The sequence below is a fragment of the Chiloscyllium plagiosum genome, unplaced genomic scaffold (genome assembly GCF_037043375.1).
Source record: "Chiloscyllium plagiosum isolate Xiang-an unplaced genomic scaffold, Cpla_swu_hap1 HiC_scaffold_14, whole genome shotgun sequence".
Taxonomy (NCBI): Eukaryota; Metazoa; Chordata; class Chondrichthyes; order Orectolobiformes; family Hemiscylliidae; genus Chiloscyllium; species Chiloscyllium plagiosum.
The window spans coordinates 24,019,693-24,137,459 of NW_028270152.1; the positions used below are offsets into that span (position 1 = coordinate 24,019,693).

The window sequence follows — 117,767 nt, forward strand, 5'->3', positions numbered from 1 at the left end:
CATTCCCTTTCTCTTACCACCAAACTGTTCCTCCTTCCTCTCAAATGATCACACCCTTCTACCTCCAACTTGTCCTCACTCATCTTTTGCCTGGGATCTTCCCATGATTCTGGGCCTCTGGTGGGCAGTGGTGTAGAGCTGTCCGTACAACTCACAGCATTACTCTGGCCATTCTAACTATCTTAGAGTACACCAAAATTTCCCCTCCCCCCTCCATTACAGTGAATGGCCATCATGATATTCCTGCATTTAAGCCAGTTTTCACATGCTGTAAAAATTTGTTTAACTTGAAAATGAGACTCTTGATGTGACAGTGATGTAACTTATATGTCTACGTTCAGTCTGTAATATAGCTATATAATTTATTATCAACCAGTTGGGAATTTGTATCTCTAACTTAGAAACAGATGGATAAACACAACCTGTTCATAAGACTATGTTAATGCTTTGATTTTTTTAAATTTTGGAAGAGATGTTTAATTTAATTCACTTAAATCATAGACTATGACACAATACTGTGATTGCCTTGAATAACTAAATGTCATTGAGCAACTGAGCTGTGCCTGCACAGTTCGATAGAATCTTCTTGAGAATGTCACATTCAGATGAGTGCCCTGTAATTGAATTAGAAGTATGGAAATTTGAATGTTTGAGAAATTTTGAAGTTATTAACAACCAAATAGGATGAGATTGCTATTACAGTAATATGTACCTGACCAATAAAACAATTTTTCTAAGTTTACTATAATTCATGTTTTCATAGACTTGAAATAAATAATTAAGTGGTTGCATAATTAAATTCTAATTATGTTATAGGTAATGATATAAATACAATATGTTTCCAAATAAAATGCCTTCTGATTACCTGCACCAATACTTTTAATTTAAAAAGCATAGTTTCACTGAAAACAGTGAGTTTTTTTTCTGAAAAGGTGATGGTAATTCTAAGTATAAGAGGCTGTAATTGTTATGCAATTTTTTCATCTTGGTGAAACCTGCCTGTTTCACTTATCAGTCATTCTGGGGATTCAAGTAGTGCGACATAGGAAAACAAGCTCCTCAAAACTTGGACTGCACCCCTGTCAGTGGGTGCAGTTCCAACAGCAGCCACCACTTTGCTGCTGTCGCTTTCAATGAATAGCTGGTAGCCTTCAGTTAGTCAGCAATTCTCAGGAATGGGACCTTTGCTGCTGGGATCCTTAATCCCAGGGAAGCCTGCATAGGCCAGAAGTTCACTCAGGCTCCTTGTAAAGCCTCTCTTAAATCCAGGTCCACTAGGATCTCAAAGCACAATGGCATTAGATACATGGGAACACCACCACCTGTAAGGTCCCTCCAAGACGCTCATCAACATCACCATTCCTTCAGTGTCAGTAAGTCAAAATCCTCAAATTTCCTGCCTAATGGCTTTTTGGATCTACCTAAAGCAAATCAACTGCAGTAGTTCAAGGATGCACCTCACCACCACCTTTTCAAGGACAATTAGTGATGAACAATAAATGCTGGCCCAGACAGGAAAACCCACACCCTCCACGTGAATGAAAACAACTTAATACAGCATCCCTCCCAAAAGAAGGGAAAACAAATCTGTCTCAGGCTCGTCAACTGGGTTTCAAAGTCCTCATTACTTGTGTAAACTATCACCTTTAGACTGGTAAAAGACAGTCACAATAAGGTGCCATTTACTGAGAGATATCACTTGATCAACAGAATTACAGATACAACGAGAAAATGTTTGTATTTTGTTTGATAGAACCATACATTTTTGTAAATTAAATTAACTGAACAGATCATTTACATGTTAATACTTGCATTATGACTATATAACTATTATTTTGAAGTATTGCTTTAATTACTCCTCTCTACTGTTGCTTCGAAATGTGAAAAGAAATACAATTAAAACAATTTAATTAGTTAAAGATGATTTGCCTTTTTATTGTTTGTGTTCATATTTCGATAAAAGTCAGAGATTTTGTGTAAGTTGTTCATTGTTCACACAGAAATATGTAATTTTCTGGCAATCCCTCTTTTAAGTGCCCAGATAATCAAGCTCTGATTCAAATTTGAGGAAGATCAGGGAAAACATATTTGTCTTGGATCCTCACTTATAAAAGTGCTTTTAGTATATGGACTTCACAGGTTTGTATGGAGTGATATTGTTATCATACTCATGTAGGATTTTTGACACAGTCACAGAAATATAAACTGGCATACAAACTGATTTAAAGATATGGTAAGCACTTCACTTACACTGGGGCAGTACAACTACAGGAATCATAGTCATCTGTATGTGTTAATACCAGAGGAACCTTGCTCCAAATCTATTAAGAAGGTCACAGTGATCTCCAGAAGGATACTATTTGAACTTAGGTATCTAAGCAAGTTAAAGTGGAGAAATGTAACTTCAGGAACATTATATTGTCATGACAATCTACTGCCACCATAAGTACTTCAATTATCTCAATGTGGCACTTAGACAAAATGTTAATGCTGTACTTCTACAGACATCACACTCACACTGATTACCTACAAAAGTAACCTAACATTTCATTTACACTGATAACATTTCCCAGGATACTCACACAGACTTGCTAGAAACTTGAGCTATTATAAGAAACTCCCATAGATTCCATTGATGCAATACTATTGAAGGAATATGGATCACACTGGTGTGATAAAGCAAATGAAACCTCAATGACATTATAGTAACACAATTAAAATATCTTACATTGATAGTGCATCATTATTATAACATTACTTGCTAAAATAGCATTACCATAATCAGAAAATAACTAACCTTCATTACACTAGTGCAAGACTCTAGTAGACACCTCAATTGTATTGTGATACTATTATAGGAAATCCAAAGCAACTATATTGATTTCATTTTAAAATAGGAAGCTAACCATAGTTTGAGTGGGGCAAGGTCTATAAGAATGCCACTTGTGCTAAAGAAATGGTGCACTGATAATTTGCTGGGGTAATTATTCCATATGAACATCACAAGGCAATATATCTAATGAAACACTGGAGTAATCTGTTAACCTTCAAAAGGAACTTTTCAGTATTTTAAATGCAACAACATAACCTCACAATAGATTATTGGAGTGGTCCTGCTTAAAAAAAAACTTCCTTTTACAGTGACAGCTAAAGGAACCACCATTAAACTGATTTTGAACAATGCTAATGAATATTCCTTCCTTGATCTGATATGGCACTTCTGCAGAACACCATTGCTCGCAGCTAAATATTAAACTGCTGTGACAAGAGAGACACGGTAGTAATGCATATCCACTCCCCCAATGAAATTAAACTATTTATAAACAATTAGGCACTCCATCTTTCTCTGACATTTGGACTACTATCTGCAAACTTGGCAGAATAGTCAAGTCTTGGATTTAATTCAGTCGGCTGTGTTGCCCTATGTTTTAATGAAATTGATTAAAATAAGGTCTTAGGTGGGTAATGGCAGAGGCAATAGAGCTAGAATGAACCAAAAGTCTTGTTCTGAACTACAATTACTTCTGTTGCTCCGCAGCAACATAATTTTGATTTGACATTAATTTGACATTAAAGTTATAGCTTCAAACATAGTATGATTCATACTAATTCATATGGCTGAACATTTACTTCTAGTGGTACTGTGTGAACTTGTCCTGTAGTGGTATCTATCCCCTACTGAATTAAAACTGATGTTACAATGACATAGAAACCCAGCAGTGACCATATTGTTCCAATACCAATGTAGGTATGTTTCAAAGTGTTCAGACACTCTCGGTCACACAAGGCCTCCAACAGTGTTAACAGGTCCCTGTGCCGCACCACTGGAACAGGAGCAGCAAGGGTTATTAAAATGTTGCTATTAATGCTACTGTATAATTACTATTGTATACATTTCAGAAGTGGCACCCGCTTCTCCTCTAGAATAACAGTCCAACAAACTAAAAGCACTTAATTTGGTACCAATTAAATAAACTTAAAGCAGGTGTTGGATTGCCACACCACCTTTACAACATTTCATAGCTTCGCAGTCCAAGCTCCTCTCAAGAATCTAATCTTATGTAGGACTTCTGTCATAATATACTGCTTATACAGTGTACAATCCTTTATTAGGAAGCGTACACTTGTTATTCTGTACTGCAGAAACTTTCTGTGCTTGGATTTGAGTAGCACAAATATATGACTTGTATTAATATAACAGTACTCTACAATGCTTAAGCTGATGTGACATTATTAAAGAAACATAATTAAAAATGACAGTGTTAGAACATGATTACAGAATTGTCACAGCATTCCCACTAGTGCGACAATATAAAAATCTTACTGCACTTTTTGGGGCATGAACACAGCAATGTCACTAGGATTCTGCTCAATCTGGAACACATAATGTTCACTTAGAATAGTTTGTTAGGCTGGCAGATTGTACCTGTGTTAATGTAAACTGCTGCAAAAGATCTTAAGAGTCTATGGATTACCTTATCATTATCCAGACTCATGCAAATTTTCAAATAGCAAACATGAAACTGGGGCTATCCTTGAAAATCTTCAACCTCATGGTCCCATTGCTAACTCTGACTGTAACAGAGTACTGCTAAGTATCCATCACTTTCCTATCTTGAGATTTCGACATTTGGTTTTGACTTCAAATCTTTAGCATCTGTCTTTTGGAAGGAGGATGATATCTATTGCTGGACACAAGGGAATACCATCAATACAAAGTAATTCTATTCCAATGTTGCTTTCTACTAACAAATTATCCATCCTGATTGAAAAGATGTCAATGGAATAAGTGATTGGATATAACTGCCTCAGCCCATCTCTATTATTAATCCATAGTTATGTATCTTGTGGAAGTTCAAGAGAAAACATCACCTTTGTGTTTAAGTTTTTCTTCTAAATCTGTGAACCACAAAATATATTTTAACAGCTTTCACTGACAACACTGAGATTCTTTACCAGAATCAAACAACACTGACAGGACCAAGAAGCTTCTAAGTTCTTGAGTAAGTACTGATCCATACACTTGCTGCTTGAAAGTGTTCAGATACTTTCTCGGTCACACAAGGCCTCCACAGCATTCGTAGGTCCCTGTGCCACACCACCGATCACAAAGAGCATACTATCAGTTTGGAGACCGGAACAAGAGCAGCGTGGATTATTCATTGCAGGTAGAATTTCCCATTTCTTCTTGTTTGGATTGAACCCTTCCACTGATCCAAGTGGCGAGGGTTGGTTCCCTGAAAGTCAAATAAAATGCAACAAAGTAAGGAGCCAGTACTTAACCATTTACAGATCACCTGAAGTGTAATTGGTTTGGCCCAAAATCAATTCTGAGTTTTTATTACAGTATCATCAAGTTGCATTTCTTCTCCATTACATGTTAAGTTACCTATTTTCATGTGAGGATTAAGCTACATTTTCACAGTCATTTTCACAGCTAAACATCTTGATATGTAGCTTTGTGTCCTCGGAAAAATTACTCTATTTAAAAATATACTATCTCTCTAACTTACACATTCATGGTTCAATCTCACATAAAGAACATATTCGGCAAGTATAACAAGTAACAATTCCTTATGCTGTTGTCAATCAGGAATTTCTATTCTCTATGTAGTACCACTCCTCGTGGGAAATAACAAGGTCAGAAATTATAGCTGGAGTCTTTGGTTGAAAGATCGTCAAGTTTGATTTTGATCATTGAGATAGTAAGAGAGATCAAAATGATGAACCCTAATGGAAGAGATCTCATTATGAAGAGAGACTTGAGATTATTGAACTTTTCTACATATAAAGGAAACACTTGAGACAATCTTATATAGGTAGACAAGATAGCTAAATGTATGGAAGGTGTAAATCCCAAATTGTAAACGCATGGCACAATACACGGGTTCAAAATATTAAAATGTACATTTAAGACTGACATCAGAAAGTTCTTCATTAAAGAAATAAGGAACATATGGAATGGAATACCAAATAGAAGAATGAAGGCAAAATCAGTGGAGTTATTTAAGAAACGCTTAAATGCTTTTATCAGGCAGACAAAGGAAGCAAAATTGATGCCATTACCTATGACAAGTTTGGTAACAGGCAACATTTAATCAGGTGGGAAATTAAAGATTGTGATCCTACTATCATTTTGTCTGCAACAAAATTATGTCTGTGGTCAAAAGGCCTTTTCTGCACCCACCAATTAAAGCCCTTAAGTAGGCAATTAATTAATTGATCCCACTTTTGCCAGAATTAATCCCATAGTGGGAGGCATGCCATCTAAGAAAGACAATAAGCAAACTCTGGGAAGGGATGGGGAGAGAGGCCTAGTTAAGGAACTCAGTGCCTGATCGAAGAATCTAACATTGCAAAAGCCACCTGCCATTTTTTCTGCTCATTCCTCTGACTTCTCCTACCCTGAAAAGCCCCTCACACCATCACTCACGATACACCCAACTCAATGCAAGACCTCAGATGGTTGTTGTGCCAACAGCAACCACTGTCTCCCAGTGGTGCTGATCAGTTTTAAAAGAAACTGTCATCTCTAATTGGCCAATAGTTTTTGACAAGCAGGACTTCCACCCCTAGAGTTCTTGTTCGAAGAGAGATCCCATCACTGAACTGATGTCTACCTGAGTGCCACAAGATGCAGCCAGCCGTCTCAAAAACAGGCATGGGGAGCAAGTGACATCAGCTGATGGTCAGACCCCTATTGCCTTCTCAAAATTACACCCAGGATCCTCTGGGTGGATTAACCAAGCAGGGCTCAATAATTCTCCTGACCTGCAATTATATTTGAAGAGTGAGAGCATTCCTCCATGTTAAAAGCATTAGTGTTTATGTTTCTGTGAACAGAAAAGGGCATTGGAGGGAGGGAATTTTTCCAATTATAGCTCAGTTGGTATAGAAGAGAATTATAGCTTTTGGGCAAGTGCAACCCAGCTATTTATATGGATCAATATAAGCATCCTTCCTTAGTCAAAATATTGTATGATTATAAAATAAAATAGCTTCTAAGCTTACATAAAATAATTTCTAACATATAATATTTATTGAAAATTTCCAGTGTTCTGATGGAACTAAAACAGCAGGAAGATTGCTTACTAATTGGAAGAGAAGTTGCTGGAGTGGTTAGATTAGATTCATTATGTAAACAGGCCCTTTGGCTCAACAAGTCCACACCGACCCTCCGAAGAGTAACCCACCCAGAACCATTCCCTTTCCCTGCATACCCCTGACTAATGCACCTAACAGTATGGGGATTTTAGCATGGCCAATTCACCTGATCTGCACATCTTTGGGTTGTAGGAGGTAACCAGAGTATCCAGAGGAAACCCACGCAGACAGGTGGAGAATGTGCAAACTCCACACAGATAGTTGGCTGAGGCAGGAATCGAACCTGGGTTTCTTACCACTGAGCCACCATGCTGCCCCTTGAAGGTAAGTGATTAAGTCTTTGTATTCCTATCCTTTGGGCAAGGATTTATCTAGCAATGATGTTCTGCTCAGTTTATTTGGCAAGTAAAAGGACTCCAACATGAAAAAAAACAGCATTTTTTTCTGGTTGTGCACCAAACATTAGTCTGGAGAAATGACAGGATGATAATTAAATTTAATTTTTTTCCACAGACTATTTAGAAGTGCTGTGCAGGGTGTAGAGATTTAGTCTTTCAAACTAGTTCCTAAATCTGTGTGGAATTAACTACTCTCAATTTGACAAGTTTTATGTCCATACAATTGGCTTCAACATTCCTGAACAAAGGGAGAAAAAGATCACCAATGATTCCTGATTCTACATGTAGTAGCCAATTGGCAAGCCAACACACACTCTCTAAAAAATATGGAGTGTTCCTTTGGGTTTGATACTGGTGCCTTTCACTTCTTCCATCTGCCTACATATGATACTTTACACCAAAGGGGATTTTACCCATGTACTTTTGGTTCTCTACTAGGCTGGAAAATTTTGGAGAATGTGCTTGTATCAGTTCCCCAAAGTGTAGCCCAATGCCTCTTTTTTTACCCCTGTTATGATAATCCACTTGAAAGTAGCGAAATTAGTTGAGGCTCACCAGCAACAAATTTTCAACAATTTTCCAATGTACCACTGCCATGGTGTCTCCAGCCCGATAGGTAATGGGAGACTTAAGAGCCCACAGCAAATGTCTCTGGCCCTAAGATTCTTGTTATAAAGTCTGAGGTTCTCCACATTGGAGATTTGAATTTTTCATCCAATTTCCTGGACACTGCTGTTGTCTTAAGAATAATACAAGTGTTGAATGAGAGGCACTTTTGCCTCCAATTGTTTCACTCCACCATTTCACATTCCATGCAGACCAGTAGCACTATCACCACGTACTTGGTGAAGACTGCCAGCTCACCTCAGTCTCATGGACTGACTCTCTTTGTTCCTCCACAACCAGCCGAAAGCCCTTAATTCAATGGCATTCTCGGATGCATCCATTTGTTTTGTAACTCCTGTAAAATCATCCCTGGACGCACTGCTTCTGTGAACAGGGTTGAGGCCCCACAATGGTTTTGATCACCGAAAACTTGAAATCTGAAAGATTCTGCCTGAAGAGTCAGAACTGAGACAAACCAGGACAGTAGGCTTTCTTCTCTAAAGGATAATGAAGCTCTGGGAGTTTTACAATGGTCTGACTACTTTGCTTAATGGTGATTTTTACTGTTGATAATTTTTATTTCCATCTACTTATAAACTGAATTCATAGTAAAATTACTGTAATTAATTTCAACTTGCATTCCCTGGATTATCAGTTCAACTGTTTGGATTATTAGTCCACTACTGTATACTATCGCTGTTTTCAGTGGAGCAGAAAACTGGGAACTTACAGAGGTCAAATTTGCAACCAATCCAAGAATAAATGAGTGTAGTCCCAAAAGTTAAATGCATACCATTAACCACCAATTTCATATACACTCCAGTCAGTGTCAGCTCCAAATTTGTGAACTAATCTTATGTATGTATGTATCCACTAATATAAAGCGAAAATCAGTATTTGATATATAGTTGGATAATATGAAAATAGAAAACCGAATAATTTAACTGTTTAAAATCATAGGCTTGCATTTAGAGGAACTATAAAAGCATTTAAAAACAGATGTCCAGAAAGGAAACAATCAAGCATTGGTCTGGAACTATGCCTTTCTACACTGTTTTCCAGATTTTGTCCTTGTCAGAAATGTTTAAGCCGAGTACATCGAAGCTGGAACATCACAGCCTTTATTGTTCAGCTCTGCGTTAGGAAGTTTTTTTTTTATAAAGGAAAGCTCTCTTCCTGTCCTGGGCCAGTAATTGCAGTTATTTCTTCCAAAATAAGCATAGCCTTAAAATGTTCAAGTTTAAGAAACATACCAGCAGGTTTGCCTGTTCCAAACAGAAGACAAATCCTCAATTTGACAATGGACACCAGTTACAATTTATTTCAAGGATGTTTCCATGCTTATAAAAATTAAGTTGACAACAATACACACTCATTTGTTTTGAAATATGATATTCTTTAAATATACTTTTCAGTTAGACCAAAGGTGAGCTTCTTTAAGCCACACGATGAAGTAGTTGGTAAGCAAAATCAAAACATATTTGACATTTATGCCAATGTTTTTTGAAATTTCAAGGCTTTCTTAGCAGGACTTACACACTTATTGGAAAGGTCCTAGGGAGTGTTGCTGAACAAAGGAACCTTGGATTGCAGGTTCATAGCTCCTTGAAAGTAGAGTCATAGTTAAATAGGATAGTGAAGAAGACGTTGGTATGCTTTCCTTTATTAGTCAGAGTATTGAGTACATGGGTTGGGATATCATGTTGCGGCTGTACAGGGCATTGGTTAGGTCACTTTTGGAATACTGCATGCAATTCTGATCTCTTTCCTATTGGAAGGATGTTGTGAAACTTGAAAGGGTTCAGAAAAGATTTACAAGGATGTTGCCAGGATTGGAGGATTTGAGATCTCGGGAGACATTGAATAGGATGGGGCTGTTTTCCCTGGAGTGTTGGAGGCTGAGGGGTGACCTTATAGATGTTTATAAAATCTTGAAGGGCATGGATAGGATAAATAGAGAAAGTCTTTTCCCTGGGGTGGGGGAGTCCAGAACTAGAGGGCATAGGTTTAGGGTGAGAGGGGAAAGATAAAGAAGAGACTTAAGGGGCAACTTTTTCATGCAGAGGGTGGTACGTGTATGGAATGAGCTGGCAGAGGAAGTAGTGGAAGCTGGTCCAATTGCAATATTTAAAAGGCATCTAGATAGGTATATGAATAGGAAGGGTTTGGGGGGATATGGTCTGGGTGCTGGCAAATGGGACTAGATTAGGTTAGGATATCTGGTCAGCATGGACGAGTTGGACCAAAGGATCTGTTTCTGTGCTGCACAACTCTATGACTCTAAATAGAAACACCAGAAGCAGTTTGGAAGGAGCTCTACAGCTCTGGGTTATTGATTCTTCACACATATACTCATTGTATTATATTCACATTCATGTAAAAAGAGATGAGTGTCATGCTCTGTGATGTTGGATGAGATGTACAAGAAATGACAATCAGAGAGATAGGACAATATTTTCTTAGGGAACATAGCAAAAAATAAGTTCTCTTGGGCATAAAGTGAAATTGAGTTATGAATTAGCAACTAGCAATTCTGAGGGTAATATTTTCCTTACAAAATGTGATCATTTTATCTGAGATTGACAAGAAACACAACAATATTTCTGGTCAGATGAGCTAATTTCATCATGACAAAAATTACATTTATTTCATTACCTCGATTTTCACCCTCATAAATGTAAAGGCAGTGTGAAATCAGTTTATTTTTTCCCATTCTCTAATTTGTGATGAAGCTAATGACATGGTCACTGATACTTTCCATCATTCTCCACACATGACAGCAGCCTATTAGACACAACTGCAAGCATATTTCAAGTCTAATTTTTTTTTTAGTTTTACCTTCACTAACTAGGTGCTGTATTTTGAGACATTAAAGCAGAAAAGTACTGAAGATACAAACCAACGGCATCATTATCCATAAACAGAAAAGATAGGGTGGAATCCCCTTGCCCTGAACATGGTGGACATTGACAAATCAGTTAGGAAAACAGGGTGAGACTGGTAGAAATGTGATCTTGACACTGAAATCAAAGAGTCCAATTTATGATCCAATTTATGATTTTGAATTTTACCAAAAACCAACTGTGCCAGATTTCATACAGGGTTTATTGCTGTGAACCCCAGTGCTATTTCTCCTGCTATTTTCCAAAACATACCTCATTACTTTTGCACAACACCTCTGTGACAGCCCACTCATTATATCATTCCTCTCACCAGAGGCAGAAATACCTGCCATTGCTGGGATCTCCATGGATTTATGCCGTTGGCATTCTATCTGAAATATAGCTGTGAATTAGGATTGTCAGTCTGGAGCTGTACTATGCGATCCCTACATCTGATGAATTGCCCCAGTGATGGAAGGTATGACCAGCTGGCACCCTGTCTTGCTGACAGGGATCTAGATATCCTAGTGGATGGGGTTTGCAAAGGAGAACCATCCTCTTCCCTCATGACCAGCAGAGGAGACCACATCACAAGACCCTGTCAGCCTGGTCTGAAGTGGTACCTGGGTCAGTGTCATTTCCATAGCCCAGAGGAACATCCGACAATACTGCACGAAAGTCAATGATGTAATTGTACAGAAGCAGGAGACCAATTGAGCTGATGCTCTGGCCATGATGAAGAAGGACAATGAGGGACTTATAAAAGATGTTTCTGAAGAGATAGTTCAGTACTCTGCCTCTGTATATATTCCTGAATCCCTCGGAGGAAAGAGAAAGTTCCAAATATTGATACTGAGATGGGGAAGGAGAGGTGGTGCAGAGAGTTGGTGGATTGTTAGCCAGAGTCTCAGGCTGGTGTGTTTTTATTTGGTAGCAAGGACAAGCCATGAATGGCAGAAGGCTTATTTTTGGTGGTGGGGTATGAGTGATGATGGAAGTGGTTGCTGGGGGTGGCATGCCTTCTAACCCTCAAACCCTTAAAATGAATGTAACCTTCTTGAACCATCTTCTTCTATCTCTCTATAGCTGCCACATTTCCTGACCTTGGGAGGTCTGGGAATTCAAGCTCTCAACTATGACTTGGGAACCTGATTTTAATACTATAGAGAGCTCATCCAGACAACCCATCACTGTTAAAGCTTCACAAAGTCTATTTGGCTCATGACCTGCTTCAGATCATAGTTGTCCCATTTAATTGTCATTCTGAGGCTCCATTGTTTCCAAATGATTACTGAAACAAACACATTCAGCAAGATACAAAATTACCAATGGAAATTATTTCACCATCAATTTGGTGATAGTTCGATTTGGTGCATTTCCTCACTTAATCAAACTTATACTTAGGAACAGATCATATATAAGATCATCAGAAAAAGGAGCAACAATAAGCCATTTGGACCATCAAGGCGAAAGTGAGGACTGCAGATGTTGGAGATTAGAGTCAAGAGTGTGGTGCTGGAAAAGCACAGCAGGTTAGACAGCATCCGAGGAGCAGGAAAATTGACATTTCAGGCAAAAGCCCTTCATCAGGAATGAGGCTGGGAGCCTCAGGGGTGGAGAGATAAATGGAAGGGGGCTGCGGCTAGGGGGAAGGTAGCTGAGAGTGCAATAGATGGATGGTGGTGGAGTGAAGGCGATAGGTTGGAGAGGAGGGTGAAGCGGATAGGTGGGAAGTAAGATGGATAGGTGGGACAGGTCATGAAGGCAGTGCTGAACTGAAAGGTTGGAACTGGGATTAGGTGGAGAGAGGGGAAATGAGGAAACTGGTGAAATCCACATTGATGCGATGGGGTTAGAGGAAGATGAGGTGTTCTTCCTCCAGTCGGGTATTAAGGGAGTGGAGATAGAAGACGCCCAGGACCTGCATGTCCTAAATGGAGTGGGAGGGGAAGCTGAAGTGTTTGGCCACAGAGTGGTGGTGTTGGTTGATGCAGGTATCCCAGAGGTGTTCTCTGAAGCAATCTGTGAATAGGCGCCTGGTCTCCCCAGTGTAGAGGAGACAGCATCGGGAGCAACGGATACAATGGGTGGAAGGCCCCTTTGGGGCCTTGGACAGAGGTGAGGGGGAAGGTGAAGGCGCAGGTTTTGCAATTCCTGTGGTGGCAGGGGAAGGTGCCGGGAGAGGATGGTGGGTTGTTGGGTGGGGGTGGGGGGGGGGGGGGGGCATGGACCTGACGAGGTAGTCATGGAGGGAACGGTCTTTATGGAAAGCAGATAGGGGTGGGGAGGGAAATATATCTCTGGTAATGGGCCCATTTGTAGGTGGCAAAAATGGCAGAGGATGATGCGATGTATACGGAAGTTGGTGAGGTGGAAGGTGAGGACCAGGGGTTCTGTCCTTGTTGCGGTTGGAGGGGTGGGGTTTGAGAGCGGAGGTGCAGGAAGTGGATGAGATGCGCTGGAGGGCATCATCAACCATGTAAGAGGGGAAATTGCAGTCTTTAAAGAAGGAGGCCATCTGGTGTGTTCTGTGTTGGAACTGATCCTCGGAAGCGTCGGAAGTGGAGGAATTGGGAATATGGGATGGCATTTTTGCAGGAGGTAGGGTGGGAGTCGGTGGTTTGTAGAATGTTGGTCTTGAGTCAGTCAACGTTGATGGAGATGGAGAGGTCCAGGAAGGGGAGGGAGGTGTCAGAGATGGTCCAGGTGAATTTAAAGTCAGGGTGGAATGTGTTGGTGAAGTTGATGGACTGTTCAACCTCCTTGCGGGAGCACGAGGTGGCGCCTATGCAGTCATCAATGTAGCGGAGGAAAAGGTAGGGAGTGGTGCCCGTGTAACTGTGGAAGATAGATTGTTCCAGGTAGCCAACAAAGAGACAGGCATAGCTAGGGCCCATGCGGGTGCCCATGGCTACCCCTTTTGTCTGGAGGAAGAGGACCATCAAGCCTAATCTACCTTTCAGTTAGGTCACGCTGATCTGATCATGATCTTATTTTCACTTAGAATAAGAATATCCTTTTGTGGTCACTTTCCTACCTGCAACCAAAACTCTTGGCTCTCTTGTAATCAAAAATCTGTCCAACTGAACCTTGAATATATTCAGACCTCAATATTCTCCTTGGAAGAAAATTCCAAAAACTAAAAAAGCCTTTGGAGAAGGAACTCCTCCTCATCTCCAACTTAAATGAGGGACCTCTTATTTTTAAATCATGCCCCTTAGTTCTCCACTTTCCCACCATGAGAGGAAACATCCACTCTACATCGATCCCCTTTAGCATCTTACATACCTCAATTAGATATCCTCTCATTCTTCTAAACTCTCAGCAATACAGGCCAGAACTGCTCAATCTCTTCTGATAGTACAAACCCCTCACATCTGGAATTAATCTGGTGAACCTCCTCTGAAATTATTCCAATGCAACAATATCCCCCCTCAAGTAAGGGGATTGGGGGTTGGTGCATTTATGGAATGAGCTGCCGGAGGAAGTGGTGGAGATGGTTACAATTAAAACATTTAAAAGGATGGATATATGAATAGGACGAGTTTGGAGTGATATGGGCCAAATGCTGGCAAATGGGGCTAGGTCAGATTGGGATGTCTGGTTGGCATGGACATGTTGGAAGAGTCTGTTTCTGTGCTGTATGACTATGATTCTATTTGTAATTTTAAAAATTTCTTTATTGCCATTCACTTTCCTCCTACATTAGTATCATTGGCAAATTTGGACATAGTACATTCCATCCCTGTGTCTAAGTCATTGATAACAATTTCCCAATGACAGACGTTAAACTTACTGTTTATACAAATTCCATCTCTTCTTGATATAGTGGGTAACAAAGGCTTAATAATTGTGATATTCTGGTGTGATAGATTTGAGTACATCAGCAAAATCAGGCAAGCTTGAACTTGCTACAATAAATTGATTTTTCTGAATACAGGGCTTGTTATCTTGTCAATTAACTGAAAACACAACAAAAAATGTCTGCAATAAATGTCAAAGATAAACAGCAGCTGGCTCAGAGTTCTTGGAGTTTAATGGAGCTAAACTGGATGGCTTTTTTATGTCAAAAATATACTTTATTCATAAAAAAATTCTTCACATACAGACATTCTTTATATACATTCTTTATATAATTTCTTTATATACACAGCAGTTAAATTCTGTACAATCTTTTTATTTGAAGAACAAACAAACTCAAGGCACTTCTTATTTATGCAAGACTATAAATTGAATGGCTTACAAAAGCATTGCAAAAGCTGAAATTAAAAATGTACCATTTTTATTTCCTCTGATCAAATGGATTTTCCCCAAAGTTTAAATACCCCTGATGATGGTAACCAATACCCAAGCAAATAAGATCCCACTGCACAACATCAAGTACAAGATTTAACTTTAAATAATCACTGCCATGACTAGTCTGAGTTCAGGCAAGCAAAATGTATTCTTGCAATTGTTGGAACTACATATGGATTACGTAAAAATGTGAAAGATAATAAATTGTTTGAATACTTTCTGGATTATTCAGGAATTTCACTCAGGGGAGGGGAATTCATAGTGTTTTCTTGGAAAATGCGGTAAGTTCTTTAATGTGAACTGTGATCCAACCGCTAAACACAGAAAGTCAAGTGACTTTGGATAAACAGTCAAGCAAAGCTTTTTGAGTGATAAAATATTGAGTTTATTGTTGTTAATTGTTGGAAAACCTGGCTTTTGAAAAGATATGGGACCCTATGCTGGTGGCTGCCTGGAACTCTTTCTGCCTTAGTTTCTATTTCAGAAAGACTTTAGGGATTCAAAAAGAAGAAGACCTCCAAAGCTTGCAGTAAAAGCTTCAAGTCTCTGTCTTTCTGTTTTGGCTGAATGAATTGGAAACCTGATTAAGTTTTCCCATCCCAGTATTTTCACTCATTTGTAATCCTGAGACTCAGAACTCGCTCAATTTCCATCCAATCCAAAGCTTGCTGGAAGATATTCCATCCATTTGTCAACAATTCCATTTTGGAGAAAGTGAGGACTGCAGCTGCTGGAGATTAGAGTCAAGATTAGAGTGGTGCTGGAAAAGCACAGCAGGTCCTCCTCTCACTTATCTCTCCACCCTTCAGGCTCTCTGCCTGTATTCCTGATGAAAGGGCTTTTGCCCGAAACGTCGATTTTACTGCTCCTCGGATGCTGCCTGAACTGCTGTGCTCTTCCAGCACCACTAATCCAGAATCTTTTCCAGCACCACTCTAATCTTGAACAATTCCATTTTGTCAACCTGGTGTTCTTTGAGAATCTATCAATTTTTTTAGACCATTGACTAATAATGATCTTTTTGTCCTTTTACAAATACTTGACTGAATCTTCCCAGCACCTGAATGATATGGCGAGTGAGTCAATTGAAAAATACGGCTGTACCAGAAAAATGAGATCTCAAGGTCAAGAAAAGAAATCTGATTTTCCAGCCAAGCTTTTAACAGTGAATCAAGAATTACACTAGTAAGCAGTGAGAGGTCTATTTGCAGGCCTTAACATCTCATCATTACCTAATCTCATCTCATTTATACACAGTTCAATATTTTGCCAGTCAATGGAGAAAAATCCGATGTTGACAATTCTCATAATGGAAGTCTGATTGAGTATCTGGTGACTGTAACTTTTTGGCCTTCTACAGATAATCATCTTGGCCAGAATTCTCCAAAACCTCAGGGAATGCTACGTGGGCACTGACTACCTGCACACTCCATCTACAGAGGTTGGCATTGCCAAAACACCAGCCTGACCATATAAATAAAAGCAAATTACTGTGGACCCTGGAATCTGAAACCAGCCTGACCATGTCATTGGGCACAACAGGGATTCACTTTTAATCCAGTTCTGCCCTTATATACTACATTTTGGAGTCAACATGTTACATTGCAATGCTACTGCCAAATCACTTTGCATGGAAGGTCAGTCCCCATATCATGCATTAGAACATGGGCTGTTGAGTTGCTTTATTATTACATTTAAATATCCATTAAGTATCTCACTAGCACGGAAAAGATGCCAATTGTATTTTTCACTTGTGTTGATCTTCGCAAAAGGGTAAATGTGGTGATACATTCAGATTTGATTGATTCCCTTAAGTGTTTGGCGCTGATCCTCAGATAAGCTGATTTCTTTTTACCCCCTTTAATTTTGTCTAAATGATTTAATCACTTAACGTTCGAGGTGGTTGAGTGCTGGATCTGTTGTTTTACCCATGAATGGGAATCTGATGGCTATGCTTTCCCCAGCCCTCTCAGTGTAAACAGTATCACTCAAGGATGACTCTTACCTAGACCTCCAGCAACAATCACTCTTCCTCCAACGTGGCCCACGGAAAAGTCTGCACGTTTCTCTTTCATCCGACAGGAACGGGACTGCTTTGTCCAAATACCTAAAAACCAATGGAAAACTATTATTAAACAACAGGAAAGATCCAAACATTAACAATGTTGTTAGCTGTATGTGAAACACTGCACTGTTATGGATCTCATTTATTGAATATAGTTCCACTTATTTGTTCTTGAATATGAGAATCTGTAATTACCTCTAATCAGGTCAATGATTTATCGTAGTATTTCATTACCTTATTAATATAATCTAAATGTATATATCAGTCATTAAACCATTTCTTCCAACTTCATAGTTTAACATTAAGTGGAGAGGGATGGTGTAATGTCACTGGACCAATAATCTAGAAGATCAGGACAATGCTATGGGGAAATGGGTTCAAAGCTCCATGAATAGAGTCATAGAGTCGTAGAGATGTACAGCATGGAAACAGACTCTTCAGTTCAACTTGTCCATGCTGACCAGATATCGTGGACCAGAATAAATCTGGAATTGAAAATTAGTTTCAGTAATGGTGACAGTGAAACTATTAATCATTATCAGGAAGATTCCCTCTGGCTCTTTAAAGAAGGACATGCCACCCTTACTACATTTAACTTCAAGTAACTTCAAGACTCTTAACAGTCCTCTGAAATAGATGTAGCAAGCCACTCAGTTCAAGGCACTTAGGGATGGATCACAAGCACTAGCCACATCTCATGTGAAGTAACAGTAAACCACAAATTCCACTTGAACGGGTTTGCAGATTCTGAGATTTAAAAAAAAATAAATTCTAGCCCTCAATCTTAATACATGATAAGATAAATTAACTTCCACTGTCATGGTAAGCGAAGACATCAATTTCCCAAAATTATTGCAATAATAAGTAATCCACTTCATTGGTCACAGATATTTTTTAGGGGGAGTTTGTAATGTTTTAAACTGATTATGGATGCTCAGATTCTTTCAAGATTTTTGTGTAAATTATTTTTTAATACATTGGTTGAAGATGGCTTTAGTGGGATAGGGGAGGGCTTTTTAACCGAGTATGCTTTATGTGTAGATGACAGAGAGGAGAGCATATCAATCACAACCACCTCACTCCCCTCCCTCCCCCTCCACCCCGACCCTCCCCACCACCAGTGCCCCTCTCTTATTATCAGTTTGAGACCCGGATTGTTTAAATTCTGGGCCTGCATTTAAATTCCACTGGCTCAGAGCAACTGGCTGACACTTGATGTTGGAGAGGGAAAATATACGATTTCCCTTTGCAGCTCACAGCAACAGCACAGCTACAAGGCCCCTTGTATTCCTCAACAGTGTGTTAATTCTGACTTTAGTTTATTGTACATGTGTTGCATCTGGAATAGGTGGCTTGAGCTCCTTGTAGCAGTTCCTTTGGGATTGATGTCTGTTTATAATGGTTGTGTATTAAATGCTGATGTTCTTCTGGTGGTTATTAAATATTCACCCAACTATTTGTCCTTAATATTCTTCCAGCTATGAAGGATGATGGCCATACATTAATATATCCATTAAGATTGGGGTGGTGAGGATGCCTTCACACTGCACACTTTGGCTGATAGCTGAACAGGCTAATCCTTGAGAGACAGGTATGGCACATGAAGATACCAGGCATCATTAAGAGTTGGTCGGGCTGTGTTGGCATCTGTTGCCAGATTGTAGAAGCCATTGGCTAATGTGGTATTCCACAGGAAGTGTCACCATTTTCCTCTGTCGTCAGCTAGTGATTGCCAGGTGCAATGGTATTTGTTTGGGGAAATGTATGTCAAGTTGATAGGCATCTCTGAAGTGAAGTATTGAGTATCCTACTGATTATCTGGCTCTCGCTACCTCACCATACAGAAAGTCCTTGAGTATGTGACTACCATTAACCCTGCAGACATCGCCCAACCAATGAAATGATGTCTGCTCAAACTTTGACAAAACTGCCAAATTAGAGATTTTGTCTTGCTGAGATATTCCCTTAATACACTGCAGTCTGTGTTCTCAGCACTTTGCAGCATGTCTGTGAAACAGATTTACATTGAAAGGAAAGAAGTTCAACAATTTCACATAACCATTAAAGGAATAAGGCAGAAATACAGCTTGCATTTAAATCTACTTATTACCTACCACCTACATGATATTTCCACCTCTGTAACATTGTGCGATCCCAACCCTTCATCAGTTCATCTGCTGCTGAAACCTTCATTGATAAATTTGTTACTTCTATACATGACAAAAACAATCTACATTTAAATGGCACACAAGATGTAAAGCATCCCAAGGCATATATCAGGGCAGAAAAGCGAAAACTTGATCAATGATTAGTTTTAAGGAGCATATTAAAAGAGGAGATTTAGAGAGACAGAGACAGAGAGAAAGAGAGGGGTGGACAGACAGGAAAGTTTAATGTGGTAACGCCAGAGCTTAAGACCAAGACAACTGAAAGCATGGCCACAAAATGCAGAGTGATAGCTCAAAGGTTTGCAAAGCTGGAAGAGATTACAGTAAATAGAAGGAAGAAGCCGTGAGGTGATTTGATGTTTCCAGAATTTGTTGCTGAAGAATAGCTTGTAGAAGAGAAACAGAAGCCAAGAATCGATCACTGAGAGGCAACAGTGCAGAGATGGGAGGAGAATCCATTATAGATGATTCTATGGCTATGTTTTGATAAATAAAAATAAAAATAAACTAGGAACATACCATCGGATGGGTAAAGCAGTTGGATAAGGATGGTTTCATCAACTGTGCCAAAGGTTGCAGATGGATGAGGACCGATGGTTTTTATTGTCACAATCGGAAAAGGCGTGATTTCTGACTTTTACAAAGGCTATTTCAGTGGCCATGTTACAAACTATCTGGAAGGTTCAAATGTAATATTGTAGGAAAAATGGCAAATGATAGCACAATGAAATACAGCACTTTTGAACATTGGGTTGGAAATGGAGAAAAACCCATTAATAATATCAGCTAACGTGGGGTTCAGAAAAGAAAGTTGATTGCTCAATAGATTGGTCAGAACTGAATTAAGGGAGGAGGGGGTTAGTCTCACTGCAATGATGAGGTTGTAGAGACCATAAATGGATGATGGAAGAAAACTGAGAGAAAGATGAGTTCAGAGGTATGCGTACGAAGAGTATTTGAGGTTGTTTTGTCCTGTTAGACTGAGCAGGTAAAGATTAAGAAGCAGAATAGATTGCCTCAATCTTAGTGACAATAAAGTAGTGAGTTGCTTATAATTATTCGTCAAGGTGAGAATGAGGGAGGTAGGGGAGATAAGGGAGGGTGATTTAAGAGGATAATTTATGAGAAGAGAAACTAGAGATTAATCTTTGCATTTTTGGCAGATCTTAGAATAGTGAGCAGTTTCAATAATGGAGAGCATAATTTGATAATACATTAAGAGGTGCAATCATATTTAATGATATATGGTTAAACCGACTGAATGTCAAATATATTCAGAATTACATCACTTGACACAAGGTGCCGGAATTTATGGATGCACCAGGAGAAAAAACTAGATTTACAGAGATGAATGGTTTTATTGGAGATAGGGCATTGAAAATGGTCAAGACATTCTGACTTAGTTAATCAGTATCTACAAAAGCTATAATAAATTGAAGGCCAAGCACTGCATAATTGTAAATTTGAGAGGAAAGTCGTAAGAAACTTGAAAGAAAGTCTCTTCCTAGTTGGGCACAGAAAGTCCAGAGTTCGGGAGAGGGAATATAAGTAGGAAGCAAAATGAGGAAATATGCAGAGATTGCCTGATCATTGAGAATAACAGTAGGGGTGGTGGGGCAACACAAGATGGCAGGATAAGAAGGATGTTCTGTTTCCACTAGCTGTTATATCAGTAACTAGGGGTCACAATTTTAAGATCTTCAGTAAGGGATCAAGGAGTGAAATGAGGAGAAACTACTTTACTCTGCGAGTTGTTAGGATTTGGATTGTGTTGCCTGGGAGAATGGAGGAGACTGATTCCACAGGAGTTTCAAAAGTGAATTGGATACATATTTGAATATCATGAATTTAGAGGGCCATGGAGGTAGGGCTGGAGAATGCGACCAGCCAGGTAGCTCTTTCAGGAGCCTGTACAGACACGATGGGTCAAATGGCCTCCTTCTGTGCTGTAATATTCTATGATTCCATACCTTCCATTTTAACAATCCACCATTCGCAGTCATGTTTTTAGGTATCTATACCCTAAACACTGGAATTTCCACGAGCAATCTCTCACCTCTTTATCTCTCTATTCTCATTTAAGATGTTCTTTCAAACCTTAACTCTTTACCCACCTGTCCTAATATCCCTATTTAGTTTGATATCACACTTTTGAAATGCTTTGAAATATTTTGCTGCTTTGTCTGTGACAAATAAATCTGATGTTGCTGCATGTATCTATCCATTAAATGAAAATAGAGGTCACATGTGGTGACAGTCCCAGTATCAGAAATGGCACCAAAATGGATGGAAAGGAGCTTGCAGCAAGGGAAGAGATGACCAATAAATTCCTCTTCTGACTGGGCCCTGCATGATTAATTCACCCAAGTTTAGTTCCAATGAACACAACAGTGATTCTTTACTGATTGTCCAGATATCTTCTTGGCCATAATGCACAAATAAAAGCCAGCACAAAACAACCATTCTTACCATCAAGTAAACTATCGAGTTGTCCATACCATAATCGACTGCACATTTTCATAACCTTCCCTGTGCCTTTGCTTGGTCTTGTGTTCCCACTAAGTTGTTTCTTAGTAGCTGCAGCATGGTTGGTGGATTAATGACTGACTTTCATTGTAGGAGAGTGCAGACAGACTTGGAGGATAGCAAGGCTTACATTTTTGTCAATTTTAGCAATACATATATTACAAAAAAAAACAGGCTCCAGGGGTTAATATTGTCAATACAATCAAAAGCACTACAATCAACTCACACAAAACAAAAATGATGTAAACATTATTAGAGACCCTTCAGGTTACTGATGCATTGCATGGATCACCCAGTGTGAAACACAAACTTCTGCCATCACAGTTGTGGGAGGCCATATACTTCACTGGCAACCTATGTGTCTGCAACGTACTTCATGTAATCACTAATCTGAAATGCTTAGGGATGTGAAAGACACCATTTCAAATTCAAATAAATTCATACTACTGCAGATTCTGGATATCTGAAATAATTACAGAGAATGTGAGAGCAACTCAGCACATTGACAGTGGAGAGAGAAACAGAGTTAACGTTTTGAGTGCAGTATTGCCCTGAAGAAGAGACACATCAAACTCGATTTGTTAACCCTGTTTCCCTGTTCCAATTCAAGTCAATTCCTTCTATTCATCTCTAAAATTTAGGTAGGGGTGACTCTTCTCTTCCACATATTAAATAAATAATTGTATTTCTGTATTACCCAGCAGGAGGCACTACACAACAAGAAGACTACAAATTTCAATTCAAATAGAACCTTGATCTCATTAATTCTGGCACTAAAACCTGCACTGCAGCAAATCTGGAGTCCTACTATCATATACACTGCAGTAAGTTTTGAACTTTCCATTTAATTTATTGATGGTATGAACACTGCAGGAATATCAGTGAGAAGGATATTCTAATCTCTTCAGATCCTGAAAAGTTAACACTCGAAGGAAGGCAGATGAGGTTGCCTTTTTACTCCAACAGGTTTTGCTAATTGTGTCCATCATTCATTTGTCAAAGTTGCCATGGAAATTGAATCATGAAGTTTCTTAAGAGCCTAAAAGATTGACAGCATTTCCCACAACAGGAATCCATGCAGCAACACATTAACCTGCTTCTATCAGCAGCTTTTCAGAATAAAATCAATCGCACAGCAACTGACGCAGCCTTGTCCAAAGAAAAGATGCATATTTAAGATACCAGTTCCATTAGTCTCTGTTCCCTGCCTTAATGGCTATTGGAAGTTATGCTGATTGAAGGTGAGATATTTTCCTGAATGTTTGATAGCTTGAAACATTCTCACAGTGCAGCTCTTATTAGTTGGAGCATAGGGCTCTTAAAGGAACAGAAATAAATAAGGGGAGATAAAGTAAAATGAATGAATTAGATTTGCTCAAGTACAGTGGGTCAGAGAACCAAGGGATAAGAAACGGTCGCAAAGTTCAAAAATTGGTATAATTTCACTGACCCAGCACTCCCAGTAGGCTCAGTTGGTTGAATCCAAGGAACAGGAGAATCGACATTTTGGGCAAAAGCCCTTCATCAGGAATGAAAGGCACATTCCTGATGAAAGGCTTTTGCCCAAAACGTTGATTATCCTCCTCCTCGGATGCTGCCTGACCTGCTGTGCTTTTCCAGCACCACATTCTTAACTCTAATCTCCGGCATCTGCAGTCCTCACTTTCGCTCAGTAGGTTGAAGATGGGTTAGAAATAGGACTACACCACAGTAGTGCCAAGTCTGGTTTTAACAATATCAAGGGAGGTGCCAGTAATCTTAGAGATTATATAATGCTCATGTCAAAAATCTATGACTACATGTAGGAAGGTGTCCAGGTCATGTAGGTACTGGACTCTGTATTACAAACCCAGCCAGTCGCTCTGGATACCTGGTTTCTGGGTTTATTACATCTCACTCCTCTCTACCTCAGTTCAACATGGAAGTTAGCTGGGGTTCAAAGTAAAAAACTTTTATTTGTCACTAGAAGTTCTTCATTGAGTCAGAAACACTACATATTTCCTTCTTCACTAAACATTTTCACAAAGGACTTACTGCAACTAAGAACAAGCAATTTTTGTGGGTGATATAGAATCTTATTGGGTCTTTATTGTTTTTTGCCACTGTGTTTACAAAGCAAGTTCATTCAAAAATAGCAGCTCAGACTGTTCGTTAAACACTAGCCTGAGAAAAGACAATGTAGAGATTATTTTCATGCTGGGGACATTATGTGTATGAATAATTGTGGGTCTAGTGCCCATTATTTTCAAATATGCAAGGCTGGTACTTCCTATCAGCAACACTAATTCAGAAAATTAGCCCTGACAAGTTTGCCACAGCAATTAGGAAAACATGGATATGTACAAGTTATAAATTGTAATGCTATTTACATGTTTAAAATGTTTAATACTTCAGAGTGCTGTTATTAATGGTCACAACTGGACTATTCCCACATGTGTTAGCTGGGAGACAGGTAAAAATGTGTGTTGCACAAGAATTTGGCACTGCGAAAAGATACATCTATAAATACAAGGTGTATAGCAATTAAACTGATGAGCTGCGGGCATAGATAGCCACATGGAAGCATGATGTCATTGCTAAAATGGAAACTTGCTTAAGGAAAGGCAAGAATGGCAACTCAACAACCCTGGGTATAGAGTTCTCATGCAGGATAGAGAAGGAATAAGGAAGGATTGGTATGGGTAATTACAGCTGACAGAAGGGATGACACACTAATAAATCATCAAATAAAGACATGGGTTGAGCTCAGAAGCAACGGAGGGGCAGACATGTTACTAGGTGTGTAGACAGACCTCAAATAGTGGGAGGGAGATGGAAGATGGAGATGGAAGAACAAATTTCTGATTGTAAATACAATAGTGCTGTAATAGATCTGCTCTATTAACAGCAGGCATATGATCAGTGTGAAAGGCACAGAGGGCACAAAACTCTTGAACAGCTTTCAAGAGAACATTTTTTAGCTTCGATGTAATAAGCCCAATGAGAGGGGTACAATTCTAGATTGTCAGGGAATGGAACTGGGCAAGTGGAGGGAGCATGTGGTGGGTAACCGTTTTGGAGACAGTGACCATAATATATATTGTGAAAGAGGACAAAGGCAGAACAAGAGTAAAATTCTAAATTGATAGAGCTAAGAGGTGATCTGGTAAAGGTAGACTGGTTCAGCTATTTGTAAAAAAAAACAAGACTGAACAGTGGAATGCATTCAAAAACAAAATGCTCCAGGCACATTCTAGACATGTCCTCACAAAGAAAAAAAGCTGGCAAATCTAGAATCCTCTCATCTGGAAGCATATACAAAGATAAAGCAGACAAAGAAAGCATATGACAGTCACAATCAATCTTAAGAGTGAAAAATGTGTGATGCATTATAGAAAATACAGAAGTAAAAAAGAAAATTAAGTTTGACAAAGAGAAGCTATGAAGACAATATTGGCCGGTAAAATCAAGAAAAGCCCAAAGGCACTTTTCAGTACATTCAAAGCAAAAGGGGAGGGCCTATAAGAGATGTACAAGGTAATTCATACGCAGATGTTAAAGATGTGGGCAGAGTTTTTAATAAGTACTTCATCTTTGTCTGAACAACAGAACAGGTTGATGCAGACCTTTTTAGTTAAAGAGAAGGGGTGTGATATATTATCTACTAAAAGCACAATATGAGAGGAAGGACTAGAGGGATTCACATACTTGAATGTGGATAAGTAGCCAGGTCCAGACAGATTATATCTCAATCCATTGAAGGAAGCCAAGGAGGAAAGAACAGATGTTCTGAGGATTATTTTTTAATCCTCACTAAAAAAACAGACAAGGTGTCAGTGTTTGTGAACATTGTACCATTTTATAAAAATGGCTGAGAGGAATAGGCTACATAATTATAGGCTGCTTAGTCCAATTTTGGTGGTAAAAAAATCGTTAGAATCAATTCTGAGACATAATGAGCTGTCACTTGGAAATGCATGATTAATAGGGATAGTCAGTATGGTTTTGTTAAGGAAAAGCTGTGTCTTACTAACTTATAGAAAATACAATTTTAAAAAGTGCAGTTTGGTAATACTGTAGAAGGTAAACCGATTCTGAACTAAACATTGCCTGAAACCCAAGGTGTCAGTTCAGAAAATGGTGCAAACCAAGGCAAGGGTAATGAAGTATGATAAATCTATTAAGATTTTTATCCATCACCTTTTATGTTATATGCCGGTGAAATAATGGTATTTTTAATCTTGGTTTGAACTCAATGGATAGAGTCATAGAGATGTACAGCACAGAAACAGACTTTCAGTCCAACTCTTCCATGCCGACCAGATATCCTAAATTAATCGAGCCCCATTTGGCAGAATTTCACCCATATCCCTCTAAACCCTTCCTATTCATATATCCATCCAGGTGTTTTTTAATGTGCAATTGTGTCAGCATCCACCACCTTCTCTGGCAGCTCATTCCATATGCGCATCACCGTCTGTGTGAAAAAGTTATCTCTTCGGTCCTTTTTAATTCTTTCCCCTCTAACCTTAAACCTATTCCCTCTAGTTTTGGACCCCCCCCCCCCCCACCAAGGGGAAAAGACCTTGGCTATTCACCTTATCCATGCCCCTCACAATTTTATAAACGTTTATAAGGTCACCTCTCAGCCTCTGACGCTCCAGGGAAAATAGCCCCGGTCTATTCAGCCTCTCCCTATAGCTCAAAGCCTCCAACCCTGGCACCTGCTCAAACCTTCCAATCTTGGCACGATCCTTGAAAAGGATCATGTATGTACAGGATGATATCAATGAGTTTTCTTCTGTGTTGAAGCAATATTGTATTTGTAATCTCAGTCCAGAATGATTTCTGAGTAATCAACAGATTGGTTGTTAAAATAATTAGTTTTCTAACTGTTTATTATATTTTCCCTTAATTACTCTCAATTTATGCATTTCAATAACTCAAATAATGGTTTATCACAGAGACAAATGAATGAGGAGACTATTTGTTTAGTATTTTCCTCATTAGATAGTACATACACATTGCAATGTATAAATTTGGACCTATCATACTGTTCAACATCAAATTGAACTAATTTTGCATAGCCTAGTTAAAATGAATGAAATGAATTTGTAAATCCATTTTTTAATGTTTGTAGCAGTAAAGATAGCTCATTATAGAACAAAAAGAACATAACACACAATGCTTAAAAGAGAGCTTTGATTTTCTAATGTTGGTGCTGTTTATACTCAAATGATTAGGTGGAAATTTTAGATTGATTAAATTTCCTGCTAATATTCAAATAAGGTTTGCACCCACTGAAATTTACTACAAAAGATGGAACTGATATGAAAATAGATAGAATTTTGGTAAAATGAAATATTACTTCACTTTTGTTCCTGGGCCTTAATTCGAAAATCAAACCTATTTTAGCAAAGTTTACAAAATGTCAACTCAATTTGCCAGAACTGTTTTAAATAGATTAAAAGCATAAGTGGACGGTAGGTAAAACTATTATACAATGACTCGTGTTATCCACCACACCGTTCTATTGATCCATAGCATTGAGTTGTGCTCTCCCTATGTAATATTTGATTGCTGGTTCTCAGATAATGAATTCATGATAGTGCATTTGGCTTAACAACCACTTCTGGGTTAATGAAAAACAGACCTAACTGACTGCAGTATTACATTAAACCCAGGTTAGAGACTGCACGAGGCACGATTTTATAGAGTTTGGAAATATTTCAATTATTCTAGCTGGATAGGATAGAATTAAACTCAATCAACCAGTCCAGAATGAGAAAATGCAATAATATTGATCAAACAAACCTGACACACAATAAAGGAGCAAAGGACAAAAGAAGAAATAAATCAATGAGGTACAACAGGAGATAATTCTCTATTGTAGTTCATAAATAAAGCTGTCAGTTAGATGTTTGTGCATCCATAAAACTTCCTATTCCCACACTTTGGCATCAACAAGCTATTTATGCTTTACTCTATTAACAATATAGTGTCAGCAAGACATCAGCTCAAGGAAGGCTTCCTCAAGAAATGCAACATAGATGTCAAAGTGTTGGAGACTCTCATTCAGACTTAGAGGAAGCTCCTGTATGATGGGACTCAATTCTTTGAGAACACCCGTTGGCAGAAAAGGAACCAGAGAAAGGAATGTAAGTGATTGCAAGGCCAAGACTGATCCGAGAGACACTTGCCAAATGTGTGGTCAGAGACGAGGCTTGAGGACTGGCTCAGCAGCCATGCAAGATCCTGCAGAACCTGTGACACCAAATCATCTGGAATTTTCCAGGTGGACAATTATACTTATTTGGCAGTAATTGCTGATGACAATCTCTTACTTTTAGCTCTATTAGAATTTTGATACCTTATTTCTGGAGTTTATTCTCAATTCTATAAATATCAATAAATACTTCAGAAAATTTCAACATAAAAAAGTGCTTGTTGATGTATGCATCAGGTTAGAGTTAAATTAGGGTTTTTGTGAAAGACTATCAGGTTCATATTTCTGTGACTTGAACCCAGAAAACGCTTCTCTTCATAAAGCATAAGAAACTTGATAATGACCCCTGGAATTTATTGCACATAAAAACGGAATGCATTGGGAATACTCAGCAGGTCTGGCAGAATCTATCGGGAGAGAATATCCCAGGACTAGTAATCTAGTGGCCAGGTCTAATGGCCAACAGTTCAAGGCAATTTGAACATGGGTTCATCAGCTGGAGGAATTTAAAATAAACCAGTACATGTGAAACAAAAAACAGTCCAATGATGTCTACGATATCATTGTCATTTGTTCTAAAACCCAACTTGTTTACTAATGTCCTTGAAGGAAAGAAATATGTCATTCTTACTTAGCCTGGCCTACATCTCACTCTAGACTCACAGCAATGACTGCTTTCTCAAGTGATTCAGCAAGCCACTCAGTCCAAGGACAATTGGAGCTGGACAACAAATGCTGGCATTGAGAAATGAACACAAGGATTGGTTCTGGGTCCTCAACTTTTTGTCATTTACATAAATGATTTGGATGCGAACATAAGAGGTACAGTTAGTAAGTTTGCAGATGACACCAAAATTGGAGGTGTAGTGGACAGCGAAGAGGGTTACTTCAGATTACAACAGGATCTGGACCAGATGGGCCAATGGACTGAGAAGTTACAGATGGAGTTTAATTCAGATAAATGCGAGGTGCTGCATTTTGGGAAAGCAAATCTTAGCAGGACTTATACACTTAATGGTAAGGTCCTACGGAGTGTTGCTGAACAAAGAGACCTTGGAGTGCAAGTTCATAGCTCCTTGAAAGTAGAGTTGCAGGTAGATAGGATAGTGAAGAAGGTGTTTGATATGCTTTCCTTTATTGGTCAGAGTATTGAGTACAGGAGTTGGGAGGTCATGTTGCGGCTGTACAGGACATTGGTTAGGCCACTGTTGGAATATTGTGTGCAATTCTGGTCTCCTTCCTATTGGAAAGATGTTGTGAAACTTGAAAGGGTTCAGAAAAGATTTACAAGGATGTTGCCAGGGTTGGAGGATTTGAGCTATAGGGAGAGGCTGAACAGGCTGGGGCTGTTTTCCCTGGTGCGTCGGAGTTTGAGGGATGACCTTATAGAGGTTTACAAAATTATGAGGGGCATAGATAGGATAAATAGGCAAAGACTTTTCCCTGGGGTCGGGGAGTCCAGAACTAGAGGGCATAGGTTTAGGGTGAGAGGGGAAAGATATAAAAGAGACCTAAGGGGCAACTTTTTCACGCAGAGGGTGATACGTGTATGTAATGAGCTGCCAGAGGATGTGGTGGAGGCTGGTACAATTGCAACATTTAAGAGGCATTTGGATGGGTATATGAATAGGAAAGGTTTAGAGGGATATGGGTCGGGTGCTGGCAGGTAGGACTAGATTGGGTTGGGATATCTGGTCGGCATGGACAGGTTGGACTGAAGGGTCTGTTTCCATGCTGTACATCTCTATGACTCTATCCCATCAAATAACAATTAAAATAAGTTGAAACTGAAAGATACATGAATATCTGACAAGCATTTAGGAACAGGAGATTGCTATTCACATATTTGAGCTTGTTTCACCAATTAAATCAAAAGTTCTCAAATCATAAGAACCCCTTTTTTTGTCCCAAAGACTGGTGGATCATATCAAACAGCATGTTTGCAACAAGCAAGGTACTGACCATATCCAATTAGCCCATCCTTTTTAAGAATCAAAGCAGATTGTTCAATATTAGACGTGATATGTGTTTGAGTGTAATTCATCAAATAATCCTGAGCATGCTGAGAATTATACTTTTTGCGATTGTAACAAGGTCAGCCAGGTGGACCTCATAGAATATGAGTTTCCTGATTGGGACTGTTAACCTGGTTCAATGAGAGAGCTCTGGCTGACAGATATAAACAGGAGCGTCAGAGATTCTGATTACTCTGAGAGCTAGCTCTGAGAGAACTGGATCAGTGTCAAGTACTACGCATATGGAAATAAAGGATGACTTGGTGATGGGATAACGACCTCTGTGGAGTTATTTCAAATTTGACAGCCAATTTAACATTGTTAGTTGGGCTCACGTGTGGTGTACTTGTATGTATTAGAAGTGATATATACTAATACACAGGGCTCTATTCCTTGCAAACAAACAGAACATGTACACACATAGTGCTTGTTCTAACGTAGCAAAATAGGTGATGGTGATTCCATGCTTCATTCTTCAGATCAATGCCTTGATCACTAAGAGTCAACCTACTTAGTTTAACTTCTTTTAAAAAAAAACCTTGAAATTTAATTGTCAGCTATATCTAACTGTTACATTCTCCTTGGCAATGCCTTTACCAATCAGAGGCCTCCCGTAATCCATTCAGCACTGTCTTCACATACAGTCAAAATGATGTTCCCCTTTGAAATGCTAGTTATGCAAATGACCCATTGAGTGCAAGATGGAAAACTTCAACAAGATGTTTTTAGCAATTCCCAAGCTATGTACTATAATTGACTATTATATAATACTTGTAGTACAGAGTTGCATCTAAGAAAGCAGATATCTCATTACAGATAGCAGATGGCAGTGCTGCTTCTTACTGCAGAATCTCATGATTTTTAGAAGGTGCCAACTAAGGAGAGGATGAGGGTGGCGGTGTGGGTAGGGAACAAGAGCACTGAGGAAGCACAACACAGAGATAGCAGAAGTACAGGGAAAACAGAGCATAGAGAAAACATGAGCAGAGAGAAAATGAGCTCAGATAGAACAGGAGCATTGAGTGAGCAGGAGAACAGAAACAACAGAAAATAGAAGCAGAAACATGGTGGATGGGGGTTGAGGTGTGAAAGGGACAGGAACACAGAGAAAGAGAAGATCAGGGAAGTGAAGTAGCATTGTGGCTGTAGAACAAGCCACCAGCCCTTGGTATTCATCTACATTGCCCACCAAATGGGTGACCCTACTTTGTAGACACCTAGAAAGGCTCCTACTGACTCACATATCTCCACACACCTCCGATTGAGAACAACTGAAATAGATAGTGGCTAATCTCTACATGATGAATAAAAGAAAATAGATACTAGAATTTCTGTTTTACCTTTCACTGAAAATACATTCCTGAAATTGCTTCCTGCTTACTAATTAGAGCAAAGACGTAGAACTGCAATTTCAAATAATTTATATGAAATGTCTACTCAGTAAAGAAAGCAAGGATTGAGTTTAATTCAGCTTATCTCCACATCATGAAAGCATTAAGGCTATACTTTGCAATTGGAAAAGCATCCCGTCATTCTTAGGCAACACCCGTTAGCTAATTAACTAGCGCCAGACATTAAAAAAAACTTGTTACTATGGAGAGATGTCATAGCAATATGAACTCTTTAATACTGTGCACTGTGGCAAACTCTATAATCCCTTTAATCACACAACTATGCTATTCAGTGCTGCAGAAGAGTTTATAATTCTTACAATGGAATTTTTTCTGGTTTTGCTGAAATAATTTGTGAGCCTTTCAAGTTGACAGTCTTGTTATCAACGTCTGTGAAAAAGTATTTTATTTCTTGCCTTATTTGTGTAGAAGATGAAAAAAATCCCAGCACAACAAAATTGGATGCAACAATGAGGGTATAAGTTCGCAAAAAGTTGAGAAAATGTTCAAAACAACTTAATTTAACTGAAAGGATTATGGTCTTTACTACCTTCAGGAATCCAATAGCATGGAGGCCTGTATGAGACAGGTTGATGAAATCAGTTAAAATAGAACTATCAGAACTAACTTGCTGTATAAATGCAATATTTCTTTACTGTTTCTTTTTATTTTCCTTACATCCATTGCATCCCCTGGCTTTAGTGAGTATGTCTCTTTAACTCCTCATCAGCAGTATAATAAAGACATTGGGCAGTTGAGCACATAATGAGTGTTATTTCCAGGGTATGCCTGATAAAAGTGGTGCCTGCTAACACCTGATGATGCCTTTAAAACACTAAGCTAAACCACATCATTACAAAAGGTTTCTTAATGATCTCCTAAGGCAGAACAATGTATCTGGATGAAGTAATTAGTAAAAGATAAAAACAATTTACCATTATTCTTCCATTGTTATATTTGCAAGTATTTATTCAATCTGTTATTTTCTCTCCCACTTTCTTTTCTAACGTTCTTTAATTTGTTGTGTATGTGCTTTCAAATACTTTGCTGTTATATGAGTCTGTAGTTTGTTTCTTCGTAGAATTATTTGCAAATATAAGTGCTTCCATACATGATAGCTAGAAGGGCTGTGTCCAAATACATTTTCCAGTGGCTGCTGCACTATACATCTGATGAGTTTACTCATGGTAGTCAGAGAAGAATGTTTGAAGAATAGACTAATGAGAAGGATGTATTCAAAAAGGTGCCATATACTCAGAGGGGTAAAAGCATTACAGCATTTACTACATTTCAGAAAAAAAGTAGTCAGTTGAAGTTTTGTTTCATTATTTTCCTTTTATAGTTTTCTTCAATAAAATTGATTGACATCCTCAGAGGTCACAGAACTACAGTGCAATTATCCAAAAGATAATGAATAAGCTGAAAGCTTTTTGTGAAAGAGAAAATGGAAAGGGATTAGAAAAGGCTTTATAAATTGATAATATGAGCTCTTTATTTTTGTTTGAATGATTGAATAACCTTTAGTGCTCTGCAATTTGGTCAATGCAATTTTAATTAGATGGGAGGCTGCTAGAGAATGGATGAAATGTTATTAGATACGACATTTGAGTTGATCTATGTAATCTCCTTCCTACTCTTGAGTAGAATGGATAAAACAGCCTCTAACCCTGATTATTCTTAGTAACAGGAATGGTGAAGTGCATTACTGACAAAATAAGAAATGTTTCTGGACTCTGGTGTCATATCTGTTTTGTAGTAATGTGAACAGATGCTGTTTTTCTGTACTTTTTAGACAAGGCAAGAGATAGAATGAGAGGGAGATGGTGGGGTGTGGGGGGGTTACAATTTTTTTCCAGCAATGATAAAATGTCAGGACAGTTCAAATCCCTCACCACAAGGATTAATTAATTTTATAAGTGAAATTTGTGAAAAGGCACTTTGCTTATCAGAGTATCCACTTTTCCAAGAGGCCATTGTGAGATCAGAAAACCATGAAGCACAACAAAGACTCCAGACTCAACCAGAGCCTTACAAGCTTGATTCTTTTGGAATTCCCAAGTGGTAAACATTCGCCAACCGCCCAGCAGTATAGCAGTACCCGCTAAATAGGTGGAGAAGCAACAAAGCGCAACACCACAAGTAGAGAATCTGAAAGAATGTTCAAGTGAAGAAGAAAATAGTCCTTTGTCTGAACCAGTTCTCTTCCTTACCTCAGTGTATAGGATGGGCTGAAGGGCTAAAATTGTTGATGATATTCAACAGGTGCAAACTTTGAATGAGTCCTGTGAACATTCCTTGTACATGCTGCAGATAACACAATCAAAACTTGTTTTCTGTACATGCAAGCAGCTTGTTTTTTGTATCTGCTTTTCTGTGCTGACTCTTTGTTACACTGTATAAAGGAGACAGTTTCATTCCAAGTTTCCTTTCCAATAATGGGACCATGAACAGTGCCAGAAATAAACCTACGCCTTCAGGCCAGCCACTGATTGAAGGGTCCTTGATGTGCACGAGGGCATGAGACTCATTGCTTTCTTTTCTTCCCTTTTTCATTTTTTTAAATGACTAAATAGATGGCCATAATTCAGTCTTTTATTTTTCCTTCCTTTTTCCAGCTTTTATTATTACTCAATATATGTTCATATTTAAGCAAACTGCTGTTGTCAAGTCTTCTCTTAACTACATTAAACCAAATCTGAAAAGTGTGACATGGTGGCCTCATGGTTAGCATTGCTGCCTCACAGCGCCAGGGACCTGGTTCGATTCCAGCCTCAGGTGACTGTCTGTGTGGAATTTGCACATTCTCCCTGTGTCTGCATGGGTTTCCTGTGAGTGCTCTGATTTCCTCCCATAGTCCAAAGATGTGCAGGTTGGGTGATTTGGCTGTTTAGGGATGTGTAGGTTAGGTGCATTAGTCAGGAATAAAATATAGGGTAGAGGGAATGGGTCTTTGGAGGGTCAGTGTGGACTTGTTGTGCTGAAGCGCATGTATCCACACTGTAGGGATTCTAAGGGACCACTTGGATATACTCTGTGATCCAAGATACTCAGTGAGTCACAAAGAAGGTATGCTTATACAATCCTGCAGCCCCATGTTTGCCTTGTTCAATGCAACGTGTGCCTCCATCTTGCCATAAACACTGGGACCAGTTGAAATTGTGGCCAGTAATGACATCTCTTTTCCTGATGTCAGTTTACAAGGTGCTGACTGCAGGACCCACTCAGCTCCCAAACTCGAACAACATAAATGGGGAGAGGGGTAAACTAAATATCCACATCCCAGTTAAATTTCAATTTTTATTAGTCTAATTGGTCACTATGATTGCCATTCTCAAGGAAATTTGAAGTCAGAAAATCAAGTGCCAAAAAGTAGGGAAGGATGAGCTTAAAACAATCACGATCATTCGAGGAAAAGCACAAAGAAAATTCATGACAAATCCCATGGACTTGATTGCCTGCATCCTTGGGACTTAAAAGAAATGGCTGCAGAGATAGTGGATTGGTTGTAATTATTCACAGTTCATTAGATTCTGCAAATGTCCCAGCAGGTTGGAAAATACAACTGTAACACCCTACTGAACAAGGGAACACAACAGGAAGCAGGAAGATATAGGCCAGTTATTCTAACATCTGTTACTGGGAAAATGATAAAATTCATTATTAAGGTGGCAGTAGCAGGACATTCATAATAAGCTTAGACAGAACCAACATGATTTCATGAAAGGGTAATCTTGTTTTATAAATTTTAGAGCTTTTTTAGGACTTAATAAGCTCTGTGTATAAAGGACAACCAATAGATGTAGTGTATTTTCATTTCCAAAAAGGCGTCTGATAAGGTACCATATAAAAGGCTGCAATTCAAGATAAGGGATTGGAGTGATATGTTAGCACAGATAAAGAATTGGCATCACTTTACATCATAAACCAGTCAACTGAGCTAACCAAGCCCTAATATAGCATGAACAATCAGGATAAATGGATAATTTTCATTTTGGCAAACTATAACTGTTGGGTGCCATAGAATCTGTGTTGGGACACAATCTTGATTTTATTTAATGATGGAACAGGCTTGAGGAGTTGCATGAACTAATTCTGCTCCTATTTCTTATGTTTTTATTTTCTTTCCAGTTTTATTACAGTCACCTTTATGTGATAATTTAGTCAACATTAATCCAAACCTGTTTGAGCCTAGGCTCAGCATCATATTCAAATCTTCATTGCCTGTATTCTAACCTAATTCAAATTCCACTGACCCAGCTTACTCACTTTCAATGTCTTCAGGTTAAGCAAATGCTGTTAAGTTACAGTTCTCATATTTTATTCAAGTCTCCCCACCACTCATCCATTCTTCTCTCAATTATCACCTCCAGCCCAACAACTCTCTAAGATACCTGCACTAAATTTGGTCTCTTCAGTTTTAAGCCATCCATCACATCCTTAGCTGCCAAGATCCAAAGTTCTAGAATTCCCTCCCTAAATCTCTCCACTTTTCATCCTCCCTTTCCACTTTTAAAATGTACCTTAACATCCAGGAAGATAAAAACAAATGATGCAAGGCTTGTCCTGCTGCCCAGTTGAAGAAAACTTTGGAAGAGATTACATTCCATTTAATTAAAATTCTTCCAATGGCAATGCTCAGTGGAGCCCATGTAGTGAGAAAAGAAATAAAACCATCAAGTAAAATAAAAAGAAAGTGCTTAACTTACCTTGTTCTATGTCAAAGACTTCCACTGTATTGACAAAATGTGGCCTGGAGTAGAAGTTATGAGGGCCTGGTTGCTGAAGACCTCCAAGGCTGTAAAAGCATTTCTCAGTCGTAGCACAATTAGCGAATGCACGGCGGGTAGGAATGCTTGGATATTTGGTCCAGCTCTTTGTTTCCAAGTCTAAGGCTTCAAAAGCGGTCACAGGTAGTTTGCCCTGTCTTCCTCCTAAGATGAAACAAAGGGTTTGGATCACTGTACTTCAACAGTACATGCATCATTGTATAAACATTTTTACTTTGCTGTTGGCTAAATATTGTTGACTATATGTAAACCTGTGAGTGCTATAGCCTTTTAGATTTTAGTATTGGGATTTTAGATTTTAGTAACCCTTCGTCAAGATACCTATAGGGTAGAGTGTATAAAAATTGGCAAGCTATATTGCAGCTATACAGAACTTTAGTTAGGCCACGTTTGGAATATTACGCACAGTTTGATCGCCACCCTACCAAAAGGATGTGGAGACTTTGGAGAGGGTACAGAAAAGGTTTACCAGGATATTGCCTGGTTTGGAGGATATTAGCTATGAGGAGAGATTTGACAAAATTGGTTTGTTTTCATTTGAGGATTAGAGGCGGACAGGTGACCAATTGAAGTTTATGAGAGGCACAGATAGAATGGATACTTGGAGCGTTTTTCCCAGGGCAGAAAATTAGTTACTAATTGTGCTAAATTAAGTTAAAAGGGGGAAAGTTTAAAAGAAGATGTGAAAGAAAAGTATTGTTACACAGAGAGTGATAAGTACCTGGAATGCACTCCCAGAGGAGGTGATAGAAGTAAATACAATCACAACATTTAAAAGACATCTTGACAGACAAATGAATACGCAGACAATAGAGGGATAGAGACCATGTTGAGGCAAAATCTTTAGAAAGTTGAGTTTAGAAAGGTGTTAAGTGTCAGCGAGGGCTTGGTGGGGCAAAAGTCCACTTCCTGTGCTGTACCTTTTTTGTTCTTTCAAAATATGTCTGTTAGTATCCAGTTGAAGACACGAGGGTTGCAACATGTATTTGTGTGTGGAATGGAGATGTGGGGCAAAAATGGCCTGAGACTGGACCTCAGGCTTCAGTTAACTGTTCTGTGTGGATATCCATCAAAAGCTGCTCCCTCTTTTTAGATAAATGAATTTGAGGCATCCTCCCTCCCATTTGGATTCACATGACAAAGAAGACTTACTAAACTGAAGTTCTTGTTACCCATGGATGGATAACCAATGTAAGTATACATTGGGTGTGACAGTGGTTGTGAGTGAACACAAGGCATTGTTTTTCCAGATGCATACTACACAAAAGATCAGCTTTAGATCAAATCAGATATTAACATGTCTGAATGATGGCTGATTGCACTGTACGTTTTGATCCCTCAGCTGTTCCAGCAGATTCCTTTGAGCTTCTGACTTGAAGTTTTAAAACTTAATAATGTGATCAATTTCATTTCCTTTTGGATTATACGATATCCAAACAGAACAACTTTATACTCTAGCAGAATGGCTCTGAAAAAGACGATGTCCCAAATGAGATCCCAAAGTTACTTCTGGTTTCCTCTTAGATTCAGAGAGATGTACAGCATGGAAACAGACTCTTCGGTCTAACTTGTCCATGCCGACCAGATATCCCAACCCAATATAGTCCCACCTGCCAGCACCCGGCCCATATCTTCCAAACCCTTCCTTTTTATTATACCCATCCAAATGGCTTTTAAATGCTGCAATTGTACTAGCCTCCACCACTTCCTCTGGCAGCTCATTTCATACATGTACCACCCTCTGCGTGAAAAAGTTGCCCTGTAGGTCTCTTTTATATCTTTCCCCTCTCACCCTAAACCTATGCCCTCTAGTACTGTACTCCCCCAACCCAGGGAAAAGGCTTTGCCTATTTATCTTTTCCATGCCCCTCATGATTTTATAAACCTCGATAAGGTCACCTGTCAGCCTTCAATGCTCCAGGGAAAACAGCCCCAGCCTATTCAACCTTTCCCTATAGCTCAAATTCTCCAACCCTGGCAACATCCTTGTAAATCTTTTCTGAACCCTTTCAAGGTTCACAACATCTTTCCGATAGGAAGAGGACCAGAATTGCATGCAATATTCCAACAGTGGCTTAACCAATGTCCTGTACAGCCGCAACATGACCTCCCAACCCCTGTACTTAATACTCTGACCAATAAAGGAAAGCATACCAAACGCCTTCTTCACTATCCTATCTACCTGTAGCTCCACTTTCAAGGAGCTAGGATTTGTCCCTGAATAGGACAGAGTCTCCTGCTTTAAGAACTCTGGAATGTAGAAGATGAGACCAGTTCCTTCTTAAGATGAGTATTCCCACTTTCCTGAGCCTTATCTAGCTAGAATAACTATGAACTGCAGTGGAGGTAGTGTGAGAGGACTGAGTGGACAAGTTCCTAATATATCAGCCAGTATTGAAACACATGTGTTTCTGGAACATGGAAATTGGTCTGTGATACCTCTTCATTCCTGAATCAATGTAGCCTACATTTTGACTCCTTAAATTTAGTATTGGATTCCTTAGTGAATAGGCCATTTGAAAGGATTACTGTCTTTAGCATCTTTTGGTGTTTGAATTCAAACTAACCGTGGGACATATCTCAATCTGAATATGTGCTGTGCAGAATCTGCCTCGAGTTAGAAGGATCTTAGAAATCTGGGGCTTGTTGTTAACTGCTCACCCAGCAGAAACCCATTCCACTTCCTGAAGTGGAATCAAGGCAGTAGCAGTAATCCACGTGTAGAAAGAGTGATAAAAAGAGTATGCAACACTAGTGGTCAGACCTCCTCATTATCTCAGTACATTCAAGAGTACATTGCAATGATTAGGATTTGTAAACCAAGAAAATCAAAGGGTATGGGAATAGGACAATGAATGGCAAAACATTTATGATTTTATTCAAAGGCAGAGCAGGTTCTCTGAATAGTCTTCTCCTAATGTTACTTCTTCATTCTCAACCTTAAGATGAGAATTATTTCCGGCTCGTGTAGAGAACTTCTTCAGCAATTGTGTCAAATAAGCAATAACATTGTGAAACTACAGCTAAAATACTAATGTGTTTATAAAGAACAAAGTAACTGCAACAAGATATTAAATGCAGCCATCTAGAAGTGGTCATTTACCTAGAACATAGATTTTATTGCCCTTGATGAAAGAACAGGCTGCATACTGTGGTGTTGGCATCGGTGGTAGGGGTTGCCAATAATCCCTGGCTGGTTCATACACACGTACCAGAGCTTGTGGAGCAGCATCTGAGCCCATGCCTCCCAAAGCGTACACTCTGCCATCTAAAACATAATTCACATAATCATGTTAGAAGCGTAACAAGGCTATAATAAGTGAAACCAATAGCATTATAATTTAATGTAATGGCTTATATATTCTATTCAGTGTTAAACCCAGTAAGTTTTAGAATGGCACTGTTATGGTTAAATCCCACTGTACCAGATGCTTTTATGTTTATCAACAATCTGTTGACAAGTCTGAATGCAAAAATAATACTCAATATATGCGATATCAGCATATTGATTTATTATACTAAACATCTTTGTCTGGGACTTTATTCCTTGTTTGTATTGACTCTCGTCTCTTGCAGATTGTACATAATTAATGTGAGTTTCTATGATGCTGAGGATTAGTGCATTTTTATGACGTAACTTCAGTGGGAATTCTTTTCTGTGGCTCATGGCACAACAGCAAGAGCTCACTCAACATGCTTACAGCCTTAAATGGCTTTCTGTGTCAGTGCATTTGGATTGAGTATTACAACCGTGGCATCAAACCTGATTCAGAGAATTCTTAGCATTTCACACTTACACAATTCCTGAACTTGATTAATGCCAAAATTAAACCAAAATTTGCACTGTGTTCCATGCTGGTCTATCAGTCGCAACTCACTGTGAATTTCCTGAGAGTCTGACTAGTATACGCCAGAATGTAGTGTGAAACAAACAGTAATCTAGTATTTGATAAAAGTCTAGGAAAAATATGGATTCTATGCCATTTTCCTCCTTATTAATGTTATGGAAAGTAATATTTGATGTCATCAATCTATGGTCTTTATGCGCATTCAACTATAATTCTTTTCTACGGGTGGAACTTTATAGCAGTCTGAATGACATGGGCAATGGTAAGATTTGTGCAGAATTGTGCGAAAAGTCCAGTGAAGTTTGTCTTGAAGATGGAAGCAATTTGCTGCATCTTTTATGCAAATACTAGGTGTCAAGGTGAAATTCTTGCCAGTCAGCAGCAAATTAACTATTAAGAGCCAATTGACACTTGTTGACGACATTGCTAACTGCACATCTCATCTCATTAATATGGAGTGTCCGGTATTCCCAAAGCCAGCGAGCAAACTAGATGCCAGGAATTCTCAACATGGAACTCAGAGCAGGTACCTTGAGACTCCAGCTTGTGGCTGCCTGCAAAGAGCCTCCAGGCACTCATGGCAAAACCGTATTTTAAGGCACAATCCATGGGGTCCAACCACATGCACCAACCCTCCCAGTCTGCAAACACGAACATCTAATATTTGCCAAGTGCTCAGGAACACCATGGTACCTCTCCAATTCACTTGGGTTGAAAAGACAGGTAAATTGGGGAACTTGCATACTTTATAAAACCTTTATCCTTTATGATAACTCCAGGGATAGTGGGCTGCAATTTCAAAAACATTACACTAGCAAGTCACAACATTCTGGAAAGAACATTAGTAAACCAGATTCTATTTTAGAACAATCAATGATAGTTGATATGATCTTCATTACTGACATTAACTTTATATTCTGTACTTTTATTAAATGAATTTAAATTCCACTAGCTGAAGTGAAATCCGAACCATAGCCCACAACATTTATTTGGATTATTGGGCCACTAAACATCTTTCTGTAAGGTTGATCTCAGTAAGACACAAAAAAAATCAGAACATAGTCCAATATAGGCTCCATAATTGATACAAAACTAGTACAGGAGGTTGCCATGATGAGAGAGGTCCTTTAGTCACACAAGTTCAACAGGTCTTCCAGACATCGTGAAGGCACTAGGGGCAGGTAGTCAAACCAAGATACAGTACCAGGTGAATTGTACTGAGCTCACACAAGAGGTCAGTGTCAGTGAATGCATCTTCAAATGTCATGTCCCACTACCAGCTTTAGACACTTGCTAATGCATGGAAACCCTATGGTTCATTTTCGAACAATCTCCACCAGCCATGACTCACACTACACATTCATAGTTTCACCTCATCCTCACATTTCTACAAGCTCACACCCATATCTCACAGCCTGAACAATTCTTTAACTGACATCATCTAAAAAACATCACATTTGCTGACATATTGTCCTCTCTCTATCAGGATAGGCTGGTGAATACTTGGAGGCAGCGGCAGCTAATCAATGGGGACTATGCCTGACTCCCTCCCCACACCCTCATAGAGATGGTGCGGACTGTCATTTGAGTGGCAAGGACTGAGGCCATAACCCACAGGAACGTAGTGGTGCACTCCTATCCAATTTCTCTTCATTGTACAAACTTTCCAGATTCCAAAGCTGCAAGCTGCAGATGGTTGAAGAAGGTACTCCATGCCTTCAATCCGCTCTCCTCATTGCAACCCTACAGTTGCCTTTCACCTTTCAAATAGCCAGGAACTGCGACCAAACCAGGCCGTGTTGCAGATGCTAAGAACAGTCGAGGAAGAATAAACTGATGTGGAAGAAATACAGTCAGTCACTCCCACATTTGCAATGAACAGCTCAGATATGAGTACCATGTGCACCTTACAGTATAACTTAGAGGTGGGATGTGCACATGGTGAGCCACTGGGCACAACTTTCTTGTGGCCTGATCAGAGGGAAAGGGATGCATGCATGCCAGCTTGCTGGATGGTGAGATCGGGCCTTGCTATGCTGTTGCAGAGAACCTAGATGAGATCTTCAATGGGCAGCATACAGAAAAGATTGATGCTTTTGTGAAATAAAATGATGCATGACAGGTCTTCAAGAAAACATCTTGTCAAGGAATATGCAGAAGCCCAGTTTGAACAGTGCACCTGGGCTTTGCATAGAGCTTGGAGCTCCTTACTTTCCAACATTTTAATGGTTACTAACTCCATAAGAACTACCAAGTATAGTTATTCTCAATTGCAGACCGAAACATAATGCAGTGTCTCCTGAGCAAACCTCAGCATCTAGTGCAGCATAAATACTAGATTTAGGTAAGGCTGACTTGAATTAGATGAGACAGAGATTGTCTATAATAAACTGGGAAAATCTGTTAATGGGTAAAAGAACTGAACAACAGAGGAGGATGTTTAAAGAAATATTTAACATAGTACAAAACCAGCTTATACCCCTGAGAGGGAAATGTTCCTTTTCACAGAAGAAAAAGTCATGGACAGCAAAAAGAAATCAGAGGCAGCATAAAATGAAAAGGAAGGGTTTACAAAAATGAAAAAAAGCAGAGCAGACCTTGCTGAATGGAAAAGATAAAAAGACCCATTAAGCAACTTATCAGAGCTACTAAAAGGGATTATGAAAAAAAACTTGTCAAAATCAATGAAAAGAAATTTTATTGTTACGTAAGTTCCCAGTCCTAAATTAGTCAGATTGGCCATGCTAAATTGTCTAGGGATGTGTAGGTTAGGTGATGGGGCCAGGAAATTATTACAGTTCCCTGGGGAAATAAAGAAATGAGTGTACATGAAAGAATTCTATTTTATAACTGAAAGCTAAAGAAACTGAAGTTCTGATTGAAGAGAAAACATCCATTTCTCTTCTCTCCATTCTGTGCACGACAAAATAAAAGAAAATCCCTAACAGCTAGCTGTTCTATCTCGCCTTTCCTCTGTAAACAGCTCTCTCTGCAGATCCCTATTGAAAGGGAAAAATCATCTTCAAAAACATTGAAAGGGCAAATCTTCAACCAATAAATGAAAAACAGTGCATACATCACCTCATTAGCAAAACGTCAGAAGGAATTGAAAGGAACCGAAAGATAATAATACACTTAAATTTGTGTTCTGATCTAATGTTATCAAACTTTTTTTTTGTCCACCAATAATGTTTATGTCTTGTCTGTGTTTGTCAGTCTGTTGTATGTGTGAATGGAAATTTTTAAAAGGGTAAAGTTTAAGATATAGGTTAGCAATTTATCTCATCTACTTTCTGCCATTGCTTGTAAACAGTTAGATTACAATAAAGTAGTTATTTACAAATGATAAAGAAAACCTTGAGGGAATATTGTTTTAGTCTCAATTAGACAGTTAGGTAGGATTGGACATTTCTGTGATTTAAACACATTTTCACATTTGTGACAACTTCGAGAATAGTGAGGCATGAATTCCTGTGCACAATCCCAATGATCAGGGCATTGTTCATTATCAAATTTTGGCATCCAGCAGACATGAACCATTGATTGGTTGCAAGCACAACAGTAGCCCCTCAAAATTCTAACTTGTTATTTAAACTAGACGGTACACCTGGTGAGAAGGGACCGGGAATGGGAAGCCACAGAGGTCAATGTCACAAATGTAGCTCCAAGAATCTTGATGCATTGTTGTAAAAAGTTTAATGAACCAACACAAATTGTCAAGATCAGTGAATGAATCTCCAAATTCCATAAGGCCACAAACTGTAGCAATAGCTTGACATGCTGTTCAAGTCACATATTCCCATCACTCAGCCACAAACTATCTCTATCAACCAGAATTCATACCTAATATTAATTTACTCACACACTGAGCACTTTTACTAGCCTCACATTTCCATTTAGCAGCTGTCTTATATTTCAAACTATTAACCATTTTCATAGCCTCATTGACACACCTCTCTAATGCAGGAGAAGGTGGTTCATAACAAAGTACTGGGAGCTAACTGGATTGGGTGGGAGTTGGAGGTGGAGACCTGCATGGTCCAACCCAACAGAGCAGATTGTGATGGCCATTACCAGAAGAACCATTTCTGATATTGTGACCAGTTGTAGAACTGAATCCATTGAAGATGATAACGTCCTCAAATGTAATCGTCTTTCTCACATGTTATCATCCCCTCAATCCACAACCTCCTCTCCTGTACAACTGCACAAGGTGTAAGTGTGCACCTCTTTCTTTTCTGATCACACATTCTTCACCTTGTGTCTTTCTCTTTTCCGATTCCTCAGATATGCAAGTAGGCAGGTGAAGAAAGACCAAGAGGAGAATGATAATGAAGACACAGTACTACTTGGTTTCATCTTGTTTTGTTATGTCTCATGGTCAGTATGTCATTTTACCTTTAACAGATATGGTCATGACATCATCATTGTATCATAGCATATGTCCTGAGCATATGACCTGAGATTAGAGAGTTCTCACACTCCATTTTGCCTTAACTTGAAGCATGATATACAACTGGAAGCATGCTCTTCAGTCACAATCGAATAGCCCCGACATTTATGTGCATGCGAATATAGTACACAATAGTTCCCTGTAATAAAAAATCTGTAAGATTCTTTAAATCTACAATATCCACACCCAGTTTATTCTGTTATGAAGGATGACCAAGCATTGCTACATTAAGAGTAAAATACCCTGCAAGAGATAATTAAACAATGCTCATAGATATCTGATCAAGTTCTAACGTAAATGATAGCAGAGATGAGGGATCTGCACATGATGAGGCACCAGATACAAATGGTCTTAAGTAAAGGCAGGGGAGTAGCAGAGCACAGATGCCAGCTCTGCAGAGATTAGATGTGCATACAAGCTCCAATACAGGAGCTTTAGGTAAGGATTTTAATGGACCACCATGCTGAAGGATTGGCATTCACAATAAAATGTTTGTTGCATTTGGAAGCCTGCAAGGAACATGGAGAACCACCTGGTACAGGGCTTTGTGCAACACACAGAATCAACCCTTTCCTGAATAAACATGCTTTCCAACTCCATCAACTAATTTGTCAGCCTAAACACAGATGCAGTATCTGATTCAGCTTCCATTTCAGCACAAGCAACTTCCATCAATGTCTGAGTGCTGCTGTAGAAGTCACGCAATCTCTAATGTCACACACCTTCAAACAGCTAATGTCAGGATTGTGGATTCCATGTTTGAATAAACTTAGTCATAGAGTTATAGAGATATACTGCACAGAAAAAGACCCTTCAGTCCAACTCAACCATGCTGAACAGATACCCTAAATAAATTGAAACCCATCTGCCAGCATTTGGCCCTTATCCCTCTAAACCCTTCCAATTTATGTACCCATCCAGTTGCCTTTTAAATGTTGAAAATGTACCAGCCTCCACCACTTCCTCTGGCAACTCATTCCATATGAGCCCCACCCTCTGTGTGAAACAATTGCCCCTTAGTTCCCTTTTAAATCCTTTCTCTCTCACCTTAAACCTATGTCCTCTAGTTCTGGACTGCCTCACCGCAGGGAAAAGACCACATCTATATACCCTATTCACCCCTCTCGTGATTTTATAAACAGCCATAAAGTCACCCCTCTACCTCTGATGTTCCAGCCTATTCAGCCATTCTCAAACCGTCCAACACTGGCAACATCATTGTAAATCAAACCATTTCAAGTTTGACTTGAATTTGTCCTCCAACAGATTATTAGGAATAGTAGGATGCCATCTTTCTGTAGCAGTAGATGCTCCATGGTTAATAAACGTGCTGTTCTTCAGGATGACTGCATTCCTGCTCCTCTCCCTGCCACTCTGACTATATTTGTATTGCTTCCTTAGAGACAGCACAATCTGAAGCCAAGTCCTCAAGGTTATATTCCAAGGCCATCTACAATCTCCTTGACTAAAATCAGCAGCTTTCCACCAGGCATTTGAAGCTACTGGGGTAACACTGGATGGAAACTGCAGTCAAGCATAAACTCACAGACCATAGACATGCACAAGGATGATTACTCTAAATTTTTATGCGATATGGCATGATTTAATTTATAAACATAACTTGGAATATTTATTTTGTGCAGATTTTTCTTTCTGCGTTGTGGCCAGGATGACGACGTGATAGCCAGTGTAAACAGAAAGGTAAAATGTGGGACTGATGGTTGAATTGACTCTGTAACAGCAACCTGCGCAGTGAGGAAGCCGACAGACTGAAATACAATTCTCTCTCTTTGCAAAGAACCCTTGGTACTCGGTAGGAGATAACTTTAAGATGTCATTGATGTAGTAATTGTAATGAGGTCAACCAGGTAGACATCATAGAATATGAGTTCCCTGATTGGGGCTGTTAACCTGGTCCAATCAGGGATCCCTGGTGACAGATATAAATAGGAGTGTCAGAGATCCTACTCACTCTGAAAGCTGGCTCTGAGAAAGCTGAACCAGTGTCAATTACTATACATGTTAAATAAAGGATGAGTTCCTGACGGGATGCCAGCCTCTGTGAAGTTATTTCAGCTGATATCTTCAGCGTCAGTCTGGAAGGAACTGGACACTTAAAAACTTGCTTCATTACTATTAACTTTGACAAATTGGCTATGTTTTGAATCGTGGCTCTGAATGCTGGAAGATTTCATTGTTGGCCTTCCTGGTAAAGCGATGTCTTAAACATTAGTTCAACTGTAGTTCAGGTCATAGAATGGCACCGTGAACACTCTGGGCAAATATGGCCTTCTTTAGAGAACTCTTCTCTCCCTCCTCCTGCTCTGTCTTTCAGCAGCTTATACATGGTCCCTCTTAATTCTCTGAGTGATGCTTTATATCAAGGAGAAAACTGATAATGGTTTAAGCACAAAGGTTTAAGTCAGCAAGAGAGCTTCAACACTTGCCACAACATCATTCCTGAAAACTGTAAATTGTAAAAAAAACTACAGAAAGCACGAAAGGCATGTAGAATTTTAGCAACAACCATGAAAAAACAGCCATAAACAGTAAACCTAGAAGCAGTTGATGATGCCTTTAAATTACACTGGGTGGAAGATAGATTTTTAAGCTGCATAACACATGTTTAGCTGTGGAATAAAGACATGGAGCTGACTGGAGTGTTCAGCTCCAAAATGGCATTACTTATCCCATCAAATCAGTGGATTTACCTGCTGTGCAAATTTCTGGCATGTATCCATTTTGTAAGCGTGAAAGCATTCATTAAGGTGGCATTTGGCTGCATGTAGTTTTGGATTCCTGAGAGTAATCATTGCATCAAAGGACAGACACTACTGAGTCCATATTCTCACCTTTAAATATACTACATGGTAGGAAGAAATACTGGACATTTGCTCACACATGGAAGAATAAAATAATTAGAGCTCAAAAGAGCAAAGGAGACATTACAATTAACCCAAAGAACTAATGGTTGAAAAGGTTAATTGTTTCACTGACTTGATCTCAGAGGCTTAGCACTGCAAAAAGCAAATGTAAAAAGGCAACAAAATTCTCTTGGAATTTAGTCAGACAGCTGTGTATTTCAAAAGGTTAACTAAGGTTTGGTGAAATAGTTGTGCACAATGAAAGATAAAGAATAATGACAGAATAATGAATAAGAAAAAAATAAGGTAATACAAAGTAACGGCATACTACCATATTTCCTGGCAAGATCTTTCTGTCAACCAATAATAGAATAAAGGATTTTTAAAATATTAGTTAATGGATTTAGGTTGGGGAGGTGCTGATAAGGCTAGCACATATATTTGACGATCCCCAATTGTTCTTAAAAATGTTGTGGTTGCTGTGATTTTGCCTCCAACTGGATGTTTTACCTGATGTAGCAGTGCTTATGTTATCTTCTGTAATGTAAGAAATTGGTGAGGATATCATGTATTGATGAATCCAATAGGCATTTAATACAACTTCCATTATGTACAAAGATTAGATTCCTCAAGTGCACAAGGGTCTGAGCTAAAGTTAATCTATTAAGTTATAACAGCAAGCTTCCAGCACAGCATTATTTAAAAAGAAAAACAGAAGGAATTTACAGAACAGAAGGATTTGGGATTTCTCATCCATGACTCACAAAACGTTAGCATCCAAGTTCAAAGGGTAATAGAAAAGGGAAATGGAATGATGATGTTTATTTCAAAGGAAATAGAGTATAAAAGAAGAGCAATTTTGCTAAAACTATACAAGGCAGACAACATATGGAATACTATGAACAGTTTTGAGCCCCTAATCTAAGAAATGATGTGCCAGCATTGGAGGCAGTTCAGAGAAGGGTTCACTATGCTGATACCAGATATAGGGGGACTGTCTTATGAGGAGAGGTTGAGCAGGATGGGTCTGTACTCATTGGAATAGTGAAAAATGAGAGGCAACCTTACTGAAACATACAAGATTCCTAGAGGACTTAGCAGGGTAGATACAGAAAGGTTATCTCCTCTTGTGGGAGAATCTCAGAACAGAGGGCAAAATCTGAGAATAAGGAGTCATTTACAACAGAAGTGAGGTATTTCTTCTCTGAGAGTAGTGAATCTGGGGAATTCTTTACCCAAAAAAGGTGTTCAGGCTGAGTCATTAGCTATATTCAACATTGAGAGAGGCAGGTTTTTAATCCATAAGGGAATCAAGGGTTCGGGGAAAGGCAGGGATATGGAATTGAGGGTTAGCAGATCTGCCATGATCTCATTGAATGTTAGAGCAGACTCAATGGGCTGAATGTACTTTTGCTCCTATATTTTATGGTTAGTAGAATGTTACGCTTCAAGTGATCCAAGGTAAGATGTAATATGAGACCTTTATACCCTCAGGTAACATACTATGATACTATGATGATACCATGAGCAAGTCTCTTAAAAGTACAATAACACACTGACTATAAGATATAAGCAGTGATGTTAAACTTCCTTCTTGAACAACTGCAGGCTAAATGGTTAGGAAGGGACCAACAAAAAGTTAGGAAGGGACCAACAAAAATGAAGACACAGTAATCTAAATCAAAATCAGGATGGTTTGTGCTTAGGAAGAAAAGTGGCATTTGAAGGGTTTTCCATATGTTAACTTCCCTTGTTCTTCTGGGCAATAGAGTTCACAAGTTTGGAAACTATTGTGAAAAATAGCTTGGCGGGTTGTTGCAGTAAGTCTTACAATAGATACACATTGCTGCCACAGAGCCCAGAAGGTGGACGGAGTGACTGTTTAAAATCGTGACTAGGGTTTTAAGTAGGTGTCTTTGACCTAGATGTTGTGAACTTTAAGAGTGTTGCTGGAGCTGTACTCATCAAGGCAAGTAAAGCATATTTCATCACACTAACACCCTTGACCTTGCCTTGTAGTTTGTGGGAATGTTTGAATATCAGGAGGTCTTTCACTCACAGAAAATGCTTAGCCTCTGTCCTTGTAGAAACAGTATTTATGCTGTTACTTCAATTAATGCTCAGTCCATAGTTCCCCACCTCTATCCCCAAGGATCGATAAATATGGTGCTGGAAAAACACAGCAGATTAGGCAGCATCCGAGGAGCAGGAAAGCATAAGCCTTTCGTCCCCAAGGATGTTGAAGGTGTGACATTCAATAATGGGAATACTTCTGCAAGTCAAGGAAAGGCAGTGTCAGAAAATTCCAAAATGCAATGTGGCCCTGGATTTAACATTCGTCTTTCCTTGCTGTAGTATTTGCAGAGCTGCAGGTTTGAGTAGAAAGGTGATAGTGAAATGTCTGTTTAGTCAGGAGGTTTCTGCCATCCTGCGTGCAGCAGCCTTAATGTATGAGTGGGCTTTTCTTGTCCATGCATTTGATATGCGTGTATGTATTCCATATTAATAACAAAATAACTGGTTATTCATGACTGGTTGCTAACAACAGCAGGCTCAGGAATTATCATACATTTTAAGCATAAATTTTCAGTTACCTTTCACAACAGAAATATTGAATTGATGAGATACAGCTTTCAGAAAAGTATTTCGAGATCAATATTTATTCATGGCTAATTATTTTTCTACAATAACCTACCACTGTCTATAGTGCTCCATTGAAGAGGAAGCTTGAGTGTTCCCTTGACCCTTTATCCTAATGTAATTTTAGAAATCTGCGTTACACAATTGTTGTTCTGTGATTCAACACAATCTCCATTCGCTCCCATGTAAAGGGCAAAGCAGTTCTCAAAGGAAGACTAGAATCCCTGTTTTAATTATTGTATATTCACTGTCCTCTCCAAATTTCCTGTTTCCCTGGAGACACCTTGACAACCTGATGACACAATTGTCTCTTTAAATAAACAAATAAGCTGGCCCTTAACCCTGCAGCTGTGTTTATGAAGCCCTTCCCACACAAAGTAATATGTAATGAACAAAAAGCATTAACCCTTCAAAGACTGAAGAAATGTCATTGCATATTGTTTTTGCATCTTGCTGGACGGAAATAGAATTGACAAGCCTACAGACAGAATGCGTATTGATTGGACAGCATTGTTCCTGGAAGAAAGGCAGCAAGTTTAACTTAAAATGCTAAATAGGAAAATCATGGATCCAGTAAAGCACTAATTTTACAATCTGCCCATTATTATCAGGCAGACTGCACCCAAGTTTGTCAGATTCCTCAACAGTGGAATAGAATATCATTGACTCCATTTGGCTGAGTGTAAAATCAGTATTCATCCACATCCTTTGGGTTTCTCATCAGCGAGTAAAGTTAAAATTGTTCCCAAACATCCTAAAAATTAAGATGTTATCTTTTTTCTAAAACCTCTGATGTCTGCCTGTCCCCATCTATCTGTTGTATCATTCATGCTTTTATAACCCACGCATTCAATAACAGTCACACTCAACCATGCTTAAAATGGAGTAGCAACAGAATTTGGTGGCTTAGACATTCTGCTGCCATTTACATTCAAGATTAAAATTGTTCCAACAAGGGGGATCCAAGATGGCGGCGATCTAGAAGGATTGCGGTGCAGAGCTCCACACCGCAGCACAAGCGGGACGAAATTCTAACCCACCCAACCAGGACCATCGCGATATCCTGGGACTCTGGAAAGTTTGTGAGGAGTCCCAGGAAATTGTGGAAAATTAACTTACCTGCGTTTTCATGGTCCAGAGATGCCGAAGAAGGGAGGAGGAATGTTCAAGGCCGGGCCTGCGGCCCAGCCTGCAGGATCCTCAGACTCGATTACCTACCAGGCCGTGGTGAAGGAGCTCATGAAATCTCGCAAGATGCTGGGTAAGCAGATAGAGTAGAAGCTGGCCCCAACCTCTGTCATGCTGCAGAAGGGTGAACAACAGCTGGGAGACCTGGAAAAAAGGACGGATGAGGTTGAACACAGAGTCACAGTGGTGGAAGCTGATACCAGTTCCTCCAAGGATAGGATCCAAGCCCTGGAGACGCAGGCCCATTGTTTGTATGACCAAGTGGATGATCCCAAGAACAAGGGCAGGAGAAAAAATATTCGGATTGTCAGTCTGCCTGAGGGTAAGGAAGGTGAGCAGCCAGTGGAATTTATTGAGGACTAGTTGCTGAAATTCCTTAACTTGGAGGCTGGAATGAGTGGCTTGAAGATCAAGAGGGCTCACCAGGTCACGGCGAGTAGGTCAGGTCTGGGTCAACATCCTCGTCCTCTCTTGAACCGGTTTCATCATTATAGAAATAAGGAAAGAATCGTGGAAGCTTCCAGAATCCAGGAGAAGGATCCAAAGGCCCTAACTTACAAGGGCTCGGAGATCATGTTCTTCCAGGACTTCTAAGCAGTGGTGATTCAGAAAAGAAAATCCTATGACGGTGTCAAGAAAAGACCGAGGGAGCATGGGATCCAGTTTTCTCTGAGGTATCCAGCAGTGCTTCGGGCATTAGATGAATCCATACATCTCTTTGACATGTCAGAGAAGGCAAGAGAGTGTGTGGATAAATTATAAATCCAATATCCAGGGAGGAGGAACTGCAAACATAGTGTTCTGTGTGGCTGAGTTATTACTATTTATTAGTTTGTTGGTGGTTATTATTTATTTCGCTAAATAGTTAGTTGAGTTTTTTAATATGTATTTTTCTATATATATTTATACACTTGTACATGAGAGCAGGTTGGGTTTTTAAACCTCTTTTTTGTGTTCTTTCTTTGTATTGTTTTGAATTGTATTGTTTTGTATTTGTTGTAATATTAAAAAATATATACTTTTCAATAAAAATATATTTTAAAAAGTTGTTATACCATTGATGGCCATGTCTTTAACTGTCTCAGCCCTAAATTCTGAAACTTTCTCCCTACATCTCTCTGCTCACTTACCTCACTTGCATCCTTTAAAATACTTCTCAAAACTACCTCTGACCAAACAATTGGTCATTTGAGCTAATATCTTTTTATGTTGCCCAGTGTCACACATTGCACTGTAATATCCCTGAGAAATGCCATAGACATTCCTTACATTAAAAATATATATGAATATAAATTGTTATTGTTGCTGGATGATGTTATGGACCATGCCAGACCCCCTCAAAACATTTTAAGAAAGCAGCCTGGACCCTAACCTTGCCTCCATTCCTGATGAAGGGCTTTTGCCCGAAATATGGATTTTCCTACTCCTCGGATGCTGCCTGACCTGCTGTGCTTTTCCAGCACCACTCTGATCTAAACTCTGGTTTCCAGCATCTGCAGTTCTCACTTTTTCCTGGACCCTAACCTTGCTAGTTGTTTTCAGCAGGTGTACAGTAGATATTCCAGGAGTGATACAGCTGGCCCAACCACTTAGTTTTCAACAAAACAGAATTTATTTGCAAGATTACCGAATGAAACACAAACAAATGAGAACAGAACATAGAATAAATTAAACTATCCAAAAAGCCAACAGATTACCCCAACTTAATGTTCCAAATACTTTCAACAATCCCACAAACACTCCTTTGCAAAAAAAAAGAAGAATCTAACACAGGTTCTTGTAGGAGAGATGTCAGAGAGAGGGAGGATCAGCATGGACCTGCTTTTTCGGGTCCATGCTTCACCACAGTATGTCTGCTAAAACCAAACCAAACCAGAGAAAAGCTGAGCTGGGAGAACTGGCCACTCCTCTTTTATTGTACAGGCGTTTTTTTAATTTGAAAGCCTTATTCCTGAGGTAGTATCTGTCAGCTATAATCAAACTTGCCCTAAAGCCCTTCAAACCTAGACACCCCAGACTCTCTGCATTTATGAACTCTCTGAAGAAAAAAACCAAGGACAACATAACCTTGTTAAAGGAGTAGCATCATCACACCTCCTCTTTTAAAAGAAATGAACCAACAATATCCAAAGATGGCTTCTTTTTAAAACCCCTTAATCTTAATTTTTTTAGGACACTGCAACACCCATATACTTACACTGACAATAATCATGCAAACATGCACTACTAAACTTTGTCCCAGTCAGCTTTTCTCCTGCCACCAAATGCCTCCATTTCTCATTCATGTCTCAAAATGTGTCGGCGATCACATTTTCTCATCCTGCCACATGCGCAAGCTTAAAATTGAATGGCTGTAACAACAAGCTCCATCTAAATCGTCTGGAATTTTTCTCCTTAAATTTCTCCACAAATTTCAAAGGGTTATGATCAGTGCATGTAGATTCATTGAGTCATAGAGATGAACAGCACAGAAACAGACCCTTCAGTCCAACTCATCCAACCTGTTCTAGTCTGATTTACCAGCACTTGGTCCATATCCCTCTAAACCCTTCCTATTCATTTACCCATCCAGATGCCTTTTGAATGCTGTAATTATATCAGCCTCCACCACTTCCTCTGGCAGCTCATACCTTACATGCATTACCCTCTGTGTGAAAAGATTGTCCCTTAGATCCCTTTTATATCTTTCCACTCTCACCCTAAACTTATGCCATCTAGTTCTGGAGTCTCCACCCCAGGGAAAAGACCTTGTCTATTTACCCTATCCATGCATCTTAGGATTTTACAAACAACTCTCAGGACACCCCTCAGCCTCTAATGCTCCAGGGAAAACAATCCCAGCCTATTCAACCTCTCCCTGTAGCTCAAATCCTCCAGCCCTGCCTTGTAAGTCTTTTCTGAACCCATTCAAGTTTCACAATATTCTTCAGATAGGAAGGAGACCAGAATTGCATGCAATATTCCCAAAATGGCCTAACCAATGTCCTGTACAGCCGCAACATGACCTCCCAACTCCTACACTCAGTGCTCTGACCAATAAAGGAAAGCATACGAAACATCTTCTTCACTATCCTATCTACCTGTGACTCTACTTTCAAGGAATTATGAACCTGCACTCCAAGGTCTCTTCGTTCAGCAAGACTTTGTCTCAGATGCATTACTGGTAACATAAACATTGAAATGTTATAATGCCAACTCCAAGCTCGAAGTCTCCTTCTCAACTGTCCAATATTTCTGCTGATGAATGTTCAGTTTCCTGGAAAAATATCCGATAGGTCTTTCTGTTTTCACATCGTCTTCATGTAAGAGCACAGCACTGACAACCACATTACTTGCACCGATAGCCACTTTGAATGGTTCTGCGTAATTAGGCGTGGCTAACTCTGGGGGAGTGGTTAACGCAGCTTTCAAGACGTCAAATGCCTTCTAACAGTCCACTGTCCACTGAAACATCTTGCCTTTTTTTTAGCAATTCAGTGAGTGGAGCAGCAACACTGCTAAAATTTGGGACAAATTTTCGATAAAATCCACTCAATCCCAGGAATCGTAGTATTACTCTTTTTGTCGATGGAATGGGAAACTCAATTACTTTTGTTTTTGCATTCCATGGTGCCATTTGTCCATGTCCCAGGAAGGTGACTCACTTTTAGCCTGGTTTATCATCAAGCCTGCCTCCTGAAGTCAATTGAACAATTCCGATAAATGTTGCAAATCTTTCTTCCATGTGTGACTAAAATATCGCCAGGTCAACTATACATATGATACAATTGGGTAATCCAGAAATGATCCTATTGGTTAGTTTCTGAAATGTGGTTGGGGCATTTTTCATACCAAATGGCATAACTTTAAACTGATACAGTGCATTCGACATTATGAAAGCCAAATTTGTCTTCCCTCTTTCAGACAAAGATACCACCCAGTATCCTCTGAGCAAGTCCAACTTAGAAATATAAGTTGCTTGTCCCACCTTTTCAACACATTCTTCTAAACATGAAATCAGATATTCATCAGTCTTTGTAATTGCATTGACTTTGCGATAGTCCACATGTAACTGTTGGGTACCATCTGATTTTGGCTCCATTACTATTGGCGAACTCCACTTACTGTAACTCACTTCGATTATGTTGTCTTGGAGCATGCATTCAATCTCCTTTTGAACCTGTGCCAACTTAAGAGGGTTATGCCCATAAGGATGTTGCTTAATTGGAAAAGCATCTCCTATAGATAGAGCATGCACAATTAGGTTAGTACTTCCCAGCTTATTTCCACATATCTCCCCATGTGATATTAATTGCTCTTTCAAGTCACTCCCATTTTCCTCTGGAAGGTAATTCAATAATTTATCCTAATTTTTGACAACTTCCTCATTGTCCAATTTAATTTGAGGAATGTCCAATTCAGAATCCTCTGAACGTGGTTCTTCCCTCTGGGTTGCAACAGTCTCCTTTGGCTTTCCTTCCCTGTCAAAATAACTTTTGAGCATATTCACATGAAACACTCTGAGATTCCTTTCTGTCTGGAGTCCTTAACAAATAGTTCACTTCACTTAATTTCCTTTCAGCTTGATAAGGTCCACTTGCTTTTAAAAATTCACCTATCACTGAAAGTAACACTAATACCTTATCGCCGACAGCAAAATTGTGAATTTTTGATTTCTTGTCTGCTTCCTGTTTCATTGCATGCTGTGATACTTTTAAATGCTGTCTAACCAACTCTCCGGCTCTATTTAATCATTTCCTAAAATTTGACACATAATCCAAATATGTGGTCTTTGAATTCTGACTTAGAAGTTTCCCCTTAATCAACTTTAGTGGTCCTCTCACTTCATGTCCAAAAACTAATTCAAATGGACTGAATTTGGTCAATTCATTTGGTGCATCTCTGATCACAAAAAGTACAAATGGAATTCCCTTATCCCAATCATCTGGATAGTCTTGACTATAAGCCCTCAACATAGTCTTTAATGTCTGATGTTACCTTTCTAGTGCCCCCTGCAGTTCTGGGTGGTATGAGGTAGATTTGAATTGTTTTATTCTTAAGCTGTCCATAACTTCCTTGAATTATTTTGATGTGAAGTTTGACCCTTGATTTAATTGTATCCCTGTGGGTAGTCCATTTCAGTGAAAAATTTGAGCAACTCCTCTACAATCCTTTTAGCTGTGATAATGCATAGTGGAACGGCCTATAGAAATCTAGTGGACACGTCCACACGTCCATTATTGTTGACTAATACTGATTCACACTTTTTGTTTTAGGTAGGGGTCCTACGCAATCAATTAAGACTCTTGTAAAAGGTTCATCAAATGCAGGAAAGGTATTAAGGTGCAGATTTTATTACTGCCTGTGGTTTTCCAATTACCTAACATGTATGACATGTCTGGAACACATCAACTATATCCTTGTGCAGTCCAGGCCTGTAAAACTTAGCTTGTATTTTAGCTTGAGTTTTTCCTCACCCCTAAATGTCCCCCTACTGGTAGTCCATGCACCACTCACAACAGCTCCTTTCTATAGCCCACTGGCAAAAAACATGATGAATTTCTGCCCATTTCTCATCTGCTTAAATTTGTGATGATCTCCATTTCCTTATTAAGACATCATTTTTAAGACAGTAGCATTTAGGGATACATTTGGATTCTTTTTCCGTGTATGCCTTTTGATATAATCGCTTTAAATTTTCTTCTTTCTGCTGTAACTCAGTTAATTTATCTGATTAAAGATGTTTCCTTTGTCATCTATCTGTCCCTGGTTTGTCTCAACCATTTGATCAAACAGGGTGTCCACTAATTCTACTTCAACTTTCTTATCTGTGCACTTTGATCTCTTCTGTTTCAAGTGGTGACTTTGTGACCTCAGTCAGGAAAAATCTCTAGATACATGTCCTGCGATAGTTCAGTTGCCTGTGCTTCCACTGTCTTTTCAAACACAGTAGACAGTACTCCTACCTGCGAATGAGCTATATCATTAGCAAGGACAAATTTTATTGTTGGAGCTGAGAGTTTGTCCAGTATTCATACTGTGACTTCTCCACTCTTCACTGGACATGCTAACCTAACTCTGCATGATTGAGCACATCTTGTCTCACCGTGAATTCCGGTTACTACTACTTTTTCTGGCAATAGTCCTTCAGAGGTACATATCTCCTCATCTTTCAACATCCACGATTGAGAGGATCCTGTATCTCTTAGTACTGTAACCTCTTTACCCCTGCTACTCCTCGCTTATGTGAGTAATCTTTACCTTTGCAGGTATATGGTTTAAGAAGATCTGGCACTTCCTCCTTCACCAAACTCTGACCAGGTTGTACATTCTGGTGCAGCTTCCCAGCCTCCACAGCGCTTTCTGTTACCACTCCAACAAACTTCACTGGCATATCCTGTTTTCTTGCATCTGGCTTCCCAGTGTCTTTCCTAACCCACTAACACTATGATTTCACGTGACCTACTTTATTTCAGTGAGCTTTTTCATTTCTCTTTCCCCTTCAAGGGTTTCCTTTTTACCCTGTGATAAGTTATCCTTATGATCTTCACCCGGATCTACCTTTCCCATTCCATGCGAGGATTTATCTTTTCCCTAATTTCTATCTCTCATGGATTGAAATTGAAATTGGAAGCCAAACTTTGATTTATGGACCAACTCAAGGTTCATCAGCCATTTCAGCTGCTAATCTTGCCATTTTAACTCTCTGCTTTTCCATGAGTTCTCACTACTTCAGGAAGTGAATTTTTGAACTCCAAAATAATCGTCTCTAAGAGCATCATAAGTGTGCTCTATTTTAATGCCCTTATCCACTTATCGATATTAGTTTGTTTGATCCTTTCAAACTCAATGTAAGTTTGACCATGGACTCTCCTTAGATTCCTGAAACGTTCTCTGCAGGAAATGAGGAAACCAGTGAAGTCCACATTGATCCTGTGAGGGTCCCAAGGCAGAAAATAAGGCTTTCTTCCTCCAGGTGTCGGGTGGTGAGGGTTAGGCGATGGAGGAGGCCCATGACCTGCGTGTCCTTGGAGTGGGAGGGGGAATTAAGTGCTCAGCAATAGGTGGTGGGGTTGGTTGGTGCAGGTGTCCCAGAGATGTTCTCTGAAATGATCCACAGGTTGGTGTCCGGCCTCCTCCATCGCCTTACCCTTACCACCCAATGCCTGAAGGAAGAATGCCTCATCTTCCGCCTTGGGATCCCGCAACCAAAAGGGATCAATGTGGATTTCACCAGTTTCCTAATTTCCCCTCCCCCCCACCTTATCTCAGCCCCAAGCCTCCAAATCGGCACTGCCCCCTTGACCGGTCCTACCTGTCCAACATCCTTCCTTTCGACCCATCTGCTCCAACCTCCTCTCCGACCTATCACTTCCACCCGCACCTCCATCTACCTGTCCCCCAAGCTTCACCCCTCTCCTATTTATGTCTCAGCCCCAGCCCACAAGCCTCATTCCTGATGAAGAGCTTATACCCGAAACATTGATTCTCCTGTTCCTCGGACGTTGCCTTTCCTAAGTTCCAATTTCTGCAGTTCAAACACCCTCCCTCTCTTTCTTCCTTCCTCTCTCTCCTTTTATCTCTCTATCTCTCTCTTTTTCTTTCCGTTCTGCTAAAGCAATTCATTCTTTTTCTCTTTCCTCTTCTTTTAATCGTAATTCAAACCGTTTCATTTCCGTTGCCTTTTCCTTGTTGTTTGCCTTTAACTCACGCCGCTTCATTTTCAATTGAACTTTAGCCATCTCCAAAGATTCTGATGGCTGAGCTATTGCTGTAATTTAGATATTGGTGTAATTATCTCTCCTTTCCTTACAGAAGGAGGAAGGTCCAACCCCAGGTTGTCTGCTAATTCCAGCGGCGTGGCCTTTTGTAAAACCCCCCAAAGTCACTTCTTCCAGAAAACTTTTAGTGACTGAAAGCAGCAATGCTATCCCAAGCACTGTTTTACCCAACAGAAATCAACACCCAGAACAAAAGACATGAACACCTGGCACTCCCTGCCTTTGAGTCCAATAACTCTAACCCCAATTTGGAATTGTAGAACAAATCCCGCGAAGAGTTCCCAATCTATTATGGACCAGGCCAGACTCTCTCAAAATGTTTAAAGAAATTAGCCCAGACCCTAAATTTGCTAATTGTTTTCAGCAGGTGTACAGTAGATATTCCAGGTGTGATGCAGCTGGCCCAACCACTTAGTTTTCAACAAAACAGAATTTATTTGCAAGATTACTGAATGAAACACAAATGAGAACAGAATGTAGAATAACTTAATCTATCCGAAAACCCAACAGACTACCCCAAATTAGTGATGCTGTTCCAAATACTTCCAACAATCCCATAAACACCCCTTTGCAAAAAAGGAACTATCCAATACAGGTTCTTATAGGAGAGATGTCGGAGAGAGGGAGATTCAGCATGGACCTGTTTCTTTGGGTCCAGCAGCTTCAGCACAGACTGCCTGCTAAAACCAAACCAAACCAGAGAAAAGCTGAGCTGGGAGAACTGGCCGCTCCCCATTCATTGCACATGTTTTTATTAAAATTCGAAAGCCTTTTTCCCAAGGCAGTATCTGTTAGCTATAATCAAAATGGCACTAAAACCCTTTAAACCAAGACTTTCTGAACGAACTGTCTGAAAATAAAACCAAGAACAACAGGTTAAAGGAGCTGCATCATCACTTTGACAAAAGCACCCACGCTTAACAAGTCTCACCATTATAATTGGAAAATCAGAATCATGTTTCATAGGATCTTGATGCAATTTCGAGGCCTTAGTGGGTTGGTGTGCTTTGTGTATTATCCATTCATTGAGGCCTTGGGGTGGATGGGGTTGGGGGTGGGGGGCTAGTGGGTAGTGGGGGCACTGGCGTGATCAAGTTGAAAATATCTCACCAAAGGTAAGTTTAGAATTATTTTTGTGAGAGCTTTCCTCCCAGATCCACAAGGATAATGTTGGTCACTGTAGAATTATACAGAGACCCTTTGGCCCATCAATTCCATACTCACAAAGGTACACTACTACCCACAGTAGTCCCATTTTGCTGCAGTAGCATGTTATTCAAGTGTTCATCTACGTACTTTTTAAAATGTTATGAAGTTATATGCCTCAATTACCTTTGCGGGCAGTATGTAACAGATCCCACCACTCACCGGATGAAAAAGATGTTTTCTCAAAGCCCCTCTGAACCTTCTGCCTTTCAATTTAAAATTGTGCCCCCTTGGTCTTGGACACTTCATTTCAGGGAAATAGCTGCTTTCTTATCACATTGTCCATGTCCCTCATAATCCTATATTTCTCTATCAGCCTCCCACCCCTCCCACCCCTCAAACTTCTCTGCTGCCTCAAGCCCCCCCACCCCCACCCTCCATGATCTATTCCTCCCTGTAGCTAGTCCACCTTCAGGTTGGCTGATTTTACACCAGTTGAGAGTGAGCTGCATTTCCCCAGCAGGGTCTAACCTGAACATTGTAACTGTCAATGGTCTTCATTTTTTACCAAATGTGTCAGATTAAAAACTCTAAATGTCAGGAAAAGTGCATGGTGTATACACTGAATCTTCAAGAAATCAGTAATCCATGTTCCTTTTTTACACTACTGTGGTTCCCAATTCCTGATACATTGCGCATCTATGCCATGAAAAGGTATTCAGCTTCATTTATCATCAGAGTCATGAATAACATCAAAAAGTCTTCAATTCTATATTAACAAATATTGTTTCTGACTCTTGATGGTTTTATCTGATTTCAGATTTCAATTACTTTAGGAGCTTTCTTGCTCCCTCTTACATAGCTTCGCAGATTAAGTTATTTTATAGATATATTTTTGAGTTGTTTCTGATAGTGCCCTCTGACATTCATCCCTGGCATTGCCACTGTAGAATCAGTGAAATAATCTAATACACCACTCTGTGTCTGACAAACAGCACAGCAGGCAAGTCAATTGAATGTCAGATGGCTTCATTAAAGCTCTGAAACTTTTAACAGGATAATAAAACACCAAACGGGATAGTAGCCATTATGAGGAAATCAGAAGAATATTGAATGCTGTACAGCCTCTTAATCAAGTTGTTGACCATTGTTAACTATAAAATATTTAATACCTTAAGGAGCAGAAACCATTTTGTGAAAAGCTAGATATGGCCACCTGGAGATAACCTAAATAACGGTAATTATCACTGAAAGGATGTTGATTTCAGCATCCAGAAAGATACATATCAATGGCAACAGCATCACTGAAGTGGTTCTTAAACCAGACGTAAGGAATTATGTTTTTGCGCAATGCTTGAAAATATGTGATTATCAAGAAAGTGAAGATTTCACTTTCAATATGTAAGATTACATTTTTCAATATGTACATTTATACAGATACGTACATATCCACATGCATCGTGTATGCATTCTCTTCACAGTTCCTCAGAACAATAAGTATGTTTGCCATGGAGAGCCAGATTAAAAAGAAAGAGAAAGGGGAAGAAAAAGAGAGTAAGGATGTAAATGGCAGAATTGCAGTCAGTGGAAGATAAAGAAAGTGGAAGGAAAAATGAAAGACTCAGGTAGAAATAATTTTTTTAAAAAATCTAAAACCCACTTCAGCAGTAAATCATTAATTGTTGATGAAGGGTTTTGCATCTTCTTGAGGTTTCTTCTTGCTCTCACATCTTCAGCCTTCATCATCCACCTTGCTTCAAAGTCTGTTGCCTGTCATCTGTTGAATTCAAAATCTAATCTTCTTCAAAGTAGGCTTCCTGTATCTTTGAAATGATTTCACTGACTTGTCTGTCATCGCTGGTCTTCAGTGATCTGGGAGAAATACGTGCACTTTGGAAGGCGAGTGGCCTGAATTCTGATGCAGTGGCCTACGTGAGAATGGTTGCCTCTTTGCACAGAACACCAGGTTCCTAGAGGGTGTTTGTGTCTATGCAGTAATACATCCAGTCGACAATAATGCACAATAATAAGCTTAATGCATATGGTGAAGACTTACATACCACCGCAGATTTCCTGGGATTGATTTCCTGGGGCAAATGAGGCAGCCTTTTGAAACTTAGCACATTAAAATTTCTGTCAACTCGCATGCACTTCTTCCTTCCATTTTTGTAGATCTAAAATATAGTAAATAGTATCTTCTGATGAACAGAGATCATCACAAACAGAGTTCAAAAATTCAGAATTTGGTGCAAGTAGGAATTGGCTGCAGGAGCAAGTGCTGCTGCCTACCTGTAGTATTACAGGTAAATATTTCAATTCACCAAACTAGATCTTAAGCTAATTTTGCACAAAACTAAAAATTCTATGCTGTTTACTATTGAGAATATGCAGATTATATAACTAAGTTAAATAAAGCGATAAAGAGATTTACAGTTTAGGTGGTGTACCATAACAACAGTGTGTACAAGTTTATAGAGGACACTGTGGTCATAGCTAACCACATTTGCATTGTGTATGAGTATCACAAAGAACTTCAGTTCAGAACTGTCAACCTAGGGAATGCAGTACAGACATAGGAGACAATGGGGATTGTAGATGCTAGAGGAATCAAAGTTGATAAAGTGTGGAGCTTGAAAAGGCACAGCAGGTCAGGCAGTATTAATGCTGCCTCAATGCAGTACAGATATTGCAGGATATCAGGAATGGGAAGAACTAATAGGTCACTTTGATTCAGGAGGTAGTCTCATCCCTTTAGAACTGGAATGATACAGGTCTGGTCAGTGGTCAGACAAGGAAGCTGTAATTGTGAAGCTGTTGTGCAAGGGAATTTGAGAACTGATACTAGAGAAGAGTTAGCCTTAGACCTAATCCAACAGGATCCATATTGCAGGAAGCCAGATGGTGAAAGATAAAACTGAAAACAATCATTACACATTTTATAAGCATTTTTTTCAAAGTTGCCCAATACAAAAATATACACCTTTTTCAACGATCAAAAAAACCAGTTTCAATCCAGTTTCTTTCAACAGGAACACAAATGAATCCTCAGTTAATGCTCACAATCTCCCTATATAATTATCCATAAATATTAAATTCTTGCCATAATAAGTACAGAAAATGCTGCAAGTACCCAGCAGGTTTGACAGAGAGAAGCAGAGTCAATGTTTCAGGTCTGTGCTCCTCTTGTCAGAATTTTAGATTAAAGAGATCTGAATTTTAACAAAGGGAAAAATCTTATTGTCTTAATTTTTCAACAAAAGTCCTGACCCCAATGGTCTCCATGGCCCATCCAATTAAAAGGCTGCCTCCTGGAACATCATCAAATTAAGGGTAGGGTGGAAAGAGGATCAGTGAAAGTGCCAGCCTCTGGCATCAGACTGTCCCACTGGAAGCTACCACTGCAAATGAGAGACCACAAAGGTACCTCAAGATAGCTGAGCCCTTCGAAAAAAAGTGAAGTATACTGTGGCCACAGCTTCCAGGCTGTCATGGTGGATGAAAACGTCAGGGTTACTGCTATCAAGCTTCATTCTCAAGGGGTCGGTCCAACTAGATCATGCTAGTATCACTCAGGCTCCACTTCTCTCTTTACAGAGGCAGTCAGATCTAATTAATATTTACAGAATTTTCAATAGTATTTTGCTTTTTAATGAGGGTCATACTGTCAATGTAACATTTTGGCAAGGTTTGCAGTGTGGATGAACAAACTTACCAAAGCATCCTGATGCAGGAGGTAGGGGGTAGAGGAAAAAAAGTGTAATCATGCTGGGGGGCATTTTCGTCATGAAAATGGACTGCTTGCACATTCAAGAAACATTTGTGGGTATCCAAGTATTTGTGTGCAACTGTCTAACTTGCAGTCTTCCCAGTGTGCCATTTTGCAGTTCTCTACCTTCTTTCATTTTTTTGTCTTGGAAAAAAAATGTCCTATGTCTCAGAATAGTTAGGTAATTAGTTATTGGGTAAAATTGTACATACTTGCTTTCTGAGCATAAGGATTGCTTGGGTGGGTAATCCATTCCCAATTGGTGTTACACTAAAATACAGCAATGCAATGTGAAAATCTTGTTTTCAATATTTAATGATCATTGTTGATCATATGCATTATATGTTCTGTTAAACTATTTGAGTATAGATAACAAGGTAGCAATGTAGTATGGGTCATTCCCCACTTAGTACATGTCTTGAAATAGTTTGCCAGTGAATTGCGGTCCAATGTTAGACACCATCTTTTTTAGGGATACCAAATAAACTGAAAATAGCACTCATTGTTATCAGTGACAGTCATACTTGTTGTGTTGCTACTGTAAATTTAGAATAGTAAACCATCAGAAGGATATAATCTGCCAATGGGAGACATAAAACTGGTACAGCGTTCCTAAACTCAGAATTACGATATAGTACAGAATCACAGTACAATTTCTATTGCTGCCAGTGACATGAGTCCTGCACCTATACAATCTGTAATCTGCATTTTAAATTAAAGCACTTCATGGGATGGATGCATCACCATCAGGTAACAATTTTTGCTCATCATTAATTGTCGTTGAGAAAATGGTCGACTTTGACAACACTAGCATGCACCTTAACGTAATAAAATGTCCAACCCACTTCACAGGAGCAAATAGCAAACTAATATTGACACTAAATTACATAAGCTTACATTTGGATAAATGTCAATAAGCTTGGCCAGTCAGTAGGCTTTAAGGAGCATTTTTAAGGGAGAGAGGTATTTGAGGATATCCAAGTGGCCAGATTTAGGAAGTAGTGGAATTTTAGGGGAATGTCAGTCTAGAGGATCTTACAGAGACAGGGAAGATTGAGGCCATGGCAGAATTTAAAAGCAGTTGTCACTTTTGTCAAAGGGGAAGAAATACTGTAGAATATATAAACAGATATGGAGGCAAAAAGACAATCTTTTGCATTATTTTACTTCAGGCAATAAGATGGAGCACATTTGTCATCAGTAAAATGCACACAGTACTTAAATCACATAGATCACAAGTTAAATCCTTGATCTGTGACACATGAGATGATTCAGATGGGACAGCCATGATCTAGAGTGGGATAAGATCAGCTGAGATTCCTGCTCTAATGGCCAACCTTTTATGATTTTATGATGTTTTATCATATTAAGAATACTACATAAATGTATCTCTAAATGTATACATAAATGTATACTAACCAAGATTGCCTTGCTGGAAAGTGCTTCTATGTCAATGTCAGGTGAGGTCATGTCAGTTTTTGCTTTGCTTCCAGGTCAAATCAGCTGGATTCAGCAGTTGCTCCGTTGAGGAAGTGAAACAACATGTGCATATTTGGAACCATTCATAATCCTTTGGGAGAGGAGGGATAAGGGAAAGGTCATTAAAAGAAAGGTCAATAAAAAGTAAAAGACATGAACAGATAAGGTGCCTCATGACAGGCTGGTACAAAAGGTAGAGTCTCATGGGATCCTGGGCAAGCTGGCTAGATGGATACTGGCTTGGTCATAGGAGACTGAGGGTAGTGGTGGAAGGATGCTTTTTGGAATGGAGATCAAAAACTAGTGATGTTCCGCAAGGTTCAGTGCTGAGACCTTTGTTGTTTGTAATATATATATATATATAAATGATCTTGAGAAAAGCATAGGTGGTCTGATTATTAAGTTTGCAGATGACACCAAAATTGGTGGAGTTGCAGATAGTGAGAAGGATCCTCAAAGAATACAGTGGGATATAAAGAGATTGCAGATTTGGGCAGAGAAATGGAAGATAGAGGTTAATCTGAACAAATGTGACGTGGTGTATTTTGGAAGATCAAAATAAATGGCAGAACCTTAGAATCGTTGACATACTGAAGGATCTAGGCATACAGGTCCACAGATCCCTGAAAGTGGCAACACAGGTAGATGAGGTGGTCAAGAAGGCATACAACACGGTTGCCTTCATCAGCTGGGACATCAAATATAGTTGAAAAGTTACGTTACAGCTATATAAAACTTTAGTTAGGCCACTTTTGGAATTATTGCATGCAGTTCTGGTCACCACACTATCAGAAGGACCTGGATACTTTGGAGAGGTGCAGAGAAGGTTTACCAGGATGTTGCTTCATCAGGAGGGTTTTAATTATGAGGAGTATTTGGATAAACATGAGGATAAAAAATCTTTCATATGGAGGGTGGTATGCGCCTGGCACGCACTGTCAGAGGAGCTGCCTGGCAGCAGGCACGTTGGTAATGCTTAAGGTGTGTCCTGATAGACACACAGAGTCAGAGAGATGTGCGGTATGGAAACAGACCCTTCTCGTCCATGCTGACCAGATATCCTAACCTAATCTAGTCCCATTTGCCAGCACTTGGCCTCTAAACCCTTCCTACTCATGTACCCATTCAGATGCTTTTTAAATGTTGTAATTATAACAGCCTTCACCACTTTCTCTGGCAGCTTATTCCACACACACACACCACCCTCTGCGTGAAAATGTTGCCCCTTAGGTCCCTTTTAAATCTTTCCCTCTCACCCTAAACCTGTGCCGTCTAGTTCTGGACTCCCCCACCCCAGGGAAAAGATCTTGTCTAATATCCTGTCCATGCCCCTCATCATTTTATAGACGTCTATAAGGTCACCCCTCAGTGCTCTAACCTTTGCCAGCTTTCATCATTACCATGCCATGAAGTTTACCAACAACAAATCCTACCAATTTGTAACTGGACATTTTTTCTCTCAATCACAGATACATGCTGGGAATATTAAACTTCTATTTTATCAAGTCTCTTCAATTGACAGTAATTTCCCTGGAATCCAAGAACAACAAGATTTTCTGATGCTGTTGTATGTGCAACTGTATTGTTATTTTATGTAAAAATGTATATAAATGCTATTCTTGGAGCACTGATTAAAGTTTGGGATAGTACTTGAAATAGTTGTCCAAAGAAATTGTTAGCAATTTCATTAATTTCCATCTAGTTTTGCAAGTTCAACTATTCCTACTTGGATATAGTTTAAACATATGGCTCCTGGTCCTCCCAAATCTATTAAACTGTGATAAAAATCTATATGTTACTCAGCCCTTGGATCATTTCACTTCTCTCCACAAGGTCAATTCTTTTTGCTTCTCCAAAAAGAATGCTCCTCAACTGTATGTTGATAATTAGGTATCATTAAACTAAGAATCAATTCCATATTTCTGCTTTAAGCAGTCAAGGTTGTGTGGGGTAACAAAGTTAAGCTGGGTATGTCAAGAATCATGCTATTCCAGGAACTGTAGTGTGGAAGTGGTGCCCATTTTTGAATGAAAGAATTCCACTTTCACTGCCCAGGCAGTGAAGCAAATACTTTTGCAAGCTGGAAATTTTGCCATTCACTACAGCTGCATAAATCAGAAGATCACTCTACATCAAGACATTTGCATGAGCAGAAGATGAACAGAGGGATAGAAACCTGCAATAAGTATTGGGTCTAAATAAGGATTACGAAGAGGCAAGGTGAGCCTAAGTACCTGTTCCTTTGCTGTACTGCATGAGAAGGAAAGTGAGTGAAGTGTACAACGAAAGGCTAATCTTCCAACTCCCATTTACCACCCCAGCAAAATCTTAATGTCCCCTCCTTGGCCACTCTGCCAAATGTCAAAAAAAGCAATGCATTGCTTAACCCATAGCAGTTCATGGCATTAGTGGAAATAATCAGACAAAATTGGGCTGAAGTTCTCCTGATATTTGTCCTAAATGGATGTAAGTTTGCTCGCTGAGCTGCAAGTTTGTTTTCAGATGTTTCATCACCATTCTAGGTAATATCATCAGTGAGCCTCCGGTGAAACTGATGATGTTATCTAGGATGGTGATGAAATGTCTGAAAATAAACCATTCAGCTCAGCAAGCAAACTTACATCCAGAACCTCAACCTGAGCTACAAATCTTCTCAAAACTTGCAAATTTGTCCTAAATGTTATCTACTCTTCTCCAGTTGCTCGTGTATGTTAACACAAAAATCATGATTGATAAAGATTGAAGCTATTCACTAGACTCCGCCTTCCCCTCAGACCAGTGCTCTCTTTTTTAACACATTTACCATATATACTTGTGTATAGGTCAAGTTTTGAAGATTGTATTTTTAAGCTAAAATTAGGGGTCAACTTATACACAAGGTATTGTTTTCAAGGAGATGAAATTCATGCTTAGCATGAGTCAAAAAATGGACAAACAAGAGCCACATCTCTATATAAAATTATAAACAACAAAAGAAAAAATAATTATGGTCATTATTGAATATTTATCTACAAAATAACTGTCTCCACTCTGCCTGCTAAGGTAGAACCGTACTGTTGTACCATATTCCAGTTACCAGTACCATAAAGTGCATGTAGGTCCACACATATGTACAAAAGTTAATAGGCATACCAGCATGTGGTATGTCTGCTGGTATGCTCATTATTCCTTTTCATAAACCTACTGCACCATCCAGCACTGGCTTTGAGATCACTGAATCCATCTTTGTTTGCTTCATTTTTGGCATATTTTCTTTACATTGTCCAGTCACTATGCTTCTGTTCTGCCGACATTGAGTTACCCAGTCAGCAATCTTTTCTCCGAGTTGTGGCCACTTGTTCAGCTTTCCTCAGTTGGCATACTTCTGTTTTGGTATAGCCTTTAACTGTGTGGTTTTTTGCCTCCAATCTCGAACACGTTTTTCAGAAACACAGAACTCCCTTGCAGCTGCGCTATTGTTGTTCTCTGCAGCTTCAATAGCTTTTAGTTTAAACTATGTTGTATACTTGTTTCTTTTGTTTCTTTCGCCATTTTGTTAGAAAAATTTGGGAGAGTCTTACAATAAGTTCAGAGCACAACTACAAGCGATATCTACTTCTAAGAAACTGAGGCAACAGCAGGAAAACAAGGTCGAGGGTTGCCATAAGGTACCATGGATATTTGCATGCATAGATCAAATACATGTATGTAAATATTACATAAATAAATATATACTATATATACATACATATAGCTATCAACATTCAATTTAACAATTTGAAAATCACATTGTTCAAATATATACTGGTGCGCGTAACATGTGATGACGCAGGTATTGCACTTGAATCAAAAATGTGCAAATAATGCCCTTTAAGGCTGTATATATGGTCAGGAAGGGACCCCTGGAAAACTAGGGTCAACCTATACACAAGGTATGTGAAAAATACCAGATATTTAGCCCAAAATAAGGGGTCTAATTATATATGAGATCGACCTACACACAAGTATATACGGTATATCAAGTTGTAGCTTAGCTGCTTCTAAATCACAGGGTTATGTATTCAAACTTCAATCCGAGACTACAATAACTACTCATGACATCAGAAGATATGGGAATAATGTGGGAATATGGTGTTAAGGTAGATTACCAGCCTTGATTTTAGGGAACTTGGCAGGACAAATGTGGAAAGGTTGCTTCCCTTTGTGGGAGAGTCTAGGGCCATAGGGCATCATCTCAGAATAAGAGATTGCCCATTTAAAACCAATATGCAGAGGGACTTCTTCTCTCAGAGGGTAGTGAATCGGTGTAATTCTTTGCTGCAAAGGACTGTCGAGGCTGAAAGATTTTCTAGAGGCATATCTCCTGCCTAGAGCGAACAATGGTATCATTACAGTCAACAGTTTGTATATAGGATTTCTATTCTAGTGTTTACATAAGCTCTTTTGACATAAAATGTTGGCATAAAAATGTAACCAAAAATGATAACAAAGAAAAAGTGGGTAGGAAGTGCATGCATACTCTAGATTTTTAAGAAGATAATCTTAATGTGCAAACAGAGTGGAGAGGGGGTAAATTTGGTGCAGAGCAGAATATTTGCCTTCTTTTTGAACCTGTTTGAAAACCTAGAATCGCAGCCAATTAATGATTTTTCTGGCACCTCTACTGCTTCCAACGAATATTCAAGGTTGAATTGCAGATTTTTTTTATCAACAAGGGAATCAAAGGTTATGGGGTAAAAGCAAGAAGTTGGAGTTGAAAATGATTAGATCTGCCATGATCTCATTGAGTAGAAAAACAGACTTGATAGGATGAATGGCCTTCTTCTATTCCTATGTTTCACAGTCTTATGGAATAAGTCTGTTACTACCAACATTCAAGAAGTGAATGGAACATTGTATGGAGATAGTTCCTCCCTCCACTGCTAGAGCAATGTCTAGTTTATTCGTGAGTCAAGTATGCTTGATCCTTCTTGTACCACAAAATCCATCCCTTCATTTGTTCTCAGGTTTTCATGACCCTGGAAGGCAGCTTCAGTCAACAGGGCAATCCCATTTATGACAAATTAAGGCTTTGGTTTTGGGAATTGGCATTGCCCCAGAGATATTCTCCTCTATATTTCTAACTTTATCAAACCCCCAATACACCGATTATCACAACTTAATACTCAAACAGCACTGTCAACTTCCAACACTAGCAATAGACTATATTCAAGAACCAGCAGAAACCAGCAAAATAACGTGAAGTTACGACATGATTGTCCCACATTACCAGGGTCAGGATCAGAGATTTAAATTTCAAAGATAGCTTTCATGACAAATTGGCTCTGTTTCCAAATTAAAAACAGATAGAAGAAAGAAATTCATTACAACTTAGGCTGCAGTGCATGTCCAGTACTGTGATGGTAAATTGCTGTGATGACATTTTATCCTTTCCCCCATATTCGTTGGAAGCAGCAGGGGTACCAGAAAAATCATTAATTGGCTGCGATTCTAGGTTTTCAAACAGGTTCAAAAAGAAGGCAAATATTCTGCTCTGCACCAAATTTACCCCCTCTCCACTCTGTTTGCACATTAAGATTATCTTCTTAAAAATCTAGAGTATGCACGCATGCACTTCCTACCCACTTTTCCTTTGTTATCATTTTTGGTCACATTTTTATGTCAACATTTTATGTCAAAAGAGCTTATGTAAACACAAGAATAGAAATCCTATATACAAACTGTTGACTGTAATGATACCATTGTTTGCTCTAGGCAGGAGATGCCTCTAGAAATTCATGGCAACTTAAGTTGCTGGAGTCTTCCAAACTCTACATTATTTTATGTATGAAAAATTATCTTTAACAATTATTAATTTACTAGCTTTATTCATTAAGTTTAAAAAACTGCACCACCATTTAGCACCATTCACAGCATAACAACATCCAAGTTAATTTGTGATTTTAAAACAACTTCAGGCTTCATGTTTAATAATACCAACTTTATATATCCCAATATGGACAATGTTTGAGTCATCGAATGATAATTATAGTCTTTCCTTTCAATAAGATAGAAAGAAATGGTAAGCCATTTGGGAGGATGATGCTCAGTTCTACAGCACTTTTATTTTTGCAGTTGCCAATTAACAATACCATCTGGACAATGGCCAAATAAGGTCATTTGAAATAATTTCCTGGCAGTGTTGATCCTTTTCTAAATCAGTATCCTCAGTTGGCTCAGTATCAGTTTCCCAGTGGTTTTACCACAGCTGTTCAGGGAAATTGGATGTGACAAGTAAAGAGCTGAACATGTTCTGTTTTTGTGCTCCTCTGGCATCAACTTTATTTCTCCCAAAGTTCCTCAGCATGGCACAAAGTACCATAAAAGGGCAACAACCTATTTAAGTGATTTTTACAGATTGTCCTATACATGAAAACAGAAGAGGACTAAGCCCAATGTCAAGAATCACACCACTGCTACCTAATGCTTCATTTGTACTTTTTGCCATTTCTTAAAAAAAGACTGTCAATCAGAGATGATAATAAGATTCAGTCAGCTGATCTGTGAAAATCAGAATTGAGTATATAGCTGAAAAGCATAGTAACTCCTCTCATTTCCTTCTATATTGCTGCATTTATTAATAAACCAATTCATCTGATCGAGGCATGAACCCAATCTGATTGTACAGGCATAACCAACACTTTTATCCATGCATAAAAGAATCACGAGATTCACTTTTTCAGGTCTTAAATTCAGTTTGCCAATCTTTATATCAATCTTTGCATACTTTTGCATACTGGAAGATGCTTCTTCCTTAGATATCATTTTAATTGCTTTGGGGTATTTCCTGGCGATGTTAACAGTATAACACATCCTGATCACAAATGAATATGTCACAGAACAGGAGACACACAGCCTTTGAAGTGCCTGAGATTATATTCAAACTGCCTCCTCTAACCCATGGCTTTTTTTCCATTTGATTCAAAACAATACTGAAGCTCTGGGAGACATCTTTGCTTGCTAGTTATAGCGAATATATGAGAAAAGTAAAACCAAGTTCTGTGGATGCTGAAACAAAATGAAAAACTACTGGGAAAACTCAGCAGTCTGGCAGCATCTCTGAAGAGAAAACAGAGTTAAGATTTCGAGGCCAGTGACCCTTCCTCTGAAGCAGAGTTGAATGTTAACTCTTCTGTCTCTTCATAGATACTGCTAGACCTGTTAAGTATGAGCAAATACGTATTTGAAAATAATAATGACAGATGCTGGGTATTTAACAATGGTAATATATATTAACTGAGGTTATAGAAAACATTACAATGCAGCAAAGCAGGGAGATAAATATAACTACAACTGTGTTCCATATAAGGTGATGTGGTGCAGGTATAGGGACAAACAATAACAGATAGTATTACACATTTGTTTCTAATGTCTCTCAATGATTGGACCAGGATTTCACCATCCATCCTCCCAACCTCAAAGCCCACCTCGAGGCTTTTAGTTTTTTTAGCAGGAATGGAATAGACAATAAGAGAATGTAAACTATCACACCTCTTCCCTCCTTCGGTTTAATGATGTTTGCCTGTACCAAAGGGTTTGCAACTTGCAGGAAACAAAACACACTTACGGGACTACTTAAACGACAGGACAAAAAGAAAATTTGATTTGTTGCAATAGTAAACAATAAGATGTTTTATAGGGGACACGATTTCACATGTTTCTGCACTTTCTGTTTTTCAGCATCAGCAGCTCGAAGGATGGGAGATTGGACCAGGGGCCTGCCGGGAGTGGTGAATCACTGATTTGAGCTTTTATATTTGAAATCAGAGAGCAGAGGTTTCTGGGAAAGGAAGGACTTTTTAAAATTTCCATCCAGCTATTTAAGTGCGTGTTTTCTAAACTCGAGACCTTTCCTTTGTAGGGCTTCCCACCCAACCACCTCCTCTAACCTTGAAGACCAGGGATACATCAGGTAAGCATCTCTTCTTTTTTACTTTCTGATAAGGGATGACAGTGCAGGGAGAGGAATGTTCCTTCTGCATGATGTTTGAGGTGAGGGACGCCATTAGTGTCCCATCCAAATATATCTGCAGGAAGTGCATCCAACTCTCGCTCCTCCAAGACTGTGTTAGAGAACTGGAGCGGGAGCTGGATGAACTTTGGATCATTCGGGAGGCAGAGACTGTGGCACAGAGCCTGTCCCTGTTGCACAGAAGGGAAGGAGGGAAAGGAGGAGAGTGTTAGTCATTGGGGACTCAATAGTTAGAGGGTCAGATAGAAGGTTTGTTGGGAACAAACGAGACTCACGGTTGGTATGTTGCCTCCCAGGTGCCAGGGTCTGTGATGTCTTGGATCGTATCTTTGGGGTCCTGAAGGTACCGATGACATAGGTAGAAAGAGGGTTAGAGATGTAAGGCAGGATTTCAGGGAGCTAGGGTGTAATCTGAGAGCTAGAACAAACAGACTTGTTATGTCTGGTGCCATGTGATAACGAGGCAAGGAATAGGGAGAGATATCAGCTTAACATGTGGCTGCAAGGATGGTGCAGGAGGGAGGATTTCAGGTACTTGGATAATCGGGGCTCATTCTGGGGAAGGTTGGACTGTGTACAAACAGGATGGTCTTCACTTAAACCAGAGGGGTACTACTATCTTGGGTAGAAAATTTGCTGGTGCTATTCAGGTGGGTTTAAACTTGCTTAGCAGGGAGATGGGAACCTGAGGTGTAGTTGCAGTGCACAGGAGGATGAGAATAGGGAGGATAGGGACAGGATTTCAGGGTCACAGGAATGCGCTGGCAGACAGCAAGCTGATTTGAAGTGTATCTACTTCAATGCCAGAAGTATCCAAAATAAAGTAGGTGAGCTTGCAGCATGGATAGGTACCTGGGACTTCGATGTTGTGGCCATTTCGGAGACATGGATAGTGCAGGGTGAGGAATGGATGTTGCAGGTTCCAGAGTTTAGATCTTTCATTAAGAACAGACAAGGCGGTAAAAGAGGGGGAGCTGTGGCCTTGTTAGTCAAGGATAGTATAACAGTGGCTGAAAGAACTTTTGATGAGGACTCGTCTACTGAGGTAGTATGGGCTGAGGTTAGAAACAGGAGAGGAGAGGTCATACCGCTTGGAGTTTTTTATAGGCCTCCGCAGAATTTCAGGGAGGTGAAGGAGATGATTGGCAAAATTATTCTGGGTAGGAGTCAAAGGAACAGGGTGGTCATTATGGGGTACTTTAACTTCCCTAATATTGGCTGGAAATGCGACTCTAGTACGTCGGATGGATCAGTTTTTGTCCAATGTGGACAAGAGGGTTTCCTGACACAGTATGTTGAAGGGCCAACAAGAGGGGAGGCCACACTGGATCTGGTGCTTGGTAATGAATCAGGCCAGGCATTTGGTCTAGTTGTAAGTGAGCACTTTGGAGAGAGTGACCATAATTCAGTTACGTTTAGTTTAGCGATGGAAAGGGATAGATATATGCTACAGGCCAAGAGTTATCGATGGGGTAAGGGCAATTATAATGTGATTAGGCAAGAATCAGGATGCATAGAATGGGGTAGCAAAATGCAGGGGATGCAGACAATGGAAATGTGGAGCTGGTTTAAGGAACAGTTATTGCGTGTCCTTGGTAGGTTATGTCCCTGTCAGGCAGAGAGGAAGTGATGAGGTAAGGGAACCGTGACTTACGAAAGAAATTGCATCTCTTGTTGAGCGGAAGAAGGAGGCTTATGTGTTGATGAGACAAGATGGTTCAGATGAGGCGAAGGAGAGTTACAGATCAGCTAGGAAGGATTTGAAGAGAGAGTTAAGAAGAGCAAAGAGAGGACACAAGCAGTCTTTAGCAAATAGAATAATGGAGAACCCTAAAGCTTTCTACAGGTATATGAGAAATAAAAGGATGACTAGGGTAGGAATAGGGCCAGCGAAAGACAGAAATGGGAAGTTGAGTGTGGACCCTGTGGAGATCGGTGAGGTGCTAAACAAAGATTTCTCATTGGTTTTCACTCAGGAAAAGGAGAATATTGTAGAATGAGATATGAGATATTAGACTAGAAAGAATCGAGGTTAGTTATGAACAGAAAAATACTAGAAGGAGTGAAAATGGATAAGTCCCATGGGCCGGATGGGATTTATCTGAGGATTCTCTGGGAAGCTAGGGAGGAGATAGCGAAGCCCTTGGCTTTGATATTTGAGTCGTCACTGTATACAGATTTAGTCTGGTTGGCATGGACGGGTTGGACCAAAGGGTCTGTTTCCGTGCTGTACATCTCTGTGGCTCTATGACTGGAGGATTGCAAATGTTGTGCCCTTGTTCAAGAAGGGCAGTAGAGATGACCCAGATAATTGTAGACCAGTGAGTCTTACTTCTGTTGTAGGAAAGGTTTTGGAAAGGATTATAAGAGATAGGATTTATAATCATTTAGCAAGCAACAATTTGATTTCAGATAGTCAACATGGTTTTGTCAAGGGCAGGTCGCGTCTCACAAACCTCATTGAGTTTTTTTGTGAAGATGACCAAGCATGCAGATGAGGGTCGGGCTACGTGGTGTACATGGACTTCTGTAAAGCCTTTGATTAGGTTCCACATGGTAGGCTGTTGGAGAAAATGCTGAGGCATGGGATTGGGGTGAGTTAGCAGCTTGGATTAGAAACCGGCTTTCTGAAAGAAGGCAGAGGGTGGTGGTTGATGGAAAATATTCAGCCTGAAGTCCGATTATTAGTAGTGTGCCACAAGGACCTGTTTTGGGGCCACTGCTGTTTGTCATTTTTATAAATTACTTAGACGCAGGCATAGGTGGATGGATTAGTAAATTTGTAGATGAACTAAAGTTGGTAGAGTAGTGGACAGTGTGGAAGAATGTTATAGTTTGCAGGAGGACTTGGATAAACTGCAGAATTGGGTTGAGAGATGGCAAATGGAGTTCAGTGCAGCTAAATGTGAGGTGATTCACTTTGGGAAGAATAACAGGAAGGCAGAGTACTGGGTCAATGGAAAGATTCTTGGCAGTGTGGATGTGCACAGGGATCTTGGGGTCCATGTACATAGATCCCTGAAAGTTGCCACCCAGGTTGATAGTGCTGTTAAGAAGCCATTCAGTGTGTTAGGTAGAGAGATTGAGTTCCGGAGCTGCAACTATATAAAACACTGGTGCGGCCACACTTGGAATATTGTATACAGTTCTGGTCCCCATATTTTGGGAAGGATGTGGAATCATTGGAAAAGGTGCAGAGGAGATTTACCAGAATGTTGCCTGGTCTGGAGGGAAGGTTTTATGAGGAAAGGCTGAGAGACTTGGGTCTGTTCTCATTGGAAAGAAGAAGGCTAAGAGGGGATTTGATAGAGACATACAAGATGATCAGAGGATGAGATAGGGTAGACAGTGAAAGTCTTTTTCCTAGGATGATGACATCAGTTTGTACGAGGGGGCATAACTACAAATTGAGGGGTGATAGATTTAAGACAGATGTCAGAGGAAGGTTCTTTATTCAGAGAGTGGTAAGGGCGTGGGATGTCCTACCTGAGTAGTTAACTCAGCCTCATTAGGGAGATTTAAACAATCCTTGGTTTAGCACATGGATGACAATGGGACAGTGTAGAAGGATGAGCTGAGAATAGTTCACAGGTTGGCGCAACATTGAGGGCAGAAGGGCTTGTTCTGCGTTGTATTGTTCTATTGTCCTATTGTTCTATTAAGCACTATGATAGAGATATATCAAACAGGGGCGGCACCGTGGTTCAGTTAGCATTGCTATCTCACAGCACCAAGGTCCCAGGTTTGATTCCAGCCTTGGGCGACTGTCTGTGTGGAGTTTGCACATTCTCCCAGTGTTTGCGTGGTTTTCCTCTGAGTGCTCCAGTTTCCTCCCACAGTCCAAAGATATGCAGGTCAGGTGAATTGGCCATGCAAAATTGCCTGATGTGTTAGGTGCATTAGTCAGAGGGAAAGGGTCTGGGTGGGTTATCTTTGGAGGGTTGGTGTGAACTGGTTGGGCTGAAGGGCCTGTTTCCACACTGTAGGGAATCTAATCATAATAAGTTGCAGAAGGAAAAAGAAAGAAAATGCTGCAACACTTGGCCTATTGACTCCTGTGCTCCATTTAAGCTACTGGTTTTTCCAGTGTCCCCTCCTCATGCCATATATACAGTCTTTTGAAATATCAATCTTCTGGAATATCAAATGCCCATGCCCAAAGTGCTGTGTCTGTTCTGCCCACTGATGTTTGAATGTTTCTATTTTGCTTTTGATTCAAATTTTCAACATCTGTAGTTTTTTTTTGGTCACAAACACCCTGCCGTACTAGTTTTAGTCTTTTTAAGAAACTAAATATGAGTGATAGAGGATGCATCTGTTTATTTTTTATTGTATGTAACATAACTTTAAAGTTCTTGCATTTGTTGCTAATCAATGTTGCTTAGCCCATTACCTTTGACTGCTGTAGCAGTGTACTACATCACCGCAAACAAAAAACTATTTCTTAAACAAATATGGATATGCTGTCAACACATTCTGACACTCTTCTAATGACAGACCAGTGGTAGACATAAACTGTCTAGGAATTATGCTCTGGCTGGTTTGTGAAGCATTGTCAGAAAACAGCGGTTGATTTGCATGTTTCAGATCCTGGCAACAAAACCCCATTAGTCATGGAAGGGGACAGAGTGATCTTTACAACAGCTACAGCATAACATTGGCCAGGATCAGATTAGAATCCTTAGCTGCCTCTACATTCACCAAGATTGAGGTCAGGATACAACAATGGCTGGTTTCCCTTTTGGTAGAGAGAACACATTTTCCATTTGATGGTAGCATATGCTGATGTTCTCCTGGGAGTAGATGAAAGTTATTGCATGCATATTTTCCCTTGAATCTTCTTGCAATGTTGCTTGTCCATTTTTGCTTTAATAGCTGAACAAGTATGAGTAATAAAGCTGTATTGCTTTTGTCAATAAACAACATGAACACATTTAAAATGCCTGAAGTCAACAGGAATATGGGATATAGGAATTTGCAGATCTGTTCATATATGATTCACTAATTCAGTAATGATCTTGCATTCTGCTTATACATCCTCTTTAATGATTTTAAACAATATCAGAATACACAGTACATAACCAACAGCAATTTTATGTAATAATTCTTTTACATGCACTGAATATTGTCCTTTCACTCAAAAACTCTAACATACACACAAATAAATCTTAAATTAGTAGATAAGACAGCAAACTTTGGAACAGATTCCATAAATAGTTTAATCCAATTATCCTTGTTGGTAATGCAGTTTGTTGGCAAAAGTAGTAGGAAGCAGGGACAAATATTACAGTGCATTTGCTTGTCAGCAAAAATTTCAAATCATTACGAACATAAGGGGAGATTACAATTTTCATTATATGCAGCTGAATAATGCAACTAAACCTGCTTTTCAAAGTAATGTGATTTTTCTTCCTTTGTCCAATAATGTAAATGCCATGGGAAAGTAGCCAGGAAGAGACTCTGCAATATTCATTACTAACAAATTCTTAAATTAATTTAACTTTGAGGGCACACAGAGGGACTTCATCTCTTGATTTGTAATCCAAGATCACTCAGAGAAATGAAAAGATGTGTAACTGGTGTTTTAACATCACGCAGGCAGGTTAAAAGTTTTAAATAAGGTGCATAATGTACCATTTTATCACACTATAGCAAGCATATATTTTACGTACTTTAACAGTGTCTGAAGGAGTAGGTGTTTCAAAATGAGGCACTCATGATTCACACTGTACTTTAAATAGAACAGAATTCCTAGTCTGGCTCACAGTCTGTCCTGAACTTGTTTGGATCATCTTAGATTAATACAAAGATGATATCGTAAAATTAGAACAATGTGGCTAAAAATTGCAAATTTTGCTTCAGGTAATTTCTTGCTCATATAGAAAATAAATTGCTTTAGATTGAATGGTCAATTCTCAGCTATATGGAAATATTTGGGTTTGGTTGACCAACCTTCTATTGCTGAAGTACGTAAATACAATCAAGTCCTGGGAGTTCTAGTTTTTGCACTTTCATCATTGTCTGCCCTGTATCTGCAAAATTGTCAGTAAAATGCTGTATTCTATAAGAAAAAAACTGAAAAAACAGTGAATGCTGTAAATCAGAAACAAAAACAGAAATTGCTGGAACAAGCTCAGCAGGTCTGGCAACATCTGTGGAGAAAACTCAGAGTTAATGTTTTGGTTTGATGATCCTACCCCAGAACAATGGAACAGGAAGCTGTATTTTATATATTGATAAGAGTTCAATACTATATGTCTTATTTAACAAATTGTACTCCCGGTGTGTTTTTTTAAACATCTGAACAAAAAAAGACAAAGGCCACAAGGAAAGTTAACACAGATGATAATGTTTTACTAGTGTAGTTCACAGATTTGTTGCAGTGCAGAAAGAGGCCATTTGGTCCATCAGGTCAGCACTTGCTCTTCAGATGAGCATCATTATCAAATGTCAATTTTCTTCATTCCTTTGCAAATTGTCTAATTATCTAATGCTCCAATTGAAACTGCCTCCACCACATTTCCGACACTATGTTCCAACAGTATTTGCCACGTGAAAGTTTTATTTTGTCATACACATTTCCTTCTTTTGTAGAATACTTTAATTCTACATAGTCTCATTCTTGACTATTTTAAGACAGGACAATTCTCTCTTGACCAAAAGCTGAACTGGACCAGCCATATAAACAGAGTGACCACAAAAGCAGCTGGCCAGAGTTCATTCATATTTCTCAGGCAAAGTACAATATGAAAATCTGTTTCTTCCCTAGCAACAAAATGCTCAACTGCATTATGTCAAATATTAAACAGAAATAATATAATGAAAATTAATAAGTGGCTTATACAAGTCCTGAAGAAGGGCTTATGCCCGAAACGTCGATTCTCCTGTTCCTTGGATGCTGCCTGACCTGCTGCGCTTTTCCAGCAACACATTTTCAGCTTATACAAGTCATCAAAGTAAGGACTTGGAAAAGCAAAACAGCTGTGTAAGGATTATGTCCTCTTATTTTTGTGTCTTTAAAAACTGTGGATTGCAAGGAGAAAGAACTATTTTATTTGAAACATGGATTGTCAGGATGGCTGAATAAATTCATAGCAAGGAATTTGATACCTGTCGTGAGCTCTGCAACTTGTGGTTGTTGATTCCTGCAAAGTACAGACAATCAGGAGCCAAAGAACTGATTACAAATGAAGCTGATTGAATCTCTGCTAACAGAGTAGGTTGGAACGGGAAACAAATTACAGAAACACAGGCCCACACACAAGCTTTTGCAGTTATTCTCTCCAGCAGAAGCTACCTGTTCTCCACAGTTAAAACTAGGATTTAAACCTGAAGAAAACACTTATCTTTCCTCTGGCAGATGTTGTGAACTGAGACTTCGAATTGATAAATCATATATTTTCCAAGTGAATTAATGGTTCTGTACTTCTTACAAACTAGTAAGAGCTCCCAATGACAACTGAACACCAAGGGCCTGGCTAGCTGAGGAAGAATTATCTAAACATCAAAATTGGAAAATAAAGACCACATAACTGATTTTCCAGATTCTCGTCCTCCACCAATAATCTATTTTCCTTGTTTGTTTGTTTCTTTGTGTGTGTGTGTGTGTGGGGGGGGGGGGGGAGATTAGAGTTTTAGTTAGTAGAGTGATATGTCAATGGTTTATATATGTTTAACTGTACTTATACACTAATTATTTAAAGTAATAATTTCTTAAACAGAAAACTTTCTTGTTTTCTATCAACCTTAGTTTGAAAGTCAGGAAAATTGGGATAAGGTGCATACTTTCAAAACGTCTTTGCCATTTGGTGTGAATCCAGCAATTTGGACTCAATTTATGGTGTGCTACCTAATTTTGGTCATAACAGCTGGTGGAGGTTCCCATCTACAGGAGTTATCTCTCTTTCTGAAATGATGCGTGACTTCTCTGAAGGGTTAGCAAAGAACCATTTACCTACTTTATAATAAAACAAAACTTGACTCTTCTTGGCATAATGTTGCAATATGTGGGCTCTCCAACATGGCCAATATAGCTGATATCTGGATTGGTTGCATTGCACTGCAACAGCACTGTAACAATTGATTCAAAAAAGTAGCAAATTTCAAATCTGGATTTTCACAATAAATGGATTTTGATATTTGACTAACTATAGATTTCAGAAAACTCTGGAAATTCACCCTAATTTTAAAAAGCCAGAATAGGATTCTTTAACTTTCTGATTGTATTTGCTTTACATATCCCACAAGATTTGGAATGTACTCATGTTTATAATTATTACATTGCTAGGAGACTTTCAATTGGAATTCCTAATTAACAGAAGTAAATTATATTGAATATAAAAAATTAAAAGTGGACTTCTATCATTGAGTATAGGAATTGGGAGGTCATGTTGTGGCTGTACAGGACATTGATTAGGGCACTTTTGGAATGTTGTGTGCAATTCTGGTCTCTCTCCTATCAGAAAGATGTTGTGAAACTTGAAAGGGTTCAGAAAAGATTTACAAGGATGTTGGCAGGGTTGGAGGATTTGAGCTATACAGAGGCTGAATAAGCTGGGACTGTTTTTCCTGGAGTGTCAGAGACTGAGCGGTGACCTTATGAAGGTTTACAAAATTATGAGTGGCATGGACAGGATAAATAGGCAAAGTCTTTTCCCTGGGGTTGGGGAGTCCAGAACTAGAGGGCATAGGCTTCGGGTTAGAGGGGAAAGATATAAAAGAGACCTAAGGGGCAACTTTTTCACACAGAGGGTGATATGGGTATGGAATGAGCTGTCAGAGGAAGTGGTGGAGGCTGGTACAATTGCAACATTTAAGAGGCATTTGGATGGATATATGAATAGGAAGGGTTTGGAGGGATATAGGCCATGTGCTGGCAATTGGGACTAGATTAATTTCAGATATCTGATCAGTATGGATGAGTTGGACCGAAGGATCTATTTCTGTGCTGTATATCTCTATGACTCTAAATGATAAAAAGCTTATTTTGTTGATTGTTTACTTCTAGTTTTAACTTGATTCTGATATGGAATGAGGTTTTAATTAGTTAACAAATTGGTTTAAATACTTAATGAATTTTAAGTGCACTTTAGATTTTGAATAAGACAAAACAGCACTAGAAATAAAAGCTACAATGACTGGCAATTACTTTTCTTCAATTAGTTTATTAATCTTCACTCTGCATGTCAGTGGTTAAATCACAGCACAGAAAGTCCCACTGTGTTGCTGAGATGCTGCAGAAAATCAAACAGCGAAGGTATGAGTCAGCATTCACGTTGCTCCATTTTATCAATGGGTCACAGGACCTTTACATCAATTCATAACGCCCACCGCAAACAATGGTATCATACAGTTGTTACATGTTTTTTTTAAGGTAGCAGGACTTTTATCTAGTATAAAATAGTACCCGAGTGTATCCATCACATAAGTGGTTACTAAAGGAATTACATGATGATTTATTTTCACATTTACTGAGATGTTCCATACTTTGAAGTCTGCAATTGAGTGAAGCATGCTTCTGGTTAAAGAGGAGTTATTTTCAAGGAAATAAATACTTGACAAATGTTGGATCAGACAGTGAGCAGTCAATTTAGTAGACTGGCAACATAATTAGGGATGCAATGGTAACTTAATAAAGATTATCCATTTAGATTATGCATTTCTGACTGAGTAAAAACAATCCATTTACATTATTTTTGCGATATAAGTTAATGGCTACAACTCAAAAGGGGTCAGTAACAGAGGGACCTTGTGTCAAATGTGTACAAATTATTGAATGTGCACGGCAGGATCAGAAAATTGCTAAGAAAGCATACAGGATCCTGGGTTTTACAAGTGGATCATAAAACGAGGAGACAATGATGAACCATGACAGATGAACTATGATAGATGTGTTCAAAATCATGAGGGGATATCACAGAGCAGATAGGGAGAAACTCTTCCCACTGGTGGTTGAATCAAGAGCAAGGAGACATTGATTTAAGATGACTAGCAAAAAGAAAAGCAGCATTGCTTTGAGGAAAAGCTTTCTTATGCAGTGTGTGGCTACAATCTGGAAGGTTCTGCCTGACAGTGTGATGGAGGCAGTTTCACTCAACGCAAAAAAGAAATTAATAATCATCTGAACTATGTGGGAAAAGCAGTTGAGTAACCTGGGTCAGTTGCTCTTCCAGAGAGTCTGCAGAGATATAACAAGCCTCTTGTTGTAAGTATTTTATGGTTCTATGAAGATGATGTATCTTTAAATTATACTTCACAACCATGTTAGCAACAAAATTGGTTACCCTGTCAATGTAAATCAGACTGAGTATCTCAAAGATCTGATGGAAATGCAATAAAGTCTATCAAATGAAGTAGAGTCACATGTAGATAGCTTTTGGTATGCTTTTCTTTATTGATCAAAGTATTGCGTACAGGAGTTGGGAGATCGTGTTGTGGCTATATAGGACATTGGTTAGGCCATTTTTGGAATATTGCGTGCAAATCTGGTCTCCTTCCTATCAGAAGGATGTTGTGAAACTTGAAAGTGTTCAGAAAAGATTTGGAGGATCTGAAGTATAGGGAGAGGTTGAACAGGCTATGGCTGTTTTCCCTAGAGTGTCGGAGGCTGAGAGGTGACCTTATAGAGGTTTATTAAAACATTAGGGGCATGGATGGGATAAATAGATTAAGTCTCTTCTTTGGGACGGGGGAGTCCAGAACTAGAGGGCATAGGTTTAGCATGAGAGGGGAAAGGTATGAAAAAGACCTGAGGGCAACATTTTCACACGAGGAAGCTTTTAGAAATGATAACTGGGAATAAATAGTGAAATCTTATTTCACTATTTCCATTTTGTTTCCTGTGCTGATTATTTTGTCTTTCAATTAGATTTTTTTCCAGATTTAACTCCTGATAAGTCAGTTCACCATGCCCCTTATCATTCTCTTTAACGTACCCCATTTAGAAGGTGTGAGGGTGTGGTGGTAGGGATAATTTTATAGCCTCTTCCACCACCCTGCCCCAGCTGGTGTAATCACAGGTTGGGAGAAGACACTGTGGTACGTGTATGGAATGAGCTGCCAGAGGAAATGGTGGAGGCTAATATGATTGCAACATTTAAAAGGAATCTGGATGGGTATATGAGTAGGAAGGCTTTGGAGGGATATGGGCCAAGTGCTGGCAGGTGGGACTAGACTGGGTTGGGATATCTGGTCTGCATGGACGAGTTGGACTGAAGGGTCTGTTTCTGTGCTGTACATTTCTATGACACTAAGTGATTAATCACCATAATCGCTGAGTGCTACTCTCTCATTAGAAAAAGAGATGACCAGTGGGGAGTTTAACCTGGGGGTCACCACCCCTCACTTGAGATTTGAGATTGAGAAGACAGGACATTCATAGTAACCTCAGCCACTGTAGGAATTGAACCCACACTGCTTTGTCACCCTGCATCACAAACAGCTGTCCAGCCAACTAAGTGGACCTCCTTCATTCTACATTCTGAGCTTCATGGGTTATTGTGGCAGATATAGAAGCAAGCCCCTAAGTGGCCATTAATTAGCTAGTTAGAGGTCTCAGTAAGCCACAGGGTGGGTGGGCTAGTTGATTCTTTACCCAACCTCTGTAGTCTGGAGGCAGCTTGAGAGGCAAAAAGGCAGTGGATTAGGCAGTCGAGCTATTTCAAGTGTCTTCTCCCAACCTGTGATTACACCAGCTGGGGCAGGGTGGTGGAAGAGGCTATAAAATTATCCCTACCACCACACCCTCACACCTTCTAAATGGGGTACGTTAAAGAGAATGATAAGGGGCATGGTGAACTGACTTATCAGGAGTTAAATCTGGAAAAAAATCTAATTGAAAGACAAAATAATCAGCACAGGAAACAAAATGGAAATAGTGAAATAAGATTTCACTATTTTATTCCCAGTTATCATTTCTAAAAGCTTCCTCGTGACTGAGGCAACACTGACTGGTATGAAATTGATGGGCTTATCATGATATTCTTTTTGAAAAAGGGTGTAATAGTCACAAATCTTCACTCTTTGATATTAGCCCTATTTCTAAGGAAGATTGGAAAATAATATTCAATTTTGTGTGCAAATCACAACTCGGTCTTATCTGATCAACCTAGAGAATCTGAGACACTATCTTTCATTACTGTCAGTGTGAAGGGTACTGTAATCTTTTCATTAGTTCATCAATTTCTTCTGCAGCTGTGCACCTGCTGCCATGATCAACAGGAAAATTATATCTGCCTATATGTATGCTTAATGTGATATGGTACTAGATGTGCTTATGAAACTTCTTTATAGCACGATTGTTATTCAGACCAGTTTAAACTTAGACTAATAGCCTCTGCTGATTAATGTCAAGACTGTAATTGGTAAAGTGCATCGAAAGCATCTTTACTATTAGAATATGGATATGTTTTTACATTACTCTAATACAGAACAATGACAAAGACAAAAAACAGAATTGGTTCAAACAGTGTGCAGCAACTCCTTTTCCCTTCAATTGTCCTGATAACATTGACCAAAGATGAAATTCATGACTGAAAAGATAAACATGTGTAGATTATTAGGTCAATAAGCTAGGCAGATAACACAGACTAAAGGGTGGCTAGGATAAAACATATATGACTTAAAACACAGGCATTTCATCACAACTGTTGGTAAAGTAAAACGGGAGATTTCTATAGTACAACGAATAGGTTATTATAGAGCATGCATCAAAGGTTTTGCACAACAAAGCTATGGTTCAGAAAAGCGATAATAGGAAATAACAGAAAAGACATCAGGTCGATTATCACTGTGTGGAAATCTGTCAAACACCTAGAGGCCAGGAAGTCATAAAATATCAAGTAGTGAGGTATCTAAGAGGAATTAACCCAGAAAGGTGACTGATATAAAAATAGCTTTACTCTATAATGTCTTTGCTGGCTTCAAGGCCAATTGGTGTGCACTGGCTTGAAGAAGCCATTTTCAGTTTCTTGACAAATTTTACACATGAAAGATGTAAGGTTTGTTTTGCCTTACAAGTGGTTTTAAGATTAATGTTTTGCAACAAAAATAAATAAAAGCAAATTGTCAGACATATTATCATCTTTTGCCTTTCAAATCTGTTACACTACATGATGCTGAGACCTAAACAATGACACTATCACACTGATGATCTAAAATATGACATGCATAAGCTAGTATAGCTACACTGCCACAGTAATCAATAAATACCAGAACAATAAAAACATTGGTAAAGAAGAAATATTAGATAGGCTGCCTATTCTTAGGCAGGACCAGGATGAGTTGCGGAGGGAAGAAAGGGTGGAAATTGCAGAGGCACTGAACACTATTTTCCGATCTTGCTTAGAAACAGGGCTAATGTCAAAGAGTGAGGAGTTGCAAATATTACACCCTTTTTAAAAAAGGGTATAATGATAAGCCCAGTAATTTCAGCCTAGTCAGTGTTACTTCAGTCATGAGGAAGCTTTTAGAAATGATAACTAGGAATAATAGACACTTGAACAAATCATGGGTTAATTAAGGGAAGGTCAAATTACGTTTAACTAACTTGTAAAAGTTGTTTTGTTGAGAGAACAGAGAAGGCTGATGATGCCAGTGCTGTTGATGTAGTCTACATGGACTTCCAATAGACATTTGGAAAAGTGATGCACAACAGGCTTGCAAGCAAAATTGAAGCTTGTGAAATAAAAGGGACAGTACCAACATGGTTTCAAAATTGGCTGACAGAAAACAGAGAGTAGTGATGATTCTTTTTTAGACAGGAGTAAGGTTTACAATAATACAATATAATACAGTACATCACAGGAACAGGCCCTTCGGCCTACCAAGCCTATTTCAATTCTAATCCTTATTTAGATCCGCTACTTAACGTTTATTGTAAGATTCCCCACTATACAACTTGATTAAAAGCAGCTGCTGAGATATTAGGTGCAGTAAATGGATGCAGGAAATTGGAGATACAGCCATTATCAGATCAGCCATGCACTTATTACATGGCAGAACAGGGACGAGAAGCTGAATGGCCTACTCTTGCTTCTAACTTGTACGTTTGCATGTATGCTTGCAGACAAATGACAAATATATTTTAATGTAGAGAAGTGTAAAGATATTCATATTGGTATGGAAAACAGGGAGGGTCAATTTGAAATAAAGAGTCCAATTCTTGGAGGAGCAGGGACAGCTGATATGAACAAGTCACTGAAGGTAATAAGGGCAGGTTAAGGACAACATGTGGGATCCTGAGCTTTAAAACAGGGACAGAGGGTAGAAAAGCAAGGAGGTTATGATAAACCTCTGCAAGCATATCAACATACAAACATACTAATGAGGAACAGGAGTAAAATATTCAGGCCCTCGAGCCTCCTCTGTAGTTCAATAAAATTATAGCTGATTTGATTACTCCAAATTTCCACCTAAACCCTATAATTTTTCAGTTCCTTTCCTGTCATTAATCTATCTACTTCTGCTTTAAAAATATTCAAAGACTCTGATTCCACCAGCTTTTAAAGAAGAATTTCAAAAATTCACAACCCTCAGAGACAAAAAAATGTCTCCTCACCTCTGTCTTAAATGTGACTGAAAAAAAGTATCCTTAAAAGTAATAAGCTTTTCAGTTTCTCCAGAAATTGGTTGTCATAAGACTGTCTTAAACTGAGGGAACTATCATTCCATTACTATTCAACATTTGGCAATAATGTACGAAACAGTAGATGACTGATTTGGTATGATGCTAGTAACAGGCAGCAGCTGCTTTTTGTTCACTTACTATGATGTTCAGGCATGAGTAAATAGTGTGATAGAATAATCTCCACTTACCACAATGATATAGCTCCAACAAGAAGCTTGACATCATGCAGGAGAAGCCTCCTGCTTGCTCAGCACCTCACCCACCATCATAAACATCCATTCCCTTCACCATTGGCACACAGTGGCAGAAGTACCATCAGCAAAATGCATGCTAACAACTCACCTAGGGACTTTTCACAGCATTTTCCAAAAGTCCACCAACCTGAAGATCAAGGCAGGTTCCTATAAAGACTACCTGCAAGATTACTTCAAGTTACACACCAGAACTTACACTTGGAACTCAACAGTGTTCCTGGAGCTCCTCCTTTGACAGTACTGTGGGTGCATATACACCACTCGCACTGTAGTGGTTCAAGAAGATGACTCTCCACCACTGTCTCAAGGATAAGTAAGGAGAGGCAATACCAGTACACCTCACATCTCATGAATGCATTAACAAATGGCACTCAGAAAATTGTCCACTACACAAATTGAATTAAAAATAATTCAAAGTGGAGTATTTTAAAATTAGTGAAAAATGGCATCAGGTTGTTTTCCATCCAATCTGGCTATAACCACAACAAACATTAAAATAATTTTTAAAGGGGAAAAAAAAAGAACTAATACAATAATGTTATTTTTTTTCCACTGTTAAAAGTAATAGCAGTTAAATTATAGAGATAAAATTTGTCTTGGGTGTGCACAAAAAAACAGACAGTATTGCATCTGGCATCTGATCAATATTCAGGGGCATTTAACTGGCTTAATACTGCCCATTTTGTGTCCCGTCCCAAGTCAATTATCACTCCTTCCATGTTTTAACTCTCTTTCAACAATATATTTTTGAAGGAAATATTTTTACATCCATTTTGTCAGACGCTATTTCTCTCAGGTTCATGATGTTCCCTGACTCAATCTTACTTGTTGCTAAGCAGCAGCATAAAGTCATGTTGTTAGGGAGGCTCTCGACTTTAGAATTAAAAGAACACAGACTAAAAGCAGAGACGTCAGTGCATGACTCTCTGTAATGCAGCTACTAAATGAAATGTTTTCACGATAATTCATTTTCGGTCCATTTCCAATAGTCAAAGGTGTTCTCGGAATTGATATTTTGCATTTTAAAATGAGCTCTACACTTTAGTGCTTGGCGCCTAATATAGCACAGTGTGTAACATGGAAGTCTGAAGCCAAAATCCACTAATCTTCTCACAGAAATTTTGTTCATTTATTTAATATTGTTTGCCACAAATGAAATCGTAACTATATGCAGATACCAGAATAAAACTATTTGTAACCAATTTCCAATTTATGTTATTGGACATATACAAGATCTACTCCTTACACTGTGGAGTGTATACTATATGATTGTAAAGTTAACTGTAATCTATCACTTGCTGTCCATATTAATACTTCATTGGAAAGTTCAAGCTTGATTGAGAAATATCAAATGACATACCTTTCTTGACAGCTGTTATTCCCATTGAAGGTTGTCCCAGCGGTGACTTTTTTTCCCACTTGCCTTCATCGATGTTAAAGATGTCTACTGAGCCTAAAGGGTTCTGCTGCTCATTCATGCCACCAATAATGAGGATTTGTTTGTTTAAAATGACTGCTGCTGCCCCAGCTCGAGGAGTGGGCATTGAAGGTAGCCCTGTCCACTTCTGACTGACAATATCCAACATTTCAATTTTGTCCAGAGGCAATCCTGTCTCACTACAGCCCCCAAGAACAAACAACTGCCTATCCTGATACACTGGAGTGCAGTACACACGTTTGGTAGGCATTGGAGGGAAAACTTCCCAGTACATGGACTTTACACTGCTCACTGCCATATCGCGAGTTCCAGCAGTAACTTGTCCCACTGAGCCGTCACAGATGTGAGGTTTCTTTACTCAAATATTCCAGAGCATTAAGACACAGTAGGGTTCATCGGTGAAACATGTCAAGAAATAATTAGTTGGAAAGATGGTTGCAATCACTGTATTTCCACTGAGATAAATTAAAAATACCTGAGATACATTCTATTATGAGTGCTACAATCGCTGTTTTGCAAGGTTGATCTTTTAGCGTTATTTCACAGAAGAGTCCAAGAGCAGAATATGCAAGTGAAGACTTGAGAAGGAAGGAGGAGCACAATGGAGTAATCTGTATCCCAAAACTGGATGCCACCTCACATTCTTCTCAGGCAGGTATGGCTTAGGCCTCTATGAAAGGAACAAAAAAATGTCAGTAGTTGTTTTCCAGTGTTGGTAAATTGTTATTTTGCAACGGAAAATGGATTTATTTTGATCATTTATGACAATTTCTAATCTCCATTTTTAACCAATATTTATTATTCTTGTACATTCTGTAATCTCCAGGATGTAGTACAGAAGGTCACTGCCTAAAAATCTAATTTTATTTAATGAACTCTCCAATAGTCCAAATTGAGTGAACATTTTAATCTTTTGCAGCAGATTTTGTACCATCTGTCTTTTTAGGACCATAGTGGCAAATGTTTACACATGTACAGAGAGCTACTTTACCTATGTTTTTCCTTACAGCATATGTAACATCTGTGGTGAAGGGTGAATGGCCTGAAACATTGTCCAATATTATTGTTGAAGCAAGGAAGGTGCTCAGGAGAATAAAACTGAACCTACAAAGACCAGGAATGTGAAAGTCCTGCCAATGTGGATGGTGCAACCACTGTAACATATGGTGAGCCCAACAGCCAAACTGATTATCAACCTGCCCAATTAAGTTTATGGTGGGAAGGCCCTCGAATGGTCTTCCAGCTTTATCACCGATTGAGGCTCTTAAGTGGTTAATTGATGCATACTTAAGAATCATGCTGCTGCTGGTGTTAACCAAATGGCAGGCAGTCATTCAAGAAAACCCAAAAGCAACATCCTGTTGGAATTTGCTTGTGGGGTTCTGCTGATACAGGACCTTGGTTCGAAGGCACACAATGCCTGATTGAGAGGCCTGACATTAAGGAAATGGAGGCGGGGGTGTCATTGAGAGTCAACACCTGCCTTTGCTGTTGATCCCCTGTTCATCTTTATGCACATCATCTCCCCCCACCATGCCCAACCAGTAACTGCATTTCCCCCCACCACCCCACACCCGTCAGCACTCAGCTGTGCTACGCTCATCAATCATAGAACATAGAATAATACAGCACAGAACAGGCCCTTCGGCCCTCGATGTTGCGCCGACCTGTGAACTATTCTCAGCTTGTCCCCCTACACAATCCCATCAACATCCATGTGTTTATCCAAGGATTGTTTAAATCTCCCTAATGTGGCTGAGTTGACTACATTGGCAGGTAGGGTATTCCACACCCATACCACTCTCGTAGTAAAGAACCTGCCTCTGTCATCTGTCTTAAATCTATTACCCCACAATTTGTAGTTATGCCCCCTCGTACAAGCTGACATCATCATCCTAGGAAAAAGACTTTCACTGTCTACATAATCTAAACATCTGATCATTTTAAGACCATAAGACATAGGAGTGGAAGTAAAGCCATTCGGCCCATTGAGTCCACTCCACCATTCAATCATGGCTGATGGGCATTTCAACTCCACTTACCCGCATTCTCCCCGTAGCCCTTAATTCCTTGTGACATCAAAATTTATCAATCTCTGCCTTGAAGACATTTAGCGTCCCGGCTTCCACTGCACTCTGTGGCAATGAATTCCACAGGCCCACCACTCTCCGGCTGAAGAAATGTCTCCGCATTTCTGTTCTGAATTTACCCCCTCTAATTCTAAGGCTGTGTCCACGGGTCCTAGTCTCCTCACCTAACAGAAACAATTTCCTAGTGTCCACCCTTTCCAAGCCATGTATTATTTTGTATGTCTCCATCAAATCCCCTCTCAGCCCTCTTCTTTCCAATGTGAACAGACCTACAGCCATGTAGGTGTGGACAAGATTTGGGGGCCTTAGAAGGTGAGTTAGTCACCCTTGCTTTTAGTACCAGCAGTGACCACCACATTTCCCAGGGTGCTGTTGAACAGCAACAAACTGCTTCCCTCACTTTGATAATTTATTTTGCAGCTAGTCCTGAAAAGCAGCCATGCTGAGCCTCAGCCTGAGGGCAAGACCCTCATGATCTCCATTAACTCCTGCTCAAAGTCAGCTTCAACATGACTGCTGATGAGATCCAATACCACTTCACCAACCTGTCTCTCAAACCCATCACTGCTTCTAAACTGGTTACCTGCTTGTCCAACATCCAATATTTGATTAACAAAAAAAAAAATCCAATAAAGGAATGCTCAAAGCATTGTCTTTGATCACCCAGCTCCTTAACTACTGATTTCATCCTTCTCCTTGGCAATAATCTGAGACTGGACCACATCATCCTCAATCTTGATGTAATTTTTAACCCAGAGGTGAGCTTCCAATAACATACCCATACTATCATCAAGTTTTATGACTTTGCCCCACCTAGGCTCATCGGCCCCTCAGAAGACAATGCCCTGATTAATTCTAAACCTGGTTACACAGATATTCTCCTACACAGATTTCCATCTTTCATAAAATTGATGCTCTCCAAACCTCAGCTGACCATATGTCCTAAATCGCACCAATTTTCATTTCCCATTATTCTTGCAATCACTGAACTACATGAGCTTCCAGTTAGGCAAGTCAATTTTTAAAATTCTTATTCTTGTTTTCAAATCCTCCCTGCTTCCACAAATCCTGATCTCCAAAATCTTTGGCAATTCTAACACCAGTGGCTCAGGTGATTGAAAACTTGCCTCTTGAATCAGAAGGTTGTGGATTCAAGATGTGAAGAAGGGCTTATGCCCGAAACGTCGATTCTCCTGTTCCCTAGATCCTGCCTGACCTGCTGCGCTTTTCCAGCAACACACTTTCAGATTCAAGATGTGCTCCAGGGAATACACCACTGCAGTACTGAGGGTGTGTTGCACATCCCTGTCTGTTCTCTCAGGTAAATATGAACTATCCCTTGGCACCAATTTGAAGAGCAGTCAGTATCCGAACCAACATTTAGTGTTAAATTTACAGCAGAAAACCAGGTTACTTTGTCATCATCAGATTATTGTCTGTGGGAGTTTGTTGTGTCAAAAGGCAATGCTCTGTTTTATTTTTGCAGCAGTGACCACATTTCAACGGCACTTCATTGATTGTAAAGGGCTTTGAAGTATCGTAAAGTTTTGAAGGATTCTATGTAAATGCAAGACTTTCTTTATTTTCCCCAAAACTCGGTAATCCTCTAATTCTGGCTTCTTACACAAATCACTCCACCATGACTGACTGAGGTCTTAAGTTCCCTTGCTAAACTTCACTGCCCCTCTCTCTCCGACTTTAAGGTATTCCTTAAAATCTATCTCTATGCCAAAGCTGTCGATCATTTAGCCTATAGGTAAAGGTAAAGTCACCATTTTTTCAGCAGACCAAATGGCTGCTTTCTTATTAAAAAGAGACAGTCATCTGTCCTATATATCTTCTGTGGTTCAGTGTGATTTATTTTGACAACGTTCCTATGAAGCACCTTTCAGCAACATATTATGTTAAAGGTCCTTTAAAAAGAAAGCTATTGCAGTTGGTGCTTTGGAATGGTTTCCAGCACTTGAGCAGGGAGATGCAGGTATCAGATCAGATAATCAGATAGGAAGAGGGAAGTTGGCTGGGTGCAAAGACTGTAATTCAGTCTGGGATAGCCAAACGCTTTCCTGAGCAGGCTGGCTTGGGGAATGGGTGTGAGGGCAATATGGCCTCTCCCCCTGACTCATAAAAAATGCCAGAAAAGTTACTTACTTTGGAAAACCAGCAGCTCCAGCCTTGGATAAGTGGCCAAGAATCACACAGGTCAGGACTCTTTGTCATATAATACTGAAGTTAATTTGTGATGCTGATGATATTATCAGACCTTGATTTTGATCCATGAAATGGTTCAGCAGTGGAACTATCAGCCACAGTCGTATTCCTGCAATTTAAAATGTAATGGGTAGAATGCGTCTATTTGAACAGGGCTGCTAAATCCTAAAACTGTAAACTTCTCTATTCTTTAGAGGGAGAGTTAAAACTAAGGTCATTAACTCTGTCCAGAGATGCTGCCTGACCTGTTAAGAATTTCCAACATTTTATGTTTGTACAATCAGAATCTTAGCACACAAAGACTTATTGCATTTGTGGCCATTTTTAAAGTTGTTCCAAATTTATTTTTACTTGATATGAATGAAGCCATTACTCGTGATGGACAGTGCAGGTAGAAGATTTTGTATAATGTAATGATTTATTCTCCCCATCTATTAATTCATCCACTCTGCTTACATCCTCAAGTGATGGAAAAGTAACAAATCACAGGCTGTAGTCACCCTGTACCAGAACAGCAGAAGATGCGTGAGAATGGTTAGTGGGATTCCTCTGTTTTTACTTCACTGAGGGGAAGCATCTGGTCCCTTGCAGAGCTAAGACTGGGTAGTTACTGTGCAGGAAACTGTAATTATGGATTGGTGTTCCACCACTCTACAATGATGGGTGGCACGGTGGCACAGTGGTTAGCACTGCTGCCTCACAGCGCCAGAGACCCGGGTTCAATTCCCGACTCAGGCGACTGACTGTGTGGAGTTTGCACATTCTCCCCGTGTCTGCGTGGGTTTCCTTCGGGTGCTCTGGTTTTCTCCCACACTCCAAAGATGTGCAGGTCAGGTGAATTGGCCATGCTAAATTGCCTGTAGTGTTAGGAAAGGGGTAAATGTAGGGTAATGGGTGGGTTGCGCTTCGGCGGGTCGGTGTGGACTTGTTGGGCTGAAGGGCCTGTTTCCACATTGTAAGTAATCTAATGAGTATGCCATTGTTTGTTATTCAAGTTTAATTCCAAAAACATCCAAACTGTAAAACTTCCTAACCTGAGACAAATGCAGCAGAACATCGTAGCATCTTGCAATATTCAGGTCCTTAACAACCATTGTTTAGGCAGCTCTGACATAAGGAAAGATGGATTCTGGATTAATGGTGCTGGAAAAGTGCAGCAGTTCAGGCAGCATCCCAGGAGCAGTAAAATCGACGTTTCGGGCAAAAGCCCTTCATCAGGAATATAGGCAGAGTGCCTGAAGGGTGGAGAGATAAATGAGAGGAGGGTGGGGGTGGGGAGAAAGTAGCATAGAGTACAATAGGTGAGTGGGGGAGGGGATGAAGGTGATAGGTCAGGGAGGAGGGCGGAGTGGATAGGTGGAAAAGAAGATAGGCAGGTAGGACAAGTCATGGGGACAGTGCTGAGCTGGAAGTTTGGAACTGGGGTGAGGTGGGGGGAAGGGGAAATGAGGAAACTGTTGAAGTCCACATTGATGCCCTGGGGTTGAAGTGTTCCGACAAAGATGAGGCGTTCTTCCTCCAGGCGTCGGGTGGTGAGGGAGCGGCAGTGAAGGAGGCCCAGGACCTCCATGTCCTCGGCAGAGTGGGAGGGGGAGTTGAAATGTTGGGCCACAGGGCGGTGTGGTTGATTGGTGCGGGTGTCCCAGAGATGTTCCCTAAAGTGCTCTGCTAGGAGGCATCCAGTCTCCCCAATGTAGAGGAGACCGCATCGGGAGCAATGGATACAATAAATGATATTGGTGAATGTGCAGGTAAAACTTTGATGGATGTGGAAGGTAGCTGTGGGAGTCGGTGGGTTTACAGCTAACTTGAATACACCTCTTCCCACCCTACCTCCTGCAAAAATGCCATCCCGTATTCCCAATTCCTGCGCCTCTGCCGTATCTGCTCCCAGAAGGACCAGTTCCACCACAGATGGCCTCCTTCTTTAGAAACCGCAATTTCCCTACCCACGTGGTTAAAGATGCCCTCCAACGCATCTCGTCCACATCCTGCACCTCCGCCCTCAGACCCCACCCCTCCAACCGTAACAAGGACAGAACACCCCAGTGCTCACCTTCCACCCTACCAACCTTCGCATAAACCAAATCATCTGCCGACATTTCCGCCACCTTCAAACGGACCCCAGGACCAGGGATATATTTCCCTCCCCACCCTTATCCGCCTTCCGCAAAGACCGTTCCCTCCATGACTACCTGGTCAGGTCCACGCCCCCCTACAACCCACCCTCCCGTCCTGGCACCTTCCATTGCCACCGCAGGAATTGCAAAACCTGTGCCCACACCTCCTCCCTCACCTCCATCCAAGGCCCTAAAGGAGCCTTCCACATCCATCAAAGTTTTACTTGCACATCCACCAATATCATTTATTGTATCCGTTGCTCCCGATGCGGTCTCCTCTACATTGGGGAGACTGGACGCCTCCTAACAGAGTGCTTTAGGGAACATCTCTGGGACACCCACACCAATCAATCACATCGCCCTGTGGCCCAACATTTCAACTCCCCCTCCCACTCTGCCGAGGACATGGAGGTCCTGGGCCTCCTTCACTGCCGCTCCCTCACCACCCGACGCCTAGTGGAAGAACGCCTCATCTTCCGCCTCGGAACACTTCAACCCCAGGGCATCAATGTGGACTTCAACAGTTTCCTCCTTTCCCCTTCCCCCACCTCACTCCAGTTCCAAACTTCCAGCTCAGCACTGTCCCCATGACTTGTCCTACCTGCCTATCTTCCTATCCACCTATCCACTCCAACCTTCCCCCTGACCTATCAGCATCATCCCCTCCCCCACTCACCTATTGTACTCTGTGCTACTTTCTCCCCACCCCTCATTTATCTCTCCACCCTTCAGGCACTCTGCCTATATTCCTGATGAAGGGCTTTTGCCCAAAACGTCGATTTTACTGCTCCTGGGATGCTGCCTGAACTGCTGTGCTTTTCCAGCACCACTAATCCAGAATCTGGTTTCCAGCATCTGCAGTCACTGTTCTGACCTATAAGGAAAGATGGATCCATGATGTCAGTATGACATTGTCAGACTCATGGTTTTTCTGGCATATGAGAGCTCCCACTGTTGCCCCTTTAATAATTAGTCTAACATTTGGTACCCGCTGAATCAGAGAGCAGCCCACATTCTTTCTGTAAAGTGCCATTGTACAAATATGGCTATCTGTTTATTATTTTGCTTTCAGGAGTGTTCTGTATTTTATAACACATAGAAAGGATTCATTGATTTGGGGTACAATATAAATTGTTCTCCTATCTGAAAGAACATTGTTTTAGCTTGACCTGAATTTAAATTACCTCAACTCTCAAAGGCTGTACCTTCTTATGAACAAGCGACTTTTCATTACAAAGCAATTGGACCTGCCTCAAATAATTTATAAGAGGGTTTTCCCTTAACTACAAATACTGAATGCAAAGACATCCTTTTCTAATCTACACTAAATCAGAAATGTTTAATCATTGAGGAGCAAGCTTCATAATTAAGCCACTTATCATTTTCAAACCAAAGTGGAGCCACTCATATTTCCCAACTATTTAATTGTCTCATTACTTATTCATGACTCCAAACTAATTTTGCATTTAATGAAGTGTTTGGTTATTTTTATTGATTTAGGTCTGGACTTTACAAACGGCGGTAACGTTGTTATCTATGTTCCGATGAATTTACCCTGAATATTAAACATTAAACAAAACTCTCAAGGGCGAGAAAGAAGAATGATATGCCCATGCCCAATCTTCTCTTTTCTGAGGAGAAAATAAAATTATCACTGTCCATGTGTTATCAAATGATTACTCTTAGAAAAGTAATCCTCTATGCGCACTCTCATTGCTGTTTTTGTATTATCGAAAAGAGTTCACAGAGCTTCTGAGGAACTTAGGTAAAGTCATTATCAATGTTAGCATTCCACTGGCCTTGTGCTTCTGGACTAGGTATTTCCTTCCTAACTAGCCTAACTTTGGATGTTTTGTTGGAATAATACTACCTAAAGAAAATAGATTCAAATAGAGAGATTGTCTGCAGGGCAAGAAAAAATCCTAGATGAATTATCCTCTGCCTGCCAACAGTAAATGATTACTGTGATCAATATTGAATCCTGGTTGAGTTATCACATTTCCATCCTAGTTACAGTGTTTTTTTTTTGCTCTTTCACAAAGGAACTGATAATGTAATTAGAATTAAGGTTCTGCTCAAAACCTAAAGACAAGCACCCTGCAAAGAAAACCCTCTGAAAATTTCAACTCAAAGAGGCTAATCAGAAGTCATTGTCACATCCTGTAGAGTCACAGTCTTTACAATGACACAATATTACATGCCCAAACAGGTACCCAAATAAATAGGTCCAGTATTTATATAAACTCTACTAATGGAATAACACAGTGCATGGCATTGAACAAGTGTACAATGAGTCAAAGACTGACGCTAAGCCAAAGGTGAAGGCAATAATGGTCAATGGGTTAGACTGTAAGAGTACCTTAGAAGAGAAATCAGAAGTGGAGGGGCACAGCAGTCTTTTAAAGAAGGAATTCCAAACCTTGGGACTTAGACCACTGAAAGCCAATAGCAGGCTGATGGAATACGGGATTTACACTGGCCTAGAGTTAGAAGAATTAGTGCTCTTAGAGAGTTGTGAGGTTGAGAAGTTCATAGATGTAAGGAGGAGCAAAAAAAATGGAACGATTTGACTACACAGATGGGAACTTAATAACTGAGATATTGTTGGATTGTGAGCTAATCCAGGTCAGCAAGCTAAGGGGTATTGGAAGATGGAACTTTGTACCAATTAGTAAATAGGGAGCAGAGCTTTAGATGAGCTCTTGTTTAAAGAGGATGAAAGGTAGAAGATTGTAAAGGTCAGCATTGCATTAGATCATTTTAGAAGCAGCAGAAGTTGCAGCAACAGAGAAGCTGAGGCAGGGACAAAGATGGATAATGCTATATAGATGGAAGCTGTTTGTAATGGAGATGATATGGAATTAAATTTCAAATTAAATTGCATGTTGAGGTTATGACGATCTGATTCAGTCTGACAGCAGTCAGGGAGGGGGAGGTGGGTAGAATCATTGCCAACTGAACAGAGGGAGCTGAAGATGCCTTAGGGCGTCTCAATCTTAAATTAGAAGAAATTGCAACTCATCCCAAACTAGATACCAAGAAAGCTATGTAATGTTGCTATCTGGTAGAACTCAGTGTCATTGTACACATGTGAAATGTAACAACATGTCTTCAAAGATGTTGCCAAGGGGCTGCACATAGATGAGAAATAGAAAAGAAGTCAAGGATGAATCTTTGATGGAATTCTAGCAGAGTGAGAAGAGAAGATATTGCAGACAATCTTCTGGCTGTCATGATTAAATAAGAATGCCACTTCACTCAGCTAGATCATATATGACCGACACTGAAGGAGTATGATATGGTCAGTTGTATCAAAACTTGCTGATCAGCAGACCACTAACACATTCACATTCAGAGAGGATGTCACTGACGATGTTGTATAAGAATTTCTGTGAAATTACAATCCCCATATATTCCAAATTTGAAATTACAAGAAAAATGGGTGCAAGTTTAGAAAATAACAACACATTCAAGGATATTGGAGGTGACAGGAAGGACAAAGGGATTACAGATGGAATTTTAAAGAGGCGAGGTACCAAAGGAAAATCTTGAAATGTAGGGGAATATATCTGAAGACAGAGAACTGACCTGAAGATTGAGATCTGTTCAATGAGTCAGTGTTCATTTCAAAATAAAGTGTAACAGATCTGTATCCATTAAACAGTCAAGATATGGAGTTTTAAAAATGTAGAAAATCATTGAGTGTATAGTATAATGGCTCGGGGAATATAGCTGAAGAGAGAGAACTGACCTGAAGATAGAAATCTGTTTCCAATAGCAGTTTACACGGGAGTGAGGGAAGGAAATTGTGTGATCAGCAGTTAAGTGGGATACAAACATATATTACATTCTCACATCCTGATGACCAAATTCAAACTCATCTCCAACAGTGACATGAAAAGCTAAACTGACCTTCAGCATGAACGTCATTGTCTTCATTCAAAAATGTTATATATACATTTATATTTAAGCAGGGACAAAAGCCAAATAATTCAATAATAGGATTTGTTGTGATTTATGTTGCATTTGTAATCAAAACAGTGAGTGCAATTTCTTTACTGATTCTCCTCACAGGATGTGATAACTTCATCCCAGTTATGCATCTACTCATAGTTTCTGATCAGGTATCAGCCCCACACCTAACCCTCATCCTTTACTGAGGAAACTCCTCACACTAATCATACATCCTAACACCTTGTAAAGCGTTTCTCACACACCAAAATAAGCCAAAATTGAAATTGACAGTGCAAGTCAGCCTAAAAACAATTCAACCAGATTTCAATTACAAAAAAACAATATGCACAGTGGTAGTGTTCCTACACCTAGACTGGTCCCACCTCTCCAGTGATGTATAATAAGATCTTTGAACAGGTTGATTTGGACAAAAAGCATCTTCAATAGCTCCCCTGGTACAGCTGTAGTGGAGTAGCTACTGGTCTAGGCCCTCCTGTGGCACAGTAGTAGTGTTCCTACCCCAGACCAGGAGGCCTGGGTTCAAGTCTCACTTGTTCCAGAAATGTGTAATTATATATCTGAACTGATTGATTAGAAAATAATAATAGAATGTCTTGTTTCATGTTTCCTACCAAATTCTTATACTTCAAATACAAATTCCTCCATCTAACTAACTCCATGCTCCAAACTCATAATGCAACAAGCATTAGAAAACATCTCCTGCCCTATAATGTGTTTTGAAAAGGTACACCACGACCCATAAGTGGACAACAAAACAGTTTTCCTTTATAGACAATTATGGTCTCAGTGATTTCTCTTGGAAATGCCATAATAATCAAATGTAAATAAGCCATTATGGTATACGCTCAATGATTTTCTGCATTTTTAAAACTCCATATCTTGACTGTTTGATGGATATAGTTCTGTTATGCTTTACTTTGAAATGAACCCTGACTCATTGAACTATAAAAACCAAAAAAGTGCATTTGTTTTTGTAGGACTAAAGTAATAATCAAAGTTCTTGTAATCACAAAAGAGAATCAAAATGATGATAGTGGAAATGTTCTTTGCACTGTAATGCATAATCTTAAAGCAAAGAATCTTCCTTGAAAATATAACTCAAGGAATAATCAGCTCCCATAATCTCTGAAGTTAGCTGCTTATTTAGCACTTAGAGTCATAGAGTCATAGAGATGTACAGCATGGAAACAGACCCTTCGGTCCAACTTGTCCATGCCGACCAGATATCCCAACCCAATCTAGTCCCATCTGCCAGCACCTGGCCCTTATCCTTCCAAACCCTTCCTATTCATATACTCATCCAGATGCCTTTTAAGTGTTGCAATTGTACCAGCCTCCACCACTTCCTCTGGCAGCTCATTCCATAGACATACCAACCTCTGCATGAAAACGTTGCCCCTTAGGTCTCTTTTGTATCTTTCCCCTCTCACCTTAAACGTATACCCTCTAGTTCTGGACTCCCCCACCCCAGGGAAAAGACTTTCTCTATTTATCAAACTCATGACCCTCATGATTTTGTAACCTCTATAAGCAGCATGGGCAGCATGGTGGCACAGTGGTTAGCACTCCTGCCTCACAGCGCCTGAGACCCAGGTTCACCTCAGGCAACTGTCTGTGTGGAGTTTGAACATTTTCCCAGTGTCTGTACAGGTTTCCTCCCACAGTCCTAAATTGCCTGTAGTGTTAGGTGAAGGGGTAAATAAATGGGTCTGGGTGGGTTGCTCTTCGGAGGGTTGGTGTGGACCCAAAGGGCCTGTTTCCACACTGTAATTAATCTAATCTAAGGTCGCCTCCGATGCTCCAAGGAAAACAGCCCCAGCCTCTCCCTATAGCTCAAATCTTCTAACCCTGGCAACATCCTTGTAAATCTTTTCTGAACCATTTCAAGTTTCACAACATCTTTCCGATAGGAAGGATTTCAACATTCATAAAAAATAAGATATAGTTAAATAGAGGTCTAACTCAATAATAGGCAACAGGGCAAGAGTTGTTTCTATATCAACAGAAATGTCAGAATGGAGAGAATATACTATCCCCTCATCTTTCTTTTTGGTTCACAAATGTAAAGTCATTCTCACATATATGGTGAGATGGCATACAGGGTGGCATGGTGGCTCAGTGGCTATCACTGCTTTGTCACAGTGCCAGAGACCTGGGTTCAATTCCACCCTCAGGCAACTGTCTGTGTGGAGTTTGCACAATCTCCCTGGGTCTGTGTGGGATTCCTCTGGATGCTCCAGTTTCCTCCTACAATCCAAAGGTGTGCAGATGAGGTGAATTGGGCATGCTAAATTGACCACAGTGTCGAGGAGTATGCAGACTAGGATTAGCTACGGAAAATGCAGGGATAAGGTGGTTTGGGTGATAAGCTCTTCAGTATGAGGCCAATGGGCTGAATGATCTGCTTCTACTCTGTAGGGATTCTATGATTCTACAAGTAGCAAATTAACATAATCACACGAGTACAAATTCATCCCTTGACCATTGCATCACAAGCTTGCAAACTAATCCCCAAAAATATAGTTTCATGATCTACACCTCAAAACAAACTGTAACATATTAATGACAAAACCTACAGACATCAGATACCAATCCTAAACATGTATATATATTGGTCTACTTACTATAAATTGTATTACACCTATATTAACAACAGAAAATTGCAGTATAAGGACATTAACAACATTTTCTCAGCTTTGGTCTCTAAATATAAACCAATACACTAATCAAAAGGTACAAACACAAATGTAAATTCATAACTAAATCCAAAAAATCAATTTTGTATTTTAGTTTTAAATATAAGTCCATGATAGTCATAGTTGGATTATATCCCTTGCAATTCCAAACAACTTAATTAGATGCTTACTTCTCGAAGTCTGAAAATGAAGCTAACTCAGACCCTCAAATTACATTAAATATCCTGAAGTAATGCAGAGTAATATTTTTACAAGTTAGGTCTTCATGTAATGAAGTTTTGGCAAACCGTGGCCTGGATTTTATTATATTAGTGATGCAAACCTTATTGTCCACATATGCATAATTAAAAACAAATCCAGAAGCTGCTGTCAGAGATACCGTGCTCCTCTCAATACTGCATTACTACAGTGCTTGCAGATAGACTTGGCAATGAAATCATTGCAATGGTGTGAATTTAAGATAATTACCCAACAGACTTACACTAAAACAGCTGAAAGAAGTTAGTACATATAGGACTAATTGAATTTCTTCTGGTGTGATAAATGATCAGTATTGCTAAACAAACTTGATACCTGGTAAAAACAAGTTTACAAGTATGGAGCAGTATTGGTGGCATAGTGGCTCAGTGATTAGCACTGCTGCCTCACAGACCTCGGAATCAGGGATCTAGGTTTTATTCTAGCCTTGGCTGACTGCAGTTTGTACATTTTCCCCATTTCTGCTGGGTGCTCTGATTTCAGTGATGTGTAAGGTTAGGTGGACTTACCATGCTAACTAATCCTGTAGTGTCTAAGGACGTGCAGGTTGGATGGGTTAGCCATGGCAAATGTAAGACTATGGGTCTGAGTAGGGTACTTTCAGAGGGTTGGTGCAGGCCTGGTAGGCTGAATGGACACTTTCTGTACAGTAGGGATTCTATGATTCCCTCAGAAGAAAGTAATATTGCATATTTTAAAAATGTTCTCTTGCTCTTTGTATCATTTATCTTATTCTTAATTCTTTCTGCAAATAGTTCATAAGATATAGGAGCAATATTAGGCCATTCAGCCCATCGAGTCTGCTCCACCATTCGATCATGGCTGATATGCTCCTCACCCCCATTTTTCTGCCTTCTCTCCATGTCCCTTCAACCTATTACCAATTAAAAATCTGTCGAAGTCCTCTTTAAATATACTCACTGTCCCAGCACCAAAGCACTTTGCGATAGCAAATTCCACAGATTCACAACCCTTTGGGAGAAGTAGTTTCTCCCCAACTCTGTTTTAAATTTGCTACCCCTTATCCTAAACCTATGACCCCTCCTCCTAGAATTCCCCACAAGAGGAAGCATCTGCTCCATGTCTATTTTATCCACACCTTTTATGATCTTGAATACCTCAATTTGATCTCCCCTTATTCTTCTAAATTCCAGAGAGAATAGGCCTAAACTGTTCAACATCTTTTCATAGGACAACCCCTTATCTCTGCGATCAATCTAGTGAACCTCCTCTGAAATGCCACATTTAAAAGAAAATATTTCCTGCACATGATTTAAAGGTAATCTTGAGATTCTGTTTGTTAATTCCTAGTTTAGGCTGGCACATGCAGCGAGGAAACAATTTGATTGATTGAAGATCCACAGTTCACAGGCACCGCAGATCCTCTTGATATGGACTGCACTGAAACAGGCGGCAGATGAGTTGAAATGCCACTGATAAGCTCACGTAAACTGTGTAAGAGGTGAACAATGAAAACCTTTCCTTAGCTACTGATAGAAAACTCCAGGCCCTTGTTGAAATGGGAAAGATCTGCATCATGTTCATCACCTTGATGTCTCCCACAAGACCCTTCAATGTTTGGGGCATGGTCTACTTTGCTTATGTAGAAACAGTATAATTTTTTTCCAATTTTTTTAAAGTAAAACACTAACCTATAACACAGAAAATTCATATAAATTCAACACCCTAATCAAGTCTCTCTCCACTGCCATTTCCACCCATTATTTATTGCTGATTTATTCACAGACTGACCAACAGCATTGTGGTTGACTCTCAACTGCCTGTTGAGCGATGCCTACTGGTCCAGCAAGCAACACCCAGGCCTGGAAACAAATAAGGGTCAAAGAGCGTGGTGCTGGAAAAGCACAGCCGGTCAGGCAGCATCCGAGGAGCAGGAGAGTCGACGTTTCGACCATAAGATCTTCATCAGGAATATCTTGAAACGTCGATTGTCCTGCTCCTCGGATGCTGCCTGACCGGCTGTGTTTTTCCAGCACCACACGTTTTGACTTTGATCTCCAGCATCTGCAGAGCTCAATCTCTCCTGGGAATGAATAAAAAAAACAAGTTCCACAACACTCGCCCTAAACCTGTTGCCTGTTTGAATAATTTCAGAGATCCTGATAAACTAGAGGGGGAAATACAACACCTTACAAGTTGCCGTGAGTACACCGGAAAGTTCCCAAAGCTGTGTCTAGCAGATAGTGACTCTACCTGGATGCAGCGTCCGCACATGGACTGCGCTGTACTGGCTTCCTCTCCTTGCTCCGATCCACACAATTCCCTGGGTTTTGTCAGTGTCCCAGACTTCTTCCCGATTCCGGGGGATCGCCACTGAGCCGGCGGCTTTCACCCGTTCCCCTCCGGGAACTATCAGCGGAGTGCCATGCCTAGCTCTGAAAGGCAGCAGTTTGGTAGCGAGTTCTGGACCGATGCTCGGGCAGAGTCAGGCTGCTGCCTGAGAGCTGGATTCGCCCCATTCCCTGTGGCTGCTCTCCGGTTCGGCCAGCCCCTCCGCCAGGATTTGTTCCCAGCTCGGAGACCACGTCGGGCGCCTCTGCTGATGTGTTTTTTTTTATCTCTCTCTCTTTCCTTGCTGTTGATAGCTTTCTTTGCTTTTGATCTCTCCCTCTCTCCTGATTTCTCCCTCTGCTGTTAATTTCTTTCAGTCTCTGATGCTATTGATATCTTTCTTTCTCTTGCTGTTAATTTATTTCTCTCTCTGTTCTTGCTAATGTCTTTCACTCTCTCTCTCTCTGGCTGTTGATTTCTCTCCCTATGTTGGGTTCTCTTGCTCCGCTGATATTTTCTCTCTCCTTGCTGCGCTTTTGCTAATGTTTTCCCGCAGCTCGCAGCGACGAGTCTTGGTGCATGTGTTTGTTTGTACTTTCTGCTGGATTTCTGATTTCTCGCCGAACTCTATCGCCCTTTAACCCTGTCGACGGGTTGCTGTTGTTTCCCATCTTCTTTCACCATGTGTCCTGTACCTCTCAATGTTCATGTTTCGCAAGCCTCGCTCTCTCGTCGAGGAATCGATCTGAGGCGGGGGGGGGGGGGGGGGGTAAAAAAAATCTTAAAATAAATCAAAATTGCGACAACCCCAGATTAACCCTTTGAGACTCACAGCCTTCTCCTGCCGGGGGGGAGTTTTCGCCAATTATCCACGGTGTTCACCTCCAGGCAGCTGAATACAAGCTCAATTATTCCGCCCTGGGATCAGAAAAGCCCACTAACTTTTCCCGCCTTGGAGGAAATAATGATCATAACACCAAGAATGGTGCCTCATTGTAAACACGGCCATTCGCCCTCTTTAACTTTCTCCGACTAGTTAACAACGAGTTTATTTTACATTCGGTTGACCAACATCTCCTCTTGTCTTCCCCTTTGTTCAAGTGAAAATGCTGGAAAACACTCCGCACTGTCTGTCAAGAAAAATAAGAGTTTCAGGATCAACCACTTTTCATTATAACTGGAGGATATCAGGTCAGAATTGGTCTTGGGGCTGAGTTGCCATGTGCCCTCCTAGATTCAACTTTTCTCTTCATCCCCAAGCTGTAAAAGTTGCTAAAAGGGTGGACTGGTCACAAGGTAAGAGGCCATCTGGGTCTCTGGTAACAACAGGATCAAACAGTCTGAAGGAACATAGGGAGGTAGGCAGCTCCTGTTCCACATTGATGTTCTTACAAAGGTGAAAGTGGGTACTACAGATGCTGAGGACATGCAGGTCCTGGGTCTTCTCCATCGCCACTCCCTTACCACCCAACGCCTGGAGGAAGAACACCTCATCTTCCGCCTTGGAACCCTCCAACCCCATGGCATCAATGTGGACTTCTCCAGTTTCCTCATTTTCCCTCACCCCACCTTACCCCAGTTTCAACCTTCCAGCTCAGCACGGTCCTCATGATCTGTCCAACCTGTCCATCTTTCTTCCTACCTATCTGCTCCTATCACCTTTACCCCCACCTCCATCCACCTATTGCACTCTCCCCAGCCCCACCCTCCTCCTATTTATCTCTCCACCCCCCCGAGGCTTCCAGTCTCATTCCTGATTAAGGGCTTTTGCCCAAAATGTCGATTTTTCCTGCTCCTTGGATGCTGCCTGACCTGCTGTACTTTTCCAACACTACTCTAATCTCTGATGTTCCTACAAAATCCAATTTAAAGGATCAAGAAAGAAACAGCAAAGAGAGAAAAGGAAATTGGATGAATTAGAATCCGATTAGGAACAAGTAGAGATTTAAGGAGAAAAAACAGGAGACAAAAATCAACATCAACAAAGAAAAAAGTTAATTTAAAATCAAAAAAACTCAAGATCTAACAATCCACCCACTAGAAGAACAAGATTTTACAACTTCAAATTGTCTTATTGTTTCCTGAAGTTTGGGTGTCACTGACAGGGTCAATATTTGGTTGCCTATCCCAAACTGCCCTCAGGTGGTGGTGGTAATTGGGATTTTAAATCACTGCAGGCCATCTGGTGCAATACAACCAGTGCAGTACTGTTAGGAAGAGAGTTCCAGGAGTCTGACCCACTGACACCAAAGGAACAGTGAAGTACTTCCAAGTCAGGATAATGTGTGGCTTGGAGGTGAACTTGCAGGTGGTGTTGGTGATCCCATGCATCTGCTGCTGTTGCCCTTTTGGGTAGAGGCCCGGATTTCGAAAGTACTGTCAAAGAAGTCTTAGTGAGTTGCTGCAGTGCATCTTGCATATATTACACACTGCATTAGTGGTGAACGCTTTTACATTAAAAATGCTGTTTGCAACAAATTTGTCTCCAAAGTTTGGAAGCTATGATTATTTGTATTAAATGGCAGAATGTAATATAAGTGCTTGGAAGATTTTTAGCATTTCTCTTATAATTTTTCACAAATGACTAACTGTGCATGGAAGATCCCTTTAGCTGAGATGTCCTGGCCACAACATCTGGCTGTTTGGGAGAATTTATTGCCTACCTCTGACTTTACGATGGAGAGAGAGTCATTGATGAAGCAGCTGAAAATGGTATAACTCTGAGCAGTAAAGACTACCTTTTCTGAAACAAAGATAGAAATTGCTGGAAAAGCTGAACAGATCTGGCAGCATCTATATAGAGAGAAATCAGAGTGAACATTTCGGGTGAAGTGACCCTTCCTCAGAACTACCCTTTCTGAGCTGGAGATGTTCAGTGTCATTGCAGGAACTGTTAAATATTAGCTTTGCTTTGATTAGATATATTTCAGGAGCAATTAATATGGATATACAGCAACTTCTTGAATCTCATTAATAAGCATCTCATTAATATGCATATACAACAATCTTTGGAATCTCACTGGGAGGATGAGGGTGAACTGCCAATTTTGCGAGGCTAACGGCAGAGTGACAATTTAATTCTCAATTCACAGGGTCTCTTCTTCTCCACAAGTTGCTACATGCTTTTACATTAATAATGCTGTTTGCCTCAAATTTGTCCCCAGAAGCTGTGATTATTAGAAAGCCACTATTTTTATTAAATGGCAGAATGTAATATGAGTGCTCAAAGATTTTTAGCATCTCTTTTATCATTGTACACATGTACTTCAGCTCAGATGTCCTTACCAATGTTTATCCTTGAATCAACATCACAAAACAGAATATCTAGCTGTTTGGGAGAGTTTGTTGCATGCAAACGTACTGAGGCATTTCCTACAATAATAAAGTGACTACGCTTCCAAAATTCTTCAGTGGTTGTAAAGTGCTTGGAGATGTCAAATGATCACAATAAGATGTTCTACAAATGTGTGTCTTCCTTTCTTTCACTCCAGTCTCAAGTCTGTCTACTGACCACATGTTCACTTACTCAAATGTCCCCAGAATGGTGACCACAATGTACAATGTGGGTGTAATGAAATTATTTAACTCATTTAATGACCATAAGACAAAACTGAAAGGTTGTATGCCAATAACTTAGCTATATCAAATATATTCCCATCAGTCTTAATATGTTCAAGAAAGGACTTCAAAAAATACCAAGATCCGGGATATGCATAGCTATAATTTTCAGACTGGAGGCCTGTGACCAGTGGAGTCCCACAAGGATCGGTGCTGGGTCCTCTACTTTTTGTCATTTACATAAATGATTTGGATCTGAACGTAAGAGGTACAGTTAGTAAGTTTGCAGATGACACCAAAATTGGAGGTGTAGTGGACAGCAAAGAAGTTTACCTCAGTCTGAGCTGAAAAATGTGTTGCTGGAAAAGCGCAGCAGGTCAGGCAGCATCAAAGGAGCAGGAGAATTGACATTTCGGGCATAAGCCCTTCTTCAGGATTCGTGCTCCTTTGATGCTGCCTGACCTGCTGCACTTTTCCAGCAACATATTTTTCAGCTCTGATCTCCAGCATCTGCAGTCCTCACTTTCTCCCAGGACTTATACACTTAATGGTAAGGTCCTAGGGAGTGTTACGGATCAAAGAGACCTTGGAGTGCAGGTTCATAGCTCCTTGAAAGTGGAGTCGCAGGTGGATAGGATAGTGAAGAAGGTGTTTGGTATGCTTTCTTTTATTGGTGAGAGTATTGAGTACAGGAGTTGGGAGGTCATGTTACGACTGTACGGGACATTGGTAAGGCCACTGTTGGAATATTGCGTGCAATTCTGGTCTCCTTCCTATCGGAAAGATGGTTTAAACTTGAAAGGGTTCAGGAAAGATTCACAAGGATGTTGCCAGGGTTGGAGGATTTGAGCTATAGGGAGCGGCTGAACAGGCTGGGGCTGTTTTCCCTGGATCGTCGAAGGCTGAGGGGTGACCTTATAGAGGTTTACAAAATTATGAGGTGTGTGGATAGGATAAATAGGCAAAGTCTTTTCGCTGGGGTGGGGGAGTCCAGAACTAGAGGGCATAGGTTTAAGGTGAGAGGGGAAAGATACAAAAGAGACCTAAGGGGCAACTTTTTCACACAGAGGGTGATACGGGTATGGAATGAGCTGCCAGAGGAAGTGGTGGAGGCTGGTACAATTGCAACATTTAAAAGGCATCCGGATGGGTATATGAATAGGAAGGGTTTGGAAGGATATGGGCCAGGTGCTGGCAGGTGGGACTAGATTAGGTTTGGATATCTGGTTGGCATGGACGGGTTGGACCGAAGGGTCTGTTTCCATGCTGTACATCTCTATGATTCTATGACTCTAATTGAATAGCCATATTACAAATGATAGTTCCAGCCCTGTTCTGACCATGTTCCCTATTAAATAGAACAGGAACAGGTTATTATTGTTTACTCACAAGTTCTCAAGTATAAGGATAACATTTCCTGCAGAGCAAACTTTGAAAAATCCTGAGTCCATTAGTAAAATGGCATGCAGTACAACATATTCAACAGCACGAGAAAAGAACGCACATATTTTAGTGTTAGCTTATATCTTTTTTTGTTGGCTGAGTCTTTGCAGCTCTCACCAAGAAACAGTTACAACAACTTCCAATCTCAAGTACAGCCAGGACACACTCCTGAATACTTGACATTTCCATTTCCCTAAACAGGCATCCTAAGTAAAGATTTAATTAAGAGAAAATTTATATTTCAGACTTCCAGCCACAAAACAGTTCAGTCTAGCGATTTTTAAAAAAATGAAAATTAAGTTGCATGCAGCTTTCGGAAATTCTCTCTATGTATTCATTTAAGTTCAATTTGAAATTTGCTCATAGCTATTATATGTTAGTACAGTAAATTGCTATGCATGTATTAACCAGTTCTTTAAGGTCAGGCAGCTATGCCCTCTAGTGTTTATTTGGAAAATGGTGAAACAGGAGAATGTGTGTTGTTTAGTTGTGTTAGTAGCCCTGTGGGGATTGTGTTATTATGACAAAATGAGGTATAACCCTCATTCGTACCCCACCCAAAACTCAAATCCTTCTTTTAGCTAAGAAGATTACAGCTGAAACATCAGACACTCACAACTCATTCGTGCCTTGTGTCCAAAGTCAAAAATGAAGTGCAGTACCTAGTTCTTTACCTCAGGAATTTTTGAAAAACATTGCTTTAATATTAATCTCTGACCATTCACAATGTTTCAGAAATACATAGTTTAAAGTAGTTCTCCAAATGTTTGCTTAAGAAAATATGACTTACCATTTGAAATATTAGTTTAAGCCACCTCTTTCATTCTTCCCACAGACTGTCACTGACATCAGCCAGATATCACTTCTCTTAGAACTGTCATGATGTGGAGCATAAACAATGAAGACCCTCAGCTACACTGGCGTCTCTTTAAAAATCTGAAAAAAGCACTGCAATATATTAGCAATGACATCCAACAATTTCTCAGTTTGTAGTGAGTTTTCCATGGAATGTTTTCTATGTTACATAATTCAATTCATTCATATATTGAGTCACACAAAGTACATAATGGAGTTAATGTCTTATATAATACTGCCATCAAAGGTACAACTATATCTGCAAAGTCCAAGGAAACTGGTAGAAACTAATTCTAGCATTATTTTGGTTAAGAGGTGTGAGGGGGGGAGAGAAGGAATTCTGGGAAGGTGAGTCTAACCGTTTAAAAGACTTACCTCAGGCGTTGGGGCCTCCATTTGCCGAGAGGTGCGAGGGAGGAGCGAAGGAATTCTGAGAAGTTTTCAAGTGAGTGCCACGAGATAGTGAGATGAGGAACAGTCAGTGAATGCAGCTTAACACGTGGTTGCGAGGCTGGTGCATGAGGGAGGGCTTCAGATACCTTAACCATTAGGATACCTTCTGGGGAAGGTGGGACCTGTACATGAAGGACTGGTTGCACCTGAACTGCAGGGACGCAAATGTCCTGGGTGGGAGATTTGCTCGTGTTTAAACTAGTTTAGCAGGGGAGCCATATGTCTGAGAAGGGGTCAGTTGCAGTGACAGGACAGTGACAGGATATATTGAATCTATCAGGAAGGTTTCTTACGCGATGAAACAAAGGGATCGGTTAAAGTGTGTCTGCTTCAATGCAAGGAGTGTCCGTAATAAGAATGACGAATTTAGAGCATGGATCAGTACTTGGGGCCAAGATGTTGTGGCCATAACAGAGATGTGGGTCTCACAGGGGCAGGAATGGTTGCTTGATGTTCCAGGGTTTAGGATGTTTAGAAAGAACAGTGAGGATGGAAAAAGAGGAAGGGGTGTAGCATTGCTAATCAGAGAGTGCATCACATCTACAGAAAGGAAGGTTGTTGAGGAAGGTTTGTCTACTGAGTCAGTATGGGTGGAAGTTAGGAACAGCAAGGGAATAGCCATCGCATTGGGGGGTTTCTACAGACCACCTAATAGCAGTAGAGAGATTGAAGATCTCATGGGTGAGCAGATTCTGGAAAAATGCAAAAATAGCAGGGTTGTTGTTATGGATGATTTCGACTTTCCCATTATCGACTGGAATGTCCTAAGTGCAGATGGTTTGGATGGAGCCGTTTTTGTCAGGTGTGTAGGGAGGGTTTCCTTACTCAGTATGTAGACAGAACGACGAGGGGAGAGGCCATTTTGGATTTGGTGCTCTGCAATGAGCCAGGACAGGTGTCAGATCTCACGGTGGGAGAGCACTTTGGTGAAAGTGATCACAACTGCCTCACATTTAGCATAGCCTTGGAGAGTGAAAGGAGCAGTTACCGAGGGAAGATATTTAATTGGGGAAAAGGAAATTATGACGCTCTCAGACAGGAGTTAGGAAGTACAGACTGGGAGCAATTGTTCCACAGAAAGGGCACAGCAGACACGTGGAGACTATTTAAGGAGCAGTTGTTGCGAGTGATGCACAAATTTGTTCCTCTGATACAGGTAAGAAGGGGTAAGACTAAGGAACCTTGGATGACGAGAACAGATGAACTTCTCGTCAAAAGGAAGAAGGCAGTTTACGTAAGGTGGAGGAAGCAAGGATCTAGCACAGCTTTAGAGGATTACAGGCTAGCTAGAAAGGAACTCAGAATTGGACTGAGGAGAGCCAGGAGGGGGCATGAAAAAGGCTTGGCAAAAAGGATTTGGGAGAACCCAAAGGCATTTTACTCGTACATGAGAAATAGGAGAATGATCAAGGAGAAGGTAGGGCCGAACAGGGATAGATTAGATTACATTACAGTATGGAAACAGGCCCTTCGGCCCAACAAGTCCACACCGACCCGCCGAAGCGAAACCCACCCATACCCCTACATTTACCCCTTACCTAACACTACGGGCAATTTAGTATAGCCAATTCACCTGGCCCTGCACATCTTTGGACTGTGGGAGGAAACCGGACCACCCGGAGGAAACCCACGCAGACACGGGGAGAACGTGCAAACTCCACACAGTCAGTCACCTGAGGCGGGAATTGAACCCGGGTCTCTGGCGCTGTGAGGCAGCAGTGCTAACCACTGTGCCACCGTGCATAGGGAACAGAGTCTGAACAGATAGGGGAAGCCCTAAATGAGTTTTTTGCTTCGGTTTTCACCAAGGAAAGAGAACTTGTTGTAAATGAAAACTTGACCAGATCAAGATTGATTAAGTTGATGTGCTAGAAATTTTGGAAAACATTAAGATTGATAAGTCTCCAGGGCCAGACCAGATTTATCCCAGGCTGCTCCGGGAAGTGAGAAAGGAGGTTGCTAAGCTGTTGGTGAGGATATTTGCCTTCTCACTCTCAACAGCAGTCGTACCGGAGGATTAGAAGGAGGCGAATGTTGTTCCTCTTTTCAAGAAGGGTAATAGGGAAATCCCTGGCAATTATAAACCAGTCAGTTTTACGTCTGGGGGTCAGCAAAGTTTTGGAAGGAATTCTGAGGGATAGGATTTATGACTATTTGGCAAAGCATAGTGTGATTAAAGGCAGTCAGCATGGCTTTGTGAGGGACAGGTCATGCCTCACAAATCTTATTGAGTTTTTTGAGGAGGTGTCAAGAGAGGTTGATGACAGTCAAGCAGTGGATGTGGTGCATATGGACTTCAGCAAGGCATTTGATAGGGTTCCCCATGGAAGGCTCATTCATAAAGTCAGAAAGTGTGGGATACATGGAGATTTGGCTATCTGGATTCAGAATTGGCTGGATGACAGAAGGCAAAAAGTGGTTGTAGATGGAAAGCATTCGGAAAGTATTCTGCCTGGCGGTCAGTGTTGACTGGGGTCCCGCAGGGCTCTGTTCTTGGGCTTCTGCTCTTTGTACTTTTTAGAAATGACCTGGATGAGGAGGTTGAGGGGTGGGTTAGCAAATTTGCAGATGACACAAAGGTTGGAGGTGTCGTCAATAGTATAGAGGGCAACAGCAGGCTGCAGCGCAACAAAGACAGGATGCAGAGCTGGGCTGAGAAATGGCAGATAGTGTTCAACCTGGATAAATGTGAAGTGATGCATTTTGGAAGGTCGAACTCAAATGCTGAATAATAGGATTAAAGACAGGATTCTTGGTGGTGTGGAGGAACAGAGGGATCTGGGTGTGCAAGTACATAGATCTCTCAAAGTTGCCACCCAAGTGGATAGGGTTGTCAAGAAAGCATATGGTATTTTGGCTTTCATTAACAGGGGGATCGAGTTTAAGAGCTGCGAGGTTTTGCTGCAGTTCTACAAGTCCCTGGTGAGACCGCACTTGGAATATTGTGTCCAGTTCCGGTCGCCCTACTATAGGAAATATACAAAGGCTTTGGAGAGGGTGCAAAGAAGGTTTACCAGGATGCTACCTGTACTGGAGGGCTTTCCTTATGAAGAAAGGTTGAATAAGCTCAGACTTTTCTTTCTGGAGAGAAGGAGGAAGAGAGAAGACCTGATCGAGGTATACAAGATAATGAGTGGAATAGATAGAGTCAATAGCCAGAGACTTTTCCCCAGGGCACGATTGACTGGTACGAGAACTCATAGTTTGAAGATATTAGGAGGAAGGTATAAAGGAGATGTCAGAGGTAGGTTCTTTATGCAGAGAGTTGTGAATGCATGGAATGTGTTGCCAGCTGTGATGGTGGAAGCAGAGTCACTGGGGACATTTAAGCGACTGCTGGACATGCACATGGACAGCAGTGAGTTGAGGGGTGCGTGGATTAAGTTACTATATTTTACATTCGGATGAAATCTCGGCACAACATCGTGGGCCAAAGGGCCTGCTCTGTGCTGTACTTTTCTATGTTCTATGTTCTATGTTCAAAGCTGGTGGGTTGGCTCAATAAGCTCAAAATCTTCTGTTGCCTGAAGTGGATGGTGGTTATAGCAATAAGAAGGTCATAAGGCACAACTGTTCCCCAAGAAAGTGGACTTATTATTTATGTTACTGCTGGGAAACACCAGTTAATGGAACTATCTATAATGAAGTTCCGGCATTTATTTGAAAAACAAATTTAAAAATCTGTTATTATTGTTATCTCTAGACTTTTATCTCCTTCCAAAAGCTGTAAATTCCAGACAGTCATTAGAACTAGTTCCACAGAAAATAATCCTAAGAATATCCAGATATTGTACAGAATTGTAATTTGTGAGACAAAAACAAAAAGAAGTTGCTGGAAAAGTTCAGCAAGTCTGGTAGCATTTCATGAGAGAAATCAGAATTAACATTTTTGGGTCCAGTAACTCTGATTTCTCTCCACAGATGCTGCCACACTTGCTGAGCTTTTCCATCATTTTCTGTTTTTGTTTCTGATTTACAGGATCAACCGTTATTTCTGATTCACAGGATCAAACGGTAATTTGTAAAAGACATTTTTTGCAATTGCAATTCAATGTAATTGTTACAAATGCATATACTTCCACTCCATATCATACTACAAATTCTGCAATTCCCAACCAGCAATCATAGATTTTATAAAGTATTTATCGGAGCATTCATTTCAGCTGCAAAAACAATTGTAAACACTGAATTCAACAAAGCAAAAGCCTCTCAAAAAGACCGGAGGGAGCTAAAACTACATTAAGTTTACCATATTATTGCACAACATTGGCAATGGGACCGTACTTAGTGCAACTGCTTTCTTGCAAATTCATCAGTTTAAATCTTTATTTGTAGGAGCTAGGAAGACTTGATAATATAGAACAAAAAAGCTTTTATTTAAAAGACCATAAGTAAAATAAGAAATGTAATTGTTAAAAGGTAAATATAAAATGTGAAAAAAAGCTGAAAAAGGAATCAATATTATTTTTCTATTCCAATAACTAATTTCTACAGTACATCACTATCGATTAATGGATTTAATTGGAGTTTGCAGGTAAGTATAAATCTTGATTAGTTATTGTCAACCAAAATAATCTTTTTCAGTTATTGCCAAGAAATAATAGAACTATAAAACCAAAAAGGAAGAGTCACAAAACATGGAAGGATTATTATCTCAATGTTACTACCAGTTGATTCTCTTTTCTAAGATGAATTAAATACAAAAGTCAATTGCCTATATGGGCAGTATAGTGGCTCAGTGCTGCCTCACAGCACTAGGGTCCCAGGTTCAATTCCAGCCTCGGGTGACTGTCTGTGTGGAGTTTGCACATTCTCCCTGGTCTGCTTGGGTTTCCTGTAGGTGCACCGGTTTCCTCCCACAGTCCAAAGATGTGCAGGCCAGGTGAATTGGCTATGCTAATTTACCCATAGCGTTAGGTGCATTAGTCAGAGGGAAATGGGTCTGGGTGGGTTACTCTTCAGAGGGTCGGTATGGACTGGTTGGGCCGAAGGGCCTGGTTTCACACTGTGGGGAATCTAATCTAATCAAAAAACTCAACTTCTCCTTGTCGCTGATTTGCAAAAAATTCAGGAAAGGCATCTCAAAACAATCCAATTCCAGGGCATAACAATTTTAACATGCAACATTCAAAACTGTGCTGCTGACTTTAAAACTATTTCAGCCTTTGTGGAGGAGCAGCAATGTTCATAAATGTGCAGCCAGATGCAGTTGCTATTTGTTTTGCAGGACAATGATTAAATCACCGTTCATATCCATGTTTCTGAATACAATTGTCATCAAATTCAGGGTTGTAGAGTAATGTTATTTCTCCACAATGGTCTTCATTTATCCAGCAGGATAAGAGTTTAAAATTACTGCTGACTTTCTAAAATTACATGAAGTGTCTATTCAGGATGGAAATATGAGCAACTGCTCTTCACATTAATTGGTATTTCATGGAAGGACTGTCAATACAATTTTGTGATGAGTAAATATTCATGCCAATATTACTCAATTCTATCGTATTATTGTACAAGTGGTAACAAATTGCTTTTCCCAATAGAATAAATACATTTTTAAAAATATGAACATTTATAGAACAGAATTATTCAACTTATTATTATAACTATTATTCAATTATTCAAGATTAGGGTTTGGTTCAATTTTTATAATTAAGTCTCTCATTACGTCAAAATTCAATTATGAGTCTTTGTGGCAGTTGATCACAAATTCATTCTATGACCAGGTTGAGATGAATAGTGAACAGAATGGTGCAATCACACAGTCTTGCTTGATTCTAGTCAGGACACGACAGAGTTTAGTTCCCGATACAGAGCAAAGCACAATTACTATTACACTGTTGTGTAAGGGTCACACCATAGTACTAAACTTTGTTGGACTGCCAAGCCTCTGGAGGATATTCTAAAGGGCTTAATGGCTG

General features: G+C 39.9%; 1 protein-coding gene across 2 annotated transcripts; it reads right to left on the bottom strand.

Moving 5' to 3' along the window:
• Positions 1-2,981: 2,981 nt before the first annotated feature.
• klhdc8b (kelch domain containing 8B) lies at positions 2,982-106,182 on the bottom strand. Of its 2 annotated transcripts, XM_043707833.2 has the most exons (7): positions 105,460-106,182; positions 94,137-94,305; positions 89,818-90,565; positions 39,547-39,711; positions 36,363-36,587; positions 17,292-17,393; positions 2,982-5,237 (listed from the first exon to the last, which is right to left on the bottom strand). In XM_043707833.2, exons 3-7 carry the CDS (start codon positions 90,191-90,193, stop codon positions 5,041-5,043), a joined length of 1,065 nt encoding a protein of 354 aa, XP_043563768.1. In that variant the 5' UTR covers positions 90,194-90,565; positions 94,137-94,305; positions 105,460-106,182; the 3' UTR covers positions 2,982-5,040. The 2 variants fall into 2 exon arrangements, with proteins under 2 accessions (XP_043563768.1, XP_043563767.1); XM_043707832.2 differs by lacking the exon at positions 94,137-94,305.
• Positions 106,183-117,767: the final 11,585 nt, after the last annotated feature.

Excerpts from the sequence above, each read along its gene's own strand:
- klhdc8b (XM_043707832.2), bottom strand. The coding sequence starts at position 90,193 with ATGGCAGTGAGCAGTGTAAAGTCCATGTACTGGGAAGTTTTCCCTCCA. Across the intron at positions 36,588-39,546 it reads CAATAAAATCTATGTTCTAG|GAGGAAGACAGGGCAAACTA; the intron begins GTAAATGACCAC and ends GTTTCATCTTAG. Across the intron at positions 5,238-17,291 it reads GATTGTTGCTGGAGGTCTAG|GGAACCAACCCTCGCCACTT; the intron begins GTAAGAGTCATC and ends TTTGACTTTCAG.